The 143,086-nt window shown below is 46.8% G+C and overlaps 4 protein-coding genes across 15 annotated transcripts; 3 read left to right on the forward strand and 1 right to left on the reverse strand.

Annotated features, from left to right (window-relative positions):
• Positions 1 to 6,020: 6,020 nt before the first annotated feature.
• On the forward strand, positions 6,021 to 33,063 carry LOC111835043 (phospholipid-transporting ATPase 11C-like). Of its 3 annotated transcripts, none has more exons than XM_023794949.2 (31): positions 6,021 to 6,437; positions 13,390 to 13,509; positions 16,561 to 16,650; positions 18,623 to 18,703; positions 18,915 to 19,022; positions 19,497 to 19,625; positions 19,701 to 19,789; positions 19,960 to 20,010; positions 20,436 to 20,500; positions 20,889 to 20,970; positions 21,066 to 21,216; positions 21,397 to 21,594; positions 21,746 to 21,916; positions 22,126 to 22,298; positions 22,382 to 22,453; positions 22,552 to 22,625; positions 22,714 to 22,817; positions 22,914 to 23,095; positions 23,421 to 23,687; positions 23,813 to 23,978; positions 24,116 to 24,218; positions 24,604 to 24,749; positions 24,893 to 24,952; positions 25,093 to 25,220; positions 28,123 to 28,258; positions 28,357 to 28,422; positions 28,537 to 28,640; positions 28,728 to 28,884; positions 29,659 to 29,749; positions 30,902 to 30,935; positions 31,293 to 33,063. In XM_023794949.2, exons 1-29 carry the CDS (start codon positions 6,411 to 6,413, stop codon positions 29,746 to 29,748), a joined length of 3,390 nt encoding a protein of 1,129 aa, XP_023650717.2. In that variant the 5' UTR covers positions 6,021 to 6,410; the 3' UTR covers position 29,749; positions 30,902 to 30,935; positions 31,293 to 33,063. The 3 variants fall into 3 exon arrangements, with proteins under 3 accessions (XP_023650717.2, XP_023650718.2, XP_023650719.2); XM_023794950.2 differs by lacking the exon at positions 29,659 to 29,749 and adding an exon at positions 30,165 to 30,246 and having other exon boundaries at positions 6,022 to 6,437; XM_023794951.2 differs by lacking the exon at positions 29,659 to 29,749 and having other exon boundaries at positions 6,022 to 6,437.
• Positions 33,064 to 33,578: 515 nt separating this feature from the next.
• On the forward strand, positions 33,579 to 59,428 carry mcf2a (MCF.2 cell line derived transforming sequence a). 4 transcript variants are annotated; one of them, XM_072717340.1, is made up of 30 exons: positions 33,579 to 33,930; positions 36,156 to 36,224; positions 37,766 to 37,880; positions 38,391 to 38,481; positions 40,944 to 41,063; positions 41,292 to 41,408; positions 42,646 to 42,795; positions 43,230 to 43,351; positions 45,041 to 45,155; positions 45,588 to 45,707; positions 45,812 to 46,003; positions 47,162 to 47,347; positions 49,113 to 49,284; positions 50,830 to 50,906; positions 51,223 to 51,308; positions 51,414 to 51,480; positions 51,736 to 51,851; positions 52,035 to 52,104; positions 52,229 to 52,321; positions 52,474 to 52,566; positions 52,700 to 52,825; positions 53,090 to 53,311; positions 53,754 to 53,846; positions 54,654 to 54,732; positions 54,823 to 54,871; positions 55,809 to 55,918; positions 56,054 to 56,166; positions 57,342 to 57,454; positions 57,540 to 57,643; positions 57,756 to 59,428. In XM_072717340.1, exons 1-30 carry the CDS (start codon positions 33,873 to 33,875, stop codon positions 57,794 to 57,796), a joined length of 3,279 nt encoding a protein of 1,092 aa, XP_072573441.1. In that variant the 5' UTR covers positions 33,579 to 33,872; the 3' UTR covers positions 57,797 to 59,428. The 4 variants fall into 4 exon arrangements, 3 of the variants coding, with proteins under 3 accessions (XP_072573441.1, XP_072573442.1, XP_072573443.1); XR_011993564.1 differs by lacking the exon at positions 57,756 to 59,428 and having other exon boundaries at positions 57,266 to 57,454; XM_072717341.1 differs by lacking the exon at positions 36,156 to 36,224.
• Positions 59,429 to 59,699: 271 nt separating this feature from the next.
• On the reverse strand, positions 59,700 to 64,056 carry LOC111835018 (coagulation factor IX-like). Its single transcript, XM_023794903.2, has 8 exons — positions 63,969 to 64,056; positions 63,438 to 63,607; positions 62,742 to 62,766; positions 61,867 to 61,980; positions 61,652 to 61,783; positions 60,603 to 61,417; positions 60,393 to 60,516; positions 59,700 to 60,280 (listed from the first exon to the last, which is right to left on the reverse strand). The coding sequence occupies exons 1-8, from the start codon at positions 64,033 to 64,035 to the stop codon at positions 59,700 to 59,702; spliced, it is 2,028 nt and encodes a 675-aa protein (XP_023650671.1). The 5' UTR covers positions 64,036 to 64,056.
• A 7,957-nt stretch (positions 64,057 to 72,013) lies between these two features.
• fgf13a (fibroblast growth factor 13a) lies at positions 72,014 to 115,811 on the forward strand. 7 transcript variants are annotated; one of them, XM_072717344.1, is made up of 7 exons: positions 72,217 to 72,234; positions 73,143 to 73,256; positions 73,501 to 73,681; positions 104,033 to 104,143; positions 110,216 to 110,319; positions 113,792 to 113,990; positions 114,384 to 115,811. In XM_072717344.1, exons 3-7 carry the CDS (start codon positions 73,633 to 73,635, stop codon positions 114,515 to 114,517), a joined length of 597 nt encoding a protein of 198 aa, XP_072573445.1. In that variant the 5' UTR covers positions 72,217 to 72,234; positions 73,143 to 73,256; positions 73,501 to 73,632; the 3' UTR covers positions 114,518 to 115,811. The 7 variants fall into 7 exon arrangements, with proteins under 7 accessions (XP_072573446.1, XP_072573445.1, XP_072573444.1 ...); XM_072717345.1 differs by lacking the exon at positions 73,143 to 73,256 and having other exon boundaries at positions 72,014 to 72,234; XM_072717343.1 differs by lacking the exon at positions 72,217 to 72,234 and having other exon boundaries at positions 72,887 to 73,256.
• The last annotated feature ends 27,275 nt before the right edge of the window (positions 115,812 to 143,086 follow it).

Here is a 143,086-nt window from a genome sequence, read left to right on the forward strand (position 1 = left end):
CATGGTGTCACCTGAGAAATGACCGCTCCAGGGACCAATTGCAGACATTCACAAAAACATTCCAGATCCTGCCTCTCTTCAATGCTCCAGGTATCCATGCCAACACTGCTCTACACAGTGACTCATCCACACACTGACAAGCCGACACTGGAGCGATCTCTCCATAATATTCCAAAAACTAGTGAATTTCACACATGAGATCACTGCTATGAAAGTATCTTTATTTTATTAATACATCAAGATTCACGGGCATCTGAGTGCCCAAGGGAGCAATTTTCCGATCCAAAACGTTTAATTTGGAGTTCTGTAATACAGAGGTGAGGTATAGGTACGGGGAGAAAATACTTTAATGTCTTTCATTTATCATAAGTAGTTCAAATCTTAATGTGATAATGAAGAGAAGCCAAATTGCGGGCAGTTATCGAAACAGCTTGCATCATATTTTTGTCGCTGAGCTGCCACCGTGTGGAGTTAATGTGAATGACACGTTAATCGTTCAATTTCGTAAGACTACGTTCTTAACCAAAGGGACTCCCAATCTTCTACTAGCTAAACATAAGATGAGATGAGATAAGATAAGATAAGATAAGATAAGATAAGATAAGATAAGATAAGATAAGATAAGAGGAAACCAACATGACATCATGATGAACATTTCAGCTTTTTTCAGTAAGTTATTTAGCTCAACTCATGAAGATTTACATGAATACCTACATTCATTTAGCAGGCGCTTTTGTCCAAAGCGATGCACAAGCGAGGCAGATAGAACATTACAAATAGCAAGAACCTAGTAAGAGGGTTATTCCAATGAAAGTCGTGTGAAAAATAGGAGAATTTAAGATTCACAAGAGCAGACAGTGGTTAGAAAGCCTGTTGAGGGGCTCCCAGGATGGATGGATCTATGATCATACACATATATTTTGCCATTTAATTAGCATGATAATACATTAAAATATTTTTGCTGTTAATCATATTCTCTCCTACCACTTGAAAACCTGCCCTCTTCAATGTGGAGTCCTAGGTGAGCATCACTGCTGGTTCACCCCATCCGAGGCAAAGCAAAATTTACTGGCAAGCGGGTCCGGGTCTGGGTATTCTGATGCCCCATGCTGAGCCCATCCCCTGCCTGAGCAGCAAAAATCAAATTTTGTCAATTCACTTATGTAAAAGAAAACATTACAGTAAGACAGGGTACCTGGCTGCTAACTAGCTAGGTTGCATCTGCTTCACAAAAAACCAGTGTAATATTGAATCTGTTAGATAACTGTAATGTCACCAAATGCACCCATGGCAGTTATTTCTTCTAATTTTTTTCACTTGCTCTTTTGCGCCCACTAAAGAAATGGCCCCGTGGCAAACAAATAGCCCTACTGGCAAGTCGGCGCCCCTTTCTAAGTTGGTGCCCTAGGCGGTCGCCTATGTCGCATAAGGGCAGGTTAGCCCTGCTGGCAAGTCGGAGCCCCTTTCTAAGTTGGCGCCCTAGGCGGTCGCTTATGTCGCATAAGGGCAGGTTAGCCCTGCTGGCAAGTCGGAGCCCCTTTCTACTTACCTCTGGTCAGGAGATGATGCGTAGCTCTGCCTTGTTGGACTCCAGTGCTGCGGATAATTTAGTAGATGTGGATTTTGTTCAACGACATGCCATACCCTTAAAGCCAGTTTTGCCTCACCTCCTAGTCGGGGCTGTGGACAGAACTCCTCTAACTGGTGGTGTTGTGACCAAATTATGGCCAGAAGCTCCTGGTTGCCCACATCATCATCTTCGAGAAGACCCCCACCAGTCAATGACTGCTTCCATAGAAGCTGTAAAGCATACCATATTGCCCATCACTGGCTCTGTCTCTACTCCAAGCTCCAGAAGGACCAAGCCAACCGTCTGCACCAACCCATTCCAAAACTGCATCCTGGTCCATATGTGTGGTTAACCACCAGGAAACTCCGACGGCCCTCCTCTCGCAAGATTCCCCCATATACATTGGCCTGTTCCGGATCCTCAGCCAGGTTGGCCCAAGTTGCAGCTACCCAGAGTCGATCACATCACTCCCCCATGTCTCATGTGTCTCAACTAAAGCCGGTGAAGTGCAACTAGGCTTTCTCCTCCTCCACCCAATCCTCTAGCGGATGGAAAGGCCTTTGCCATCTGAGCCCTGCTCGCTTACCAGCACTGATGAGAACATCTGCAGTACCTCAGGGACTGGGACTGGTTCAGCCCAAAGGAATGTGCCTGGATTCCAGCCACCGATGTCCGTGATCCCAACCTGGTAGCAGACGCTGACCTGCCCTGTGTACTTACCTTCCTTGTTGTGTATCTTTGTAGGACTGATTCCCCTGACTCCCGACTTCTCTGCGCTCCCCATCAAGACGAGATCAGCCCGTCGATTCTTTCGTCAGTTTCATTGTTCCCTTAATAAAACCCCTGCTCTGCATTTGGGTCTCTGCGATTCTGTGTAACACAGGTAAGATCTCTGAGCATAAGGGCCAATTGGCACCTGAGGAGCTCCATCCCTCCAATCACTGCCATCCTAAATAAGAACCCACAAGAAACACACTGCTTCACATCCAATCACACACTGCTTCACATCCAATCACACTGCTTCACATCCAATCACACACTGCTTCACATCCAATCACACTGCTTCACATCCAATCACACACTGCTTCACATCCAATCACACTGCTTCACATCCAATTACACACTGCTTCACATCCAATCACCCACTATAGAAGCTTCATCAGCTAATTGACTTCATAAGCTCATTTGCACACCAACCAAGCTGTTTGTACACTATTGTTTGTCTCACTTTATGTTGTCTATTTATTATTTGAACACCATTATTTCTAGTGTCTACCTCTATTTCACTTTTATTCTGCTTATTTTTATGTGTTTATGTCACGCCACCACCTGCACCAAAACAAATTCTTTGTATTTTTGTACTTGCCGAGTAAAAAGACTGATTCTAATTCTAAAAACTCTTTTTGCATCATGTGATTGCCAGGTGAGAGCACGTAGCACTTCAGCGCTTTTTACTCTGTCTTTTCATGCGGACTATATCATGTGACAACGTTGTCGCCTGTCTGCACCTAGCAAATGTGTCGCGATTCCTAGGAAATTTGGCTCTAAATTGTTATTGGCAGTCAGACGCCATGGGAGCGTATCTAGTTTACCCAGCAGGCGTGTTTGGTCAAACAGACTGCTGTTCAGACGTGCGAGGGGCCGCCAGCCTTCATTCAAAGCGGAGCCTCATCCGGGAAACACCCATCACTAGTAAATGCCATTCTTACCGGCACAAAAGCAAGGCCTGCCTAGCATCAATGGCGTCTACCCCATGTCGTAATGTATGCATATTAAACTTTAATGTATACTTTGTGTGTGTATATATTATTTATTATTATCGGTATTGCGTTAACCACCCGCTGCCCATACACCTTCGCCCTTTGGCAGAAGAGCTGGCTAACACGTAGCCATGCATCGTAAATGAAAATTATGAAAACTTCTTTTACTTGTAATCTTTTAACATAATTCTTGTAAAAATGCTGAACACTGCATGTTGAGTCGCATTAGCAGAAAAGTATGTCTTGAAAAGTATTTAATCACGTAAATTTATATTAAACATATACATATGACTTTAATGTAGTAATCCATGATTATGTTTTTGATATGCGGCGCTTATGACTGTACAATAACGTAGCCTCCAACTACAGTTAATTTACTTTAATTAAAATAGCCTCGTAAATATAAAAACTTATTAGCATAAAACCCCAGTGTGCTCCAGGCTTATATTAAATTGGACATTGCTAAGGTACATTAGATAAACTGTACACAACAATTTTTAGATTTTTTCCCCTGAAATCCTCGCGATCGCAAAACAAATTACAAAGCCAAGGAAAACGCAAACATGCTCACTATATTAATTTGAAATTCAGTTTTAATTAAAAGGGGCAACAATTTAGCGCCAGATAAATAAGCAAAGACGGAACCAACTAAATCTGACCCTTTCAACATTTCGGCCTTACTGTGTACATACTGTAGACCTATATTCGAGACAGATCGCCTTTGCCAGATCACTCATCTTAGCAATCAATTTAATGTAGCACTTTAAAGCACAATTTACGACCAGCCACGCCTTCCTTGGCGTAATTGAAATTAGCGAAAAGACATTTAATCAATACAGAATTATCCGCATCGTATGCATAAATAGCCTACTTGCATATGAAGAGATAATGTTACGCAAATTAGCATATTAAAGAAATGCCGCAAAAGCAGGTTTAAAATTGCTATAGACGTTGTTAGTCGTATTAGAAGAAGCTTAAGCAGCTGCTTGCTGAGTGGACTGCTTGAGTCAATACGATTTAATTATTATACACTGTGAATCAATGTGCTGAAAATACCGATTGCAAAGATAAGGTCATGATTATACCAAAGTATATGCATTTATTAGCCACTCGGGGGCGCCACGAAGCAACTTTACAAATAATAAAAATCAAAAGTCCGGGTTAGAGCAACCTATGTATCTTATCCAATTAACTGTTCATGTTATTTTAAATAATATATTGTCTGGTTTTTCATTGTCCATTCACGTGTGACGGGAAATGCATGGAAGGCAGGGGAGAAGGTGGAAAAGCGGCGTGAGGCGGGCTGCCGACTGGGACGTGTCCGGCATCACCGCCTCCAGAGCGCAGAGCTGGCTAGAAGGACACGGAGCCTGTGGCAGACAGCCCCGGATCGGAGGGTGCTGCCACTGTCCTCGCTGCCTGCTCGCTGTAAATAAAACCGGGGAGCAAAGAGCTGCAGTCGAAGCCTAAGGTTTATACTCCCTTCAACATTAAAAATGGTTGAACGCTAAAGCAAATTAATTTCGTCTCCATTATGTCGGTAAATGCGCAGCCATGTGAATGTCATTAAACGAAAGGACGAGTTAAGATCAATAATATTGAACACTGCAATTTCATTTGGTAAATCTGCATATATCAGCGGCGTTATAAGCCGCAGATATCGCACTGCTCGTTTACTGACAGGGTGGATAGGGGGTAGGGTTGTGAGTTCCGGACAAATAACCCAGATAATTAGTCGCGACAGTTTAAGTCTGTACATTAGATCGCACACAGTATAAGACCTGCTAGTGTAGCGAGTAATAGGCTAAGTCAATAAATTACGCGACTCTGCATAGTGCATGCAGGTATAGAAAATGGCTGGAAGGATGGTTGGAAATGGTTAGATTTTTAACCGATGAATGCCTTTTAATGATAAATGGCGGGTGGGAAGGATAATCCAAATTAAGCACGCCAACTGATGCAGCATCTAAAATATATTTATTAGATTTTAAGTATTTTTGCGCCCTTAACCACAAAATAGCTACTGCTTCGGGTGTGTTAGATGACAGACCCCACGCTTTGGCCCCAATCCTCATTCTCACACAGGCCTGGACCAGGATTAAAATCGATACATGTTGCCGACCCACACACCCATCGTCCCACCAGGAACATGCCCGATATGCCAGATCCAGGGCTGCTCACATCTGTACATAAGCCAGCGTGTGTCACATAACAAATAAAAACGGAATATACGAAAACCAAATAATTTCTATGCACCTGTAGAAATGACCAACAAACTATATAAAGGTTATGAATGGTTCTTGAATAGTCTTATTAGGTTCGTGCTTGTTAGAAGTTGTGTGGCTCCTGCTCCATTCATTACTGCTTATACTCGTACCTGGGCTCCCTTTGGAAGCTCAGCCCAGCCGACTCCTTGACAGGAAGTAAGATTGCAATGTTCTGTTCGGCTCACTTGTACTTTGCTTTCGACAATCGGGTCTGCTAAATGTGTAAAATGCAATGTAAATGTAAATACTGCGCTGTTGCGTTTCTTCCGATTTTAGGCTAAATACACCAATGTACCGTGTCAACATGCCTATTATCCTTCATTTTGCATGAGATTTTTCAATTTTAATTTTATTAAGCCAGTAGAACTACAGCTCCCATGTAGCCGCTGGTTCCTCCGGAGCCCTGACAGGCGGAGCCGCTGCTGGGGGGCAGGCAGGCAGGCGGGGGCGGAGTGGGCGGCGGTAGCACCGCCTGGTTGCTCCTGGGAAACACCCTTTAGTTAATTATTTGCCTATCATGTGTGTTTTTTGAGCTGAGCTGGAGAAGTGCTCTGCCGGAGGGGTCCCTGCAGGGCATAAAGCGGAGCTTCGGACCCGAAATGCCCTTACGGAGGGGAGGGACTTTGGTACTGCACTGCACCGCACCGCACCAGGGGTAATGTGAAGGCTGGGCGACTCTGCGAAATGCAACCCGATGTAATTAAGGAAGGATCAACGTTTGTCTAATAATGTAAATGCACTGAAAGTTACGATTGCAACGTAATCAGCAGCGGCCGGGGTCTGCGCACCGGAGACGGCGTGGACATCGGCACCATGATTCGAAGGGGACTGGACCGCTTGGTACGTAGGACGAACGCGCGCAGCTCCGCATGCAGAGCGCTTAGGGTTGAATGAGAGCGAAGCAGTGGCTTTGCTGGGCTTTCCTGTTTCCTGTCACACTTGCGTGTATTCCATCCAGAATAGTGGCTTGTGTGTGTGTGCTGCGGTTTTCACACAGTGTGCTTGTCGACTTCACTCAATGCTGTTACTTCTACTATATGTATCTGAGCACTAGTTGCCAGTTTGGGTCGTGGCGCGAGACTTGTATTCTAACCTTAAATGAAAGTTTCTGTTCTTTTGCGTTAATGAAATTAGACCTCGAATTTCCTGAAACACAGTAAAATCTGCATTTAGGTAAAAATGCAATTAGGAAAGTGCCATGCAGCCTGGGATCTGCGTCTCCTGCTTTTCTTAAATATTTAATTTACTAATGCTTTCTTCTGATGCCACCGGCGTCATGCCGGACGCGTCTGCTTGACTGGCGCTCCATTTCCCTGGTCCACGCCAGCTGTTTTGGTAATGATGTTGTTATGTTATAGTCGTGTGTTTAACCGGAGGCTTCTTCTAAATTCATACGTTTGTGTTTGTGTGTGTGGCCAGTAGGATCAGTAATCGGGGAGGTGTCCTGTTCAGGTCACCAGAATTCTCCCTGTCTGCTCCTGAATTAAGGTCCCTCTGAGTTAATATTACGGTTTAAAATAAATGGTATCCGTAATATACTCTTTACAGTGTGTGACATTAATCTAGATCTTGTGTATCTAAAACATAAGGGAAGACCTCTCTGTTAACAAAATGCTGTTACTCTGACCCGCCCCCCCTAGACGCCGTTACTCGGCCTCGGACTCTGACCCGCCCCCCCTAGACGCCGTTACTCGGCCTCGGACTCTGACCCGCCCCCCCTAGACGCCGTTACTCGGCCGCGGACTCTGACCCGCCCCCCCCTCCGAGATGCCGTTACTCGGCCGCGGACTCTGACCCGCCCCCCCTAGACGCCGTTACTCGGCCGCGGACTCTGGGTCCTTGCTGGGGTAATAAGCAGGGTTTTACCAGTTCTTCACAGTGGGCATCTGTTTTCCCTGGAGGGGGGAAGAAACGCCAGACCACAGGGCAAATGTGTCAGAAGGTGATAGTGTAGTGGTCAGGGAAACCTTCTGGCTCTCATGTCTCAAACGGTGTGGTTGCTGACTCCTTCGGGAATTGGAGATGCTGCCTCCTGCCTCGGGGGTGCAGTGCAGTGGAGGGGCTTCTGTGGAGGCCTCTGGCTGCCCTTCCCGTCGCCACCCTGCCTGCTTTTCTTGCTTCTTCGGCTATGGCTTGTCCCTCCAGCACTCTTGCGGGCTGATGCCCTGAGGCCGTGCTCCTCTCAAAAGCTTCCAGAAGCCTTTTGTGTTTGGACATGTATGTTTATTCATTGAGCAGAGGCTTTCTAAGGTGGCGTTACAAACATACGGCTGTCAGGGAGCCCAGCTTCCAGCGAATTCACAGTGACGGCTGCGAGTTCGAAAGAGCTACGCGGCATGTACAAACATGGGAAGAACCAAACAAAAGAGCTATTTAAATGAGAAACATGTGCAAGAGACAAGAGTGTTTAGGATACCCAGGAGACTCGCCAACGGATCCCAGATGCAGCCAGAGCAGGTCAGTGGTCGGAGGCGAAGCTGAGGTCTTCCCAGGACGTCCTGGCTTAGCTTCAACAACATAACATAACCGTCAGCACCGATCCGTCCTGCCTCGGTCTGGGTGCTTTTGGGGCTGTGAGAGGTCTGTCTTCCCGGTGGAGCTGGACACCCTTTACATCTGTGCCGCGCTCTGCAGTAAATACAGGCTAATGCTGGGCCGCAAACATTTTGATGCGTGAATTTGATCTCGGCCGTCAGGTGGCCTGACCCCCCCCCCCCCCCCGGGGAGTCCCCCTGCCTTGTGCTTACTGGAATGGGCTTCAGGCTCTGGGACCCAGTGCTGGATGAGTACTTGTCCATCGGGGGTGTGCTTCATTTCTGGTGTAAATCGGAGCCCCCATATCTGCACCCTATCTAAGACCTACTGTGGGTAGCAGTGAACACCATGTATAATGTGTTTTTTTTGTGTAGATACATACCTATGATAGTATAATTTAGAAATAGCACACAATAAGATTATCAATAACTAATAATAAAATAAGACAATCATAACTACTGTAATGAAAGTTGTGTGAATGTTGCGTCTGTCTCTCAGATGAGTGGGATTCTGACTTTTTGCTTAACCGTCAATGGACAACAGCAATGAAGAGTATCGTGCGCAACACTTTTATGTTAATGTGCAATTTTATTTCTTAAATATCTTAGTCTATTGCCTGTACTTACCTTCCTCGTAATGTTTTGGGGCCACAGTAGACAGTGGGTAACTGAAACTGCGGATACCGAATCAGCGGATACCAGGGTTCCACTCTACTTGTAGTAACGATGTAGTATATCTGAGCGTAGTCAGAGCTGAAAGACCGCCATACACTGCCTCCCGGCTGCGCCCCAGCTGCGCCCCGGCTGCCTCCCGGCTGCGCCCCGGCTGCGCCACTCTCTCGTCAGGTCCATTCCCTCCCTCGAAGTGGCCGCAGGATCTCTGCACACCTCTTGGGTTCCATTAAGCCGCTGGCATGGGAGCGAGTCAGACCGGTTCCAGAGGTGTTCCTGTCACCTGGACAGCGCAGCCACTTTGGCGGGGGGGGGGTCGAGCCTTTAAATCCCATCTGGGTGCTCTCACGGGGAGCTCCTCGCATCGATTTCCGTCAGGCTGTGCGGTCGTCGCCGTTTGTCTTGCCCCTGAGCTGCCTTACCGCAGCCCCGCCCCCCTCCCAGGAGAAACCGGAGGCCATAAATACACCGGCAGCTGGGGGGAGGGTGTGTGTGTGAGGAGCCTGGGGTAATAGAAGCAGGAGGAGTGCCCTGGTTGTGGGCAGGCCAGTCCCACGCAGGAGCTGTGTTGGCCTTGGTGACTATAAAACATGCTGCAGATTTATTTTCTCCATCTGGTGCCTGAATTTTGAATAATTCACCCTTTTCTGGCTCTGCTGACACTGGCACAGGGGCAGCCCTTTTTGGGGGAGGGGGAGGTCCTGTCCTTGTGTGTGTCCTCAGGGGCAGCTGACCCCCCCTCTCCTAGGCATGGGAATGTCCCGTATGCAAGCCTGCTGGTCAAAAATGTGTCCCATACGTCTGTGTGAGAGCAGCAGCCTGACAATCCCGCCTGGCAGCTGAGCCTCCCTAACCTGCTCCTTTTCAATATGACACATTATCTGAATAGCGCCACCGGCTGCCAGTGAGAAGTAAACAATTGTTTCTCAAGCTTGTCGGGGTCTGCATGCACATTCCCCCGAAAATCTCCCCAGTCCAAACACTGTATCTGTTTCATTCGCTGCTGTTTTTGCCTGAGTGGGGCTCCTCCTAAGCCCCGCATGCTGACTTGCTGCTTTGCGTTTCAGTTTTTCAGTGCTGCGGGGTCATGGTAACTGTGGCTCTCTTGTCATGCCACGCGGCTGCTCATTTTTAGCTGCCTTTCATCGCACTTGCCTGGGATTTGAGCTCTGTGCCTTTGGTTGTAGTAATTAGTTCCCCCCAATCAGCACTAATCACCCACAGGTGTCAGTCTCGGGAGTAACCTGGAAGAGCAGTGAGCCTCGTTACTCGGTGCCACAGTATTTAGATCTGCTGAAAGGAACTCGTGTGTCTTTCTGAGGCCTGCAGTCGTTTTTTTGTCCACTTGATCTGAAACTGCTAGTGTTTTTTTTTTAAATTTTTTTCTGCCATTTTGTGTTTCCTTCTTAGTTAAAAGTGACACCTGATAAAACTTTGTCGATCTGATAGCAGCGTAAAACTCGCTGGGGGACTGGTTGCATATCTCTGGCTTCCAGTGAATATGTAACTGTCCCCCCCCCTCCCCGCAGGGTCACTGACTCTCTGTTTATCGTGCATGTTTGCTACAACCCCCCCCCTCCCCCCGACAGATTGACCCACCATGTTCGCCGGGCTGTTCCTCTCGCAAAAGGCTTTCGCTGTTTCGGGAATGTCGAGACCTGTCTGCAGATTCCTCGCTTCTCGGCGATGCATCTCACCATGTACTTTGTGCAGTACTCCAGGGTGCTGTTTTTGTGCAGGAATGGAGGGGGGGGGGTGTAGGCTTGGCATCACAAACGTGGCCACCACTCTTCCTCCCTGCATATTAGTCTGTAATTAAAGAAATTGATTAGTCTGTTGTTCTTAATCAGGTCGCTTTGCTGTAATGAGGAAATGTGGTTAGTAATCTGTCACTCCGTGTGCTGATGCGACGTTTAAAGCCCCATCAGGTATTGACCGAAGACGGGCGAGTGATTTTGGTGCCCGGGGCAGGGGTGGGTGGGTCAGCCGTTAGCGTGCTGCTAGGGACAGGAGCGTGTGCCCTGGCGAGGCTCCGTCTACTCATTGTGTTGTTTTGGTACTTACAAATGCCCCCCGGTCACCAGCGGTTCCTGTGAGTAACATTCCCTGCCCGGATCCCATGCATTTTACGCCCAGATTTTCGACACCGGCAGTGTTACACATGCCGTCATTTGCAGCTCTTGTTAGTTAATGAGCTAATCATTAACCATGATCCAGAATAACCAGCACTGCAGACTTTGGTCCCCAGTCACGCTGTGAGTAGCTCATGCAAAAACAGGGCTAAACAGGAAATGACCTCATGAGTGCGCCGAACGCCGCTTCGGGTGCTGGGCTGCCACCAGCCCGCGGATAGAAACTCACACTCGTGTGTCTCATGCAAATGGACGTGTACGGTGCTTTCGTGATGGTGAGGATGAGGCAGTTTGGGCTGCAGGTGGGGGGGACGTGTACCTTCATTGGCCTGCTGGACGGCATCGGGACAGTGGAGTGGCAGGGTTAGGGGTCAGGGTTACACTTTTAGGCAAACCTTAAACTCTGTGGTGAAGCGATACATCAGATATGAAGTTATGCATTCAAAAAATGTCCCTTGACTTTCAGTAGCAGGTAAAGTCTGCACCCTGAAGAACAGGCTCAGCTTTCTGCTTATGATGCATGTGGAAACACCCCCTTCATGCTGGACCAGCTCTTCCCATTTTCATATGGGTGTTGCATCATGGCCCGAGGCTGGTGCTTAACAGTGTGTCTCTGGGCCAACCAGCCAAACCAGCAGGTTGAGGACTGGGTAAGCAGTGACCTGTGTGCGTGATCCCTGTGTAAATGGGGCGGTACTGCAGATAGACCGTACTGTCAACAAGCTCCTCTCCCTGACTGTTTTGTGTTCCCTCAAAGTCCTGTTTGACAGGAACACTCCTCATCCATATTAACCAGTTTAGTCAATGATTGGTCAGTCGAAAGTTAACTTGCTGTCCCAGTGTGCGTCAAAGCCTTTTAGGCCTTGAATGATGCCTGTCGGGGTCAGGTATTGCGTGGTGTGGTAGGTATCGGCTGGTAATGAGTCAAGGCCCCATGTGATTGGTTTTGCGTCAGAGCCCAAACTGTGCTAGGGTCAGAGCCAATGTGAATTCTTCGCCTCAGAGTTTAGTCTGGTTAGCTGATGCTTTTGGTTCTTGTTTGGGAAGGTGAAGCAAAAGGTTTGAATTTGGTTCTAGGGGGTTGTGTGGCTCAGTTTGTTAGGGTGCTGTACCTGTGACTAGAAGGTCATAGGTTCAAAACCCAGGGTAGGCAGAGCGGTAAACCACTGGGCCCTTTACCCCCAATTGCTCCAGGAACTGGCTGGCCCTGCATTCTGAAAAACGTGCACTGCTGTGGATTAAGTAAATAAACATAAGGTCCATGATGTGAGAGTAATTGAGCTGAATGCGACCCTGTCCTGGTAACATCAAGCCGTGGGATCTGTGTTTAAAACACAGTCTCATTCCTGCAGCCCATAGCCCCCCTGTCGCTGGTGCTGTGTGTGAGTGCTTGCTTGGCTAATCGCTCGTAAATGTGCAGGATCGCTGGCCGTCCTGCCAACTTCTGTTGCTTCAGCAAACACACCCGCACACATCAAAACATACTTCTCAGAAGGGCTGATCTGCTTTTTGATCTCTCTCTGACCTGATGCCCAGACTGCTTGGTGTGTGTGTGTGTGTGTGTGTGTGTGTGTGTGTACACACGCATGCACGCGTTCACCCTGTATCATGTGGGCTAACTCCAGGTTTCCTTGTTAGTTAAGTTGATTAATTAATTAGAAACATGACGTATTGCTTTGTACGTAAACTGATCCTGGTGTGAACCCACTCTATGATCATCCATGCATCCATCCATCCATCCATTTTCTGTACCCACCTGTCCTTTTTTGGGGTTACTGGGATCTGGCGCCTATCCCAGAGGCAATGGGCACAAGCCAGGGAACAACCCAGGATGGGGCACCAAACCATCACAGGGCGCATTCACACACCATTCACACCTATGGGCAATTTGGTAACCTTGGCCTGTTTTTGAACTGGGGGGAGTAGGAACCCCACAATGACACAGGGAGAACATGCAAACTCCACACACGCAGCAGAGACTCGAACCCTGATCACACTACAGTGAGGTGACAGTGCTGCCCAATGTGCTGCCCGTTGTGCGTAATAATTTACAGTTTATTTAGCAGCCACTTAACTGAAATAACGTACGACTATGAAACCAGGGTCAGACGTCCTGTGAGCAAATGGGGCTTAAGGGCCTCTCAGGGCACCCAGCGGCCGAAACACTGCTGATACTGGGATTTGAACGAGTGTCCTTACCCATGGAGTCGCACCCCTCCCCACATGCACTATTCATTCCTCAGCCCTCTCTTTACCTTGGGATCTCCCCCCCCCCCCCCCAAATTCCCAGTTAATGACGACAGACCCCCATCCTCCTCTCCCCAAGCTGTCCGTTTGCCAGTGTGAGTACCCTGTACCCCTCCTCTGTGCTGATTTCGGGATTGCAGGATACCTGCCCCATTAAATGTCTCTTCCCCTTATCCTGAGTGCTGTGCCCTTTGTTGCCCCCTATAGCTTGGGAGAGGTGAGGGGAGAGCAGACAGCCGCACAGTCTATGTAGGACACGGAGCCTGGAGTCCTGCCCAGCCATTCACCCCGCCCAGATACTGTGACAACAGGATTGTGTCGTCCAAGGTATGGAGCGCCCTCTGCAGGTGGGGTGATGAGCTGCTTCTTCATGTGCAGTTAATGAACATGCTGTAATACACACTAGTGTTGTCATGATACCAAATTATGACCTCTATAGTTACCACTTTTTTGTTCTGTGAAATTTTTACTTGAGTTAAAGTACTGGAGTACTTGCTTTTAAATACTTAAATATTCAAAAGTACATTTTCTTTTTAATGTAAATGCATTGCTGTATTGTTGCCTTAATGCATTGACAGAACTCAATTACTCTGAACCAGCCTACTAAATGCACCGACTTGCTTGTAGAAGCTGTAGAATAAAAAGTTTGTGGAATATGATACAATGCATATAGAAACACAATTCAATCGGAAAGAGCAGAGCCATCGCCATTTTTATTTCATTTTTTAACACCCCCACCTCTACCAAACAGCATGGTAGTGACACAGTTTTGGCTGTGTGTGTGTGTGTGTGTGTATGTGTGTGTTCATGTATATGTACATGCATGCATCAGGCAGACAGTGTAATTGCTGTGGATGCAACTTCCTCAGAAAATAAAAAAATAAATAAAATAGCCGACCTACCTTCAAATCCACACCCTTAGCTTTATAACTGCCCAACAACAACTTGACTGACAGCATAGGAACAGTTTACTGCGATTGTGTTGCATTTTAGAAAAGAAAATTCCTCCACTGATTTGAGTAACGAGAACCTTCACAGAAATGCCGTGCGATCAGAAGTTCAATATTTTGAATGTAGTAAAAGTCATTAGTTTCCCAAAAAGCTGATACTCAAAGTACAGATACTCAAAAAATGTACACAAGTACAGTACTCAAGTAACTGTACTTTGTTCCTGTCCACCTCTGTGTAATAGTGTAATTAGTATTGATATTAAAGAAATCAGTATGTTTAGTACCGGCACATTAAAAAATGTGGCACCTTTTCAGTACCTGGATCCCATACTAACACACACACACACACACTATATACGTAACCAAACAAAGTTAGTTACCAAACAAAATATGAGACTTTTGGCATTTTTAATTTTTTGATTACATTCACAGATCTTTGTGGGGAAAATAGTCCCCACAATGTGATATAAACCTAATACACACACACACTTTCTCTCTCTCTCTCTCTCCCTCCCTCTCACATAGTTTAAACCTTGGATTTATTAAAGCACAATGATTTTCTTTGTGCTGTTTAATGTTAGTATGACGAGGCTGTTTTCAGTTCCCCTGCTCTGCTGTCTGGCTGTCTTCCTTTCCCTCTTCCCTTTTTCATGCTTCCTGCACCATTTTGTATGAATATATACAATACAATATAATAGATTGCCACACACTCTTGTCAAGCACCTTGGAGTGTGAAAGGCGCTATATGAAATTTGGTATTGAACTGAGATGGGGCTGCACTAAATTTTCTTAAATTTAGATGAATTTGAAAAGGGAAGGATTTAAAAAAAAAAAAAAAAAAACATTGAAATGGACTACAATGGTTGCTTCCGTAAATCAGGAAGGTATGATATGCTTTGTTTTCAGGCTGTGGTTATACCACAGAGTGGCAGTAAAGATATGGGGAGGAGGGACATCAGACCGACAAAGGTCTGTGGTTCTTCACAGTGGGGGGGGGGGTGTCAAAAAATAAACAGGCTGCACAAGAATGCATTGGAAACACCCTGATGAGGTGGAAAGGTCTGTTACTTATGGCTGCTCAGTTGTTTGGAAGAAATGTAGGTATTTCAAACAACATAGCACTTCTTATTAAACTTACAATAAGGTAAAGGCTTTCTTTTACAAGGTTACAAAGCTTTTATTTTGCAAGGTTATTTTAAAAAGTGTGCAGTTTTATTTTACAATACTGACTGGGTCATGTTTAGTCTCCTAGGTGTTTGGGAATGTTCTCCGTCAACATTGATACATTCCTGGACACTGTGACACAGTTAAACACACAAATCCCTGTTAGCATCAATGTCCACAAATGCCCCTTAAGTTCTTTCACTGCGTGGGGCTTCCTCTCAAAAACCTTCTCCTTTACTACGCCCCCCCCCCCCCGCCAAAAAAAAAAGTCCATGAGTATCAGGTCAAGTGAATGTGGTGGCCAGTCAATGCTGCCACGTCCGCCGATCCCACGCCGTGGAAAGGTGTTGTCAAAACTGTATACCTACTTTTAAAAATAACTTTGTAAAATAAAAACTTTAGAAGTTTTATTACTTTGTGAAATACAAGAAGTATACTTAGGTTTGGCCCACCCTGTACAATAACATCAGAATATTAGGGAGCTGCAGCGCCTCACCCAGGCGTCCCTGGCTCCTGCGGGCCACCCTGTGGGACACCTCTCCACCTTCAGTGTTACTCTGATGCACGCTCTCACGCCCTCTCTCTCCCCCTCTCTCCCTCTTTCTGTACCTCTCATACACACATCATTCTGAGATGTGCAGGTCTGTGCAACGCCGACCTGTCAGTGAGACTCGTTTGGGAAGTGCTGAGGCGTTGGGGTGGGGTCATGGTGACAGATGTATTGTGCTTGCTGTAGATCCTACTTCAGTCCTCAGGCATGACTGTCTGATTGCGGCCCAAATTACTGTCAGTCAAATTCTCAAAGGGGGTGTTGGGCAGAGTCACACCAACTGAAGTCTGTGTGTGTGTGTGTGTGTGTGTGTGAGATGTAAACAACCCTGACCCCACTAAGGAGCAGATGGCTCTGTGACACTTCAGTGAAATCCCTGAGATGTGACTGCGCCGTGTGGCTCAGCAGTATAGGACGCTGGGTCTCTCATCCGAAGGTCGTCAGTTCAAATCCCAGGGTCAGCAGAGCATGGCCCTCACTCCCCCCCCCCCTCAGTTGTGTGTTACATAAAGGCATCTGCTAATTTAATAAAATATAAATATTGTACACATATGCAGAGACCCCACAGAGCATGAATATGCGTCACGCATCACGCCTTCTGATAACATCTGCAGAGTCTCTTCCTGTTTTAACTTATTTTTGATTTTTTTTCCCTTCTTGTCACTTTTCTCAATCTAAACTGCCTTTTAATGCGTTTTTTTTATTTTCTTGCAGTACACGTTGTGGAATTTCCTGCCAAAGAACCTGTTTGAGCAATTCAGGAGAATCGCCAACTTCTACTTCCTCATCATATTCCTGGTGCAGGTGGGTGGCTGGGCAGTCTTGTGGGGGTGGGGGGGGGGGGTGAGCTTCAGGTAGGGGTCAGGCAGTGCGGTTGGTCCCTGAGATACGGCCCTGAGGTTACCTCGGCTTCTCTCGGCTCCTCTCACGGCTCCTCGGGTCGCTGAGAAGGTCACGATGTAGGGGGCGCCCTTCCGACCCATTTCCGACAGCCTTCCATGGTTGGGTGACGATGACAGTTGTCACCATCCGGTGCCATTTCCTCAGGAGCGCTCAACGTTTCCCTTTTGTATGGGTGGGTCCTTTCGAGGTGGAGTCCAATGTGTAGCCGTGAGAAATGCAGGCCGGAAAGTACTGGAAGCTCCTTGTCGGAGGCACCCCAGCGGGTCCCATTTATCACTGTGCAGAGCGGAGCCCTCTTCTGTGTGACTGAACTACAAGCAGAAGAGCAACTCTTGGACTGATCTGCCAGGTGCTGTCAGAAGACCAGCGGAACTAGCAAAGAACCGGTAGATACTAAGCAGGCTGCCCGCGGTTCCAGTTTGACGCAGCCACATAAACTCTTTGGTGGATCCTCCAGATGTTCTCCAGGTTCTTTCAGAGCCTTCTGTCCGTCGTGCCCAGTCTCTCCATTGTCAGAACTCGCCGGGGGGGCTGATTGGTTAATTGTGTGTGTGTGTCTGTGTGTGTGTGGGGCTCCTTGTAGACAGGGCGTCTGATCTCAGCACTTTCTGGCTGCGTCTCTTTGCGTCGTTGATCACAGGATAGCGCTGAGATGCACTTCATCCATTTATTACATGGAAAAATGATGCACTTTGTTTCTGCTGCACCCACCCCAGACCTGGCTCAGATGAGTGCTCTGTTCTGCTTAATGGACTTACTGCACATCAAGGAGTCAGGCCTGGGGAGGGGGGGGGCTATTGGATCCGGTGATGCCTTGTCTGTGAGCTGGGGTCCTTTCTGACCCCCCACTGACCCAGTCAGACACCTCTGCTAGTTCTGTCTGTGTGGCCAGTCTGTTAACACACAGTGGGAAGCAGGCCTACAGTGCTTAAATCCCAGGCCCTGGACAAATTAACTTCAATCGGGCCCCCATGATGCGTAACTCCTCCCCCCTTGGCCCCTGTGGAGATGGTAAGGCCCGCAGGTCTGTGACCAGGGAGACCTGCAGGTTCACCGCTGTCTTTAGGGTTGTCCTGTGTGTCCTGTGACGCATCCTGCTTCCTCCTAAGAGGTCGGAGTTTCCGTTATTTCCTGGGTGAATTCGGTGACAGAGAGCGAGACTGGTGGCCATGTAGCAGCACAGGAAGCTGGCTGTCAGTGAGCTGGCTACCTCCTATAGCCACTTTGAGTGGCCAGATAAGGATCAGCCATCAGAGACAGGAAGTGTGGGTAGATTGGGTGGTGTGTGTGTGTGTGTGTGTGTGTGTGTGTGTGTGTGTGTGTGTGTGTGGGTAGATTGGGTGGTGTGTGTGTGTGTGTGTGTGTGTGTGTGTGTGTGTGTGTGTGTGAGAGAGACTAAAAATGTCCTGTGCTTTGTTTGGTTAATTATGGTTATGGTTGGGCCTGGGTCAGGGTGAAAGATGCCATCGATGGGATTAGGGGTTTTTGCATAGAAAATGAATGAACGGTCCCCACAAAGATATGAATACAAATATGTGTTTGTGTGTGTGAGAGAGAGAGAGAGAGACATTCACAGCGGTTCGTGGCTATGTTCTCTAGGCATGTACAGCATGTTTGATGCGTGTTGCTGATGACAGTGAACACCATAATAATGAATCCCGTGATCCTGGCCTGACACCTGAAACAAATAAGAAAACCAAGTACCGGATAGGGAGCAAAGATGTGGGCTCTCTGGCTTCCTTGGGGATTGGGTTGAGAAGCACTGGATTAGGACGGGTGGATGGATGGAATAATAAGTGATTTATTGGTAAGTAGTTTTTTATTCGACTTTAAGAAGTCCTTCTATGATTCAGACCCCCCCGTCACCCTGCAGGTCATCGTGGACACGCCCACCAGCCCCGTTACCAGCGGCCTGCCCCTGTTCTTTGTCATCACAGTGACCGCCATCAAACAGGTAAGCCCACACAGCCCCCCGCCGGCCCTCTTCCTGCTGGGGGGCGGGTCAGAGTCTCTCCGCAGGGCGTCGCTGTTAAGCACCCCCCCCTCCTCAGAAGGCGGCCTTCCCAGTCGGGCCGGGTCTCCGTTTGCTGCGCCTGCTTAGCAGTTCAGTTCAGTTCCCTGCTAACATGTAACACACCTCTTCCCCCCCCCCCCCCCCCGCCCAGGGCTTTGAGGACTGGCTGCGTCACAAGGCTGACAACGAGGTGAACAAGTACCCAGTGACAGTGCTGGATGGTGGTCGAAGCACACGCAAGGAGAGCGAGAAGATCAGGGTACGCAGATCAGTGGTCCATCTCAGATGTTTTTCTCATGTGTGTGTGCGTGCGGACGTGTGGACGTGTGTGTGCGTGCAGGGGCAGCCCAACCCTTTTTGGGGCCCTAAGCATAATTTCATTAACCTAGTTTGTCGTTTGTCATCTTCCCTCCCATTCTGACAGGCTGAGCTGATGGGGGGGCCCCCTGGTGGCCGCTGGGCTCTAAGCAGCCTCTTAGTTTGCTTATGCCCTAGAAGGCCCTGCGTGTGCAGACAGGCGTGTATGGCTGTGCGTGTGCAGACAGGCGTGTATGGCTGTGCATGTGCATGTGCTGCCTCTTTCCACTATGACGTTAAAGTTTCTCCACACTGCTCTGACCCAAACTCCTCCGGGGTTTGAGGTAAAGGTGACTGCACTTATGGTGGGAGTCTTTAAAGTAGCTGGTATGAAGCAGCTGAGTGGGCTTTAAACTTATGACCACATGGTGCCTAGGTAGGGGACGTGGTGGAGGTGCTGGAGGATGAGACCTTCCCCTGTGACCTGGTCCTGCTGCAGTCCAGTCGTGATGACGGCACCTGCTATGTCACCACAGCCAGCCTGGACGGGGAATCTAACCACAAGGTGAGGGGCCCATCTAGGCTGCCCCCCCCCCCAGGCAGTCTGCAGTGATCTGATGTCCCCCCCACTCTCTTGCAGACACATTACACAGTGCCTGACATAGAGACAGACCTACAACTGCTCAATGCCACCTTAGAATGTGAACAACCTCAGCCAGACCTTTATAAGTAAGTATGTGTGTCTGCGCATGTGTGTTACTGTGTCTCACTCTGTCTGTGTGTGCGTGACTCTGTGTGTGTGTGTGCGTGTCTGTCTCTGTGTGTGCGTGTCTCTGTGTGCGTGACTCTGTGTCTCTGTTGCTGTGCACGCTTTCATTTGGGTTGGCCTCCCTCCTCAGGTTTGTCGGACGGATGTACATCAGGAGAGAAGGCCAGGAACCTGCAGTGCGGTGAGTTCTTGTGCTGCCTCTTTGGGCTCAGACAATCGGACCGAACCCCCCAGCACAACGATCTGCTTTTGTTGTCCTGATGGTTTCCCTTGGTTCACTTCCTGTTCCTGAGTCTACACTGTAGGCAGTGAGCTGCTCTTTGTTCATTCTTTGGCAAATTCCCATAAACCCCAGGTCTCCATTTTCACACCCCTTCACCCATGAATTACTTCTCCATCTGTACTTTATTGATCCATAACTCCAGAGGAGAGTTACAGTAAGGGAGGTGCAGCATCTGCTTTGGAGGGCAATCAGTAATGCTCCCCATAAATGTCAGGGCTGCCTGCTCTATGGTGGGGGGGGGGGGGGGAGAGGAGGAGCCAGATTTAACACCAGGACGTCCTCTGAGCCGATGCCCCCTCGCCGGTCTTGTTCTCCTTCCTTAGGTCCCTTGGGCCTGAGAATTTACTCCTGAAAGGAGCGACGCTGAAGAACACCAGTAAAATTTCTGGTGAGTGAGTTTCATTTCTGGTTTGAGGTGCTACTGCTAGTTATAATTCTCCTACAGGATGTGTTCCAGCCCTCCTCCCTGCCCCTGTTGTCCCCACCCCTATTTCAGTTACCCCCCTCTCCCATTTTGGTTGGCCCCTCCACCATAACGGTTGGCCCGTCCTCCATATCAGTTGGCCCCTCCCCTGACACTGACGGCCCCTCCCCTGACACTGACGGCCCCTCCCCTGACACTGACGGCCCCTCCCCTGACACTGACGGCCCCTCCCCTGACACTGACGGCCCCTCCCCTGACCCTGATGGCCCCTCCCCTGCTGGAGGTCTGTACTGCTGTGAACCCCCTCATGCCTGCTCTCACTCTCCCCCCCCCCCCCCCCCCCCCCATCCAGGTGTGGCTGTTTACACTGGCATGGAGACCAAGATGGCGCTGAACTATCAGGGGAAGTCCCAAAAGCGCTCTGTGGTGGAGAAGTAAGGGCGGCATGACTGCTGGGGGTGCGGCTGCTTGTCAAATGGGGGCCGTGCACCGCCATGCGCACCACCCACGTGTCTGTGTTCCCATCCAGGTCTATCAATTGCTTCCTCGTGGTGTATCTGTGCATCCTGCTGAGCAAAGCCCTGGTCTGCACCACCCTCAAGTATGTGTGGCAGAGACAGCCAGGGCAGGACGAGCCTTGGTACAACCAGAAGACTCAGAAGGAGAAGGACACTGATTTGGTGAGGCTTTAGCTTCTTGTGGTCAATGACAAGAATCACTGGAGTTAGCGATGGGAAACGAGCGCAGGTCTGTGGTCGGGTCCTGATTGGACTGGGTCACCGCTGCTCCTCCCTCGCTGCCCTGGCTGCGTGTCACACTCTGACACTAACCAACTCTTCTTCACCTTCTCCATGTTGCAGTACCTGAAGATGTTCACAGACTTCCTCTCCTTCATGGTGCTCTTCAACTTCATTATCCCGGTGTCCATGTACGTCACTGTGGAGATGCAGAAGTTCCTGGGCTCTTCATTCATCACCTGGGACAGGGATTTCTATGACCCACAGATCCAGGAGGGGGCGCTGGTCAACACGTCGGATCTCAACGAGGAACTAGGCCAGGTCAGGGAGCCCACTGATATGTTGTTTTTATGAGATTTGGGGTTTGGCAATGGGAGGTTAGTGTGTTGCTTTGTTAATTGCCTGTGTTATTAGCGTGTTGTGTACCAAGGTATGCTGCAGGGCCTATGCAAATTCCATTATCGGCCTGCAGGTGGAGCATGTGTTCACTGACAAGACGGGGACCCTCACCCAGAACAACATGGAATTCATAGAGTGCTGCATTGATGGCTTCCAGTACAAGTACGGCAACTGTGCCTCTGAGCTGGATGGCTTCTGCGTGGAGGATGGACCCGTGAACAAGCTGCAGCGCAAGGCGGGGAGGGTACGTCCTGCTGGACTGTGGGTGCTGCGTGTGCCGCTACTATGCGGGGGGGGGGGGGGCCTGGATTAATGGAAAAATGGGGCAAATAAGCAGAATGACGTGAATAGTGATGCTTGACATTGGATGTGGTGCAGCACAAGTGAACAGCTGTCTCTGTCTGTCTGTCTGTCTGTCTCCGTCTGCGTCTGCGTCTGCCTGCCCATCCCCAGGAGAGAGAGGAGCTCTTCCTGCGAGCCCTGTGCTTGTGCCACACGGTGCAGGTGAAGGAGCCGGGGCCGGGCTTGGGGCCTGTGGACCAGGTGGACGCAGCCGGAGCGGTGGAAGAGCGCGGCTTCATCGCCTCCTCGCCGGATGAGGTGGCCCTCGTCAAGGGCGCCATGAGGTACAGCTGCCTGACTGGGCCCCTGTGAGCTTCCTCCTGCGCTGTCATGGTGGGGCTCATGGCTATGGTTTGGTTTCTCCTAGGTTTGGATTCAGCTTCCTGGGTTTGGACTGTATGAAAATGAAAATACAGAACAGGAATAAGGAGATAGAGGAGTAGGTGTTGCTGGGGACTCCCTTTGACCTCTATATCAAAGGTCTGTTGGCTGTCTGGGGTCTTACTGGCAACATCCTGCTCTCCGCTTGTGTTACAGGTACGACTTACTGCACGTATTGAACTTTGACCCAGTTCGACGCCGCATGAGCGTCATTGTGAAAAGCGAAGCGGGTAAGTCGGGGGCCCCTTTGTGGCCAGGAGGGTTATCACACCGCTGCGGTATCACAGTTTCCCTCACTGACCTACCATTTCCTTCCAGGGGAGACGCTCTTGTTCTGTAAGGGGGCGGACGTGTCCATTTTCCCACGTGTCAGAGAGGAGGAGGTCATGCGGATCCGGACCCACGTGGAGCGTAACGCCACGGTCGGAACTGAACCCCCACCCCCCCTTCCCCCAATGAGCTTGGCTGTGTGCCTCCTGCCGTTTGCACAATCTCACCCCCATGCCCTCCCCATACAGGAGGGGTACCGGACTCTGTGTGTAGCCTACAAGCAGCTGAGTACAGAGGCGTTTGCACAGGCAGATGCCAGCCTCAGAGAGGCACGGCTGGCACTGCAAGACCGTGAGGAGAAGCTCCTGAACATCTACGACCAGTTGGAGACGGGCATGAATCTAATCGGAGCCACCGCTGTGGAGGACAGGTCTGCACCCTACTGACAGTCTTGCTGAGCGTGCCCGGACGTGACGGCTGATCTCTAACATGCCTACTGAGCGTGCCCGGACGTGACGGCTGATCGCTAACATGCCTACTGAGCGCGCCCGGACATGATTCTTCATGTCCAAGTGATTTTTATTTGTAGCTCATCTTTTATTATAAGCTCATCAAAGCAGTAGATACAGCCCCCTTTTGGATTGATTCTACGGTGATCCTCCAGTCCACCACCTTTAATGTGTGTAATCACGCGACTGGCTGATCCCCCACAGGCCAAGCTGCCGATTGGTTCACTCATTGTTGTTTGGCCTCAGGCTACAGGAGGAGGCGACTGTGACCATGGAGGCCCTGCAGAATGCGGGCATGAAGGTGTGGGTGCTGACGGGGGACAAGATGGAGACCGCCAAGTCCACCTGCTATGCCTGCCGGCTCTTCCAGAGGCGCACGGAGCTCTTGGAGTTGACAGTGCGCACCCTGGAGGCCGGAGGCCAGAAATGTGAAGGGCGGCTCCACGAGCTCCTGCTGGACTACCACAGGAGGGCAGTGCAGGATGCACCTCCTGCGAAGGGAGGAGTCAGCAGGTGGGCAGAGGCTGGGGAAGGGCGGCTTGAGTTACAGGACACGCCCACCGCCACTAAAGTCCTCCAAAGAGTGTAGCTTTAGCTGTGTCGGGACACGTGGTGATGTGCTGCGTACTGCCTGGTAGGAGCTGGTCCTCGGCCGTCCAGGACTACGGCTTCATCATCGACGGAGCCACGCTCTCCCTGCTGCTGAAGCCCCCGTCTAGCCGCTACACAAGCTTGTTCCTCGAGATCTGCCAGAACTGCGCGGCCGTGCTGTGCTGCCGCATGGCACCTCTGCAGAAGGCTCAGGTGTGCGGGCTGTGGGCGAGGCTCTGTGCAATGTGGGTGGGCTCTGTGTCCAGTGTGGGGGTGTGGCCACAGCATTGGGGGGCGGGGTCATATATGGACATGAGGTTTTGAAGGTCTCTTGCTGTGCTCTTCTGCAGATAGTGAGGCTGGTGAAGAACACGAAAGGGAGCCCTATCACCCTGTCAGTGGGTGATGGTGCCAATGATGTCAGCATGATCCTGGAGGCACACGTGGGCATTGGTAAGCTGGCCCCTGGAACACAGCACTGGTAGCACTGGTAGCACTGGTAGCTGTGTCCTTCAGCTTTCAAGTTTTTACTGTTGAACACAGTAAAAGCATGAACACAGTGAAATTCTTGTGCCACGGCTGTACCATTAGGTCATGTGGTCATATGACCTTTGTCATCTTCCTTGAGCACTGATAGAGATTATGGGCCCTATGAAAGGCATATCGTATTGCCCCCCCCCCTCCCCAACCCAAACCAATCCAATTCAAATTTTTTAGGGCCCCTTGGAATCATCCTAAACTCCCCCCCCCTACGGCGCCCCCCGCAGGCTGGTTTGGGTGGCCTCTGCCTCAGTCTCTCCCTGTCCTCTCCCCCGGTGACCACGGCTCTCTTCCCCAGGTATAAAGGGCAACGAGGGCCGGCAGGCCGTCCGGAACAGTGACTACGCCGTCCCCAAGCTGAAGCACCTGAGGAAGCTGCTGCTGGGCCACGGGCACCTGTACTACGTCCGCATCGCCCAGCTGGTGCAGTACTTCTTCTACAAGGTACAGCTGGGCCAGGGCCTGAGGCTGGGTCCGTCCCGGAGACCCTGTACATGTCAGTGCCGTGAAGAGACCCTGGGGGGTTTGTCTCACTGTGATCTCACTGTGATCTCACTGTGATCTCACTGATGATGTTCACATTGCAGAACCTCTGTTTCATCTTGCCCCAGTTCCTCTACCAGTTCTTCTGCGGATATTCACAGCAGGTGAGTCAGAGGTGTATGACCAAGGCAGCAAACCTCCTGTGGAGGAATTTCCACCTGCCATTGTCTTCTTTATTCCTGCATCTGATAAGGAGTTACACTTTTTCCCCCCTCTTATTCTGGCTCCCTTTCCACGCCCCCAGCCCCTCTACGATGCCGCTTACCTGATGATGTACAACATCTGCTTCACTTCCATGCCCATCCTGGCATACAGCCTCTTCGAGCAGCACATCTGTATTGAAATCCTGATGGACAATGCCATACTGTACAGGTAGGGGGCAGTGAATGCATGGCTCCGATTGGAGTCTACGTCTAACAGTTGTCACGCTATAAAAAGGACATCGCTCTATGTTCAGATGATAGTGGCACTCCGCTTTCCGCTCTCCGCAGCTGCCATGTGGCTGAACATGATCGTTACAGTAACAAACACTTACAGTGGTTTCAGATGTAAATATATGCGATGAGTCAGCATTGTCACATATTCGAATTAGGGGTGGAGCCGAACCCGAATACGGTATTCGGAAAGGCACAAATAATGTGTTTTTTACGAATACTTATTTCGAACAAATACTTAAAAAAATATTTGTATTCGGGAACAAGAAAAACTTTATATCAAAAAGCTGCGTTTCCTCTTGAGACCGCAGTGCATGCCCGGAAGAGTGAGTGAGTGAGTTCAGGAGTTGGGGGGGGAGTAAAAGAGGTGACTGACACAGGCTGCTCCACACAGCAACAGAGAAGGCTCGGCTGAGACTTAACTGTATCACTATTTTTGTTGAATAGATTTTTGTACCTTAACTGGGTTCCGGAGGCAGTTTATAACTTTCGGGAAGCGGAGTTTGATTGGGAGATTATTCCATTACGCTGCATTATTGACGTCTGCAATCAGGTGCTCTCATGTTCGCTCTGTTTACGTAGCTCTGTTAGCTCGGTAATTTAGACAATAGGCTGTTGACAGAGTAACGTTAACGTTTGGTTAAAAAGGTTAAAACAATGCTTGTGTAGTTGTGTCGAATTGTATGCACTTGTAGGAGTTATATGGTACGTTCAAGTTACTGTCTACTGCATATCCATAATTATTATAATGGATATAATTAAAGAATACTTACACTATAGCGTAAATTAGAAGTGCAACGCAAAAAAACTGGATTTTTACGCCTATTTTGAATTTTACTCGAATACGAATACAAATACAAATACTTTTCCCCCCTCAACAAATACAAATACAGATACAAATACCGGCTGCTTTGCACACCCCTAATTCGAATATAGGAGAATGTGTATAAAATCGAATAATAATGAGGTATCTTACATATTCAGCAGCAATATAATTGTGGTTTATCTGTGTTTTGTGGCTCATTTTGTTCTGAAGTTTACAGCCGCTGTTCTCACATGAGCTCTGCATGCGTCTCGACCGACTTTGTAATCGGATCTCACTTTCCCAGACTTTATTTAAATAAGCCTGTAAATCACTTCTGAATGCAGAAGCTGGCAAACATTAAAAGGAGAAGGAGAAATTAAAAGCTATTGGTGCATTTCAGGGTAATCAAACCACCAAAGATATAGGTAATGAATGCCATAATGCTTGGAATAAATTAATAATATCTATAATTAAATATTTCAATAAATGTGTCATTTTATTTCCAAATAATTCCATAAACGGTATTATATTGGGCAAAAGGTTCAGTCTGTAATCCATTATGTTGGTTGCCATATGATAATCAAATCAAAATCAAATAGGCTTTTATTGTCAATTCCCTATATGTTCATAACATACAAGGGAATCAAAATGCTGGTCCTCTCTCGCGTTTGTAATACAGTATAAAAAAAGAAGTATAAAGTATAAACATATGACAAGATAAATACGATAAAACTAAAATAAGTGAAACTCTATAAAGTATATAGTACAATATACAGTCAGTAATGCAAAAACAGCATAAATAATAATTTGGCTTTTAATCATAACCAGTGAAGCTCAACGTTTGTGAAAATTTCAACGAAGAGGTTTATTGTTTTGTCTGATATGCTGAATTGTATGTCTGACTTGGAGCAGGTGAAGTAAAAGAAGTAAAGTAGTCAGGACCAGAGTGGGAATGAATTTCTGACTGGGAGTTCAGGCCAGTATGAAACTACATAAACAATTACACCATTATTATAAATGTTTCTATTGACATCCATTTTCTAGGCTATTGTACACACATTAACTGCACGCTTTAATTTTACGTTCATTTTTACGTTTTATCGGCACAGTTCAAAAGCGTGAAGCAGCTTTGACAGAAATTAAGGAGCATCATCAAAGTGCATTAAATTTATGATCTCTGCAAATTTCAAAATATCTTTAATAAATTACTTTTCACAATTTATAATTTTATTTTCCCAAATTTGCATGGAACATTAGTGATGCACACTTTGGCAAGGTTCCCATGCGAATGGGTCGCGACGGTGCGATATTAAACTTCCCAGCAGATTAAAAGTTATTTTGTGGTGTTGTAGATACGATTTGTTATTCATAATGCAGTTTACTACACAGTAGCCCATGCTGCACTGACAGACGTCCTGGTATAAATCACGTGTTAAATACCGCTCGCGTGTTTAATGCATACGTACGTGCTTCTGCACACGTGAGGATATTAGCTGAGTAGGCGGTCCTTCAATGCAGCCCCTGACATGTTCACACTGCTATAAGAATGTGAAAATGTGGTGTGAGCGATTTGCGTTCAATGCGTTTTGGGTGCGTTCACGCCTGTAATTAGTGCTGCCCACTTGTGATCAGATCGCTCAGGACGCCATATTATTACCAGGTGTGAACAGGGTCTCATAGACAGTGTGGCGCGTTTGAGAGAAATGAAACAAAGATGAGTAAGGAGGACAAAAGCAAACAAGAACTGGTCACCAAAGTCGTTCCTTTTCCACTGCATGGATATATTTTGGATTCCAGAGACCACATTAACCAAACACAACTTAAGTCATGTTCTGTGAAATTTGTTTTTAATAAAATTTTCACATATAAGTGTATTTTCAGTATACCAGTAGGGACTTTATGGTGAGTTCCAGAATTTAGTTATTGGACTTAACCTGAATGTGACTGTTAGTAGTCCTGCTGCTCTTAGTAATGTGAGGAATGTTCTGGAGCCACAGGCCTGCCACCCATGGACTCTGGCTTTGCTTTTACACAGGGAGGTGGCCAGGAATGCATCCCTGCGCTGGGGGCCCTTCCTGCACTGGACGGCGCTGGGCATCTACCAAGGCCTACTGTTCTTCTTTGGTGTCCACTGTCTGTTCAGAAACCCTGCCCTGCAGGACAACGGTCAGGTGAGCTGCATGGAGCAGCCGCTCCTGGCCGCTTACCCGCTCCTGGCCGCTCAGTCCTGCATGTGGTCATTCTGTGTTTCCTCTCTTGCCTTTTTCAGGTGTATGGGAACTGGTCCTTTGGCACGATAGTCTTCACAGTCATGGTGTTTACAGTTACCCTCAAGGTAGGGTTGTTAGGCTTAAGGCTGCCACATATTGACTGTGTGGCAGAGAGGGCTCTGCATCTGAATATATAGGGCCCTCAACAGCACCTCCATGCTTTTGCTGTGTCCCTGCAGTTGGCCCTGGACACGCGTCACTGGACTTGGATCAACCACCTTGTCATCTGGGGCTCCCTGGCCTTCTACGTGTTCTTCAGCTTTTTCTGGGGTGGCATCATCTGGTGAGGAAGATCTCCGTTTCACCTTGAAGTTGCAGAGCCTTGATATGCTGCTCCCAAACATTCTGTACTGACTGAACCCCCCCACAGGCCCTTCCTCAAGCAGCAGCGGCTCTACTTCGTCTTTGCCAACCTGCTGAGCTCCGTGTCGGCCTGGCTGGTCATCATCCTGCTCATCCTGCTCAGCCTGCTGCCTGAAGTTCTCTTGGTGGTGCTGCGCAAGCCCAGAGCCTCCCACATACAACAGGTATTCTCACTCTACACTACTCTAACTCTCCACTCTACCCTACCTTACCATACCGTATTGTACTCTACTCTCCACCTTGTCCTACCCAACTCTACAGTACTTTACTCTGCTCTACTCTCCACCATATCCTACCCTACTCTCCACCCTACCCTTCTCTACCCTACTGTACTTCACTCTGTCCTACTCTCCACCCTATCCTCCTCCACCCTACCTTACCCCACTCTCTCCATCACGTTATGCACCTGTATCCCATACCTGTTCCACCATACATCTCCACACTTCTCCATAACCTCCTCTCTTCTCACGACCCCATCTCTACCTTCACCTTGCTCTTTCCTTCTTTGGCACCATAGCTCATGTTTATGTATCATCAAAAAGTTACCATGAAACTCAGTATTCGCAGCTACTATCAAGCCAGGGTACCTGTATGTATGTGTGAACAAGCCATTTCTCACTTGATTTGTGTGGACTTTTGGTGAATGTTGAGACTCCTTCCGTGCAGCTTACTGGCATATCATACGTATTCAGGTTGCAGGTTACCGCTCATACTTGAACTCTTTGCTGCTTGCTTTAGTGACATTACTCAGCTGTGGTCCTGCTTGGGGACGCTCTGGTCCTGCTTGGGGACACTCTGGTCCTGCTTGGGGACACTCTGCTCCTGCGGTGACCCCTGTGATTTTTCTGCCCTCTCTCTGCTCCCACGGTGACCTTGCCCTCCATCTGTCGGTGTGACCCCTGTGATTTTTCTGCCCCCTCTGTGCTACGCTGCTCCAGATGAAGAGGCGCCTTCCGTCCTCGGGGATGTCCACTGTCTTCATGCTGTCTCAGACCGCCAGCACTCACAGCTTCTCCTGGAGTGACTGAGGTCTCTCCTTCTGCTCTGCCTGCCCACTGCTTTGCTTGCATGCTTCCTGACCTGTCTCACTGATCTGGGACCAGCTGCTGTGTGCTGATGGGGCAGCTGTCAATGAGGTTGCGATTACACGACACTTGGAAGCCATTGTTTTGTTTTGGTCCCAGTATCAAACTCAAATGGGACGTGATGTGTGGAACCTCTGTTTACATCATTGCACGTGCAGGGACAGACTTGAGTCCCCCATCCCCCCCCCCCCACCCCTTGGATGCTTCAGTCATCTGAGCATGTCAGTCCCAGGGGGTGGGGGAGTGGCTGGCCCGCATGTCCAACCCGTGCATGTGGGGGGTGCCATGTGTCTGCCTGCTTAAGCTGTCTGCTCAGTCGCTCAGGGTCGCCCTCTCTGTCTCCTCCATGGCACGTCCAGAGGAAGCCGGGCGCTCCATCCTCATCCAGGCCACTGCTCATGAGAACATTTTCAGAGGAGTCCAATACTGTCACATGACCAGGTACCTGACCTCCCCGGCCCCCCCTCGGCGTACCTGACCTCCCTGGCCCCCCCATCCAGGTGCCTGACCTCCCCGGCCCCCCCTTCCAGGTGCCTGACCTCCCCAGCCCCCCCTTCCAGGTACCAGTCCAGTGGCCTACATGGCACCTGCTGGGTTACTAGCCTGCCTGTCCGCCCCTATCCCACCACCACCCCGTAAATCATATTTCCCCGAACACTCCCCCTGGTGGTCTCGTGATGGTAATAAGCCACACTGGAGTACAGGGCATTTTCACTACTGTGGTAAACGCCCCAGACGCCCCATCTCAATAAGGAGACCCCCCCATCTCAATAAGGAGACCCCCCTGTGCCCCTGCATGCCCTGGTGTGTGTGTGTGTGCAGGTGTATATGTAATGTATGAATGTGTCTGAGTGAGTGAGTGTACTGTACGTGTTCCGAGGGTTTAAAGCTTAAGTGCTTAGTGTGGGTTCGGCTTTGACAGCACCACTGGGCACGGCTGCATGTATGAATGCATAAGAGTGAGCCCCGCCCCCCTCCCCCCGCATGTGTGCACGGTTCTGCTGCTGCTGCACGGCCTGTTCTGGGCATGTCCTCTTGGGCTGGCACAGGATCTGGTGCCAAATGGCCGCTCAAACTGCCTGTTTTGTCCCCACAGCTGAAGATGCGTTCCTCGGCCCGGAAACATCGAGGTAAGAGCTAAGTGTGTCGTCGTCCCCCCCCCCCCGTTTCTTTGTGCTGTTGGGGGCCAAATTTCAGCTTAGGTCCTCATGTCAGACGTGGTGGGTGGGGGATGTAAAAGAGGACAAAACAGAAGTGGTTGTGTGCAACTCAGCGGGTTATGGACTCTGTGCCTGTGATTGGAAGGTTGACAGTTCAAATCCCAGGGACAGCATGATGATGTCACTTTTGGGCCCTTGAGCAAGGCCCATAACCCACAGTTGCTCCAAGCACTGTCTGACCCTGCTTTTTCAAATAATGTACATCACTGTGGACACGTCTGCTAAATAAATGCTCACTGTTAATGAATAATATTTCTCTTCCCCTAGACTTCCTTAGTAACACTGGTGTCATATAAGGACCAGAATGAGCATGAGCGTCCCACTGGGGCGGACCTATGGAGAGCCAGCAAAAGGACCCCACTTCACATGTGCCAGCTGTCCGTGACACTGCCTGAATTGAAATTCTTACAAATGTAATGACATAAATAAGCAAGATGTCATTGCTACTCAAACCCCCAGTGTCCCCCAAGGATCAGCCCTCTGCATGTGCTGCCCCGTTCACCACCACCATCCCATGATGCATTGCCTGCATGTATGCAAGGTTATATGGTCTTGTCTCCCTGCTATGAGGGTACTGCTATGTGAGTTTATATGAGCAAATGAAAGATGAAGCGCCACATGGAGAAAGAGCATTATGCTGCCTTTTGGCGCCCCCTGCTGGGCTGGAGAATAGATGTCCCTCCATTATACTGATTCTCTTTTGCTTTCCCTTGAAGTGTCTGTTTTCTGAGACTTAGGAAAGATGTATATCAAGAATGTCTTTATATGCTGATTTCCAAAGTGGCATGAAAATGTTGCTTTTTGAGTGAAAGTGCAGATTTGTGTCCAAGGGCATAAGTTTGGTTTCAACACTGGTTGGGACAAAATCAGCCCTGAATCCCTACCAGAGGTGGATATTTCAGGTCCAGAAAGTAAAAATCCTAACCAGGAGTTTAGATTGAGTATAAAGTCACAGTCACAGAAAACTCAACTGGTTGGTTGAAACAAAATCTTTGTCTGGATTTTTACTTTCTGGACCTGAAATGTCCGCCTCTGACCCCTACCCCCCTAAACACACATGGACTCCTGCAGGATTGGTAGGGACGTGTCCCTACTGTCCTTACCGTAATCTGCACCCTTGTTTGTCTGTCGTAACCTCCTCTTAATGGAAGGCTGAGAATGTTCAGATAAGTAGCGTGTAAAGGCACAGAATTGTTTTTGGTTCAGGCCATAGTATTTCTCAATATGTGTTTTTAATGACCAGTACTCAATACATTCCTGTTTTTGTACATGGAAGCATGAGAACATAGCCTGTGATTTTGGGGATTGTTAGCCAATCACGGGGTGTGAATTCAGCCTTCTCCCGTTTGACCTAAATTCCTGCTTAAAACCGTTGAGTCTTTCCAAGGAAATCTGCTATTGCAAAAGTTTGCGGGAAGTGATGCCAAGTGGATTGAATCCTGTGTGTGTGTGTGTGTGTGTGTTTGGGGGTGTTGTGTGTGGATGGTTTAGGTCTGGACAGCAGGGGGCGCCTCTGAATTAGCTGTACCTCCACACCCTGAAGATAATGGTGAGGGAGCCTTTAGCCAACAGCTTGTAATTGTTTAAATTTTAATTGGCTTTTTAAATGATTAATTAGTGGATGACATTAAGTGCAGGTTTTTGATGACCTCCTGGGTTGGTTCTTACATAGATACCTCGAAGGCAGTGCTGGACTCAGAATACAGACTACACTGGGATCAGGTGGGGCTCTGCATCTGGGGGCCCTCCAGCTAATTTGTATGATGAAAACACACATTTTTACAGGGTGCAATACTTTGTGTAATTACAGCATCTACAACTATGATGTATTTTTGAACAGCTTTTTTTCTGACTTTACATCCCTATTTAAATGTTTAATTCTTAAAGAGGCATGATGGACAATGCCGCCTCCAATCTGCACTGAGCCTGTGCCGCTGGCCCCGCCCTCTGCTCTGAGCCACTGATGTGAATGTACCCTTTAAGGACCACAAGATGCAAATTTCAAAGACTGTTTCTATAATAAAAATACCAAAAATAATGTATGTGTGTCACGTTCAGTCTCTGACATCTGTGTATCTTCTGTGTGTACAGTTCGGAGTTGGGAGATGATGGATGGATGGATGGATGGATGAATAGGTAGATAAACCTTACTAGTCCCAAATGGAATTATAGGTTTACAGTAGAGCAGTAAACACGTTTAGAGAATAAAAAATAAAAGAAATCCTTTTTATCAACCATATGTGACATATATGTATCTGTAGTAATATGAGCCCTGTGTATGACAGAGTGTGTCAGAAATCTTGGGGGGTTTCTCAGTGCTACATTTTCCGCCCGTGACCCTGACAGTATAAGCAGCTGGAAGATGGATGAATGGCTTATGTATTCCCCTGTGACCCCGTCCAGCGTAAGTGGTTCAAAGACAGAGGGTTGGTCTACAAGCCATTAGGGGGCGGGGCTTCACAGGACATGGCAAACCAGCAGAGGGGCCGTGCTGTGCGCTGCGCTGTAGGCAGTGCTGAGCAGACGCACCGAGACCGAGGGGAGGGGGGAGGGAGAGAGGGAGGGGCCGGCTTGGTCAGAAACAGGCGTCCGGTGGAGCTCACGGTTAGCCGGACCGCTAGCTGGACCCCCCCGGCCCATGCGGGAGCTGCTCATCACTACGGGGGCAGACTCGTTCGTGCTGTCTCGCGGAAGTGAGACCCGTGTTTGTGAGCCGTCGCCGGCCCAAGGTGACTCCCCGGCCGCTCTGAGTCGGGCACCAAACTCCAACCCAGCAGACTGACGGGGGGAGGGACATGGGCCCAGAATCCCCCCCCGAATCTGGCAGCACCCGCATCCCACGGAGACATGGACGGCTACTACAGCCTTCTGAAGGCAGGGTCCCAGCTGGAGAACACCCTGCAGCGTGAGTAACTCCCACCCCCCCACTCCGGCTGCCAGCTTTACACACATGCACATGACATTACCCATCATCCTCCTGTCTTCTGCATGCCAGAGAGACCAGCGGCTGAGACTTCCTGTCTGTGTCCTTCCGTGTCCGTGTTTGTATCCATGTTGCCGTTAATCTGGTGTTGTGGAGCTACACAGTAGCTGTTTACGTGTCTGGATACGAACCTCCCATACTCATTCGTGTTCGGAGTCTCCGTTCGTGTGGATGTCAGTCTGGCGTCTCCTTGTAATGCTCCCGCCCTTCACTCGACCTGTGACGCAGGAGTTTGACCCCCCCTCCAGGCACACTCCCTGTTAGTGGTTAATGAATGCCTGAGCGATGGCCCATCTGCTTGGCAAGGAGGTCATGGAGGAAACGGCTGCCACTGGCCAAGTTCTACCCAGCAGGTGTTAGCTGTGTGGGGTATTCCCTCACATCCACGGTCCAGGCTTCCAGGGAACATACTATATCTACACGGTTTTGTTTTCCCAGCACATGCAGTACAACATCATTTCCCATCTGGGATTTGGTCATGCAGACCTAAAAGACTGCAGTATTGGTTGGTAGTGGCTTTGTTTATGCCCCCCCCCCCCCCAAGGCCTTTAGTCTGGTTACATCCTAATAGCATCTCCTTTATCCACTGCTCCACACTGACTGTGCTGGTCTGGCTGCCAGGTTGCATGTGCAACTTCTCCACATGTTAACTTACACCAGTCCTGTCCTGTCTCTACCTGGAATCGTACCCAACCTAACCTGTCCCACCTTTAAGACTCGTTACCCTGCCTTGACTCTGTGGTACTGTCTGGTGCCCTATATCAGAACACACACAGGTGTTTCCTTGACAGTGTGATGGAAACCTGTGTCATCATTGGTCAGCAGCAGTGTGAGGTGGCAAACCCGCATTGGTCGAGGAAAATGTTTGCTTCCTTAGCTAGAACGTGAAATCCATTGTGATAATTTACAGTAACTTTATACATCTTTATATTTCACTGTGAGTGATCCAGGATCCACATGCTTCTCACAACATGTGAGCCATGTTTGTAGTTCCTAAGGTACAGTGCTCTTCTAGAACCCACTTGTGTTAATCTATATCCTAGAGATCATCCACACACTGTAATACAAGCAGTCATCGACGCATTGTTCCCCTGGAGGTCATCCACACACTGTTCCCCTAGAGACCATCCGCACACTGTTCCCCTGGAGGTCATCCGCACACTGTTCCCCTAGAGACCATCCGCACACTGTTCCCCTGGAGGTCATCCGCACACTGTTCCCCTAGAGACCATCCGCACACTGTTCCCCTGGAGGTCATCCGCACACTGTTCCCCTAGAGACCATCCGCACACTGTTCCCCTGGAGGTCATCCGCACACTGTTCCCCAAGAGGTCATTCACACACCATAATGCATTCTCATACACACTACAGCACCATTTCTGTTTCACTCACTGGCAGAAATCCAGACTTCCAAATAGGAATCCTCATTGTCCATCCTGCTGAAGAAGGGTTCTGCTCTTGCAGTAATTAATACTCCCTCTGCAGTCCCAGTCTGCAGATGGCAAGGGAGGGAATGTGGAAAGGATAACATCACAGTGAACTGTAGCAGAACAGGCTCCCTTACTGCACCATGGGCATCTGTAGTTATGCCTATTAACTGACGGACAGTCTGTTTAACTGCGAAAATTTCACCAGTTCAAAAAAGTTTATATTTGTTTGGTAAAGCTTTTTTTCTACACTTTCAATTAACGTTTCTGACACACAGGAGGCAATGGCAGCATGGCGATGTATCCAGGTAAACGACTTCCTGCCATGACGTGAAATTAGGCCTGTGTATGCCTCGAGAATTGCTGTGTCATGTTATGAATATTCTTTTAAATCAACGCATGTATGTGGCACATAACTGAATCATCAGCATACTTTGATCATAAATTCCAAAGCATTTTTGTTGCAATCTACTGTTTCAAATGAATGATTATTTTTCTGGAAGGAGTTAAAAATATAGACATGACGCTTTTTAATGAGTTGGTATGGTATGAACACTAGGTGGCAGTGTTGATTCAAAGCCCAAAACTGTCTCAGTCATCATCGTTTACAATGACAACAAGGTGACCCTGTGGACATGAAGTAGGGCTCCCTCCCATAGCTTAAGCTAAGGATAAATCTTCCTTCATTTCTTCATTTCCATTTTATTCATTTCCCGACAGAGGTGACTGTCCCCATGAGTGTGAACGAAGTGGGTGGATACATCGAGAAGCAGGTGGCCTACCTTTCAGGTGAGATAGGGTTAGTTTGCACAGCCAAAGGGCTCCAACAGGGACTGGACCTCCTGCCTCACCCACAATAGTTAAAAATAAGACTTTGATTTTAATCACTCAGCTTTCCTTTTGCTTCCTTTTAGTTGCACAGGCTGCCGTAATGACAGAAGCAGAAGACAGAAAGAAAATACAGGAAATGAGGAGGGGTGGGGAAATGAGTGGGGAAGTGAAAGGGGGAGGAAGTAAGGGGCACAGTGAGAGTAAATGAGTGAAATGAAGAAGCAATGCATTCACAAGGAGGCAGCAGGGAAACAAGGAGGAAATTAGTAGGAAACAGGGCACCCACAAGGAGGCAGCAGGGAAACAAGGAGGAAATTATGAGAAAAGGGGGCATCCACAGGGAAATGAGGAGGAAACAGGGTATTCACAGGAAGGAAACAATGAGAAAATGAGGAGGAAAAAGGGCACTCACAGGGAGAACACAGGGAAACAATGAGGAAATTAGGAGGAAACGGGGTATTCACAGGGGGAAAAAAAACAACAAAAAATGAGGAGGAAACAGGGTACTCAGGGAGAAAATAGGGAAACAATGAGAAAATGAGGAGGGAAAGGGCATTCACATGGAGAACACAGGGAAACAAGGAGTAAATTAGGAAGAAAAGAGTTATTCACATGGAATCAACAGGGAAACAAGGCGCAAATAAGAAGGAAACACGGCACTCAGAGGGACACAACAGTGAAACAAGGAGGAAGTGAGGAGGAAACAAATCACTTACAGGGAACTTCTGAGGGGCGCCTATTTAGCCAGCTGATTTCACTTGTGTACAACAGGGACAGCACAAGACAAAGTGAAATTGGCTGGCTCATGCCTTCTGCAGTGCAGCACAGAACAACTGTGGGATGTGGGACACCAACTTCTGGAGAGAGTGCCAACTTGCCTGCCAGTTTCACTTTGCCTTGGACAGGGGCACCATGATGTCGCAATGTGGGGGGAGGGGTAGGTTGTTAAGGTTAGGGTTAGCACAGTGTAACAAAAAAACGTAACCAAACGACCAAAAATTCAAAATGAGCAACGATTTTTAATAGACCCTTTAAATGTTTTTGTTTTTGTTAATCATGATTAATCGCATACACACGCACTTGGTGTACCACAAAAAAGCTCATGTACATCGATCAGTAGTGCATTACACTCACAATGCAACGGTCATGGCTTCAGGTCCCTGGAAGAACGCCTAAATTGTAACCCTCTAGTGTAAGATCTGAGACTAATTTTTACTAATTCCATTCTCCCATTGGGGAATCAAAATTAACGCAGTTCAAAGGAATAAAAAAAGTGCTATGACTTCAAAGCAACTATTTCATAAACTTTAGATGTCATTCACGCAGAGCAGCTGACAGTACATTCGCCACCTGCAACCCGTCTTGTTAGGCTGCACCTTTAATACTCTTGCAGCGAGTGACTTGGAGGGGGGCGTGGAAAAGGCTATCAGACGTCTGTTCAGTTAGTATCTTCTGTTATGAACATACGGATTGTGGCTGAATAGGTTTTTTTTTTCTAGGGGGACGTGGGGAAGACTCCAGCGTGATCATCACCCTCCCAGAATGCTCTGCGTTCAGCGACATTCCCGAAGAGGCTCTGGCTAAAGTGCTGACTTATCTCACGCTGATCCCTCGGTGTGTGAGATGCTCGCTCCACGGACACGTCTTTGCCCGTGATCCCCGCGCCCTCCCCCCCTCTCCCTGCATTGCGGTCTATTCTGTATGCTACACACGCAAACCGACTTGACTTTTGACTTAATAATAAGATCGCTTAATAATAATAATAATAATAATAATAATAATAATAATAATAATAATAAACGATCAGTCAGGGACGTTACTATAGCTTAAAAAAAATCAGGGGCTACGTGAAGTTTACCGGGGGGTAAAATACTTTGGGCTAGACTGAAAATACTCGAGGCTATAGTCCCGAATCATCCGCCTCAACGACGCCTATGCTGTCAGTTATGTCCAGAATCAGCAATGCAGTTTACGTAAAGTGTAGCTTAATTCGTTAACACTTCACACTTAATGTCATTTGAATTTTCTTTTAGACACCTTTGGTAACTCTGAGTCTTTCGATTTGCTGTTAACGCGCAGCTTATCATATGTAATTAACGTAATATCATTCATGGCCATGTGCAGAAGGCGGCAGCCCGGGGTGAAGTTCATCATCATCCTGGATCGCAGGCTGGACACCTGGAGCGCCATTAAAACGGCCTTGGCGCGGATCGCGGTGAGCTTCTCTCGGCCGGTGTTCTGACGAGTTGAGCTACCTATCGAGACGTACTATCGAGCCTTTTTGCGCATGTGCAGTTCCACCGTTTTGGGGGTTAGGGTTAGGTTTTAGGGGTTTGGGTTAGGGTAAGGGTTTTGGGGTTTCTTGGGGGTTTAGGGTTTGAGTTAGGGTTAGGTCTATCGATTAGTGCTAATCGATAGACCTATAGTCTATCTCGACAAAGTAGCTCAACTCGACAGAACACCGGCTGTCACAAACATGCGGCTCATTCTCCCGGGGTTTTCAGAAAAGCTGCGCTCCCTTTTCGATTATTTCTGAATGTTTCTGCAAACTATTGCAGGGAATCAATATAATATGAATCCGGGGTTTTACTTGATGTTTTGACGATTCATTCGTGTTGTGGTTTTCACTCGCGAGTGTTTAATTTAACTCTCCTTCATTGTCATGCATTTCTAGTAACATATTAAGCCTTTTTTTCTACGGACCCTGTTCATTTTAAAGGCAGCGCATCGCTGTACATACAGCGCTGTCTATATAGCTCTGCCTTTCTGTCGGCGCTGGGGGTCTGTTATCCGCAGTGACAGTGGGCATCCCGTAAAGGTGACGCTGTATGACGTAGCTTTGCCGGCTCGGGGGGGGGGGGCGGCCGGCCGGGGGCTCACACCCGCATAAGCGCTGCGGCGCCGAAACAGGAGCCGGCCGGGGGCACAAAGCGGGGAGCGAAGCCATGGCGGAGACCCGCAGCCGGAGGCGGAGGACCGCGGTAATGTGCCATTGCATCTCGGTTCGCTTTAAGCGGTTCGGTTTGTGTTGGTATTGAGACGCTGGACCGGGGCAATGCTGGTGCAGCGGGATCTCAATGTCACAGCTGTGCGATGTTTGCGGCTGCAAGCCTCCGCTCTTTTCCATTAACATGGGAGCAAATTTATAGGGCTTTAGATGCGGATTAGAGAATTAGAGAATAAGTAGAAGTACCCGCTTGTTTCACTCGGTAGAATATATGTGCACAAATACTTTTGATACAGAGCTTTACCATGTTAATAATAATAATGTCTCTAAATTGCAAACTTATGAATAGTTTGTATCATTTAATCTTTGTAACTGAGTCTGACTTTGCTGGTATTTTTGTTTTTATATCACAATAATAAATACAGCGATAAACGGACGAAATAAAACTGGAACATTAGCACTAACGAAGTAATTTGAATGTTTGTGTGCTTGATCTATGATACTCTTATTTTATGAATTAAAAATTGGCTGATGGTATTGCAGTGGGCGGATATTTAATAGCAGATGTCGGTGATAACTTAAGATGATTCGCAGATGTGTGTGTTTGCAGACATCGATGTTGTGCAGTAGGCTGTGCCCTGTCCCTCCTGAACAGGAAAGGACAGGACTTGACATGGTACTGTTAGGGGTGGTGGGTGGTCTTGCTACAGATGCAGATACACCCCTTAGAGGGTAATGATCTTCTGTGTAGGGCTCATCTTCAGGTGAGCCACTTCAGACTGGCTTGTGACTGCAGGAACCTGAGCTGATATACCAGGTACAGCAAATATAGAACCGCGTGTCATGTGTGGCGAGAATCTGCACATGTCTGTCTGTCCTCAGACAGGCGTGAACTTTATTACTAATGCAAAGCATGTCAGACCTTCAGGGACCCAGTGGAGACAACATTCAGTGGAGAAACAACATATTTGCCACAAAATCAATTTTTCTTTTATTTTTTTGCCTGAAATAAACAGTGAAAACTGGCCGGTATCTTCATAAATAATGGAAAGACTGAAAATATGAAGCAGGACTTTTCGGTGTTTTGCTGGTGAAATGTTAGAGCAGAAATCGCTGGCTGTCTTTGTTTTCGAGATGCCGATATTTGAAATCTACTCAAGCTGTTGGGTTTGGAAGGACAGCAATGTAGATTTTGAACAATGGGAAGTACTTGCAACCCATTTGCAGCTGCTGTTGATGTTGCTAGTGTAAATGCCCAAGGTTAATTTCTTCTGAACACCATAGGAAATTTTTATAATACACACTTTTCCCTTAAAATGTGTAATTTTGGAGCTGATCTTGTGGCTACAGTGTAAGAGCTACCCATTCACATCAGATTAGCGGAGTTCCTCTCGACAGTCAACAAATGCTTCAAGTCCTATTCATCCCGGGAACATCTCAACTAGCTCACTGGTCCACTGACCTGCTCTGCCTTCATTGGTTATATCTTAGCTATGGTCTCTTGGTAACATGGGATGCTCTCTGGTTTTGCTCTTTGTCTTGTAAGAATCAGGTTCCCTTGGTGTTTTGAATAGCTGTGAGGTTCTTGCAGGTTAGTTGCCTCTCATTAGAAGCTCTGTCTTCATTGGCTCCATGACAACTATATAGTTGTGATTTTTGCCATGCTTGTGTATTGCTTTGGACAAAAATAAAAAAAAAAGTAAAATGTAGAACCTTCTGCTCTTCTCCAGGCCTCCTTCCCAGGGAATCTTCACCTTGTTCTGGTGCTTCGACCAACCAGCTTCTTCCAGCGAACCGTCACGGACATTGGATTTCGCTTCAGTCAGGAGGACTTCATGTTGAAGATGCCGGTAATTTGGAAGGCGTCATGATCAAATTGGCCATTAGTTCGGCCAGAATTTTAGCACCAATATTAACTCTGAATCCTAGGCAAACAGCAGACCAAGAGGCTGATTAATAATCGGCCACTAGTGTGACTTCTTTTGAAAGTTTCACATTTGCTGAGTGTTTTGCAAAGTTCCTTAAGCATGGTCTGCTGTTTGGCTTGGGCAGCCCTAACCTTTCTCTCCTCCTCTCAGGTGGTGATGCTGAGTTCCGTTACAGACCTTCTGCATTACGTCGATGAGACCCAACTGACTCAAGAATTTGGTGGCTCGCTGGAGTATAGCCATGGGGACTGGCTCGTCTTGCGAAAGGTACTCTAGGAGTGCTAATCCTAGATGCCAGTTGACTGGCTATTTAGGAGAGTGCCCCCTACAGGCCAGAGTTTGAAAGTACCTTGTCATTCCACTAAGCTCCACATGACAGATACCAGCTTCTCCAGTAGCCCAATTCCCACTAAAGCTAAGTTAACCTCTAACACCAGTTCTGTCTCTAACAGGGAGTATTGCAGTTCTAGTAACTTTGGAAGCAGCCTTATTAGGCCTCGTTCACATGGACGTCTGTACCAGGCGTTTTTCTGGCGTTCGTGGCGCCAGGTGAGCACTGACTGAACGCCGACCGTTTTTCTGGTCATTGGAGCAAATCAAAGCGTCCACACGGGTGTTCAGCACCGGCGTTCAGCCGGCTACGCGTTCAGGTGGCGTCAAATAAACGCTACATACAACGTTTTCTTGGCGTCAAAATCCCGACGAACGCGAGGAAAACGACGCTATTGCGTTTACATGCCGTTCGGTTGGCGTTCTGGAGGACCGAATATGTCCCATGATTCTGTACGGCAACTATTATCTTAGATACGCGTAATACGTTTGCTTTTATTTCTGATTTAAAACACATGTTTCATGCATCTTTGTCGTGCAAACGGGGCTGCGTCGCGCCATGCCGGTGCTCACGGCATGACAGGCTGGACCGCGGCACCGTACCTGCATAGCCGAGAACCGGGAGCGGGGAGCTGGTAGCAGGGAGTCGACGCTGCCCGGGATGGTCCCAGATGCGGGGCGATGTCACCGGCTGGTTAACTTTAACCGGGTTGTAATAAAGAATAGGGATCCACGTTTTCAATGCAGAACTATAAACCAAGAAGACCCACGTGTAAACACTCTGGACAGAGTAATTACTGCCCCCACAGGTAAATACACGAAACTACAGATTGGGCGTCAGGCTGGTGTTAACCAGCGTCAAGCGAACACCAGTGAAACGCCAATCGAACGCAGCTACAAAACGCAGGAAAAACACGTATGGCGTTCATTTCGAACATCCGTGTGGACGAGGCCTTACAGATCCTGCTTTGCAGATGTTTATTAATTGAGTTACATGTTAGATTCCTATTTTTTAGCTACCCAATATAAAATCACTGTTCAGGCACTTCAGATGTTCTCGCAAATGTTCAGGTAATCATGATGGAAGCTGTTTCTGAGGTTTGTGGATGAGCTTCCACCACTCTCACCTTGGTGACGCTGTGTCTGCCCGCTTTTGCTTGGCTGCCCCCCACAGGCCATAGAAAATTTTGCGGTCACTGTGAAGGAGATAGCTCAGATGCTGCAGGCGTTTGGCACGGAGCTGGCTGAGACGGAGCTGCCAGATGAGGGCAAGTCCATTGAGCTCCTGCTCATGTGCCACACGGACAAGTACAGGAAGCTGAAGGTACAGTCGCTATGTTAGTTAGAGAGGGTGAATATTTGGTTCATCTGCACTGACTACAGTCAGAAAATACTTGTAGCCTCATCCTCCTTCTACCCACAAATTTCCTGTTATAAATGATTATACGACAGCGCTACTCAATTCTCAAATTTGATTGGTCAGCAGGGTGTTGATCGATTTTCTATAGCTGCACACAAAGTGCCAGCCAGGCAAATCTCAGTAGTAAATCAATACATTATTGTAATTTTTAATTCTGACTAACATTACTTAAAATTACAGTAGTTGAATGTAATTTAAAATTAAAGGAAGCTAAACGGAAATGTTAAATCATTGGTGCTATGCTATTACATGACATCACTGCCCATGTGACTGAACCTGGACCATCACATTGGTGAGCATTATGTTTGCCTGTGAGGCCTTCCTGACTGTGACTGCAGGGTGAGATACGTTCAGTGATAAGGGAGGCGCATCATCTGCTGTCCAACCTGGAGGCCTCAGGGTTGCAGGAGGATCTCCGTAATCGGTGGGGCTTGAGCCAGGACTGGGACACTGTGCAGAGGTATTAAAGATATAGACGCGCAGAAACACAGACAGGTTCAGCACATAAACATACAGAAACACAGAAAGATTCAGACACATAAACATACAGAAACACAGGCAGGTACAGACATAGGGACATACAGAAACACAGAGAGGTACAGACACATGGACATACAGAAACACAGAGAGGTACAGACACATGGACATACAGAAACACAGAGAGGTACAGACACATGGACATACAGAAACACAGGCAGGTACAGACACATGGACATACAGAAACACAGGCAGGTACAGACATAGGGACATACAGAAACACAGAGAGGTACAGACACATGGACATACAGAAACACAGACAGATACAGACATAGGGACATACAGAAACACAGGCAGGTACAGACACATGGACATACTGAAACACAGGCAGGTACAGACACATGGACATACTGAAACACAGGCAGGTACAGACACATAGACATACAGAAACACAGGCAGGTACAGACATGGGGACATACAGAAACACAGAGAGGTACAGACACATGGACATACAGAAACACAGACAGATACAGACATAGGGACATACAGAAACACAGACAGGTACAGACATAGGGACATACAGAAACACAGAGAGGTACAGACACATGGACATACAGAAACACAGACAGATACAGACATAGGGACATACAGAAACACAGACAGATACAGACATAGGGACATACAGAAACACAGACAGATACAGACACAGGGACATACAGAAACACAGACAGGGTCAGACATCGGGACATACAGAAACACAGAGAGGTACAGACACATGGACATACAGAAACACAGACAGATACAGACATAGGGACATACAGAAACACAGACAGGTACAGACATGGGGACATACAGAAACACAGACAGATACAGACACATGGACATACAGAAACACATAGACAGGTTCAGACATAGGGACATACAGAAACACAGACAGGTACAGACACATGGACATACAGAAACACAGGCAGGTACAGACATAGGGACATACAGAAACACAGACAGATACAGACATAGGGACATACAGAAACACAGACAGGTACAGACACATGGACATACAGAAACACAGGCAGGTACAGACATAGGGACATACAGAAACACAGAGAGGTACAGACACATGGACATACAGAAACACAGACAGATACAGACATAGGGACATACAGAAACACAGACAGGTACAGACATAGGGACATACAGAAACACAGACAGGTACAGACATAGGGACATACAGAAACACAGACAGATACAGACATGGGGACATACAGAAACACAGACAGATACAGACACATGGACATACAGAAACACAGACAGGTACAGACATAGGGACGTACAGAAACACAGACAGATACAGCCATAGGGACATACAGAAACACAGACAGGTACAGACATAGGGACATACAGAAACACAGACAGATACAGACATAGGGACATACAGAAGCACAGACAGGTACAGACATGGGGACATACAGAAACACAAACAGGTACAGACATAGGGACATACAGAAACACAGACAGGTACAGACATAGGGACATACAGAAACACAGACAGGTACAGACATGGGGACACGTTCACACATTCTGACATTCCATATTCCTTGTTGGGCAGGGCATCTTTAACCCCTGCTGCTGTTACTGTTTGCGTGTGTGTGTGTGCATGCGTGTGTGTTTCCAGGCTCCTGGCCCAGCTGCGTGACATGGAGATGGTGTTCGATGGCTTCTTTGACAAACACCACCTGAAGCTACACCAGTACCTGCAGCTGCTGAGATACGAACAGAGCTTCCAGGAGGTGCAGTGTGTCTGCAGTTACAGTAGCGTCAGCTCCATAGTAGGAGGAGCCTCAGTGACTACATCTGCAGCTAGGATGGGGGCAGAGGTGTAGAGTTCAGGTCCAGAGAGTACAAATCCAGGCCAAGATTTTGTTTCAACCAACCAGTTGAGTATAAAGAGTCACAGTCACAGAGTACTCAACTTGTTGGTTGAAACAAAATCTTGGTTTGGATTTGACCTGAAATCTCCACCTCTGGATGGGGGGTAGTGTTAGCGTTAGCTTGCTAATTATTAGCACGGGACATAGAGCTTGCTTATAATCTTACTGCCAGTGAACACATCCAGTTACTAAACCTGATTACACTAACTTCACACCTGTAGCTGAAGGTGATTCCCTGCCCACCTGCACACTGCTGCTGACTGCGCAGATTTATGTTTGATGTATGTGCAGAATAGGTATTCCCTGGACAAGCTGTCTGCGCAGGAGCAGGCTCTGTCCGGCACGGCGGATACACTGCCCAAGACGGAGGAGCTCATCAGAGCCCTGGACACTTTGGAGTCTCAAGCACAGGTCAGTTTCCACCCTGGCCGGGCGAACTGGCTGCTGTATTGTTGTAATACATCACGTAAGGGCCAGGGGGCAGTGTTTGGGCCTGATCCCAGCCATTCTTCCAGGATGAGATGAGTCGGATCCAGGTCACTATCCTTCATGGGCACCAGCTGGTTGCCAGTCATCATTATGCTCTGGAGCTCATTGTCCAGCACTGCAAAGAGCTACGGCACCGCTGTGACAGGCTGAGCGCCGCCCTGCTGACCAAACGGGCAAAGCTCAGCCACACCCGGGACTTACTGCTGGAGCTGGAAGAGGTGCGGAGTCACACACAAATAGGCATTAAATTCACATGCTAATTAACCACCTGTACACTAATGTGCGTTTTTTTGCGTATATTTTCATGTAATTTCTTTAGGTTCAGAGGTTTTTATTGTCAGGTGTCCTGACTGATACCTGCAGGCAAAGCTATGAAATTTTTCCCTTGAAAAATGTTGCTGACATCACAGATGGAATTAAAAGACAGCAAAAACAAACAAACAACAACAACAACAATAATAATAATTATTATAATAATAATAGATGGTGGCTAAATAGCAGTGATGAACAAAATGAAAAAAGTGTGAATGACAGATTTCCAGCAGTTCCATATGGTTTTAGTGCAAATGGGAGTGAGCTGCATGCAAATCAGTGTCAGTGCTAGAAGGAGTCCATCTGGAGCTCAGGGTGACAGCACAAGGCACTATCCAGCCTCATGGTGCCACATCACCTGACAGGCTGGAGGAGGGTAAAAGCTGCCACATCACCTGACAGGCTGGAGGAGGGTAAAAAGCTGCCACATCACGTGGCTGACTGGAGGAGGGTAAAGGCTGCCACATCACCTGACAGGCCGGAGGAGAGTAAAAAGCTGCCACATCACCTGGCAGGCTGGAGGAGGGTAAAAAGCTGCCACATCACCTGGCAGGCTGGAGGAGGGTAAAAAGCTGCCACATCACCTGGCAGGCTGGAGGAGGGTAAAAAGCTGCCACATCACCTGGCAGGCTGGAGGAGGGTAAAAAGCTGCCACATCACCTGGCAGGCTGGAGGAGGGTAAAAAGCTGCCACATCACCTGGCAGGCTGGAGGAGGGTAAAAAGCTGCCACATCACCTGGCAGGCTGGAGGAGGGTAAAAAGTCCATGTCAGTGGGCTTTCTGTGGATGCTGGTTGTGCCAGCCACACACCATACACACCCTGTGAACACCCTCACACCTTAGTATGAAACTCTGTCATTCACAGTTTACTACAGCTATTTATCCACTGTTCACTGTTTCCTCGGCATATTACCTTATTTAGGCACGTGACTGGACTGTGTACCACCCTGGCTGAATGTCACAATACCAGACCGTGTGCTCACTTGGCTGAATGTCACATGACCTGACATTGTGTCCACCTGGCTGAATGTTAAGTGACCGGACCATTTGCCCATCTGCCCCAGGTGCTGCACTGGTGTGATGAGGGTGCTTACCTTCTGGCTGGTCAGCTTTTAGAGGACTTCCAGGTCAGAGAAAGCGCCCTAGCTGCCCTGAAGCAGCTCGAGAAGTTTCTGGAGGGTGCTCCAGCTCCTCTCAGCCTCCAGGATCTGCCTGCAGAATGTCAGTCTTTCCTAACACCCCCACTGCAGGTACAGTCCTCATTTACCTACACGAGACGCTGATGTGTGGGGGCATGTGCGTGTATCTGTGTCCATGTGTGTCTGTGTTTGTCGGTAGGTGTGTATATGTATGTGTATCTGTGTCCATGTGTGTCTGTGTTTGTCGGTAGGTGTGTATATGTATGTGTATCTGTGTCCATGTGTGTCTGTGTTTGTCGGTAGGTGTGTATATGTGTGTGTATCTGTGTCCATGTGTGTCTGTGTTTGTCGGTAGGTGTGCATATGTGTGTGTATCTGTGTCCATGTGTGTCTGTGTTTGTCGGTAGGTGTGTATATGTGTGTGTATCTGTGTCCATGTGTGTCTGTGTTTGTCGGTAGGTGTGCATATGTGTGTGTATCTGTGTCCATGTGTGTCTGTGTTTGTAGGTAGGTGTGTGCATATGTGTGTGTATCTGTGTCCATGTGTGTCTGTGTTTGTCGGTAGGTGTGTATATGTGTGCGTATCTGTGTTCATGTGTGTCTGTGTTTGTCGGTAGGTGTGTATATGTGTGGGTATCTGTGTTCATGTGTGTCTGTGTTTGTCGGTAGGTGTGTATATGTGTGCGTATCTGTGTTCATGTGTGTCTGTGTTTGTCGGTAGGTGTGTATATGTGTGTGTATCTGTGTTCATGTGTGTCTGTGTTTGTCGGTAGGTGTGTATATGTGTGCGTATCTGTGTTCATGTGTGTCTGTGTTTGTCGGTAGGTGTGTATAAGTGTGCGTATCTGTGTTCATGTGTGTCTGTGTTTGTCGGTAGGTGTGTATATGTGTGCGTATCTGTGTTCATGTGTGTCTGTGTTTGTCGGTAGGTGTGTATATGTGTGCGTATCTGTGTTCATGTGTGTCTGTGTTTGTAGGTAGGTGTGTGCATATGTGTGTGTATCTGTGTCCATGTGTGTCTGTGTTTGTCGGTAGGTGTGTATATGTGTGCGTATCTGTGTTCATGTGTGTCTGTGTTTGTCGGTAGGTGTGTATATGTGTGCGTATCTGTGTTCATGTGTGTCTGTGTTTGTCGGTAGGTGTGTATAAGTGTGCGTATCTGTGTTCATGTGTGTCTGTGTTTGTCGGTAGGTGTGTATATGTGTGCGTATCTGTGTTCATGTGTGTCTGTGTTTGTCGGTAGGTGTGTATATGTGTGTGTATCTGTGTCTATGTGTTTTTTGTCCATATCTGTAAGTATGTGTGCATGTGTCCTCTATGTATATCATTGTCTCGCTTGATGAGTATAGTCAGTGTCACTATCTGGAGCAGGATCTTGACTCTGAACCCAACTCTGAGCTCCACTCTAATCCTGACTCTGAGCCTCACTCTGAACCCAACTCAGAACCCCATTCTGATCCCAACTCGGAACCCCACTCTGAACCTGACATTGAGCCCCACTCTGAACCTGACTCTGAGCCCCAATCTGAAACTGACTCTGAGCCCCATTCCGATCCTGACTCAAAACCCCACTCTGAACTTGACTCAGAACCCCACTCTGAACTTGACATTGAGCCCCACTCTGATCCAGACTCAGAACCCCACTCTGAACCTGACTCGGAACCCCACTCTGAACCTCACTCTGAGCCCCACTCTGAACCTGACATCGAGCCCCACCCTTAACCCGACTTGGAACCCCACTCTGAACCTGACATCGAGCCCCACCCTTAACCCGACTTGGAACCCCACTCTGAACCTGACTCTGAGCCCCAATCTGAACCTGACTCTAAGCCCCACTCTGAACCTGACTTTGAGGGCTGCTGACTCCCTTCCCCAGGCCCAGATTGAGAAGGCCCACAAGAAACTGACATCAGTCCAAGGGCTGATTGGGACCCGACAGGCCAGCCTGAAGAAGCTGGCCAACAGGCAGACCCGGCCCGTCCAATTGGTGACACCTCGGCCTGAAAACCCGGGCCGGCCCAAAAGCGCTCTTTTCTCTCCAAAGCATGGTAAGAGCTGGGAGCCCCCCCTCGCACCTGAGCATGCCTTGATGATGATAATGGTAATAATAATAGTAGCAATAACATAATAACACATTATAATAATATATTTTTGTAGATCTGTGTTTCTGTGTGTGTGTGTCTGTGTGGACTAGGTTTATATTACATTGTGGGGACCAAATGTCTGCCACAATGTGATAAAAACCTGTTATTTTGAAGTTGTGGGGGGCCATTGTTCAGGTTCCCAATTACATCTGTCAATGCAATCAAAAAAGTAAAAATGTCAAAAGTTTGTTGGTTACTCATGGTTAAAAGTTAGGGCTGGGTAGGAGGGTGTCGTGATTGGGATTGGGGTTTTCCCTTAGAAATGAATATAAGGTCCCCACTTACACAGGTCTGTCTCATGTATAGATTACATTGTGGGGACCAAATGTGATAAAAACATATTATTTTCATGCTTTGTGGACTATTTTTCCGGTCCCCACTATAGGAAACTTTATTTTATAATATGCAATCAAAAAACAAAAAATGTCGAAAGTCTTGTACTTATGGTTAAGGTTAGAACTACGTAGGGCTTAAGGTCGTCATTGTTGAGATTAGGGTATTTCCCACAGAAATGAACATGTGTGTGTGCGTGTGGTGTGGGTGTGTGTGTCTGTGTGTGTGTGTGGTGTGTGTGTGTGTGTCTGTGTGTGGTGTGTGTGTGTGAGCGGGTTTACCTATCCTTATGGGGACACAATGTCCCCATAACGTGATAAATATCCGTTTTTTTTCCCTTATGGGGACCGGTTTCCTGGTCCCCATAAGGGAAAACTCTATTTTATAAAAAACGGTGACTGCTATGAAAAAACTAAAAATGCAAAAACTCTTGTATTTTGTTTGGTTACTTATGGTTATGGTGAGGGCATCGTAGGGCAGGGTGGGGGTTAAGGTTGTCATAGTTGGCGTTAGCATTTTTCCCATTGAAATGAATGAGCGGTCCCCATAAGGATATGTTTACCCTACATGTGCGAGCGGGTTTGTGTGTGTGTGTGTCTCTCTGTCTGTGCGTGTGTATGTGTGTGTGTGCGTGTGTGTCTGGCTTAATATGGACTCATTCCCAAACTGGAATGTCTCTCTACTCTATGCCCTATATCCTTTCCTTGGGCTTCAGGCTTCCACTGAGCCTCTGTTGGCATTCGGAAGGTAATAATGTGTTTTTTGACATGCTGTTCCTCTAGTCCGTAGACCAGGGGTGGCCAATCATATCCACAAAGGGCCGCTGTGTTTCCGGGTTTTTGCTGCGACTCCCTATTTATATTACTAATTAGAGCATTGATTGGCTGAAGACTCCTCACACCTGGGTTTGAACAGCTGACCTACAGGTTGTCCCAAAAACCTGCACACACACCGGCCCTTTGCGGGTAAGATTGGCCACCCCTGCTTTAGACCCTTCAAAGCGTTAATCTGAGTAGATTAGCAGTCAGCCTCCTGTCGGCTTCACCCTGACCCTGCCACACCTCTGCAGCTCCCCAATCCTGTTGCCTGCCCATAACTAGGCTCCGTTTCTATTAGGAGTCGACATAAAGTTCACCTTCGATCTGTCTCTGCCGGGCAAGCGGACAACGAGAAAAAGCCCCACCTCCAGGAAGGTAGGACCCAGCACTGACCATTTGGGGGTGTGGCTTCTTTGTAAAGCCCCTCCCAGCTCCCAGAATTCCCTGTTCTTTATTCTCTAGCACAGCAAATACAAATGACAAATCTTGGCCTAGAGTAGCCCATTCTAGGGAAGGCTCTCCTTATCCTGAATATGTGACTAGATATGATTCCAAATCACAAATGTCCATCACGTCTGCTGCATGTTATAGATGGTTGGGGCACTCTGGGATACAATGTTCTCTCCAGAAAGAGCACTATAGAGCCTCCAAGGTGATGGTCATCATTCTGCATCGCTCCCTGTCCGTCCAGATAGAGGTGATCCATGACTACCAGGAGAATCCCAGCTCCGGATGCAGCAGTCCGGAGGGAGAGGACGCATCCGACCTCCTCAGACGGTGCATCGCTGTTCCCGCCTCCCATATGGATATGGCTGTGCTTGCCAGGCTCTGCCAGTCGTGACGTCCCTCCCCCTCTCTGCCTTTGTCCCCTTTCCTCCTCAGTCAGGTGATGAAGGAGCTGGTGGAGACAGAGAGGATCTACGTGGATGAGCTGCTGTCCGTACTGCTGGTAACGGCTGTAGTGTTTAACCTCACTGTGCTGATTCGCTCGCGTGTCCATCACAGTAACGTCTGGTTTTCCTTCATCGTTTTGGACTCTTACGTTTTGCTGCTGAAATCCATATGCTGGATTATTGGGTGATTTTCCCATTGCTGGCTCTGAACGATGCAGATTGCTGGAATGGGAATCTCTGTGGTGTGTGTGTGTGTGTGTGTGTGTGTGTGTGTGCGTGTGTGTGTGCATGCGCTCATGGTCACTCTGCAGGGCTACAGAGCGGAGATGGATAACCCTGCTCTAGCTGACCTCCTGCCCCCTACCCTGCGCAGTAAGAGGGACGTGCTTTTCGGCAACATGCCTGAGATCTACAGTTTTCACAGCAGGTTTGGCTTTGCACTCTCTCTCTCCTGTCATTATGTGTCGGACGCTGTAGGGGTCAAATGAAACCCAGACACAGCTAGACTCCACCCCTTGGGTGTGGTAAGACCAGGATAGGCTCGACAGAAGTGACACCGTCTCTGATTGGCTGCCGCCATCTAACTCTGCCCCCTTCTGGCGTTTTTCAGGCTCTTTCTCCATGACCTCGAGAGGTGTTTGGACTCCCCAGAGGGTGTGGGGGCATGCTTCCTGGAAAGGGTGAGGCAGTGGGGGGGGTGAGGACAGGCTTCACCAGAGAGTGGAACATGCTACATGTGCGTGTCTGCATGTGGTTGTGTATTTGGGTGTGTTTGGGTCAGACTGTGTGTCTCTGTGCTTCCAGAAGCAGCACTTTCAGCTCTATGAGCGCTACTGTCAGAACAAGCCCTGTTCCGAGTCCCTATGGAGGCAGTACTCTGACTGTGCCTTCTTCCAGGTACTCACCGCCTTGCTTTTAATTCAGTCATTTTGTAACAACACTGCCACACAGTGGAAACTTTTGGCACTACACCCATCATTTTTAAAAACATAACGTTGCTTAAATATTTTTTATTTGTGGTTGATGTTTGGGTGGATTGTTCTGTACAGGACTGTCAGAGGAAGCTGGAGCACAAGCTGGCCCTGGATTCGTACCTATTGAAGCCAGTGCAGCGACTCACCAAATACCAGCTGCTACTGAAGGTGAGGCCTGGACATGGGGGGGGGGGAGGGGGATCCGTGCGTCATTGCTGGAGGTGTGATAAAGGGAGTCTGACAATAGCTCTGTCATTGTGGGAATGACGCAGAGGCTGTTGTTGATGCCACTCCCCAACAGGAGCTGCTGAAATGCAGTATGGGCTGTGAGTGTGCCCCTGAACTGCAGGGGGCGCTAGCGGCCATGCTGGAGCTCCTCAAATCAGTGAACGATTCCATGCACCAGGCAGCCATCACAGGCTATGAGGTAAGGCTGATTCACCTGCATGTAGAGGGGGGAAAGCCCTGCTCCCACAGCAGCCCAGACGAAGCTGCATCAGTGTCAGAGGCTACATCTGTCAGTCTGTTTCAGCCTGGCTAAGAGCGCCTGCTGAAGCGGGGGAGCGGTGTCCTGCAGGCTCAGAGTGCTATAAGCATGGAGGCAGAGTCACACTGTAGTGAGGGCGCAGTAGAGATGAGCAGGTCCTGGCAACCTTTGTGATGTTGAGGCATTTCCTGTGTGCTCCTCCAGGGGGAGCTGAGCCAGCTGGGCCGGCTGCTGATGCAGGGCCCCTTCAGTGTGTGGCCCGGCCGGCGGCGCGGCCCCACCCCCATGAAAGACCTGACTCGCTTCAAGCCCATGCAGCGCCACCTCTTCCTCTACGAGCAGGCTCTGCTCTTCTGCAAGCGGCGCGAAGAGCACGGCGAGAGTAGCCAAAGGACCCCCTCTTACAGCTTCAAACACTGCCTCAAGGTAAGGGGGGAGTGCACCAGGGGTTTGCCAGGTCTTGAACCAAGACCCCTGACTGCGCTCAGCCCAACTTCATTGAATTCATGCATCATCATTATTACATAAATGTGATATTATGTAATGAGCTGGTACCCTGCTGGAACACCAGGGGTGGCATAGGAGGGTTACACCTTGGGGACATTCCCCCCAGAGAATTTTACGGCCCCCTTTTTCTCTCTAATTTAATAGAGTCATTACAGGTCATCATAGCTAATGACAGGTGGATGGAGGACTTTGAATAAAAATAACAATGTCTGTAAATTCTTATTAACCACCGTGACAGATCTGATTGGTGGGTCAATGTTATTATTACAGGGAATCGCTTGGGGGGAGAGGGGGGGCGTTCGCAGCTCCAGACAGAGGATGTGCTGAATGTTATGTGTATGTTTCCCATGTTTCTCTGCAGATGAGTGCAGTCGGCATCACGGAGAACATCAAGGGAGACGTGAAGAAATTTGAGATCTGGTATAGCGGCCGGGAGGAGGTTTACGTGCTGCAGGTGAGGGCAGGATCTCATATTTTAATGATGTCCCCTGTGTTTACACTGTCTCACTGTGCTGTCCCTTGTGTTTACACTGTCTCACTGTGCTGTCCCCTGTGTTTACACTGTCTCACTGTGCTGTCCCCTGTGTTTACACTGTCTCACTGTGCTGTCCCCTGTGTTTACACTGTCTCACTGTGCTGTCCCCTGTGTTTACACTGTCTCACTGTGCTGTCCCCTGTGTTTACACTGTCTCTTTGTGCTGTCCCCTGTGTTTACACTGTCTCTCTGTTCTGTCCCCTGTATTTACACTGTCTCTCTGTGCTGCCCCCTGTATTTACACTGTCTCTCTGTGCTGTCCCCTGTATTTACACTGTCTCTCTGTGCTGCCCCCTGTATTTACACTGTCTCTCTGTGCTGTCCCCTGTTTTTACACTGTCTCTCTGTGCTGTCCCCTGTTTTTACACTGTCTCTCTGTGCTGCCCCCTGTATTTACACTGTCTCTCTGTGCTGCCCCCTGTTTTTACACTGTCTCACTATGCTGTCCCCTGATTTTACACTGTCTCACTGTACTGTCCCCTATTTTAATGCTTTCTCACTGTGCCCTCCACTGTTTTTAAACTGTCTCACAGTTCAGTCCACTGTTTTTACACTGTATCATGGAGCTGTCTTGTGTTTTTACACTGTCTCACTGTGCTGTCCCCTGGTTTTACATTGTATCATGGTGCTGTCTCATGTTTTTACACTGTCTCACTGTTCTGTACCCTACTTTCACCCTGTTTCACTGTGTTGTCCTCTATACCTGCACTGTTTCTTTCTTCCTAGGCCCCATCAGTGGAGATAAAGATGACCTGGCTCACAGAGATCCGCAGAGTCCTCACCAACCAGCAGAAGCTCCTCACAGGTTCTCCTTGTCTGTTATGATGTCACACATACTGTATATTCTCACTTCCTCCCCCTGTTTTCAACCCTTCCTTCCGCCTCTTCCTTTCAGGCAGTCCCGTTTCAGAGCGGGGCCAGCTCTCCCCTCCCCTGTCCAGCAGGTGAGCATTAACATCAGCTGTGATCCTCAGTGCTCTGCTCTGAGGCTCTTCTGCCTCGTCACCCTTTGCTTTGCCCGATCTTGCTGTCCTGAGGTGCCACCAGATTCAAATGAACATGTTAAGAACAGGCTGCAGCACTGGTGGGAGGTTTATGTCATCAATTAAGCAGCATGTGGTTGTGAATGAGCCACCCAGGTGATGGAAGACTGAGCAAAACATGGTGAACCAGTGAATTATCCCGGGAGGTGGGGGGTGGAAGATATCATGGTGTGCAGCAGGTGTGCAGAGCAGCAGGTCTCTGGAGGAGCAGGTGTTTGGAGGAGCAGGTGTGTGGAGGAGAAGATGCGTGGTGTACTAGATGTTCTTTGCATTGGTTTGTAGGTAGAAGCTCCTTATGTAAGGGCAGTCTATAAGTGCTGTGTGAGACACTCAGTATGACAGCCCTGATGGGCTACAGTGTCTGTCCCTCTAGCCCCAGTGAAGCTCTCTGACACAACCAGCAGACTTCCAGTATGGGACGAGACTCTGGTCTGATGGTGAACCCTTACCATACTTTGCTTTGAGAGCGCCCTACACTGCCTGCTGTCACTGTGACCCCCCTCCCCTTCCATGCCACCATAATTCCACCCACTCTCACCCCTGTCCCAACCGGACCCAATCCAGAAAACTCCAGAAATGCAGTATCCCCTGCCCTGGGCATGATACAGGTCTGCTGTGAACATGGCTGGTAAGATACAGCTCCCCTTTGACCAGTGTGAGCCGATCCTAGACAGTAACCAATTAGCAGTGAGCTGACAGGTCACCTTCTCAATGTGACAGACACGTGAGAAACCCGGCCAGACGAGACCTCAAACTGTGACGCTCCTGGTAAACGTAGCCCTGTGTCATGCTACTTCGGGGCACCGACTCCACGCTCAGCGCATGTTCTTCCCTGCAGCCCCCTGCAGAGGACGTCACCGAGCTCCGAGGAGGCGGAGTCTTGCCAAGCAAGCCCAGTGCCGGTGGAGCTGGCCGGGTCCCCACCTCGGCGGCACCGGCATCGTCGCAGTGAGTCCAGTGCCAGCCACAGTATCCTGTCATTTTACTATCAGCAAGAATGTATCAGCTTAGATAATAATGTGCTAGAAAGGTGTAAAAACTGAATGGAGCAGACAGGTGGCGCTCTCTGTCCCTGTCCTTCAGGCTGGCCTGGTGCTTCGAACAGCGCAGACGTCTGCGAAGACCTGGATGAATGGAGCGCAGCCAGCAACCTCTCGGTGCTGTCAGACACAGAGGAGGAGGACCAGGGCTTGCTGGTGAGGGGCTACTAGGGGTTGCTGGGAAGTGAAGTCCTTTTTTTGAGTGCGGCTGTCGTCATGTGCCTACTGCACTCGAGTTTTGACATGGGGGTAGTTTTGATAGTTTAGAGCCATCAGCCAATAGCATTCGTCGACAGAAACGGCCATGAGCCCGCCCCCAAACTATCAAAACCATCCCCATGTCAACACTCCAGCGCAAATATTTCACTTGAACGTGGATAACAGCCAAAGGTGATCCATTCAGTGGGGGATAGCTATCAAAATCAAGAAGGGAAAAAAAACATTTGGAAAAAAGACAGTTTGAGCATGATATTGAATTGAATTGATTTGAATTCCCTTATTATTGTACACAGTACAATGAAATTCAATGTGCAACTCCTCCATATAAAATTATTAAAAAGTATGATAAAACATACAATATGAAGACATAAATATAATGTACATAGTGCAAATGGTTCATAAAATGGCTCAGGTTTTGCAATGTTATGGTTGTAGTGCAAAGTTTACAGTGAGGTAATTGTCAGTACAAACAGATCTACCAGGGGCACTCACGAGTGGCGTACTTCAGAACGTGAAATGTTTAAACCAGGGGTCTCCAACTCCGGTCCTGGAGAGCTACTATCCAGTAAATTTTCTGTCCTACCTGGCTTCTGATGAGCCACACTAGTTCTCAGGTAAATACCAGCAACAGGTGTGGCTCATCAGAAGCCAGGTAGGATAGAAAAGCAGGTTCATATTTTTCATGTTGTGTTTTATCGCCCTCTAGTGATGACATTGATGTGATGCCACACTTGCCAGGTGGGAGAGTTGTTAGGCTCTGATTCTTTGGCCATGTTTGCAGCACTTTAGCCTGAATGCTAATGTGCTGTTGAACATTTCTCTCCTTCCCCATATTGCAGTTATTTTAAATGATGTTTTTTTCTGGCAAACTTATTTTAAATGACATATCTGCACTGTGATTGGACAAAAAGCTGTTGGAGACTCGCTACCTAGGACTTCAATGTGTCCATGTGGCTCCATGTTGGATTAATGTGCTGAGCCTCCCATGAGCATCTGGCTGGCATCTGGCTGGCATCTGGCTGTCCTGTCATTCCAGTGCCGGTCCAGGGGGTCAGAGTCCCCACAGAGCTCCCCTCCTGGCCCCACTCACGCTGCTGCTGTTGTCCTGCCAGCTCCCAGGCAGGTACAGGGCCCAGATGGACTCTCAGAGGAGTGAAAACCAGAGTCTGCTGGTCAAAAGTGGTGACATCATTCAGCTGCTGCAGGAAGACAGTGAGGGCTGGTGGTGAGTACTATGGCATTATGGGTACACGGGGCAGTCTTCAGGAGGACTCTCCCATGACTTTTTTCTTGTTGATTTTTTCTTTCAGGCTTGTGAAGAATTTAAGTCGCAAACTAGCAGGCCACCTTCCAGTGAGTCACGTTCATGTCATTCTGGGCCTGGCCAGCAGGGGGCAGTGCAGCAGGCTGACTGGTAATACTGTATAGGAATTCTATTTTTTTTTTCCTTTCCTGTGCTTTTTTCTTAATTTATAAATTCCTGTTTTGATTTGTGTCCTTGTGCTTTTGCTTTGCCACACCCTTAGACCGAGGAAATGTCAAGGTCAGAAAGCTGAGCTCCCCCTGAAGGCCCAGCCACGCCCCCCCCGTCACCCATCTGCTCCACCCACGCTGCCCCGACACGTGCTGCCTATGAACCCCTGCCAATACCCTGATACTTGATCATTGGTTGGAAGACCGTGTGGGCGGGACTGTATTGCTAAGATAGCCTGGCTGACAGGTTCAGGAAGAACGTTCTGATGGTCTGAACAGGCGTTTCTGGAAGTAAAAGTGGGATCTGCTTACAGCAGTGGACCTGAACTGAGGACGGAGGATTCCCATCTATCATGACAGCTCCTGCTGACGTCTGTAGATGTGTGGCGCCCATGCCAGGCCACGCCCTTAAGCAGAAGCTCCCTGCCATGAATGTGGGCACCTGCTGCAGTCCCACATGCGACTCTTACTCTCAAACAGCTCCTAACCACCATCTAGCTAAAATTAGGATTTTGAGGGCTTTTCGTATCCCGGATCCTCTGCCTGTCCTATAACAAGCAACGTGAGCAGGTCACTCAGAAGAGACATGAATGCCAATTTAGTAGATTTACAATTAATTAAAAATATTCCATCTATTTTTTTATGTGGAAGAATGTCATCATATATACTGATATGAACAGAGGTTTTATAATGAGAAAGAATATCTGTCTGTCTGTCGCTCGCTCTGCCTCACACATTATATTTGTTTACATCTGTTTACATTTATGTTTATAGCTGTCTGTCACTCTGCTTACATGTGTGTCAGTGTCTGTGATTGTCAGTGTCTGTCTCTGTCTGTCTGTCAAGGTTGGTCTCTGTCTCTGCCAGTGTCTCTCTGTCTGTCAGTGTCTATCTGTCTGTCTGCCCATCCGTCTCACTGTCTCTCTGCATACTGTGTCTGCTCATTTTCTGTCTGTCTCATCTGACTGCTATCTTATAAATATGAGGGTACTGAGGTTCCAGCATACTCTGCAGACCATAATATTCCGGGGGTGATATTTCAGTTCTAATTATTTTCCCATGTGACACTGGCCCTGTGCTGTCATGCTTTAGGGAACCTAGATTCACCACAAGGGCACTATTTACTATACAATGGCCTTTCCTCTCCAAAATGCTCACAAATGCTTTGCACTGATATTAACATGTGAAGCGATGGCTTCTTTGAATGTAAATTTTGTAGGAAACACCTCAGCCATGTGCAGCTTTGGGGCCGTCGGTATTCCGGCGGGTGACACCACATGGGAAGCTTGTAAGGAGCATGCAGATGGTAGCTTCAGTCAGACTTTTATTTTAAACAGTCAGATTTTATTTATTAAAATTAATTTCTACAAGCAAGTTTGTCCAAAAGATCTTTATGGCAATTTATGATTTCCTCACAGAAATCAAAAAATCTGAAGAGGAGAAAAATGGGTCCATAAAATGTACAAAATGACATGTCTTTCACGGACCCTCAGTCCAGTGTGTTCCACGCAATCACTGGGGTCAGCGCACGGCCCTGCAATGTCCCTCTGCTAACAGGCAGATCCAGGCCTGAAACTGGGAGCCTCATGTTTTCACTCCCACATGGTGATGAGCCTTGTGGGATAAACCCAGAGATGCGTGGTCACGCTCCATCAGTCACTGTCTTATTTCAGTCATGTTAAAGCATTACCCCTGTTACAAATCAAATGTAATTTAAAAAAAATAATAAAAGTATAAAATACTTTTCATGCTGTGTTAAAACCATAGCGCTTACAGATCCCGGCAGGGGCAGTCCAAGGCATAAGCGATCTTAGCAGCTGCTAAGGGCCCAGCAGCCACCAGGGGGCACCCAAACTGATCAGCAAGTCTGGGTGCAAGGGAAGATGTCTAGGTTAATCAAGAGTTGCTTAGGACGTTGAATAGGGTTGGGCTGTCCCTTTGTACACAGGTGAGTAAGTTCAGATGTGTCCCCCCCTCCCCCCCCTTAAAGGGTGGGGTCAGAGCCTTAGTGGGGTAGCAGGGGAGTCCTGAAGCCCCATGACCTGAGCGATCCAGGGGTAGTAGTAGGAGACGCGCGTGTAGACACCATACTTTCCCTCGGCGGCACATTCCTCGCCCCAGCTGACGATGCCGGTGAGGAACCAGGTGCTGCCCCTCCTACTAGCATACGGCCCCCCGCTGTCGCCCTGGCACGCATCTTTGGGCTCGTCAGCGTAGCCGGCGCAGAACATCTGCCGCGTGATGCGCTCACTGCTGCTGGCCTTGCACTGCGTGCGTTCCACGAACGGCAGGTCCACCTTACGCAGGACCGGAGATGTGGCCCCGCCATACTTCAGCCGGCCCCAGCCGCTCACCCGGCCTCTGGGGGCGCCTTCCTGCAGGAGCCACTCCGTGAATGCCTGGGGCCCCAGGCAGATGGGCCTGACTGCCTCCGTGAGCTGGATCGGCGTGTGCGTACGCAACAGTGCGATGTCATGCTTGTAGCGGCTCACGGCGGCGTCGTACTGCGGGTACAGGTGCCGCTCTGAGACCTCCACGTCCTGCTCAGTTCCGTCCCGCTTCTTCACGTTGTGCTCCCCTGCAAGGGGTGATAAATAACAAGGGTAAACTGCCCAGCTCCACCTGGAGATCTTCAGTAGGCAGTGATGGACTGGAGCTACAGAGGTGGGGTATGTTGGCAGGGATCCCACCTGCTCTGATGAAGAAGGGCCCCATTTCCTCTGACAGACAGTGGGCCGCTGTCACCACCCATCTTATGCTCAGGATAGAGCCCCCGCAGAAGACTGTCAGGGTTTCCTGGTCAACCAGCGCCACCTAGTGGGGGAAGCAGATAGATTCGTCTGCGTTGGGAAATACACTTTTGCTTAAACGCTCAGTCTGTGCCCCGCTCTCTCCCCTACCTGCCAGGGAATTTCCCCGGGGGTCACCTCATAGCCCCCCACGATACGTGTCCTAACAGAATCTGTGTCCTGTTCTGTCGACGTGGGCAGCTCTCCCTGGATCTCAGGTGTGGGTTTGTTGCCCACAACAGTTGGTCTGTTGAAAGTGAGAATGGTTTTGTTGCCTATAGGTGTGGGCTTGTTGACCACAGGTGCAGCTTTGCCAGCCACAGAGGTGGGGTTACCAACCACATTGGGGGGACTGCCGGCTACAAGGGCTGGGTTACCGACCATAGGGGCGTGGTTAACTGCCCCAGGGGCGGGGTTACCGGCCACAGGGGTGTGATTGCCGGCCACAGGGGCGGGGTTACCGACAACGGGGGCGTGGTTAACGGCTCCAGGGGCGGGGTTATCGACCAAAAGGGCGGGACTGCTGGCCACAAGGGCAGGTTTGCCGGCCACAGGGGCGGGGTTACCGACAACAGGGGCGTGGTTAACGGCCCCAGGGGCGGGGTTATCGACCACAAGGGTGGGACTGCTGGCCACAAGGGCAGGTTTGCCAGCCACAGGGTCGAGTTTTCTGAACCCAGGGGGTGGGCTGCTGGCTACTGGGGCCAGTTTGCCAACCACAGGGACGGGTTTGACAACCAAAGGGGCAGGTTTGCCACCCACAGGGGCAGGTTTTATGACCACAGGGCCGGGTTTGTTTCCTGCGTTGATGGCACCACGGGTTGTGTTAGGCTGCTGCGCTGGCTGAACACCATCTTGGGTTTTCACAGTCTGGCTGTTCATGGTGGCCGTCACTGCCATTCCAAGTGTGCCACATGGCACTTCACCTGACAGATAACAAGAAATTTAGTTTTGTAGGGGACCATGCTCCTGGATGTGGCATTAGCATGCTCTGAAGTCCTCAATTCAATTCAAGACAGGTGTGCAGAGGAGGTCACTGTGTTTGCATCAGAAGGCTGCAAGTCCAGAAATAGGCCATGGGCACAGGTTTCGGTCAGGCTCCTTGACCTCATCACCACCTGCTGACAAAAAGCATGATGGGAAAGGAGGCAAAAGGGCACCTTTGGGCTCACAGGTAGCTCCATCCTGGCCAAGCTGGTACCCGACTGCACAGGTGCAGGTCGTGCCTCCGGTCACGTCTATGCAGAAGTGTGTGCAACCACCATTGTTCACATTGCACTTCCTCACCATACCTGCAGGACCAACGACAGTCATATTCTCCTGATGACAGCTTGATGCCAGTGTGATGCCCCTCAGCCCCAGCGCTGGCACTCACTGATCTCACAGTTTGTGCCCATGAACCCCGCCTGACATGAGCAGGTGTAGGAGCTCACGCCGTCTACACACTGGCCTGCATTCCGGCAGGGCGAGGACTGACACTGGTCACCATCTGAAAGACAAGTCAACCAGCTCAAAGATACCCTGCAGTCAGGTCACAGACTGATACAAACACACTGCATTCAGTTCTCAGACCAATACAAACACTGCAGTCAGCTCCCAGACTGATACAGACACACTGCGCTGAGTTCAAAGACTGACACACTGCAGTAAGCTCACAGACTGATACAAACACACTGCATTCAGTTCACAGACTGATACAGTCACACTGGATTAAATTCTCAGACTAATACAAACACTGCAGTCAGCTCAAAGACTGATACAGACACACTGTGTTCAGCTCACAGACTGATACAGACACTGTGTTCAGTTCACAGACTGATACAGACACTGCATTCAGCTCACAGACTAGTACAGACAAACTATGGTCAGCTCATAGACTGGTACAGACACATTGCGGTCAGTTCACAGACTGATACAGACACACTGTGTTCAGCTCACAGACTGATACAGACACACTGTGGTCAGTTCACAGACTGATACAGACAAACTGCGGTCAGCTCACAGACTGATACAAACACATTACGTTCAGCTCACAGACTGAAATCAAACACATTGCAGTCAGCTCACAGACTGAAATCAGTCACTCTGAGGTCAGTTCACAGTTTGAAATCAGACACTGCGGTCAGTTCACAGACTGAAATCAGACACACTGCGGTCAGCTCACAGACTGAAATCAGACACACAGTGTGACACATGGAAACACTGCAGTCAATATGCTAGTGGTGAAATTGTCGCTGCATAAACGCTCACCTTTGTACTTTGCCCAGAATTCCATCTGAAAAAGCAAATGCAAACACACTGGTTACTAACACGCAGCAGACAGATGAGCACAGGATCCCCAAGCCCCCCCCCCCCCCACTAGTGCGGGTCGATCTCTGCTTAGTGCTTAGAGTCCAGCTGAGCTGTTAACTGAGTTATATTTGGTTATTAGGATTTAAGTCACATAAATCAAACTGTAGGAGTCAGAATACTTTAATTTTCTGATTGACTTAATCTGTTTTTGTAAAGGCATATGGTGGAAAACATTCAGATGTTCACGCTCAGAAAAAAGGGTAAAAATGTGCACCTTTGCATGTCACTAAGGGTTCCTTTAAATCAGAGCTAGAAGTGGACTCTGAGGAACATTTCTGTACCACTGAGGGTACATTAACACTGTTTGTACCTTTGGGATGTTCCTCAGAGTCCATTTCTGTACCCTAAAAGGTACAATTACAAGGGTACACCCTCAGTGACATGCAAAGGTACACATTTTTACCCTTTTTTCTGAGAGTGTTCCTGTTTCTGCTCCATCAGTTTCCCGCTACTGTGTGCTGGGTGGATTGGGTCTTAGGAAAGACTCCTGAGGAACAGAAATCCTCAGGAGGTTAGTGTAGTATGCTACAGTCCTGCCAGCGCACCCCCCACCTCCCACAGATGAGTATGGCTAGTGTTTTCCGGTGTGCCCACCGTTTTCTCCTCGTTCTCGAAGACCTCCCGCGCCTCCTCCCAGCTGCAGCGCTCCTCCATACACTCCCGCTCCAGGTTGCCCTTCCGAAGCTCCTCCAGAGCTCCCGTGTTGAAACGTCGCTGCCTCCTCAGCACAGAGTTTGCTTCATCCTGAGGCAGGAGCCCCACAGCTGGACCAGTGAGAGAGGGGGAATGACAGAACCCACACTTTCAGCATGATGGGATATGGACCTCTGACACAGTTTGGTTCTTGCATGGATCATAATATAGAATTCTTCTGCAGGTTCTAAAATGGGTCCTGTTTGATTTCAGGGTCCCAACTGTAACACAAGGGCTTTTGAGATAAGTGCAGGACAATAAGAGTGAGTGTAGACAGCAGTGTTATGACCCATATCCCTGTTCCGCTGGTCTTTTGAGCAAAGGACTTAACCTGGATTGCTTCACTAAAATATCCAGCTGTGAAATGCAGTAAAAATAGTTAGTTGCTTAGGATAACCGGCTGGGAGGATGGCGGGTGGGGGAGGGACGTACCTGCACAGCTCAGCCAGAAGATTTGCAGGGAGAAGCAGGCTATGAGGAGAAGATCCACTCGCAACATCCTGCAAGCCGGGGGAGCTGAAATGTGTCCTGCTGTTGTGGCTCCAAAGTGCACCCCATACGTTTTTGTGTTTATACTGGACAGAGGTCATTGTGGAGAAGTGAAGGGGGGGGGGGGGGCATCCTCAATCAGCTGTCCATCTCTCAGCTGGACTTTATGCATAGGTGTGAAGTAGCTTCTAAAAATCTTCAGCTCTGTGCAGGGGTCCTGTTGACAGTTTTAGTGTCTCTCGTACATCTGCCTTCACTTTGCAGGTTTTAGAAGAAATGTTTTTTCCCAGTTGCTGCAGTTGGGCAACGAGTAAATATTGACATTAGGTGTCCTTTTGTCAGAATAAACGGAGATGATGTCAATATGCCCAGCAAAATCCAGGAAACTGAATGATTCAGAGGTTCTGTTGACCAGTCGTTTCCCCTTCATGGCTATTATTATCTGCAACGGTGATATTAATACCTTCAATCCAGGGACAGGGGGGCAGACTGGCTGCGGCAAGAGCACCCCCTGCTGGTGTGTGCTGGGTGAACTGGGTGAACCTGTTTTAAGTACTTTTGAATCCTGTGTGTCCTCTATTGGCAGGTGGTGTAGCAGATACTGAAGTAGCAGTGTAAGCGCCATTTATGTAGAATGGTGTATTTTCTGTTTAAGTAAATGGTTAGAATATTTTTTGTTGAACCTGCCATTACAATTTGAGTTTTATGTAACGTATCGTACAAGAAAGTGCCTCTCTGGCTAATTTTTTAGTTTGCGGCTGCTGTAAATTTAACATAGATAAATATAAGGTAAACCATGCAGGGAGCAGAAATATAAAGTACACATATTTTATGGGTTACACTGAAATAAAGGAAGCTGATTATGAGAAAGATCTTGGTGTGTATGTTGATGCTTCCATATCCCACTCTCACCAGTGTGGAGAAGCAATAAAAAAGGCCAATAGGATATTGGGTTACATCTCTAGGTGTGTGGAGTTTAAGTCAAGGGAGGTGATGTTACATTTATATAATTCCTTGGTAAGACCCCACCTAGAATATTGTGTGCAGGTTTGGTCACCTTACCTTAAAAAGGACATTGCTACCTTGGAAAGGGTTCACCGTAGGGCTACAAGAATGATACCTGGTCTTAGAGGAATATTTTATGAGGAGAGGTTAGCAGAGCTGAATCTGTTCAGCCTCAAGCAAAGGAGATTAAGGGGGGACATGATCCAGGTCTATAAGATTCTAACGGGTCTGGATGCTGTTCAGCCAAATGACTACTTCAATATTAGTTGAAATACTAGAACTCATGGCCATAAGTGGAAATTAATGGGAGAACATTTTAAAACGAATTTGAGAAAGCACTTCTTTACACAGCGTGTAGTTAGAGTATGGAATAGTCTTCCTGTTAGTGTAGCGCAAGCTAAAACCCTGGGTTCCTTTAAATCAGAGCTAGATAAGATTTTAACAACTCTGAGCTATTAGTTAAGTTCTCCCCAAACGAGCTTGATGGGCCGAATGGCCTCCTCTCGTTTGTAGATTTCTTATGTTCTTATGTTCTTATATACAGTATATGCCTTGGATCTCTGTGAGTCCTGTGCGTTCAATGTACACATTGGATCTCTGTGTGAGTCCTGTTTGTTCTTTGTACCTGCTGACTCTCTGCATGAGTCTTGTGTAAGTCATGTGTTCTCTGTATGCACTGGATCTCTGTGTGAGTCCTGTGTGTTCTTTGCATGCACTGGATCTCTGTGTGAGTCCTGTGTGTTCTCTGCATGCACTGGATCTCTGTGTGAGTCCTGTGTGTTCTTTGCATGCACTGGATCCCTGTGTGAGTCCTGTGACTTCTCTGTATGCACTGCATCTCTCGGAGAGTCCTGTGTGTTCCCGGTACACAATGGATCTCTGTGTGAGTCCTACACCCACTACATCTGTTCCGTTTCACCTTGCATTTGTCGATGGATGTTGGTATTATACTAAATGTTTCCACACACAGGAGGTAGCTGCTTCTCCAAGGCTATTCTCCCCCTCTGCTGTGACCTCTGTGTTTTCCCCAACGGCCTCCTGCCCCCACCCCACTCTTTTGTTGTCTTATCACACCTTGACCCCTTTATCCCGTGTGTTTGAGTAGATAGACCCCATGTAGCAGAGGTGACATGGTAAAGACACTGTACAATGAGGCCAATCTCTCCAAAAATCCTGCATATGTTCCTGTGTGTATACAGTGTGTTTGCCACTGGACTGTGGGCTGGTGTAATGCCACGCAGGAAATGATTAGTCATGATAAGGAGCCGGATCTGCATGATGTCAGCTGGGGGCTCTCCTCCCAGTGGTAGGTCCTATTTCCAGTCTAATTTCATTTACAGCCTCCCTAATGGCATTTCCCTCAGACCTGCATTTCATCTCACTTGCTGCCGTTCAGCTAACATGACCACAGAGACACGGGCTGCAGCCCCACCTGTCCCCTTATCGGTGAGCTTCGAACCGCCAGCAGTGTGTAACACTGGCCCAGAGCCCCTCAGCATCATGCCGTACGGAGCAGGAAGGCAGAGCTCCTGCGGTCACCCGTCATGCTAGCGCTCCTTTACTGACGAAGGGCTGGCGCTTCCGCCGTCAGCCAGCGTGATGTCTTTAAGACCCCATTTCACTCAGATAGAATTACCACCTAAATTAGGACATTTTTCCAGGCAACGTGAAGTCATCTGTCTAAGACGCTTTTCACAAAGTGATAATTACAAATGCACAGAGATACACATTACACCTGGCAATATATTAATATCAAGGGTCTAAGACTGAGTAGGGCCCCCCTGATACGGGGTAGGCCCCCCGCTAACCGTAGCCCTAAAATGGGGAGGTCAGCTTCAGTCCTACTTGCAACCACGTGTAGTGGAACATAAAGAAAAATCTGTTCCTTGATGGATGGAAATCTATTTCATGCTTTGAGTCACAGAACGTCCCATAAAAGCTGAGGGATGTTTAGATGATTGGCCTTTGATTGGTGAGGCCATGGCAGGCATCTGACTTCACCTTAGTGCTCATGAAACCTCGTGACTTTGTTCACTCTGGTGGCTGTTTCCCTACCATAAGGGAACAGTATCAGGCTGCTGCTGCTGCTGCAAAATGGCCTCTCCTGGGCTTTATACCACCTTGCAGAGCAATCATAAGATCTAATGCTTCCCACAAGAGGGCTGGGCTGCCCACACCAACAGACACTGTGGGTTGAAGGTATCCTTTGTCTTTCTTCAAAATTAAGCCCATCGAGACACAGGAAAAAGGGAGAAATATGAATCAGCAGCCATCATAGTGTTTTTCCATTGCTGAGGGAATCTTGTTGAAATGAGTCATAGAGTCATAGAGCTGCTGATTCAGTTCGGAGTTAATTTTGAGGTTGTAACTTTCTTGTGTTTAGCTACTACCTCGCTAGGTGTCTGTCGATCCCTGTCTGTCATCAAGGCCATTAGAAATGGGGGGGCGGGGGGTCAAGGGGGACATATTCCCCCCAGAATTGGCAGATGCCCCCCCCCCCCTTTCTTCCCAAAAATTGATCACGAACATATATCTATTCAAGGCTGAATGATATCGGGGGGAAAGAAATCAAATTGCGATATTTTTGGGTTTTGCAATAACCATTCATAACGGCGCCTTTTGCTGCTGGATACACTTTCATCATGATATACACGAAACAGAAAACTAAGAGGACATTCCTTACCTTTCATTGTGAGTCCGTGTGTCACCGAGGACAATGGGACGTGTGTCCCTGTGCATGCAGAACGTGAGGATGAAACATAGACCAAACGCAGAGTGTAGTCCTTTGTCTGACAAACTCATTTTATCATATGCATCAGTTTGTTTTTAGTTATGTTTGGCTGTGAAACTGCAGCCAAAACTGTCTTATTTTAAATTATCTTTATTATTTTAAAATCCTTCTTACATCACATTCTTTCACAATGTGACTATTGCGTAAGTACCCACTGTGATGTTGCCATGCCCTCCCCCCATCCCAAAAACTTTTTCGGACGTCACTGTCTCTGATATTATGTCCACTGTCCTTTTAGTTGACGTAGTTCGTCCATGTTCGGCAGATTCCGTTATGATTTTTGAGGCTCTTCCCCTTGATACATTAAATAATGAAGCGTTTTGACTGGTGTGTGATTCTGTATCATATCAAATATTGGTATTTATTCAATCATGTTTCATCCATTTCCCTTCCTACAGTAGCAGCTCCACGTGGTTCAGCTTCTCCCTTGTATTTTTTGGTATCTTCTTATTCTTATTGTAATGCAGTTATCACAGATATAACAGTCACAGATACCACAGTCATAGATATCACATTGTTTGCTCTTTTTGCACTGTCCTTTGATCTTTTCACAAACACACCTTTTGCTATACACATGCTTTGGATAAGACAAGGCAAGACAAGATAAGATACAATGGACTTTGTTGATCCCAGGGGGAAATTTTGCTGCATACAGAATAATGACAATAGTGCAATAGTATAGTATATTGTAACGACAATAAAGTTGAATTGAATTTGACCATCAAGTACTCCAGGTCAGGAAGGCAGTGTAGAGATATTATATCCACAACATTGGTTATGAGGAAGTTTACACCATTTGCTGTCTAATTGTGATCCATACAAACAGAGACACCTGGCTGGATTGCAGAGCTCCAGATGTTTCCATGAAGCAGCGATTCCATATGTGTCTTTGGGATTTCACACTTCCTTTCCCTAAACAAGATGGCCAACATTCTCCCCTGATATATGTGGCACAGTAGGTTAGGCCTCTGGGCTTTTAATCTAAAGGTTACTGGCTTGAATCCCATCCTCACTAGGAAAGTTGTGTCTCTCTTGGGTCTTTGAGCAAGATCCCCAACCCTCTGAAATACTCCAGGAGTGCTGGGTAAATGACCTGACCCTTTACCACAGAGGTGGAAGTTTCAGGTCCAAAAAGTAAAAATCCAGACCATGATTTTGTTTCTGCCAACCAGTTGAACATTCTGTGAATGTCAATGTTTATCCTCTACTTATGAATGAGTTATGTTCCAAACGGCCGTTCATAACTTGAAATGTTTGTAAGTCGTAATTCAACATCACTTTAAGGATATACGCAAGTACAAAGAACTAGGGTGCTGGGAGTACGCACGCTACACTGCTGCGCGGCGGGAGTAGCGGCCAGAAGTCGTACTAGGCGGAATTGGCGCGCAGAAAGAAAAAATGATGTTGCGGACAGGAAACGGGAGCCTAAGGAACACAATTTGGACTTGCAGTCCTCTTCGTGCGTCTGTCTGAAAGTTGAAAGTTCGTAAGTAGAGGAGCGTCTTTACTCAACTGGCTGGCGGAAACAAAATCACGGTCTGCATTTTTACTTTCTTCACCTGAACTTTCTACTTTTGGTGTCACAAACTTTGCTCTCATCTGTCTATCTCAAAGGAGAGCAAGATGGGATATGTGAAAAGAAGCATTCCAATGCGTTTGTGAGAATTCCACATAAAAGCAGCATGTCAATTTCTTTCACAGTGTTTCCTGGCTTTGGCAGCTATGTTATCTGTTAGCAGTTCCTGGTTTATCACGTTAAAAGCTGAACATTATATTTGTGTGACACTTGAGTTGACAGATGAGAAAACCATCATTAAACATATAATATCCATAAGACTTTCAGGACAGAGACACAACATGTGGCCGCTGGCATATGGATCACAATCCACATCCACCTAAACCTACTGGGGTCATAGGTCAAAGGTCATGGGTCATTTGCTATGGCATGAAAGAAACATGCTATCTGGCCAAGTCGTCTGACCTCAACCTCTGGGTTCATTTTAGTGGCCCTCTGCTGTGCCTGCTGAAAACTCTCATACTGTTTTTGATCTATCCTTTCATGCAGGGCCAGGCACTGTGGGTGACCCATTTCTCACTGACCTGGCAGAGTAGATAGGTAAGTGGGTTAGGACTCTGGATTCCCTTGCTTTTGGTATATGCAATCTGCCCCCAGGGGGAGGTAAAGCAGAGGCATGAAGGTCCATGAAGCGATACCTGGAAATCAGCCCCCCCCCCCGCCAGCACCACTGCTTCATAGAAATATATGTTATTGCATCAGGTGAGGCCAGCGTGATGCCCTTAGACTGTCATTGCTATACTGCTCTGACGGATGGAGGGATCAGCTGCTATGGAGAGCAGATCCCAGAATGCTGTGGGGTGACACACCTCTGTAGTGCTCCCTGTTCCTATGTATTTTGACCTACTTGACCTCTGGCTAATACATTTAGCCAGTCCCTATCGATCCAGGTCTCTCAGGTCTGCACTTCCTCCATGAATATGGCAAAATAATCATGCACAAACTTCTCATTTCATATGAAATGCATGAAAAATCATACTAATGCCGGCAGAAACATGGACATCTTCACCACAGCACATACATAGTGTCTCTATTGAGAATTACCTTGGTGATAATTCACTCTTGACAGAAACTCTTCATTGAGTGTATGGTGACCAGCACTGCTGCCTCAGACCTCCAGGGTTTGGCTCCTCCTCTCCCTTCTCCATCTCCCCTACCTGCTATACCTCCTCTACCTTCTCCATTTCCCCTACCTGTTATACCTCCTCTACCTTCTCCTTCTCCCCTGCCTGCTATACCTCCTCTACCTCCCCCTCTCCCCTACCTGCTACTCCTCCACTCCTTCCTCCATCTCCCCTACCTACTATACCTCCTCTCCCTTCTCCATCCCCCCTACCTACTATACCTCCTCTCCCTTCTCCATTTCCCCTACCTGCTATACCTCCTCTACCTTCTCCTTCTCCCCTGCCTGCTATACCTCCTCTACCTCCCCCTTTCCCCTACCTGCTACTCCTCCACTCCTTCCTCCCTCTCCCCTACCTGCTATACCTCCTCTCCCTTCTCCCTCTCCCCTACCTGCTATACCTCCTCTCCCTTCTCCCTCTCCCCTACCTGCTATACCTCCTCTACCTCTTCTCTCTCCCCTACCTGCTACTCCTCCCCTACCTGCTCTTCCTCCTCTCCATTCTCCATCTCCCCTACCTGCTACTCCTCCTCTACCTCCTCCCTCTCCCCTACCTGCTACTCCTCTCTCTCTCCTACTGGGTACTCCTCCTCTCAGTCCTCCGCTACTGGCATGATAGAATTTGCTATTTGTTTAGACAACTGTGTTAAATGTTTTTGAGGACATTAAACTCAGTTCTGATAACTATGCTAAATCACCTGAGGAATAACTGTGGGTAAACCTGCCTGATAATGTCTGCCCCACCAAACAGTGACTCATGCCGCTTTAACAGAATCCATACAGAACAGAGCCACAGTCAAGAAGTTCACTTACAGTTTAGTCAAACATTTGAATGGCTACAGCCTGAAAATCTATGCCATTGGGAGCCTTGTAGTAGCGTACCCTATGCTGTAGCCTGTCTTGTAGGCTTACACCCATAGTTACGTTTCTGGGGAGGTGTGTTTCAGGCTACAGCATAGGATTCGTAGATTCTCTGCAGAAGTGTAAATCAGCCTCATGATGCGCGATTTGTGCGATTTTGAATGTAGTGTGATTGTTGCTGTCAGACATGGTGGTTCCACCATCTCAGTAACAGCTACTTTCCTGGGAGGAACAAAAGAAAAATCCAGTCAGTGGCAGCTCTGTGAGTCACAGGAGAGTGGCCAGATTTGGTAAAGCTAATAGGAAGGCCACAAGTGCAAAAATAACGGCTCATTTTAGAGTGAGGTGCAGAATGGATTCTCTACACGCTTACCTCTCCTACCCATAAAGCTGTTCTGAAGGCAAAGGGGAGATCTATAGTGTATACCATGACAAAACATACATAATGGAGTTAGAGGTATACCAGTTTAATATAACTTTAAGAACTATTTTTAGTTACTGACGCTCACAATCGAAAAATAATCGGGTGTTTTTCAATGACACATGTCGCAAAGGAGGACTGAACAAAGCGAGTCCCCGTCGCATCCGTCCATCAGGCATCCGGTAAATTAAAGCCGCTCCGGACGATGAAATAAACGTCATTACGGAAAATCACTCACATTTGCACAAACCGGCTGATTAAATTTATGTTTTAATCCAATCCGGGGCATCCCTGAGGGAGTTATCTGCGTCGCCTGTGTAAAGTGCTTCAGCTCGACAGAACTTTGCAATGGGGAAACGGAGCTGTGGTGTGCACCGGGCCGGATGAACCCGTACTTTATACGGGCTCCGCGGACTTTAGGAGCGCTTTCAGGTGAGCTGCCGTCTGCCGACCCACTCTTCTCTTACAGATCTGCGTTTTGTCCATGTCATCAGGTATTATGTGAAATCAAGAATCACAGTACTCATTCCACAGATTACATTTTGTACGGAATGGGGGAGGAGCTCTCGAATGTTAAAAGTAGATGAGAATGGCATCTTACCTATCGAAGACACTATTTATGCGGGTTTTCAATATAGGCTATTGGCCTTAAAATTAAATTGTTCGGTAAAATGATGGAGGTGTTTGATTTATCTATACCGTTTATTGCTCGGTATAACTGCAACCCAAACGCAATGGGGAATTTAACAGTTCATATCCTACATAACAGAGGCATAAAATAAATAATAGGCTACTATGCACTTTATTAATTAAACACCTATGGTTAATATATTGCTGTTGGCGATTCGTATAAATTAAACACATGAAGTAAACTCCGAAATGAAAAAGGAACAAAAATAACCACACAGAGGTCACTTTTCCTTTTAGTAGATATAGTATCATATACAGTGTTATTGCCGTGAAGACGCCTCGTGGCAGTGGGGGTCCACCGTAACGCCTTGGTTACACCCACCCATCGTACAACCCCCGCGTCTGTTTTAATGCATTATATTTATAGTCAATCTGTAAATAAATCATTGTGAATCCTTTGCTTTCAGTAAGCGTTGCAGGCAGTTAACCCCTGTATCCTGTTGCTTTGCACGCTTTTTTTCAATTTACAAACGATGTCTGGCGATCAAGTCTACTTTACAAGCCTAGATGTCATTTAAATGTCAAACGCCCATCTGTACTTGTACACGCTTGTTCCTTTAGGTTAATTTAATTCAGTTCCCATGCCGTCTGTCTCATCTGACGTCGGTTGGCTGCCCGGTTCCTTTTTTTGTTTCATTTCCCCTTTGCAGTCATTTCTCTGCATTCCCAAAAAAATCGACTTTGTATGGAACCAAAAGATGCTGAAGATGGACGTGTGTTTTCAGGGTGCGTTTATGTAACAGGGAGGGTGCAGAACGGAGAAGGTAAGCTGAGTAGTACTAGGCTATAGGCTACCAGCGGGAAATTGGTGTACGCCAGACCACTTAAAGATGTGTACAGAATGACGTTGGGCAGATAGACGCACTTATCTCGGAGATGCTAACGCTGTAAATACTTGGTACATACATCGATCGTCGTGTGTTATATTGTTTTGTGTGCTGTTTCGCGTTCACGGATTAGCGGATTGTGCATCACTAATTGGTTTGTTTTCTCAATTGTGTTTCACAGAAGCCTTTCTTCAAAAGTCGGTACGTGTGGTGGATATTTTACAAGGATTTCACTACAGAAACATTTATCAGACTACGCTGGGATTTCAATTCCAGTCTTATTTGGAAAATTAAACACCCAAAGTAAGGACTTATGAGTGGAAAAGTGGTGAAACCCAAAGAAGAAAAGGATGCGTCCAAAGGTAAGATTTAAACCTCTCAACACGATGACTACCGTGTTTAAAGCGACCTTCAACTCATTCGTTTCCCACATTTCGTAAAAGAAAAGCTACAGTTAGAGAAGAGGATAGATTACATTGGCTGCCTTACAAAAGGAGGGTGTATATCCAGACTCCTGTGCACTATGAGGTGCGGACAAAGACCGCCTTTGAGAGTCCTTCTCTTTGTATTCTACTCAGTACACCAACTGAGATCAGTTTATTGTTGCCATTCGAAGTTTCTCGATGGAAAATATGATTCTCGTGAAACAATAATCAAAAGACAGAATGTCTTAGATCTTAAGTGAATGGCGAAAGATGCGAAGAAGGGGCGTGTACGTGCAAAGTGTACTGTATTTAATTAGAAATATTTAGATGAAAGGGGTTGGTATTGCTTTAACGCAGCTGTATTAATGTCCCTTGCATCCTGTTGAAATTTCCTTTGCTTGTGATTCTCGCGTATGAAGGGTCAGGGCTGAATGGCGCACACATACATTCGTGTCACACCACTCTTCATTTATGGGGTGACGTGGACGCACATGGGTCGCAGTATTTTCGGATTGGTGCTGCGCAAATTGCTCGTTACGCAAAAACGTTTCTGCATGTCTATGGACTAGGCACGTTTTGTTTCGGGGCGTAAACTTGGTAACTATTGCCATGGCGACAGCACGGAGTCGGGGTTGCCAAAGAAACGCCGACGAGATGTGACGCTGTAGTCGTTGGTTTAAAGGACTAATCGCCACACGGCGGCTTTAATTTTATCGTTGTTATACTTATTTACTATAGTATAATCACGACTTCTGCAAATATAGGCCTACTTAAAAATTTCCCACCGACTTACAGAGGACATTTATTCTGTACTTAAGTGTGCTTACATATTTACAGATTGCCTATTCAGGTCTATTATTCATTTATAGTTCCATACAAAGCCTACAATTTGGCACCGAATATAAAATTAAGATACATTCAAGAATTCACTAATACGGCCGCAGTGCATTTAAGTTCGGCAGAATGTAAGTTAATGCCCTGTATATGCATAATATCTAGCCCACTAAGAACATAGATGTACAAATAAAGAGTAATATATTTGGTTGTTAAATAAACGGATCAGAGTTGTCATGCAGTTAGCTTGAAAACACCGTAAATGCTGTAAATACGCCGCACACGATATGACTAATTAAAGGTCCAGTATGAGGAGCTTGGGCCGCCGTGGGGGAATCCAAGGAGACGAGCTTCGGCAGATAGGAGCAGCGAGGTGGCCGGTCAGCTGCATGCACGATCATCTCTGCTTACAGCGCACGGGCAGCAGAAGCCTGCGCTTGCTTTCTGTTGTTTAATTGCCGCCTGAGTTGAAATGAACGCTTTCAGATGCCCATGCTGTGTCATCGAACAAAGTGTTTCATATTTTCAGCATTCAAATGGGCCATTCTTCCATTTTACATTTGTCATTGTTGTTCTGGCTTGTTTGATAGATGTACTGTACAACTGAATAGTACATCCGCGGAGATTTAGAGTTTTGCTCTGTACTGTTGTCTGCTGGCCTAGCCCTATGTGATTACCCGCGATTTCTTGTCCGAAATGTCACACTTCTTCATAATGTGTTGCGAGGTTATGCGCATCTTCAAGGCAATAGTACAGAGAATAACAGAGCACTGCATTTCCATGGATTCCCACTGATGAGCAGAAGAATTAACTGGTAACTGCATTTTCATGGGGTTCTCACTGGTCAAAGGGCGACTGAACTGGTCACTGTATGTCCATGTGTTCCCACTGGTGAATGGCAGAATGAACTGGGATGTACATAAGAACATAGGAAATTTACAAACGAGAGGAGGCCATTAAGTTTGTTTGGGGAGAACTTAACTAATAGCTCAGAGTTGTTAAAATGTTATCTAGCTCTGATTTAAAGGAACCCAGGGTTTTAGCTTGCGCTACACTAACAGGAAGACTATTCCATACTCTAACTACACGCTGTGTAAAGAAGTGCTAATATTGAAAGAGCCATTTGGCTGAACAGCATCCAGACCCATTAGAATCTTATATACCTGGATCATGTCCCCCCCTTAGTCTCCTTTGCTCGAGGCTAAACAGATTCAGCTCAGCTAACCTCTCCTCATAAGACATTCCTCTAAGACCAGGAATCATTCTTGTAGCCCTACGTTGCACCTTTTTCAAGGCAGCAATGTCATTTTTAAGGTAAGGTGACCAAACCTGCACACAATATTCCAGGTGGGGTCTTACCAAGGAATTATATAATCTTAGCATCACCTCCCTTGACTTAAACTCCACACACCTAGAGATGTAACCCAATATCCTATTGGCCTTTTTTATTGCTTCCCCACACTGGTGAGAGTGGGACACGGAAGCATCAACATACACACCGATGTATTTGGACTGAATTTTTTTTTGTTGTATCGTTCAGTTTACTACCTTTTAATGAGATTCATTGCCATTCAAATAAAAGTAAAGACGTGACTCTAGCACAGTATTAGTGACTGAAATTATTTTTAACGTGACCTGCATCAGATTCTATCTATGTGTATTTGTGTGTAACTGCCCCGTGGCTGACCTGGAAACCATAGAGAATGTAATGCCCGAACTTAGCAATAAGGTTTCAGCCATTGGGAGACAGCACGGATTTAAGCTTGGCTTGAAAGGCACTTGTGATCTTGCAAGCAGGAGGCCTGCTACTGTCTCTGTATAGCTGCTCAGATTAGCCAATTTATTACTATTTTATACCCACCAGCACTTAAACACTGTCACCAATGTATTTTTATACTCATCCATTTTCAATCTAGGATGATGACTGTATTTGCATGCTATATCATGAAGTCGGATTTCTTACTAAGCCGGATAACTTGTTGGATTTAAAGTACCCTCATTTAAACAGGCTTTATCTTAGTTCACTTGAGTACCTTAAATCTGTGAAGTTATCCAGCTAAGCAAGAAGTCCTGCTTTGTGATACAGTCCCTAGAATTTGAGCAGCTGGAACAACATCTGTATACATTTCTCTGTGTACAATCAAGAAGATTTCTTCTGCTGGCATAATCATGACAGGTGGAAGAAGTCGGAATGTTTTTCAGTGGTGCTACATCCTTAAGCACCATCCTCATGCTGATCCTCTTCCTTATGCACCAGCCACATGCTCTGCTCTGCTGTACTGAGCCTCTTCCTTTTGTACCACCCTCATGCTCTGCTGTGCTGTACTGAGCCTCTTCCTTAAACAACGCCCTCATGCTCTGTCCTGCTGTGCTGATCCTTATCCTTAAGCACCATCTTCACTCTCTGTCCTGCTGTGCTGATCCTCTTCCTTAAGCATCATCTTCACTCTCTGTCCTGCTGTACTGAGCCTCTTCCTTAAGCATCATCTTCACTCTCTGTCCTGCTGTACTGAGCCTCTTCCTTAAGCACCACACTCATGCTCTGTCCTGCTGTACTGAGTCTCTTCTTTAAGCACCACCTTCACTCTCTGCCCTGCTGTGCCGATCCTCTTCCTTAAGTATCATCTTCACTCTCTGTCCTGCTATGCTGTTCCTCTTCCTTATGCACCACCCACATGCTCTTTTTTGCTGTACTGAGCCTCTTCCTTAAGCACCACCCTCATGTTCTGATTCGATAAAGATTCTCTTTACAAATACAAACTGCTTCTTTAATAGCAAACAAAGTAGGCCAAAATCCTATGACCCATGGGACCTGTCTAACCTGTGTTCACTGATATAGAGATTTCTCATGTAAAGTGATATATTTGTAGAGCAGATTATTGTAGAGGTATTTGATATAGAGTCATGAAGTGTGATTTGTTGAAGAGTGAATTGATGTAGAGTGATTAACTGTAGAGTGACATGTAGTGTGATTGGATGCATGAAAATGTTGATCATAGAGGGTCAGCCAGCACAGACTAATGGCATTTCTCTCATTAAATGAATGGGTGCCGTCAGAAGTTACCACTGTAGAAATCAGGAGTTAAGAGGGGGGAAAATTCTGGGAGAGTACTGTTAGAAAAATGGACTTAGTACTATTTGGAACTTGATTGACTTGAAGAGGAGATGGACAATGAAGACAAGTTTGTGATTTGACACTAACCAAATTATGGGGTTTTATTAGTTTTAGTAGTTAGCAACTGAACTGAACTGGGTACGGCTTAAAATAGGTATATCTATTAATGAAGGGATGCTGGCAGTCTGACCACAGTCTTGGTACAGCTTACAGTGTAAACTGGCAGTGTTAAACTTAACAGTGTAAAGTAACCGTGTAGAAACTGAACATTGCATGTGAACTGGCAGTGTTAAAGTCTACAGTGTAAATTGGCACTGAGGGCCATCAGTGTAAATTAGCAGTGTAAATTGGCAGTGTAAATTGGCAGTGTGCATGCCATCAGTGTAAATTGGCAGTGTAAATTATCAGTGCAAATTGGCCGTGTGCATGCCATCAGTGTAAATTAGCAGTGTAAATTGGCAGTGTGCATGCCATCAGTGTAAATTAGCAGTGTAAACTGGCAGTGTTGCTTCCACGCCAAAGCAGCATTTACATGCCTCAGTTTTAGAGGTATCTGTGCAGAATTTATACTAGCATGATGTACATTTCCCTGAACATCAGAAATACTTTGAAAATAAGCATTTATATGTAACACACAAATATAGAGACATGTAATACTGTAATGAAACCCTGAGCTTACATTTATCAGAATTTGAGAGAATGGCACAGTAACATAGACATAGTGACTGGTTGGGGGAGGAGCCTGGCTGTCCTGCCAGCAGAACCAGGCCAGATGGCCACCTCCTGTGGTGTCCTGATCCTGTCTTGGCTCTGACTCTCACATGGAGGAAGGATCAGAAAATGACTTGTTCCATGTTCCCATTCTTTTCTGTCTTCTTCTTCATCTTCTCCTCCTTTCCCTATGGCTGAATTTGCAGTATGCTCATCAATGGCCATGCTGAGGACAGCATGACCCAGATAGCTGTAATTGCAGTAACAGACCGTGGTCCCAGCAGTTTGCTTGCAGGCCTTGCCCCCCCCCCCCCCCGTCCCCTTCTCCTGCTGGCTATCCGAGGGCTGGCTTGGGTACCAGGCGAGACAGCTTGTTTGTGTGGGTCGGCATGTGAGTTAAAAATGAGAGATCGTATGTCCTCTATTGCCTGAGGATGGTGGTGAGATAATGTTGGAAAATTAAACACAAACCCTTGCTGTGAGGCTGGGGAATGAGCTTCCTGTGTTTTCTGACTTCATCCGCAAACTCAGAGGCAGATTAAATGCCAGAGATTTCTCTTCCATTACTTTTGGGCAGGGCTGTACAAAGGCATGACCGGACCCCTGAAAAATTCTTCTGAACCAAACCAAAGCTACCATTATCCATGCTCACTCACTCATGGGCTCCCCCGAGTGTCTGGGCCCCAGAAAGTCTTCCCCTTTCTCCCTCTTTGTGGTCAGGGCTGCCCTCGGGCCAAGGGGTCTCCTATCTTCCACAGTGCCCCCTGAACCCACTGCCATGTTCCCTGTTTCTGTGTCTGTAGATTGATAGCTCTATTGGGCGAGCTTTTCTGCAATGCTTTTGGGGAGGGTGGGGTTATCACTCTCATAAGATGCAGCCACAATCACAGTCAGTGGCCAGATACTCTGAATATGCGTCATCCACATCTGTGGAAGCTGCTGTATCATAATACATGGTAACACAGCCCAGTGACTGTATGCCGGATTGTACACCTGCCAGCATGCATAGCATCTCTCAGCTTGGAAGCATCTCTTTAATTCAGTGTTTACTAAAATGAAACAAGAAAATCCTGCCAAGCAATAATTATAGGATTTACGTTTATTTTTTGGACAGTGTTTCTAAACTGCTTCCATCTCATGGAAGCCCACTGAAGCTAATTTTGCCATCTGTTTTTAGAAGAATGTCCTTTACTTGGCTCTACTATGTCAGCACTGAGAGCCTCAACTTGGGAGGGGACCAAAAGCTAAGGAATGTTCACCCATTCATCTATTTTCCTTAACCACTTATTCAAAGGACTAGGCAGGGGACACCCTGGACGGGATGCCAGTCCATCACAGGGCACTAGGCAGGGGACACCCTGGACGGGATGCCAGTCCATCACAGGGCACTAGGTAGGGGCACCCTGGACGGGATGCCAGTCCATCACAGGGCACTAGGCAGGGGACACCCTGGAAGGGATGCCAGTCCATCACAGGGCACTAGGCAGGGGCACCCTGGACGGGATGCCTGTCCATCACAGGGCACTAGGTAGGGGCACCCTGGACGGGATGCCAGTCCATCACAGGGCACTAGGCAGGGGACACCCTGGATGGGATGCCAGTCCATCACAGGGCATTAGGCAGAAGACACCATGAACAGGATGCCAGTCCGTCATAGGGCATTACGCGGGGACACCCTGGACGGGATGCCAGTCCATCACAGGGCACTAGGTAGAGGCACCCTGGACGGGATGCCTGTCCATTACAGGGCATTAGGCAGAAGACACCATGAACAGGATGCCAGTCCGTCATAGGGCACTAGGCTGGGGACACCGACCACAGGTTGCCATTATTGTATATAGCTTAAGTTATACTGAATTATGGGGAGATTATTCTCCAAAGGACTCCTCCTTAGCCATCTGTTTTTTCCTGGCGCATGGCCGTACAAGGGTTAGAGTCAGGCTAAATGTGAACAGCTACATCGTGATGTCATGGTTATAAATTAGCCACTGGTGGCTGTAATGGTATAATTCAATATCTCACTGACTGTTTGCCTGATTTCTGAGGAAAAATAAATTGCTTTCAGTAGATGTGGACTTTGTAGCTGACGTCTGAAGTTCAGATGTAGAGTATTTAAAATTCTTTTGTGAGATGAGATCATTTAGAGCAACAGTATTTCTCTGGCAGAATAAAATGGTTTTATTTCCAGGTTGTTTACCAGGTCCTAGAAAAATGATTGCATCAGTCTTATGGTCTTAACGTGTAACTGCTACAGGGACCAGCTGACCCTGCATACTCAAAAAACGTATGTGGCTTTGAAAAAAATATGCCTGCTGAATATGTTAAATGCAAATCCAAACATGTTGAGGCAGCATTTAGCCAGAATGCTACCTGAGACTGCAGCAACTCCCCTGAAGATCCCAGGTGAGACCCAAATGCAGCCTCTTTTGGGCTGTTTAATCAGCATCAGCACTGCACTTTTATGTTGAACCTGTTTTGTTTTATTTAGTACATTATTTATAATGTACGTTTCAGAATACATGATAGTGTTTCTCTGTGCCAACTGTCGTATGTGACAGTTTAAAGTGGACAGTTGCTGGTATGGGAGTGACAGTCCCCCTTACCTCATGAGAGGGTGGGGCTCAATATGCCGCAGCTGCTGCCATGGCAATGTCACCCTCCTGGGGATACAGGATGAGGTTCCCTGCCTCCCAGAGCTAAGAAGACAGCTCTTTAGTTTAATAGTCTGCTAAGTTGTCCCAGTTAATGTGAAAGTGGGGTCTGGCTAGAGCCACACCTGTTACATAGACTGAGTGATTGGTTGACTGATAGAAAGAGGGATTGATTGATTGGTTGTGGTATATATATATTGATAGATGTGTTTGATTGGTGGGTTGAGTGTTATTAGTTTTCTCTATAATGATCAATGGCTGCTACGTTTGTGGCTACTGTGGCTGCTGGTGATGCTGTTGTTCTCCTTTTCACTGCAGCAACGGTGTGACAGAAGGCTGTCTTATCTGACGAGCCCCCAAGAAAAAGCCCCCACCCACACCACTAAACTGTTCCTCACTCAAGCCTATCTGTGCATATGTGCACGACCCTCCTTTGATTTTTCTTCTGAATGCCCCTTGAAGGTCATACAGGCCTGGATCTGGAGATCTATGCCGATTTGCCCTCCCTGTTTGTCAGCTACGTGGGTGACATGCCACTGCTCTTGCAGACTTATGACGCCTTGTTCAGGCAATGAGCTGTCATTATCACCATGGCAACTGTGAGGGGTGGAGCCTAGAAGCAGAGCTATGTGAGAGCCGCGGGCCATCATAGGTGTTCATGACTGTGGCTGGCGAGCCGGCGCAATACTGCCATCTCGTTTATTTTTGTGGTTTCCTGCTTGGTTGATGCAGAAAATGTCAGCATTTGGTGGCATACCAGGTATGGGGGTTTACAACCAGTAGATAAAACATCATGCTGACTGAAGATACCCAGTGTTTTAGCCCAGCATTGTGGTTCAGCTGAAAATCATGATGTAACAGAGTTTTAGGTGGACAGGCAGACATACAGACAAACAGACATGCAGACATATAGGCAGGTAGGAAGGCATGCAGGCAGACAAACAGACAGACAGATAGGCAGACAGACAGACAGGCAGGTAGGCTGATAGACAGATAGACAGACAGACAGACAGATAGACAGACAAATAATCAGACAGATAAACAGACAGATAGGCGGGCAGATAGGCAGACAAATAGACAGACAGATAGGCAGACAGATAGACAGACAGACAGATAGACAGGCAGACATATAGACAGGCAGACAGATAGGCAGACAAATAGACAGACAGATAGGCAGACAAATAGACAGACAGATAGACAGACAGACAGATAGGCAGGCAAACTGGAAATTGAGAAGCTCAGCAGTGTTACTGGACAATCAGCTTAAGCACCTATACGATGTACGATGATGTAGAATTAGCCCCTGCTGTTTTTGGTCACCTTTTCCTTGGGCTCTCTGTCTCTTTCTTCTCACACACATTGTCTCAGGCCTGTCCTCCTGTGTTACCATGGCAGCGGTCACTCGTGCCATTGGCTGAGTGACATCATATCCACAATGGGGTTCACTCTGAGGTGTGAGCCTGCCGCCTTTTCTTGGTCTTGTTTATTCTCTCAGCTTCTGTGCTACTTTACACATGAGACAATTTCTGAAAGGTGCGGTGAAAGATGAACAAATCCTGCCAGTCGCCTCCTCGTCCGTGAAGGCAAAAACAAACTGTTCTCATTTCAGTGAAGGAGCTTAATATAAGATGTATTTGGATTCATTCATCATGTGCTGGAGCTGGAACTCTGTGGACGCTTCTGGTGCTTTCTTTCAAACATGTTTTTGCCAGGACTAATGGAAAATGGTTACAATGAAAATGAATCTGTTTTGTCAGAGAAATAGCAACCCCAGCGGGCCCACTGTGAGGAGTGATCGCTGTAATGAAATGCACAGTGTCGACCCGATGAACGCGAGCAAGAAACAGCACCGACAAACGCTTTAATGCTGCAGCATGTGACTAGACCCCTCTTTCAGTTTCTGCATCACTGTAAATCAGTGTAGGACATACAAAGCAGTCACTTAATACCACGTGAAATGGTTACAGTCTTAATAATCTTCCTCAGAATATTTCATTTCAGATCACACTTTTTGAGGCCCTGCCCTTTAGGGTCCTGCCCTTTGAGGCCCTGCCCATTGGGGTCCTGCCCTTTGAGGCCCTGCCCATTGGGGTCCTGCCCTTTGAGGCCCTGCCCATTGGGGTTCTGTCCTTTGAGGCCCTGCTTTTTGGGGTCCTGCCCTTTGAGGCCCTGCCCATTGGGGTCCTGCCCTTTGAGACCCTGCTTTTTGGGGTCCTGCCCTTTGAGGCCCTGCCCATTGGGGTCCTGCCCTTTGAGGCCCTGCCCATTGGGGTTCTGCCCTTTGAGGCCCTGCCCATTGGGGTCCTGCCCTTTGAGGCCCTGCCCATTGGGGTTCTGTCCTTTGAGGCCCTGCCCATTGGGGTTCTGTCCTTTGAGGCCCTGCTTTTTGGGGTCCTGCCCTTTGAGGCCCTGCCCATTGGGGTCCTGCCCTTTGAGGCCCTGCCCATTGGGGTCCTGCCCTTTGAGGCCCTGCCCATTGGGGTTCTGTCCTTTGAGGCCCTGCTTTTTGGGGTCCTGCCCTTTGAGGCCCTGCCCATTGGGGTCCTGCCCTTTGAGACCCTGCTTTTTGGGGTCCTGCCCTTTGAGGCCCTGCCCATTGGGGTCCTGCCCTTTGAGGCCCTGCCCATTGGGGTTCTGCCCTTTGAGGCCCTGCTTTTTGGGGTCCTGCCCTTTGAGGCCCTGCCCATTGGGGTCCTGCCTGTTAGATTCCGGCTTATTGAGGCCCTGCCCATTTGGAGCTCAGTCCTGCCCAGTGGGTCTCTGCCCTTTGCTCAGATCCCTTTGGAAGTAGAACAGTTCAGTCCACTTAGGTCACATTACTGTCATACAGTCATTAGGCTTTAATCTGTGTGCATTTTCCCAAGCCAGTAGTATTGATTGTCTCTTTAAGATGCCATCACTTTTAGCCCCTTTATTTCCATGGAAATCTGTCTCTGTTTGAGAGATGTGACTGGGTGACGTGCGCTGGGGGGTCAGCATACAGTCGGCACTAAAACTCACACACTCTCATGGCTGTTTTTTGTCATTGTGAACTCCATTCTGGGACGTGTCAGACCTCCTACACTGTACCTCCTGAAAAGGCAGTACAATAATCCAGCAAAACAATACAAAGATCAATCAGACAATACAACAGAGTACAACAGCGACAGACTTGACCACCCTTTACACTTTGCTGAGCTTTGCATTTGACTCCTGCAAATTCCTGCCCCCTCCGTTTATAAGCTGAGTGTTTGTGACCACACCCTTAGCGAGCCTTCACAGTGTGTCCCTCACAGAAATGACACAGATTCGTGTTTGGCGTGTGACCAGGCGGGTGGATTGGAGTAGATCTGCGGGGGACTGTTCTGAGGGTTAAGCTTAGGCTTAGGGTTTGTGTTTCATTCGGTGAACAGGAAGGATGATGGACCATTTTAATAATGGTTTTATGTACTCCTACTTCCATGAATGGCCGATATTTTCTTTGGCATGCCTTCAAAAGTAGCAGTCTTACACATAATAATGAACAATATATTAATCATAATATCGTATTTTGAGTGATATTTAAGAACTTCTTTTTCTTTTATTCATGAAACTTGGTGTTACTGGAGAAAGCACTGGAGTGACATAATTCATAGACACATTTCTGTTCTTCATGATTGTTACTTCTGGTCAACACCTCCTCAAACCTCGCTACCATCCCACCGCACCCACCTGCTCGGTTACCAATTATCGAACCATATGACATCTTGGCACCATGATCACTGATGACATCATCTCTTAGGCGAGGAGAAGCTTGTCTGTCTGCCACCTCCTACTCTTCAGAAGGGCTTTTCAGACAAGCACTGTCAGTACCAGTGTGTTTTTCATGGTCCTTTTAACGAGCATGACATCTCTGGTGCCAAAGACAGGGTTACATAGAGCTGCACTGTATGACATGCAATTATATTAACAACACTGAGAATCATTTTGCAGCTGGATTGGCCCGTAATTCACGACAGATGGTTCCAGAGTGGTTGGATATTGGTAAAGTGGTGTCTAAAATAGCAGCCACTCTCCATATGGGCTATTAATGCATGTGAATTACTATCGAATGTGTAATTGTACCTTCATCCATCCTAAGTGTGATTTCAAGCTCAGCTCCCATGGCAAAATGGGGCAAGAGAAACCGTCACTGCCTTTAGCACTGTGATGTCCGCCCGGCTCGAACCACGTATGCATCACAACAGGCATCATATTCTCACTTCCAGTTTGCCTTTTCATATGGTTAAATCTTACAGATTCATCTGCTTACCTTTGCTTTAAGGGGAAGTAGCTTCATGTTTGATGACTCGGTCAGAAATACTGCACTAGTCCCGTTTCAGTGCTGTCCCAGTGCTATTTCATTGCAGTTTCAGTGCTGTTCCAGTGCTATTTCAGTGCCAGCTGCGGACTGGCCATCAGGAAGTTCAGGAATATTCCCGGTGCACTGGTCTTGTGAGGGCTGGTGTTTCTTCCCCAATGCCAGCATGCGACAAAATATACCAAGGACTCCCCCACCCTGGTTACAACAAAATATGTACACTGAGGGGGACTTCTTAATATGACTGCAGCCACTTGACAACAAATTCCCCTCCTGTTTATTGTTGCCAGTCCTCCCCTGTTCAATGCCATTTCAGTGCTAATTTAGTGCTGTTTCAATGCTATTTCAGTGCCATTTCTATGCTATTTCACTGCTGTTTCAGTGCTGTTTCAGTCATACCCGTGATCTTTTCAGTGTGATGCACATTTTATCAAGCAGGACTAATGAACCACTAATACAAGCTGACTTATTTGCTAGAAGCTTCCCAGGACCTCAGTGATAATGGAAATGACATGGGACCAAAGGGCCATGAGCGATGTAGGAAATGAAGAAGTGACGATTGCTGATTAGCACTTGCCGGTCCAGGTACCTCCAGTCAATACTTGGTTCATTACATGAGCTGCGGAAATAGCATGCTGTGGGCTGGTAAATGGAGAGACTGTTAGGTTGTGGCTTGAAACATGGGTGAAGGGCTCAGTGCTTACAGCTGACCTCTACCTCACCCTTAGTGTCCTGATGGTCACCAGCGTCTTAATCATTTTGACTTTATTACAGGAGATTCAAAATTGAGCAGTATTTCAACTGTGATTTTATTCTAGTGCGTTTCTTGGGCTGTGTTCTCTAAAACTGCTAAAGGGCCTAATATAAAAGTTCTGGATTTGAGGGAATTCATGATGGTAAAATGAAACAGATCACTGAGTAAGAGTTGGCCGGATTGAATGGGGGAAGCGGATATGGAGAGTGGCAGGTGTCCGGCCTGCTGGGAGCCTGGCAGCCTTGTGTTTGGGGTCACGGACTGTGCCTTGGACTCTCATGGAAGCGTCTGTGCATCCCAGAGATAACGCACTTCTCTTCCTGTGCTTTTACGTCTTCACCTGTGCTCACTCATCCATCTGTAGCAGATGCCTATGAGCCTTTCCCATGACGCCCTTCGCATAATGCCCTTCCCATGGCGCCCTTCCCATGATGCCCTTCCCATGATGCCCGTCCCATGATTCCCTTCCCATGGCGCCCTTCCCATGATGCCCTTCCCATGATGCCCGTCCCATGATTCCCTTCCCATGACGCCCTTCCCATGATGCCCTTCCCATGATGCCCGTCCCATGATTCCCTTCCCATGATGCCCTTCCCATGATGCCCTTCCCATGATTCCCGTCCCATGATTCCCTTCCCATGGTGCCCTTCCCATGATGCCCTTTCCATGGCGCCCTTCCCATGATGCCCTTCCCATGATGCCTGTCCCATGATTCCATTCCTATGGCGCCCTTCCCATGGCGCCCTTTTGCATGATGATGCCCTTCCCATGATGCCTTTCCCATGACGCCCTTCCCATGGCACCCTTCCCACGGTCCTTTGTGGGCACAGTTGGATGCCTCAGTTCCAAGAACAGGCCCTCAGCTGCCAGCTCCTGTCCTCCCAGACCGGACAGGAAGTTGGCTCAGGAACACACGCCGGATGGGACTGTACAGATCCAAGTGACGTGGCCGTTTCTTCGTCACCATTACATGAACTTTAGCTGAAGCTGTCCCGTCAAAGTCCTACAGCATCCTGGGGAGCTCATTCCACGGAGTGGCTCTGTATCTGGTGGGGGAGGCGTGTCCTTTCACTGCCTTTCACCATGGGATGTTCCAGTGAGGAGGTCCGTTTGCCTCTGAAGTTCATCTTTGCTTTTTAAACCCACCAGTGCTCCTGAATTTCTGTTTGATTTGGGTCTGGCTAAAACTGCAGGGCTGTATTAGGTCTTGATCCCATACTGAGCTCCACACCGGGGACCCTGCACTGCCACACCCTGCTCAGATACAGCTTCTGTGTAGGACACCTCATCCTTCTCTTTGCCAGTTTGCAGCCCCATTGTATTACATGTGTTTATTTAGCAGATTCTTTTATCCAAAGCAAAGTACTAATAATAAAGCAGAGCATTTTGGGGTTAAGGGGACCAACTGTGAAATCACTCTGCCAACCATTGGATTTGAACAAGTAGCATTTCGGTTGTAGCCACAGTGTTCTAACCCACACAGCCATACACCACCCCATTCAGCCTGGAGAGACTGATGTCTGCGCAGACTGCAGCCCAGCCACAATACATTCAACCTGGAGAGATTGCATGTCTGCGCAGACTACAGGCCAGCTCCATCATACCATGCCCAGAGAGTTTGCAAGTCCATGCAGGTTACAGATCCTCCTTGTTACTTTTGGATAGGCGCTGGGGTCTGTGCGTTGTGCAGGATGTGCAGGTAGTGGGCTTCTGCCTGGTCATGAGGAGCCAGATAAGGCCAAACACCCCCAGAGAAGGAGGGAGAGAGGGAGGGACAGGCAGATTTAATCAGCACACTGACCTGGCTGACCCAGCTCTTCGAGCTGACACCCCCCCCCCCTCAAGTCTTTCATTTCATAGAATAAAATGGGCCTCCTTAGAGGTGACACGCTCGCTGGGTGATCGTCAAGTAGCTTTCACAGTTTTTACCTTTAAATGATCCAGAAGAATGTTGGGGGATGGAGAACTTTCGCAGGGTGGGGCCCGTTCATGCGCTGGAGATCGTTCATAGGGAATGTATGAGCTACAAGCTAATTAGCTTACGCTGAACAGCGAGCAGCAGCAGAACCCTCAGTTTATCGTTTTAATAAACACACACGGCAGCCAGAGAGACTGCTGAGGGCATCACTGACGATCAGCACAGAAGTTCTGCCAGCTACGGAAAGTGCCGGATCCTGCTGCTGTGGCCCTGAAGTGGGCAGCTCTGCCGCTGGGTCCCGTTTGCTTGCTTGTGCTACTTGCTCTTCAGGTTCTTCTGTATCAGAACAGCTTCTGTTGTCAGGTATCTTACATTTTTGTAAAAGTCAGGTCTCTTTCTGTAGGGCATATTGCCAGTAGCCCACCTGCTGCCCCCTTTTCACACACATCCACAACCCCACTCTGAGTTACCTGGGTGGCAATGGTTTTTGTAGAATGTTAGAACTTGGGGACTTCCACACACATTAAACACTGCATTATTACAGTCTGTGAGTGATCTGTACATTTCAGATGCTTAGCAGAACAGGCCGGAGGTTTCTGAGTTTAATGCTGAGGTTCCTCACAATTGGACATCCTAAGGATGGTCGTTTGGTCTGCATTCTTCATGACAGCTGATGGGTTTGCTGGCTGGTGCATGACTGCATTGCTTGCATTGCTAACAAGTGGAATGATCTGCTGGCTGCTCTGCTGACTGATTTGTACATTGATCTGTAGACTGATCTGCTGGATGCTCTGCTGACTGATCTGTACATTGATCTGTAGACTGATCTGCAGACTGATCTAGTGGATGCTCTGCTGACTGATCTATACATTGATCCTTAGACTGATCTGCAGACTGGTCTACTGGATGCCCTGCTGACTGATCTGTACATTGATCCTTAGACTGATCTGCTGGATGCTCTGCTGACTGATGTGTAGAGTGATCTGCTGATTGAGCTGCAAATTGATCCATTGAAAGATCTTCTGACTGATCTGCAAACTGAACTGCGGAGGGTTCTGTTGATTGATCTGCTGACTGATCTTCAAACTTATCTGTTGATTGATCTGCTGACCGATCTGCAAACTGATCTGTTGATTGATCTGCTGACTGATCTGCTGATTGATCTGCTGACTGATCTGCAAACTGATCTGTTGATTGATCTGCTGACCGATCTGCAAACTGATCTGTTGATTGATCTGCTGACTGATCTGCAAACTGATCTGTTGATTGATCTGCTGGCTGATCTTCAAACTTATCGGCAGACTGAGCTGTATCTTCAACCTCAGGAACAGTGCAGTCTTGCTGCTTGTTCTTCTCCTGCCCCATCACCTGCCCCCCTCACAGAGCTCATACATCACATGTAGCTCAGACAGAAAAACCTGGCAGTGGCTGACTGCCCCCCCCCATTCCCCCCACATCTTGTGGATCTCATTTTCTGTTGAGACTCCTTCTCCCTTCAGTAAGTATTTGTGTTCTCTTGCTCCTGTTGTTGTTGATGTTTTTCCTTTCCTTTGTTTCCTCATGTTTTCTTGTTTATTTTGATTTTAATTCCTTATTTTTTCCTTTTTTTCGGTTGTTTAGCCACATCTAACCTCAGTTCGGTTTGCTCTGATGTGGCCACAGTCCAGGATGATGCTGGTCCAGGTACACAGGAGTACTTAATGTTGCGGCGGCAGGATTCCGTCCATTCTGCGGATTTAAGGAGTAAAAAGTCCCCTTTTCGCACTAAATGTCATGAAATCTTCTGCTGCCCTTTGAAGCAAGTCATCCAGAAAGACATCACAGAACCTGAAGGTTTGTTCAAACAGATCTGTGTCCATCCTATATTTCCACAAGTCACATTTCATGATTCTTTATTATTTGCCTCCCTAAACTGCCTTAGTTCATATAGTGAAGGCTTCCTTTTATAAAGCTTTGGAAAGTGCCTGGTTACTGTGCTTTTCCTGGGTCACAGAACCATAGGAACATATACTAGTGTAGTGTCAGTATAAGGTTCCTTTACCTGTATAAGGTGCACGTGTCAGTCTGAGGTTCCTGAACCTGTATATGGTGCATGTGTCATTATAAGGTTCCTCTACCTGTATATTGTGCATGTGTCAGTATGACGTCACTGTAGTTGTATTAGATGCATGTGTTACTATAAGGTTCCTGTACCTATATATGGTGCATGTGTCGGTAGAAGGTTCTTTTATCTATATAAGATGCATGTCTCAGTATAAAGTTCCTGTACCTGTATGAGGTGTATGTGTCAGTATAAGGTTATTGTAGCTGTATATAAGGTGTATGTGTCAGTATTTGTTATGTAAGGTTCATTAGACTGGCATCAACATTCAGGAACCCCACGTCTTGCCAATGCCTTCTTTACAATGCAGATCAGCCTCCTGTTTTCATGTTTTTCGGAGATAAACACAAGCAAACACCCACAAGTGACCTTGTTGCTAGTTGAAGGCAGGTCCTTTTTTTGTATGACTTTCCAATGACAACTGCTTTGGATCATTCTTACATTATTATATTATTTCGTTCCATCCAAGATCCTAAGTGGGAGCTGCTGAGAAAATTTGCTCTTAGCAAGGGCACCTGAAACAGATGTCAGCCGAGATAGCAGGGCATCGCAGTCTTTCTCGCCTTCTGAGCACCGCGATGCTCATGCATGGGCACACTGCTCCGCTTTGTGGTTTACGGGTGAGGAAAGAAGGCCTCCCAGTTATGGCCCAATGATTGTTCCACTGCTGCTCTGTCTCTGGCTACTTACCACATTGCTGCTGCTGGCTCAGGTGTTCAGATGCTGTCAGATGTTATCAGTAACTTTCCCACTCCTGTGGACAGTAGGCGGTTCTGCTGACCTTTCTCATGTAAGGAGTACTTACCCCTGGCTGCGCTGGGTTCTCCATTGTTTCCCACAGCCTGATGCACATGGTTCTTTTAGCCTGTAGTACAGCCCTGTAACTTGGACGTTTTTTTATCCACGTGCCAGTGAATTCAGATAAGGCAACACTGTGCTTGCGTTCACTTGATGTATACAACATGTGCCAGGTGTGCAGGTCCTGTGTGTCACCTTGCGGGATTTCAGGGCTGACACAGGTAGGTTCTGGTGTAGCATCAGCAGCTCGAGAAGCAGGTTGGAACATCACTGATAAAATAAGTTGCTGCTGTAAGTACAGAACAGTGGTGAGCAGGACCAAGCCCTGCAGCATTTCCCTGCTCTGATTAGACACACCGAGCAGGATTTATTAAGGCTGACCTTGCTCAGGTGCACATTATAAAATAAAGTGGCTATTTGTAGAGTGCAAAGATGTCCTGATCCCCAGCTTCATACATATTCTTGCTTTGAGTGTGGTTTGTGTGGACAGTATAAGGAGTCACAGGGTCTGGGATGAAAGTCACAAAATCTGGCCCGACTGTGGAGTCACAGTATCTATCATGAGAATCGAGTCACAACAACTGGTCTGACATTGGAGTCACAGTGTCTGGGATGAGAATGGAATCATGACATCTGGGCTGACAGTGCAGTCATGGTGTTCAGGATGGGAATGGAGAAAGGAAAAACTTCCTAGTAGGAAGATAACTTGGTTTGAACCAGACTCAAAAGGGGAGTGCATCCTCCGCCGGCTGGCACTGGAAGTCAAATTAACAAAGTTCTGATTTATACAAGCCAGATTGTTAAAATTGATAAAATCTGGGTGTAAATGTGTCCAGAGCAGAAATGGGTGCTAATGTCTGAGCAGGGAGGTGACGGTGCCTCTTCCAATGGCGATATGATCAGTGGTGTGGCACAGGCAAGAGAGACATCACAGGCAAGGGCAACATCTCTGGTAGCTGGGTAAGCAGTGGGATGACATGTCACAGGCGGGAGGGCAGACAGGAAGGATGCTACAGGTAAGTAGGGGCATGGCAGGCAGCAGGGTAGGTAGGATCATAAGCATTGAATTGTCATGATACCTTCTCTGGGATGAGAGCGAAGGCTCAGTCTCTGGGATGATAACAAAGGCTCAGTCTCTGGGATGAGAGCGAAGGCTCAGTCTCTGGGATGAGAGCAAAGGCTCGGTCTCTGGGATGAGAGCGAAGGCTCAGCCTCTGGGATGATAACAAAGGCTCAGTCTCTGGGATGATAGCAAAGGCTCAGTCTCTGGGATGAGAGCAAAGGCTCAGCCTCTGGGATGATAGCGAAGGCTCAGCCTCTGGGATGATAGCAAAGGCTCAGTCTCTGGGATGAGAGTAAAAGCTCGGTCTCTGGGATGAGAGTGAAAATCTCTTTCTGAACTTTTAGCTTAATCGTTTGCTTTGTAATCAACCCTGCAGTCACGTCCTCAGTTCCTCAGTGGTGCTGAACTGAAAAGCTCAATGGTAATGAGGAGGAAAAGTGAAGATGCAGCTGTGGCAGCCTTTCACATCTGCTATTAGTCAGGCAAGTGGCTTCTCTGAGCAGCTGCCCTCCATCAAGGTCCTTGTCACCTAATGATAAAGGGGTAAAGAATGGTCGCATTTTCAACATGTGGCTTACATGCAGTTTGCAGACCTTCACCAAAATCCTAATGTTCTGCTGAAATAGCTATCCGTCATATAGAGCAAGTAGTGCTTTCTTACCTCTTAGTAAACCTCATTTAGAGGTTGCAATGAACTAATGGCTAAATGACAATAGTTAAAGAGACTTCCTGCTAAATATTGGCATCCCCCAGGTTACAAACGAGACGCCTTTCCTAAGTCTATCTTTAAGTTGAGTTAAGTTGGAAAAATAATAATACAGGACATAAAAATAATAAAAGTAACCACATATGATACTGTACTGCACCTCGAGCCGATGCACATTTGTGGCTGAGCAGTGTTTTAACAAGCATCACAAAATAGTACGTGCGTTCGTCATCATGAACCATTGTAATTAACCCAAAGTTTTAATAGGCTTTATGGCAGTCTGTTCGTCGAAGTTGCCCTTGAATCAGACGTTCTTAACCCGGGGAATGCCTGTAGTAAAGACTGTTTTTGGCTATGCTGCTACTCCAGAAAGGAACAATGATGTGCCGATGTACATTATGCAATTGATGCTGGTGGTGGCGATGTTGAGAATGGTGATTTAGAAACATAAATAAGACTGGCTTTGGTCATGGAGGCGATGTAACATATGTTCTGGACGTTAAGGTCTTGTTCAGAAACCCTCGCGATCTTGGTTCCTCTGGCTCCACAGCTGGCTCTTTGTTATGCTGCCATTTCTCCGGCATGTTCGGTGTTGTTTTTTTATTATTATTACGTTTCTTTTTTTTGCTGGTGGATTGGTCTCTAAATCCTGCCTGGCTTTCTCTGGGCATATTTGTGGACCTGTTACAATGGCCTCTTTAATATTCAAGTGCCTGAACCTTCCAGGGATTCTTGGCCAACCTTCAGATTGAAAACCGTATTTTTTTGTTATCTCGGCCTGCCATGCTGTTAACTTCAACAATTACTAACACAGACGTCTCCAGCTTCTGCATGTCGTATTAATGTTATTTATACATCACCGTTTTATGGGGAGCAACATGGGACTCCTTACACCTTAAAGGGATAGTTGCCTGATAAGGCTCTGTCTCCTTCTCCTACTGCCCCATCATCAGGATGTATACATACAGCACCACACCAGCAAAGCAAGACCTTCTCCATGTAGGACCCCATGGTTTGTAGCTAAGCGTAGTTATAAGTGTCAGCCAGGAACCGAGAGTTTGGAGGGAAGTGCCAAAGTGATAATGTCAACATGACATTGTGTGAGAATACCAGGACAGCGCCCCCCCCCCCCCCCCCCCCCACACACACACACACACACACACACACACACACACATACACGCACACGCAGACTACTCAACAAATTCTATTGTTTGTCCAGCATCAAACGCATGCTCATTACATCCTATCTCTTTATCCTTATGATATTGGGCTGAGTGAAGATAACTGTAGCTAGCCTGAGTGTATAGAGGAGTGCATGTAGCCTAGCTCCCTGATGGGCAGAAGAGAGTAGGTAGCCTAACTACTCTGAGGTCAGAGGAGTATAGCTAGCCTAGCTAGCCTGAGTGCAGTGGAGTGTAGTTAGCCTAGCTAGCCTGAGTGCAGTGGAGTGTAGCTAGCCTAGCTAGCCTGAGTACCCTGAGTAAATTAAATTAAATTAAATTTAAAATATCTGTGATGGGTTGGTTGCGCATGTAGCTCCAGACCCCCTCGACCCTGCATAGGACTAGCAGGTATGGAATATGGATGAATCAATGAATACGAATAATGTAAAATTGAAAGGAAAATAAATGTTTAATGTGCGAGAGGTGTATCAGTGTAGGCATGTACAAAGCTAATGCCGAAGCAGTGTGGTCCACACCTTCCACAACGTGGCACATTTCCCTGCAAGGTCCTCCACTGGGGTGCCTGTTATGTCACAGCACCATCTCAGGTCAGGGGTCAGGTCAGGGGAGCATTTGAAAGTTCAAAAACACATTACAGGACGTGAAACTGGGCTCTCTGGTCACAAACAGTGTCACCAACTTTGGTCAGCTGGTTGGCGTGAGATGGAAGACAAGTCTGCACATGTATTTACATGTATCTAAGAATTTTATTAACTTGTAAGTAGTCTCTAAATAGCCTTTACGTGCAAACAACCCCAACGCTTTTGGTGCAGCTAATTTTAGTTTTATAACTGAACAATATAAATTTGCTGTTAGATTTCCTGCATGAGTTGGAGAGTCTGAAAGCGTGAGTGTCATGCCAGATGCGTGGGAGTTGGCAACCCTGCAGAAATAGTTCTAAAGCAGTTATAGACAGTATGCAGACTGGCAGATAATACCTTGCTGACTCCATTCTAGCATTTTCCTTGTCGTCAGCAGCATTTCAGTCCAGTAATGACATTCCTGCTCCCATAATGACAACCGCGTCGCTCTCATATCCCTCATTCTATTATCCAGAGTCAGGACTAGTGCCACTTTACAGTTTGAAGCAGAGCCTGAACTCCAGCTATAAGGAGAAAGACTAAAAAAAGGAATTTCAAAATAGAGCAGGATTTGTGTGCCTAGTGATCTAATGGGTGTTTGGCTCTTTATCCCTAGTGTGATGGACCACATGATCAGTCAGTGTCATTACACAGTGATTCAGCCCATAAACACTGACTACAGCAAACAGGACGGTACTGTTATATGGAGAGGGAGTGGTACTTGGATAGGACAATGAGGATTACAGGGCAAAAGTGTGGATGGGACAGTGAGGATTATAGGATAGCTGGACTCTGTTCTGCAGTGTGGGTGGGACAGTGAGTATTGTTGTATAGCTGAACTCTGTTCTGCGGTGTGAGTGGAACAGTGAGTATTGTAGTATAGCTGGACTCTGTTCTGCAGTGTGGGTGGGACAGTGAGTATTGTAGTATATCTGGACTCTGTTCTGCAGTGTGGGTGGGACAGCTGGACTTAAGTTAAATAAATCTAATCTTTGAAGTGTGTCCCTTGAACATCAAATAAAGACAATAACATCAAATGTACTGTTGATCAACAAAATGTAATCAACAGCACCTTCCCCTAATGGCTAGTGCATTCAATTCAATTCAGTTTTATTTGTATAGTGCATTTTCACAACATTACATTGTCTTGAACCGTGTAGAATGATGCCGTGGTCTTCAGGATGATATTATTCTCTCCCTGCAGGAAGCTGAAATAAGATTGCGTGTTGCTAATACATGCATGTACCGTGTCCAGAAACTGCAGGATATTGGAGAGCAGTGTGGCCATCTGTTCATATCTGTTGTTAGACTGGCACTGAAAACGGAAGGTTCTGGAATCCTGCCGTTCAGTGATGCATGGCATGGTGACAGATAAATCAAATAGTATCACTGGCTGTAATATCATGTGGCTTTCAGATGAAATATCGCATGGTTCTGGCTGTTTCCAGACTGAAGAGATGGGTGTTTCCTTGTCACATGACCGTTCATCTCCTCATGATGTTCAGCCTGCCCCTTATTTCTCTGGAGACTTACCAGCACTCCGGATTGCAACACAGTTGTCACAAGCACAAATACACACCCAAACTGCTCTGTGTGGAGACTCGGATGTGCTTGACGAGCACCAGATCCGGCCAGCAGAAATATGAGTCGATGGACACCTCAAAAAATTGCTTGGCAACTGAGGTATGCGGCCATTTTTTATTTTATTTTTTTGTTTAACAATCTTTATTTCATGAACTGTTTATCTTCTGAAATGGTAAGAAAAATGTGCTAATTGTGTTAAATCACAGCTAGACTGTGAGCACCTATCAGATTAGGATGACAAAGAGTGTGGGTGGGGTGTGCGGTGTGGGTGTGGTGAGAGTGAGGGTGTGCGGTGAGGGTGAGGGTGTGCGGTGAGGGTGGGGTGTGCGGTGAGGGTGTGTGGTGAGGGTGTGGTGAGAGTGAGGGTGTGCGGTGAGGGTGAGGGTGTGCGGTGAGGGTGGGGTGTGCGGTGAGGGTGTGGTGAGAGTGAGGGTGTGCGGTGAGGGTGCGGTGTGGGTGTGGTGAGAGTGAGGGTGTGCGGTGAGGGTGTGGTGTGCGGTGAGGGTGGGGTGTGCGGTGAGGGTGTGCGGTGAGGGTGGGGTGTGCGGTGAGGGTGTGCGGTGAGGGTGAGGGTGTGCGATGAGGGTGGGGTGTGCGGTGAGAGTGTGGTGAGAGTGAGGGTGTGCGATGAGGGTGAGGGTGTGCGGTGAGGGTGGGGTGTGCGGTGAGAGTGAGGGTGTGCGGTGAGAGTGAGGGTGTGCGGTGAGGGTGTGGTGTGCGGTGAGAGTGAGGGTGTGCGGTGAGGGTGTGGTGAGAGTGAGGGTGTGCGGTGAGGGTGTGGTGTGCGGTGAGAGTGAGGGTGTGCGGTGAGGGTGTGGTGAGAGTGAGGGTGTGCGGTGAGGGTGGGGTGTGCGGTGAGGGTGTGCGGTGAGGGTGAGGGTGTGCGCTGAGAGTGAGGGTGTGCGGTGAGGGTGTGGTTTGCGGTGAGAGTGAGGGTGTGCGGTGAGGGTGTGCGGTGAGGGTAGGGTGTGCAGTGAGGGTGTGGTGTGCGGTGAGGGTGGGGTGTGCGGTGAGGGTGTGGTGTGCGGTGAGAGTGAGGGTGTGCGGTGAGGGTGTGGTGTGCGGTGAAGGTGTGGTGTGCGGTGAGAGTGAGGGTGTGCGGTGAGGGTGAGGGTGTGGTGTGCGGTGAGGGTGGGGTGTGCGGTGAGGGTGGGGTGTGCGGTGAGGGTGGGGTGTGCGGTGAGGGTGTGGTGTGCGGTGAGGGTGGGGTGTGCGGTGAGGGTGGGGTGTGCGGTGAGGGTGCGATGCCTCTTTTATCAGATTATGGTAAAGCTCTGATTGCATGTATCGAGCAGCCCTACATTTAGAGGCACAAAGAATATATTTATATGGTGGTTGGGGTGCACTACACAGATACATTTATTTATAAATATGACGTCCTTCTGCAGACCCATTCCAGTCCCAGGAAGCTTTGCATGGCTTCCCATTGTACCTCTGTCTTCAGGAGTTGACTTTCCTTTGAGCCACACCATTGATACATTTCGGAAAACGAATTCCCTGTAGAGGAGTATCATCAACAGTCATACACTGCCGTGTAGCCCCATCTAGTGGTAGAAGATGGAGACGTCGTCATCGGTCATTTTGATTTCTTTTTTGTATGGGTTACTTATAACAGAAGTAACAGTATGAAGTGCTTTCTCTTTGCTTTCTTGATTAAACATACAGATGTCTTTTCACAAGTGATCCAGGCTTGTTTTAAGATGTGAACAAACGAGTGAAAAGGCTAAACGCGTCAACTTTATTAAGCATTAAATCTTTGATTCAAATAAATGTTTCATGAAAAAAATCACATTAGTAGGCAATTAGGGAATAAATTCAGTATAAAATATTGGTTTATGATTATTATTGTATGTATGTCTCCTGTCCTTTGGTCAATCATAATTCATCTTCAACAAATTAATATTCAACAAAGGCTTTTAACAATACAGGGCGTCCTTCTCATAAATATGTGACAGTCTGTGAAACGGGAATTAGTTAGCGTGAAGTCTAAGGTGAAGGCTTGCAGATGCTATATGCGATTGTCTAGTTTCCAATGTGATGTGTATCGATGGGTGTTGAGGCGTTTTCCTCCAAAGTGGAAAGGCCTGTATAACCGGCGTAATAGACGCATTAGGGAGCTCATGTTACAGCCGTTTTTGTAACCCGAGTATTCTCGTCTTGACACTGCAATGGGCATTTTAGTGCCTAGCCTCGATTACTTTTTTTTGAGTAAGAACAAAGCAGTTTCAAAAACGCCCTATTGCTGTTTTCCGGATCAACTCTGCTTCCTAATGCATCATTAATGCGCATTTAAAAGTCATGAAGGCCTGTCACTAAAGTCCATTAATGAGCTTGGGACGGCACTGTGGTGGGATTGATGGTTTCTCGACAATGCCTTTGAGGATTGTTTGAATATGGCTTGACGGTGGTGGCACCCTCTTCCTTTCACTGCGCGCTCCGCGGACGGAGGAAGCTTTACGGCGGATTGTTTTCACTCCCCTCCAGAAAAGCATGACTTTCCCCTTAAGGAAATCCGTTTCAGGTACGCTTGAATCTGATCTGTTTTCTTCTTTCTAAACATTGGACTCTAGTCATACTGTAAAAATGTTTGTGGCAAATTGTGTCAACGTTACGAATTATAATTATGAATAATCAAAATTAAATTAATTTTAAATATTAGTAAATATGAAAAAGCTTCTTTATGGACAGGTCGTATCAGCATAGTGGACCGAATTCAATACTGAGCCGTTTGGCCGCTGTCCGAGGTGCTGAACTTATTAACGTGCGCTAACTATCCTTTTTATGTAACATATACAGAAGCCCTGATCTCCTGATTGTTCATAATCATATAGCATACCTCAGTATCCAAATATATTTATATTTGGAGTAATAAAGACTAAGTATTTGCTATTTATACACTTGTTCTCCACATCTAATTGCTTTACTAACACTACTGGTAGAGATAAATACTAGTGATATAGGCTACTCAAAATAATTTACTGAATCGAACGTCTGTTTTCAATATAAATTCGATATAATTTTTTAAATATTTTCCTATTGTTTTATTTTTCAGAGAAAGTCAAAAATGATAAAATTACGTAGACGTCCGTCTCAACATAACCTGCACTGTCTATATTAATGGTAACTGCCATAAGGGTAATCGATCTGGGCGGTGACTTCTGATTTAATGATTGCATTACATAGGCTAATCAGGGTAAAATATAATAACAAAATGAGGAGGGATTAGACCAAATTCCATTAAGTGCAGTAAAGATAGTACGTTAAATCGGTGCTGAATAAGTAGTCCTTACTTTGCTTCATATGCACCTGGCGCAAATTATTTCTGATTACCCATTGATTTTACATAATTTATAACTGTAGGTGGCACCATTTGCTTCCACTTGGCACCGATGAACAGTACGGCTTTGGCGCCGTCTACCCACCGAACTTGGATGCGCTTAATGGCTGTATAATAGAAAATAAGCTGTCACTCATGCCGCATGTAGTCCCTCTTCCTTCTCTGAAAAACACTTCAGGATGCCAGTTACAGGGTGGACTGCGGTCGTTGGACGTCTTGACTGTGATTAGTGTAGTATTAGCTGGCAAGGCATCCTTAAAGCATTGGGTAAAACGTTATAGGCGAACTGGACTAAGTTTTTGAAATATTTGCAAGCAATTACTTCCCACAATAATACTGCGCCCCGTACCACGGCATTAAACCCGTCAGTTTTATCGAACCGCCATTTTCCCTTGTGCTCTCTGTTCATATGTCAATGCTTAACTTCTTAACTGAACGAGGTAAAGTCTTACACCAATATGTTCAACATGAGACATCTAACCTCTCTTTTATGTCTCTTGTGCGTGTGTTGCTTCTCTCTCACAGTGTGGGGCCATCCCTAAATTTGGTGTATCATCTACTCTAGTATATCAAGGTAATCAAGTAGCCTATAGGATTCATAGCTGTCAAGTTTCCCGTTTTGGCCGGGAAACTACCGTATTTTACCCCTCTTTCCCGCCGTGCTCCCGTATTAGTATTTTCCCGTAAATCTCCCGTATTATAATATCATTTTTTTTTTAAATCCTCTGCCTCTCCAAACTGAACTGCCAGTAGCCTCGCGAGAACTGCCACCTGCAGTAGTCTGCAGGTCATTTACAACATTAACCAGGTAATAAATGCGGAGGTTAAAATGGCAATGCTGTGTGCCAAAAACAACGTTACTTTCACCTTCTGTGACGACTTCAACAAGGATACAAAGTCTGCAACAAATCTGTATAATAAGTCATTAGTGAATGCCAGAGAGCCACATGAGTGAACATGAGAAATTAAAAGAAAATGTGTAATGAAAATAAAATGTAAATGACAAGTGGTTATTTTAGATTTCTTGTACACCTGTCTTAAAATGTAAGGGATACTGGAGCTTGGTTGGGGTGGTGGGGTGGCTCGCGGCGGGTGCCGGAAAATTTCCCTTATTTTCAAATCCAAAACTTGACAGGTATGATAGGATTGTGAGCATTTTCCGTGGATATTGTCTTCCGTCAGTTTACATTGTATTGAAACACTAAATACACTAAAGAGCAATCGATTGCACTTGGAAAAGATATGGCTTATGTTCTTGTTATATTCGAGTCAAGTTCGGGGCTTCTTGAGTCGAATCCCATAGGTAAGGCTGCCCTGCGCGCAGCACTAGGTCATGCTGATGCCTGTCCTGCTCTGGGAACAGAGACCTGTGATGACAACGCTGCGGTCTGACGCTATTTTCCTTATAGATCCTTCAGGGCTCGTTTCTACAGCCTTACAGGAGCTTTTGCAGTTTAGATCTGCATGTGAGAAGACTAACTGTGAAGCATGTGCCAGCACTGAGACTGTGAGTAATTGCATCCACCTTTGGGTGCCAGTCACTTACTAGCCCGGAGCCACGGAAATATCTCCGATTGTATGCGAAGGCTGTCTGCGGGGACACCGCAGGTACGCGGCCGGGAAAGCCTCCGGATCTCCAGCGGGGAAGCCGGAGCAGGTTTTTAATTCAGTAACAGCGGCGGCGGGGCGGCTGTTTCTGCACATTTAGATACTTTACTAACTGATTATTATTCATGTTCCATGAACCCCGAAAGCCATACGTCTCGTTTTGTATGCTTGGTATATGTTATTAAGTTTTGTAACTGTGCTTAGACTGAGAGTCCCTCACACTGAGGGCAAATGCTGAATTATAAGGTTATTACTTCGATAAGTAACAGAGGAAGAATCTTGCCCGGCGTTAGTATTTTGAATGAAGCGGTTGGGGGTCGCCGCTCCTTTTCCAGTCTTTTCTTTGCTGTGAAACGACCCCTCCGCTGGGCGCTGACAGACACGCAGCAGACGAGGCTCAGACAGCCACATGTCGCCTTTCCTGCAGACTGGAGGCATTTCGCTGGAGACTTTCTTTTATACTGGGGGAGAAATGCTCCGTGAAGCTGAAACTGGATAAGACACTTAAAGCTTACAAGGAAATACCTGTAACGCCTGATCCACTCCCCGTATTTACTTGTGAGGCAATAGAAACGATGACTGCCCTGTGCATGTGGATTACGGAGGATTTTCACTTTTGTATGAATAATTGATTTGTTGGTACGGGAATTAAGTTTTTCATTCATCTAAAAGTCCATCCGTGAAGCGCCAAGCTGGCGATGGCCGCAGCGATCGCCAGCTCTCTGATCCGGCAGAAGCGCCTGGCACGGCAGCGGGAGAAGTCGGCCGTCCGGCGCTGCGGGAGCAGCCCGAGTAATGGCAAGGCGGCGTGCGACAAGCCCGGCGTGCTCGGCATCTTCTCTCGGGTCAAACTCTTCGGATCTAAGAAGCGAAGACGGAGACGACCAGGTCTGATGCTGCCTGCCGTGTTTTCCTCTTGATGGTCGCTGTTGTTACCGACTGAGCAGCTCATTACTTGCGTGCGGTGTTTATTTCTAAGCAAGATCAGTTTACCCTCTCTACAGGTCCGACAATGGGGAATCGCTAATAAGCGAGAGGAGCTTGCGGCACTTTAAGTACATATACATATTAAATGTCATCCAAAATGAAATGAGTTTAGGAATTCTGTTCTTTTACTCTAGTGTTTCATTTGCATTTTATGGCTGTACAGCGTTCTTGGTATTCATTCATTGTTTTACGACTTATTAGGCTATAAAGACTCAGGATAAATATTTGTTGTTAATCATCTCTTCAGTATTGCCTGGCTATGAATAGGAATACTGGTCCACTTGGTAATAAAGCAAGGTAATAAGGAGTCAAACAAAACATTTAGAGCATTGTATTACATATATCAATTGGCAGCTCTCTTACATGACTTATTTCTCATAACTTGTTTTTGTGCTAAAGGCTCTGCTTGGATGTTTACACTGCGCAGTTCCATGGGATATTCTAATAATAAAGAAGTCTGGAAGTCTGCTTAATGTGCTGATACTTAAGTCAACATAAATTATTGTAAATTACAATTAAATTAACTTTAGCGTGATTGTGTCTTGTAATACAATAGTCCTGCTTTTTTTGGGTGCAGTTATTTATTCCTTTGTGAGTGTTGCTACAATAACCCTGATTGGTGGATGAAGTCGTTTATGCCTTTGTGGGCGTTGCTGGTATGACCCTGATTGACAGGTGTAGTTGCTTATGCTTCTGCCTTCATGGCATGAGCGCTGGGTTACTTTCTAGATGGTTATAGGTATAAATCCCTGGAATAGAATAACCTTGGAGGAGGCTGTTGACCTGAATCCATTCAGCAGTGGAATTCGCAACTCTGTGGCAAATAAAGAATGAGGGTACAGCTGTCGCCTCAGGGCTCGTTAGCGAGGCCACCTCATGGCTGCCCGCGAACTCAACACAGCCCATTTACCCAAGGGTGTAGGAACCCGCAGGGGGGGCGTGTATCCCCCAATATTTATTTTGGATTAATTTATCCCTCCCAATAAATAGATCTTTGTATTTAAATGATTATGTTTTGTTCCACCAAAATACAAACTCTCTCCTACTCCATTGCCCTAACCCACTGAAGATGGACTCTTGGTAAGAGACTGATGGACTGCTGATTAATGAATGCTGATGTGTTCTTTTGCTGGTGGGGAGTGAAGGAGATATCGGGGGGCCTTCCAGTAATCGCGTATATATCCGCTCTGTGCTCCTCAGCCACTCTGACAGGGAGGGAAAGGTCCTGTAATGCGTGTGGTTTGTTCAGAGTGATTATGGAAAGCATTTGGGATGAGGAGTGTCTGTGTGTCACTGCCTTGCGATTCGCTCCCTGTTTCCACCTTTGTGATGGAAATAAAAAGCTGCCATTTGAAAGGGGCGTCGGCCTCCATCCAGCCCTCAAAACACCAGCGATCCCCCTACTACTCCAGCTTGAAAGGTTTAAAACTGGAATCTAGGGGATAGAAAAGACTAAAAAGATAAAAGGTTATCTAGACAGGTCAAGTGAGGCTTGAGGGAATGGGAAGATGAAAGAGAAGATGAAAGCATGGAGGAGGACACAGTTTCAGCACCAGGAACATGTGCATGGACGCAGCACTCTCACTGGGTCTTCATTACTATGACTTGGTAACAGTCGGATCTTTTTTCGTGCTTTTAGCTTTTTTCCTTTTTTATTAATTAGGCCGCTGGTCTTCTTAGCTGCATGGGCAGATACCTTGAGTGTGGATAGTGTAATTTAGAGCTTGTTAAGGGGAATTCTCTGCCTGTATTTGGAAGAGACATTATTCAGTGTTAATAGAAGAGCGGGTCCATCTAAAGGAGCAGATTATGATTCGGGTCGATTGATACAGCATTTTAAGTTCTGATCTGTCTTTGATGTTTCTGTGTAGGTGAAGCCCGCTTTGGAATGCTGCTGCCACCTGCTGGCGTTTGGAGAAAGACGCGCTCTTCCTGGCTTCCCTTGCTTTGATGTCCCTTGTCTCTTCTTACCCCGATGCCTTCTCCTGTCTCCACAGAGCCCCAACTTAAGGGCATTGTGACAAAGTTGTACAGCCGGCAGGGTTTCCACCTGCAGCTCCAAGCAGATGGAACCATTGATGGGACGAAGGAAGAGGACAATGGCTACAGTAAGTCTCAGGAGCGTGATTCTCCCTCAGGGAGGCCCAGGGCTGCCTTGTCTCACCTCCCACTCCTCACTGTAGCTGCAGCCTTTTCCAGGTCCTTTCCACATCCCCAGATCTATGCATTCACCCCATTGCTCTGGTTATATATAGCTTTTTTGTCTTAACCTTTCTTGAGTACCAAGAACGCTGTGATGATATTGTTTGGTCCCAGACTAACCCATTCACCTTCTGTAATGGCCTAATCCCATCACAGAATTAAGCCATATTTGTCCTCTCCCTGCTCTGTGAATGATACCAGGGCCCGAACTGAATCCTAAGCACAATCTCCCCATTAGATCTGGTGCCGAACCATCAGGTTAAGCTGACTGCAGACCCTTTCCCATCTATCCTTCCAGGGGCAATTTCAAGATATTTTAAGGTATGGGGCACAAGAGGGGCCTTATATCATACTGAGGGACCAAACTTATCATTAACTAATGATGTTTTGAATCAGTGAGTCACAAGGAGGGGGCCAATCATCTTCCTGCTGGGGCCAGTGCCACTATGCCCCCCCCCCATATGTTCCTGTATTCATCCATCCAGCCATTTTCCAACCATTTACCTAGTATAGTGTCACGATGGGGGTGCTGCATCCTATCTTAATGGGAATACCCTTAATGTGATGCTAGTCCATTGCAGGCCATACACACACAATCACATATTTCAGGGAATTTAGAAAAAAAAATTGACCGTAATTGCACGTCTTTGGATTGTTGCAGTGTTCAGAGGACGCCCACAGCAGGTGATTGTGAGACAGCAGTGTTACCCACAGAGCTACATGCTCCACCTACACTTAAACTAAAAAATAATCAGATACAGTCTCCAAATCCACCGAAAGAACCTTTGACTGTTTTTCTAATAAGATGCCGTCCACACTGCCTTCTCTCTACTCACAAACTGAGCCCTTCATTCTCAGTTCCTGATTATATCTCAGATCTTAAGCTTTCACATCTTCATTGTCAAGGAAATTGTCCTTTTATCATTTGACAAGATTCCATCTGATAAAGTAAAGCTTGTATTTACTCCTCTGAATGAAATCCTACATGAAAAATTGCAGCTGGTTTTCTGTGCCCATAATTCAACGCAAAGTTGAGGACCATCCAGCTGAATGAAACCTGGCAGCATGATGTTATGTGTATGTCCTGTCTACTGTCATGCTGATTTATATATACCTCTTGTTAGGGCTGGGAGATCTAACAATTCTAAATCGTGATTAATCTTGAAGCCGTCCACAATTTACTGTCATGAGAATCGTGACCTTTTATATCCTCCTACTAATATTTCCAAACATCACATAAAACTTAGATTAATAATGTGGATCTCTGCTACGTTCACAAACCAACAGAATAACTTCCTACTAGATGGATGAGCTGATTGGCCAAATTACATCGCATGCCTCTATCACACGGTATCTTTCATGCGTAAGGTTTGAAAAACAGGTCAGTGTGAGCTGTTGGTTATAGGGAACGAGGAGCTACTGTGGTCCCAAAGAAATGCTCAACTTCAGCCTGAGTATTTGAAAAATCTGTGTTATTTAACGGTTGTAATCTATCGACTGCTTATTACAACTTTGTTTAATATTCAAAATAAAAATAAAATTTAACACAGGTCTTAATAACCATTTTGAAAACAGTGTCTTAAATGCAATATTATGTTTTAAATGGTGCTAATAGATAATTCCTTAGGCATGTTGGGGACTGGATACTCTTGACATAGTTGCCCCAGAAACTAAACCTTGGTAAGCAGTGGTACACAACGGATAACCTAAAGGCCATTTCCCAGCATGCATCAGGGGACTTAGAGACCATAGACTGGAATAATATCTGTCTAGAAGGCTTGGCAAAGGAAGAGGCTCTGCTTATACCTTGTCACATGGAGGGGATGGGACATCTGCAGGTTTCTCCTGTTAACGGGTGTTTCTCTGCAACATTCTGAGCCTGACACTCTTTGCACAATTTCAGCATTGTCTGCGGGGCTGTCTATATTTACCTTGATGACACCCAGATGACCAAGAAACAATGCTGCTGTCATGGATTGGGTACTTCTGCAGGTAGCAGACCTAATCCACAGATCCACAGCACAGAATGTCAGAAAATGCTTGGTGGTAGCTTGCTAAGTGGAAAGTGTAAGAGGCACTCTGGGAACAGGGGATGAACTCCAGAGGATTTAATTATCCCCTAAACCACAAGGATGCTTTTCCGCTCGTTAACTGAACTTCTGCTGCACTCAGGGTCACATGACACTACTTACCTAGCTTGATGAGTTCTTACCCATGGGGTCCTTATCCTATAGATAACAACCATGAAAGCCAGGAAACACTCATGCATGGTACCGCAAGGTTTAGCTCCCTACACAACACAGCAGCTTTGGGTTAGATCTGTAGACCATACACTATTAGATCTGTAGACCATACACTGTTAGATCTGTAGACCATACACTGTTAGATCCGTAAACCATATATGGTTAGATCTGTAGACCATACACTATTACATCCGTAAACCATATACAGTTAGATCTGTGGACCATACACTGTTAGATCCGTAGACCATACACTGTTAGATCCGTAAACCATATACAGTTAGATCTGTAGACCATACACTGTTAGATCCGTAAACCATATACGGTTGGATCTGTAGACCATACACTATTAGATCTGTAGACCATACACTGTTAGATCCTTAACCATATACGGTTGGATCTGTAGACCATACACTGTTAGATCCGTAAACCATATACGGTTGGATCTGTAGACCATACACTATTAGATCTGTAGACCATACACTGTTAGATCCTTAACCATATACGGTTGGATCTGTAGACCATACACTGTTAGATCCATAAACCATATACGGTTGGATCTGTAGACCATACACTGTTAGATGCGTAAACCATATACGGATAGATCTGTAGACCATACACTGTTAGATCCATAAACCATATACGGTTAGATCTGTAGACCATACACTGTTAGATGCGTAAACCATATACGGTTAGATCTGTAGACCATACACTTTTATATCCGTAAACCATATACGGTTGGATCTGTAGACCATACACTGTTGGATCTGTAGACCATACACTGTTAGATCCATAAATCATATACGGTTGAATCTGTAGACGATACACTGTTACATCCATAAACCATATATGGTTAGATCTGTAGACTATACACTGTTAGATCCATAAACCATATACGGTTATATCTGTAGACCATACACTGTTAGATCCGTAAACCATATACTGTACAGACCATACATTGTTAGATCCATAAACCATATACTGTTAGATCTGTAGACCATACACTGTCACCACATCACGGATTGGATAACAGGATCTCACAATAAAACAACGATTGTAATAACCATAATGTTTGTTAATAATGTCCGATTTATTTGCCTTGCATATAGGTCTCTGACTGAATCCTCAGGGACCTGGGCCTTATGTAACAGCAGGCTTTTCCAGAAAAACAACATTGTGGAGGAAATTTAAAAGCTTCTGGAAAATAAGATGAAGAAAAAAGATTTTCATCCTGCTACCAAAATAGAGTTGTTAGGAGCAAGAGCTGCTGTCTCCATAGCGACAGGTCCTATATGAGCTCTTCATGTTCTGCAAAGGTGGGAGAGGATGGAATGCGGCACCAACAAGCACATTCTGGCTGCATGTTGTTCGTGCAGATTGGCTTGTGATGGACCTTAACTAGGGGTAAGAGTCAGAGTTACGTTTGGGGCTGAGGGTAAGAGTCAGGGTTAGGATAAATATTTTAGGCTTAGGGTTAGTGTTACGGGTATAACTCCAAAGTTTTAGCAGCAAAAATTCTTCCCCAAAGCAGGAAGGCTCTTGTTTTCAAAATAACGTAATTAATAGTTAACTGGCAGCTTGCTTAAGAGCAACATTAGTATTAGACTATCTATGTACATGACCATAGCTAAGGAATTTGCTGTCCTTTATTAACTGTTGGTTTTTGGGTGGGGGAGGGGGGGTTCTTTCTCTGTTATTACCCTAGTGAAGCGTTAAATTTAGCTCAGTAGTCCTCCACAAACAGAGGCTAAATGTCACTTTCTTAAGCAAGTCCATAGCATTCCTACCCTCTAAGTGTCAAAACTGTGGTTTTTAAGAGAATTTGACATATGAGCTAGACAATTATGGGCCTTAATAATTATGGGTTTTTCTGTCTTGGTTGCAGTTGTTCAGCAGATCCGTGTGTGGTAGAAGTGACAGATCTAATCTTGAAATCCTACTTGTGGTGGTGACCTGTCAAATGTAGCCTGTAATGACACACCTGTAAGTGGGAAACACCTTCCAGAGATAAGAAATGGAAAGTCTCCAGGTCTCCACGTCTCCACACACATTGTGCCGCGATCTTCTGTTAGCAGTGATAGATTGAGGGAATACCACAGCCTGGGGAATACCACAGTGCCAAGGGGACATGAAGGTGCTGAGGTTAAAAAAAAAACACAGGAAGTAAAACTGATATCTGTATCAAAAAACAAATGAATAAATAAATAAGCAGTGATACAGGAGGTGGGGCCGTCATCAGTGGTGGCTTGATGGTTAAGGAAGCGCACTTGTAATTGAAAGATTGCAGGTTCGAATCCCTGACCAGCAAAGCACCACTGAGGTACCCTGAGCAAGGTACCACCCCCAAGCACTGCTCCCCGGGCGCTGAATTAGCTGCCCCCTGCTATGTCACAAAAAAGTCACATATGGGTTAAATGCAGAGGACACATTTCATTGTTGCGCGCTGTGGTGTGTTGACAATGACCACTTATCACCAAATTCTAAATTCTAAATCTCTTTGGCGATACTATCTACCGAGGCATGCTGGGTAGTGCAATGTTTGGAGACAGCAGACTGAATATGTCTATTTACTGCTTTCATATACAATATAAATTATATTGTGTAACTTATTAGTAATGCTGTTGGTCGCGTTGCTTGTAGCCAGGGGAGTAGCTAGACATTCTGTGCCCCCTGAGAAAATGTCACCTGGCCCCCCCTGGTTGCGGTGGCACTTTCAATCACTCAGTTGATGTTGCCAAGTGGTGGGGGGGAGGGGGGGTCAGGATTTTGAAGCCCCCCGTCATGATATTCACAGAGATTTCCCAGCATTTCCCAGGTCCTTGGGGATTGTAGAGAAGCAGGTTTTCAAGAAATGTGGGTGTACAGCAAGGGCTGCTGAAGGATTCCCAGTCCCCACATGAACTGGGGAGAGTCCTGTGGTGGGTCCGCTGTACTGGGCTTGGTGCAGCGTTGGCTTAGGGTTAGGGTTGACCTCATTATTACTGCCATTATTATTCTATACTCACTGGGTAACAGACTTCACATACAGGTAAGTAACGTCTAAGCAAGGATACAACAGCGTATTACTTATATACTTAATGAGTTTATTAACTTTATTGATACATTTAGACAATACATAGAGACATACAGACGGTACATATTAATACGTATTTGCTATTATATCCCCTCTAGTGGGCTGCAGTTTCTTAGGTGAATGTGGTTTGGTCCGTAATTGGACACCACACCGTCCGATTGCCAGCTGTAAAAAAATTACTGATGGGTGTGGCTGTGAGCTGTGGATGGTTGTGGCTATGAGCTATTTACGGGTGTGGCTGTGAGCTGTCAATGGGTGTGGCTATGAGCTATTGGTGTGGCTGCGAGTTGTTGATGGGTGTGGCTATGAGCTATTTATGGGTGTGGCTGTGAGCTGTTGATGGGTGTGGCTGTGAGCTATTTATGGGTGTGGCTGCGAGTTGTTGATGGGTGTGGCTATTAGCTATTTATGGGTGTGGCTGTGAGCTGTCGATGGGTGTGGCTATTAGCTATTTATGGGTGTGGCTGTGAGCTGTTGATGGGTGTGGCTATGAGCTATTTATGGGTGTGGCCATGAGCTGCCAATGAGCTGTGGCCGTGAGGTCTTCCATAGTTACGGGTCTATATGCATTCAAATATTTAAGTGCTCAAATATATAAGTGCTATGCAGCCGTGTCGTGTTATCCAGCCCAAGGATTGACAATGGACCCTCCAACTCTCTCACAGCCATGTTCAACCTCATCCCTGTGGGGCTTCGCGTGGTGGCCATCCAGGGTGTGCAGACCAAGCTGTACCTGGCCATGAACAGTGAAGGTTACCTGTACACGTCGGTAAGTCTCATCGGCTTGTGGGATGGGAAAGGGGTGGCATCCTGGTATGTGAATGCTGCTTCCAGGGTAATTCATAAAGAAAGAAGGAAAAATGGGCTGTCACTCTGAAAACTGCGGCCTATTAGCAGATGGCACTTACACAGATATGCATCTTCATCCATTCATGCATTTGGTCTGCAGGCCAAAGAGCAGATCTGCACTCATTTTCTTGGCATCACCTTGAGCTTTATTCAGCGGTAGTGCTTCTGGTCTATCAGTAAGTGTAGATCTCAACTGTCAGTAGGTGTGGCTTTGTTTTTATTTGCTGGGGGTCTTCTTGACATCTGGATGCAGTTCTGAGCTGTGAAATGGATCATGTTAATGTATCTAATTTGATAGGTCTTGTCAGTGTGTGTGACTATGGTCAGTCAGTGGGTGTGGCTGTGGTCCATCAGTGGGTGTGGCTCTGGTCCATCAGTGGGTGTGGTTCTGGCCTGTGAGTGGGTGTGGCACTTGTCTAACAGAGGGTGTAGCTATGGTCTGTCTGTGGGTGTGGCTCTGGTCCATCAATGGGTGTGGTTCTGGCCGGTGAGTGGGTGTGGCACTTGTCTAACAGAGGGTGTAGCTATGGTCTGTCTGTGGGTGTGGCTCTGGTCCATCAGTGGGTGTGGTTCTGGCCGGTGAGTGGGTGTGGTTCTGGCCAGTGAGTGGGTGTGGTTCTGGCCGGTGAGTGGGTGTGGCACTTGTCTAACAGAGGGTGTAGCTATGGTCTGTCTGTGGGTGTGATGCAGCTACACAGTGAATTGCTATTGCTGTTTGGGCATCGCCTCCTTCCTTCACCCAGCTTTCAGTGCCCCACAGTAGGACTGACCTGGGGTCATCTGGTGGAGACTCACAGTCTGGCAGGTGCTCAGGTTACCATGGTGATATGGTTAGCTCTGAATAGTATGCAAGGGGGTGCTATGGTGGGCAGTGCTTACATGGTGTCTCATAGCACAGGGATGCACACAACACACATATTGGTTAGTTGTTGATAGGAATCACTCCTCTCAGTTCATTACTGAGCTTTGCCAACATGCCAGACAGCTCAATGTTAGAATTTGTAATTGGAGAAAGTGGGTGCCAACTGCACCACTAAGGTATACAGATTACAGTATCAATGATCAGCAGGTGTGGCACTGCTGATGGGCTTGGCTGTGAGATGCTTGAGGGTGTGACAATGAGCTATTTATGGGTGTGGTCATGAGGTATTAATGGGTGTGGCTATGAGCTATTTGTGGGTGTGGTCATGAGGTATTAACGGGTGTGGCTATGAGCTATTTGTGGGTGTGGTCATGAGGTATTAACGGGTGTGGCTATGAGCTATTTGTGGGTGTGGTCATGAGGTATTAACGGGTGTGGCTATGAGCTATTTGTGGGTGTGGTCATGAGCTATTAACGGGTGTGGCTAAGAGCTATTTGTGGGTGTGGTCATGAGCTATTAACGGGTGTAGCTATGAGCTATTTGTGGGTGTGGTCATGAGGTATTAATGGGTGTAGCTATGAGCTATTTGTGGGTGTGGTCATGAGGTATTAATGGGTGTGGCTATGAGCTATTTGTGGGTGTGGTCATGAGGTATTAATGGGTGTGGCTATGAGCTATTTGTGGGTGTGGTCATGAGGTATTAATGGGTGTGGCTATGAGCTATTTGTGGGTGTGGTCATGAGGTATTAAAATGTACAAAGTGATTAAGTCAAGTCAATTCAAGTCATTTGTTTGTGTAGCACGTTTAAAAACAATGGAAGTTGACCCAAATTGCTTTCAAGTCTAGAGAGAATTGATTAAGAAGTACTACATACGCAGTAAGATATATAAAGATGAATAACATAGTAAAATATATAAATAAAATAACATGAAAGTATGCATACTGTACAAGAAATAAGAAAATAAAAACATTTAAAAATAATTAAAATAAATAATTTCAAAATGAAAGTAAATGTAATAGAATAAGGAACATATTTAAAAAGAAGTAAGAGGGTAACTATAATAAAATAAGTGATTAAATGAATTAAAAGTAACTTAATAGCGGAATTGAAAAAATCTCATGAGACCCTCAAACTGAGTTGAAAGCAAAGGAAAAAAGGTGAGTCTTTAATTTAGATTTAAACTCAACTATAGTACGGCAGGACTTAATGTTGGACGGGAGGCTAGAAGACTCTTCACAGTTTGCATAATGTTTACTGTAAGTAAATGTACTGCTTTGAAGTACATGGTAATATTTCAGTAATGGGTCGCTGGCATTGCTGGCCTCTCTGTCGGTGCAGCTGCATGGAGGGCCGTGAGCGAAGGGGACAGGTGCCTGTGGGGGGAGTGAGTGCTTGTTTTGGCAGCCAGAGCCCAGAACTTGGGTCTAACAGGTTCTAGACAGCTCAGTAACAGTGTGCTTCACAGGGCAGAAATATAGTATTAGGCTATTACTTATGCCTCAATTAACCATAAAGAAAGCCTTAGCTACATACTGATCTCATGTTAATTCATCATTAATGAATCATGACACATGCATTATCTCAGGCATATATATTGTTACTACAGTCCAATGTCAGGGTGTAGCCCAGGACACCCCCCTTCTGGTGTAATGGTGTGTAGCCTGCTCCCCACTAAGGCCTTTGTTCCATCTTGCACTCGCAGAAGTCCGCTGCCCCTGTTTGGGGACCCCTTTGGTCGCTGGAAAGTGTGTCCTAACGGGGTCATTTTCAGCCCTTTCCCTAAAAGCAGCAGACATATTTTGAGCGGCAGCCACTTTGGACTGCGCAACTCACTCCACAAGCGGCGACAGAAACACGGGCCGGCCGCAGCCAGCCAGCTGAAGGTCCAGCATCCAGCTCCATTCTTCAGTAACCGAACGCGTCAATGTCTGTCCCAAGGAAACCACAGCCATGTCAGATCATTCCCCTATTCACAGCGTATTGCCAGTTGCTGACAGGCCCATTAATGTTGTCCAATTCTTGAAACAAAATCACTTAGAATGAAAATGTATTATTTAACATCATCATGTCGTCGTAACGTCACCCTATCACTGATGGGCGGGCTTTGGCTGCTGAGGCTGGTGCTGACTGGCCAATATGAGGCCAATAGATATGCACAGAACAAGGAATATAAAATCTCATATTAGATTTTATAGATACCGGATGACTCAACTCATTCAAAATTGTAGTAATGAATAACCGTAGTACCCAGCTTAATGTGAATCTGGCCCCATCAGTAAGTCAAGGGCACTGCCAGGGTTTGGTAAAACATCACATCGGTAATGTTAGAGCTGAGCAATGCTGCCCATAATCACTATGAACTTGAATAAAGCTTCACCACAGGCAAGCAGCCGCTTCGGAACTGGGCAGAGTCACAGTCTCATGTGCTCTTGTGGGTTTCCTGGTCCCAGCATCACCTTCACGCCGTCCCAGTGACTATTTTCATAGGCTTGTGCTAATATTAGCTTACCTACTCTCTACCCTCCAGGAACACTTCACCCCCGAGTGCAAGTTCAAGGAGTCTGTTTTTGAGAACTACTACGTGACGTACTCCTCCATGATCTACCGGCAGCAGCAGTCCGGCCGGGGCTGGTATCTGGGGCTGACCAAGGAGGGCGAGATTATGAAGGGTAACCATGTGAAGAAGAACAAGCCTGCTGCCCACTTCCTGCCCAAACCTCTGAAAGGTGACAATCGGCTTCTGTCAGCTGCAGTTGGCTGATGGTGTTTCATACTAAACCCTTTGTATGTATTCAGAAGTATATAAGACCAATGTGCTTTGGGGGAAACTCTAAGCCGTAAATGAGACTAATAATGTACTTGTGTTTCTAAATGAGTTTTGTTGTGTATATGCAGCATCTTATACTCTGGTTAATTGATGAGTAAAGCTGAGGGCATTACTCATAGTTACAGACAAATAATACTGATAACGTGCTTTTGTTTCTGAATCTGTGTTGTTGGATGTCACGTCTATGTGTTTCATCCTTTCTTACTCTGGTTTCTTGATAAAGATGTTCAGGTTGAGTGCTTCACTCATGGGTATATAGTGGTTGGTGTCTGATGGTATGTCTCCCCAACAGTGGCCATGTACCGAGAGCCGTCCCTCCACGACCTGACCGAGTTCTCGCGCTCCGGCAGCGGCACACCCACCAAGAGCCGCAGCGCGTCCGGCGTGCTCAGCGGCAAGACGGCGAGCCAGACCGAATCCACGTAGGGCGCGTGCGGCTCCGCCGGATCCTGCAGACACCTCCGGATTCCTGTTACTTCCAAGAAGATCCTCCTGCCCTCTCCAGTCAACAGCAGTTCAGGACAGCAGACCAGAACGCCGATACGTGTGATAATGGCCAGTGGCAGGTCTCTCAGATAATCAATGGCAACAGCAAGAAAATAAGCACAAGAAGAATTGCTGACTTGTCCAGTTGCTCGCTCCTGTAAAACAGAAACTCCCTGTCCTTCCAAGGTTTCTCCATCTCTCTGACTAACTGCTCTTTTAACTTTTCCTCAACCGCCTTGGTGGCACTAATCTGGATGTTTGGGAGCCTGATCTCTGACTCCTCCATTCTGAGTGAGCATTCAGCACATTTACCCAACACTGCCAATACAGAGAGCCACCCCTGGCATGTTTAGACATTGAGGGTAACATCAGGGACACAACGACATTCAGCTGATTGAGAATGGCATAGAGCACACCAAGGACAGAACCAGAGAATCCTTCCTTAAAGTGGCTGAAACAATGGATGCAGAGGAAAGGAAACTGAGAGATCAAACAAAATATATTGAAAATAAAGTATGCAAGAAAATCTGGTTTAGCATTAGAGGGCAAACTGGTGGATGTGCTGTTATGTTAAATGTTCTCCTTATGTGTTGAACTTGTCATCTTGTCTGTCCCCCTCTCTTAGTCTATTCCCAATCCAGTGTATGTGTCAAGCTCAGCTCGCTCCCTTTCCAGAGGATTTATTGGTCGACTTTTCACCATGGCAACATGGGGACATCCCCACCCAAGGCGATATTTTGGGTATTAATAACTCATTGTGGTCACAAAGTGTAATTTTAGGTGGCTTAACCTTCTATAGGATCTGCCATATTTGTAAATGTGATAACATGAACATCAAGCTTCCCACAGGATGTCCACAAACACAGACAGACATGTCTCTGTGGCCAGAGTTTCACTTTCTCTCTTTCCCTCTTTCCTTCCCTCTCTCTCTCTCAAAATCTCTTTTGCTCCCTGTCTCGCTCTCTCTCACTCTCTCTCTCTCTCTCTCTCTCTCTCTCAGGAGGCTGCCTCTGGTTGGCTCCTGATATGTTTGTTTGTTTTGTTTCTGTGATCTGTTGCATGGGAGACAGTGGGGAATATGAATATAGCATGACGTTGGCTACATGTAACACTCATGTTGAATCAGGATGATGAACTTGCCGGTTTTAAGCCCGGGACTCTCTGTTTGTTATGTCATATACACAAGAAATGCACTGAATAAAATGTTTATTACGGGACACTTTTAAAAAGTAAATTTGCCTTGTCATTGTGTGGATGACGGGGGCGGGTACATGGCAGGTCGTGGGTGAAGGCATCCCCAATATACATATAGCCTGACTTTCCCAAACCATCACTGAGTAACATGCTGTATTGTAGTGACCACACAATTCCTTCATGCTTTCCCAGAATGCAGTGCAGGTGGCCACACCCAGTGGCTGGGCTGTGTGACCAATGCCACATAGTTCATTTGTTCCTTAGCTCCTGATTGAGCCTCATTCCTATCTCCTGGGGAGAGGATAAATGGAGCAGAAGCCCCCAGGTTGTCCTTGAAGAAGCTTCTCCTTGTAGGTGAACAACTCCCTGCAGAGGCTTATTCTGGCTCTGCATACAGACAGTCAACGATCACATGCAATGCAACCCTCTCTGTTGTGGTCAGGTGAGGTCAGGGGCTCGTTTGCTGAAGCTGAGGTCATTTTCCACACAGATCCGAGTCGCGTAAAACCGCCTCAGAGCTGTGCTATTGCTATAGTAACTAGTAAAGAAGTGCCTCCATAATTAGCACCGCGGTGCTTGCAGATGAATGAATCTTCTACCGGGTCCCCAAGTGTCTTGTGCACCCTCTCCATTCATTAGAGGTTATATTCTACATTACTACAGGTTGGCCTTGCCCACCGTGCTTTTCAGGGGAACCTAAACGGATGTATTCTCATTTCGATCGATCGTTCTCCACGTGTCCATGTTACCACGGTAACAGACAAAGGGTTCCTGTAAAAGACTCAGACCCTCCCCCTTCCTCACACTCCCTCCTCATGGGCGGCAGCTCAGTCAATGCTCACCTTCCGAAAGTCCACACGTCCACCTTGCTGTCAGCTATGAGCTTCCTCCGTATCCCCAGGCCATGTGGGCTGCCGCTTGTGTCATTTATACAGCATGATTTATATACTATGGCACAATTAATATGCAGGTAGTTTGTTACTGTTAAGACGAGATCACAACTAATGACATCACAAATACACAGGTTAATTTGGCTTTTCATTACTCGTGGTCTATTTGACAGCATACAGCTCTGGAGAAAATTAAGAGACCACTATATTTAAAAAACAATCTGCATTTTTAAATCCTGGCTTAATCCTGGTTCTGCTGGCAGAAGGTTACACTGCGAGGCAGAGGCTGCTTCCAGGCTCAGTTTGTAAGACAGCAGTACACAAGAACAAGGGAAGCAGGAGACACTGGGAGTGACCAAAGACCAGCCAGGTAGAGAGCAGAAGCAACTTTCTAATGGCATAGATGACTGTCAACTTATCCAGCAGTGCCTCATGAATTAGAGGATGACCTCAAGTGACCTTCAAATAGAATAGGAAACATTAAGTGGTGCACTGCTAGTACAGTTCATAGCAGGTATTTTACACGGGTTCATACCCATAAATTGAGAAATGAGTGAAACTGAAAATGTTGTTGTCTCAGTTTTTTCCGCAGCTGTTTATGACAGTATATATGACAACATCAAATGCAAAAGTTTATTTACACAGTATGCAGATATATGTGCATATTTAGTAATGATCAAAATGCAACTGTGTGCCGGAGAGCTGCTGGTATTTTGTAGGTCACTGGTTTCCATGATGCCTCCAGCACCTCCATCCTCACCTGAACCTCTGTGGGTTTCAGCTGTCAGCTGCTGTCACTTGGCGGCGATTCGCTCGCGGCTGCCGTGACGGAGATTTCATCAGCCGCCGCTCTGTTACAGCTGTTTGCGTAGATTAGGTCAAAGTGGAAGACGGCCTTGTCGTCGAGCAGCATGGGACAAATCTGCCACCACACATTTATCTACCCGGCTAAAGCAGGTTCCTGTAAATCTGTGACAAAGACTTACGCCGTCATCCAGAAGAGTGTTGTGATTAATGTGTTACTGCTGCATTTTGGGAGCTCAATCTATCACAAAGAATATGCAAATGCTGCGACTTTGTGTGTGTGTGTGTGTGTGTGTGTGTGTGTGTGGTGGGAGGGGGGGTGCAGGTGGGGGCTGGTGGGGGCTGGGGGGGGGGGGGGGGTCATTTCACCACAGGCAGAATGGGAAAATTTTGCTCATAGGCTCCCCGGAGTGAAAAAAGTGTACATGCACAGCATTGAGGGAGTAAGAGGCAGAGGTAAGAGAGACAGACTGCCCATGAGACAAAGCCGCACAAACAGCAGCTAAGAGCTTCACGGCAGGACTGGCATAGGCCAGGAGATGCCACCCACAGAGATGCATGCAGGAGAGGAGAAGCCTGTCAACAGGCACCAAAAGAGCACTTAAGGCAGTTGTGGATGTTGTTATCGTTACATAAATGCACACTAGGTTCTGTTTTGTTTCAGAAATGACATTTTTCCACTGGCATTTCTCCATGGGTAGCATAGTGGTCTCACACCTCCTGTGGCTCATGCATGGGAGTTTGTAGAAGCAACGGAGAAAGCCTGTGGACGCAGTGATGTTTTAACAAAATATTCTGTTCCTCAGGAGGGGGAGGTGAGTCCTTTCTCCAGTTATGCTCCAGTGGCGGAGGAACCTGCTGGATAGGATCTTTCTGGTGAAACATCTGGTGGATCAGGCTTGATGTTGAGCTTTTGAACTCATCGTGACCATCGTGTACTTGGATCAGTGCTGGGTGTGAAGCATTGAATAAATTGGAGACTGTGATGCTCTCTCAGAAAAAGGTTGATCACCCCTTTCAGGGGGTGGTGGTTGTGGGGTGGTAGTGGGGGGGATTTGGCCCAAAGGGAATTCAGATACCTTGGGAACCTGTTCCTTAGCGACGGTAAGAGGGAACTTGATATTGGCAGGTGGATCAGTTCGTTAGATGTGTGTGTCGCTGAAGTCAATGTATTTATCTCTGTCCCCATCTATGGTCATGAGCTGTGGGTGTTGACAGAAGGAACAATGTCACTAGCACGAGTGACCAAAATGAGGTTTCTCTGTAGGGTTGCTGGACTGTGACGGGTTGAGGAGTTTGGAGATGAGGAGGGAACTGGAAATAGAACTGCTGCTTCTTTGGAGGATTCCTCTGCGGCAGTCTGGGCGTCTCACTGGGATGCCTGCAGATCGGCTTTGAAGGGAGCAGTTTCAGGAACGTCACCAGCTGGGAAGCGACCCCGAGGCAGAGTCAGGACAAGCTGGAGGAGGAATTATACCTCTCATCTGGCTTTTTAACATCTGAGGAAGCCCCAGAAGGAGCCAGAAGCTGTGGCTTTGGACAGAGAGGTCTGGAGTGACCTGCATGACATGCTGCCACAGAGGCCCTCACCAGGAGATGTTGAGATGAAACGTCATCCCTCCAGCTGAGACCATGACCTCTCCTAAGTGTCATCTCTCCTCCCTTTTGCCTCCTGAACTGCCTCACACCATCACGTCAGCCTTTCTCCTTACCACCCTAGTGCCACCTTGGCCTCGTCTCCCGGTGACTGTCCCATAAGCTATGCTATTGTTAGCATTCCAGTCCCAGCAGAAGCCTGGTCGTCGTGACCCAGGTTACACAAAGCGGGCAACCTCACAAAGAACACAACATTCTGCATTCATTATGGAACAGTACATCACAATACAAAATAGAGGAAAAATTCATTTCAGAATCATAAATCATATATTCCAGAGTGTTACCCGAAAAGGCTTACATTTGCATTTTATTTTTTGAGCAAATTTATTGAGCGAGAGACATTTCTGAGAAAGCAGGGTCAGATAATCTCACGAGCAGCTGGGGTGCTAAGGGCCTAAAGGTGAAATCACTCCGTCGAGTGTGGGATTTGAATCGGCAACCTTCTGATGACAGGCATAGCACCCTAAGCTGCTGAGTCAGCTCCCTTCATCAGTGAACCTTGTCATTGTGTGACTGACAAAGGCCAGAAGCTCAATGTCATTCTGTTCCATTCTAGAAAGCACATGCACACTTTTATAGGTAATGTTTGGATCCATCATTCTTAATGGGACAGAACAGTAGAGCACATAGCACAGTATGGATATGATACAATGGAAGGATGTTTCCACCAAGTGGAGACTATCTGGCCACAAAGAACCAACTAAGAGTTTAGCACAGTGCAGTTAAGGCGTTCATCAACTTAAAGTTTATGTGAAACTCATATTCTTCATAAAGTCAGTCGCACTGTCAGGTGTGATGTAAGCAAGATCTCAGCAGCTGGAGGAAGCAGAGATTGAGACCTCACTAGCTCAAAACAGACATGACACTGTCACCTGGAATGTCTTAATGCCTTTCATCATTATTTCAGGGCACAACAGATTTATCCAGTAAATCGCCTTAGTGATCCAGTCTTCAGCTCACAGCCATGTCATCGCTGTCAACACATCATCCACATGTCAGCCCAGTGTGTCACCTTTCAAAAAGGGACAATAAGATGATTTGCATGACAGCTGTCAATGGAGGTGGAATTACTGCACTGTTACATCATCAACCAACCAATACAACTCATCTAACAAACCCTAACAAAAATAAAGCAACACAATCCATTGAACCCCTTCCTTAATCATTTGTATTATTCCAATTCAATGCTTGAAATAGGGAAAAACAGGTGCCAGTACTCCCCTTGATATTCAGTACTAGGTGCCAGTACTCCCCTTGATATTCAGTACTAGGTGCCAGTACTCCCCTTGATATTCAGTACTAGGTGCCAGTACTCCCCTTGATATTCAGTACTAGGTGCCAGTACTCCCCTTGATATTCAGTACTAGGTGCCAGTACTCCCCTTGATATTCAGTACTAGGTGCCAGTACTCCCCTTGATATTCAGTACTAGGTGCCAGTACTCCCCTTGATATTCAGTACTAGGTGCCAGTACTCCCCTTGATATTCAGTACTAGGTGCCAGTACTCCCCTTGATATTCAGTACTAGGTGCCAGTACTCCCCTTGATATTCAGTACTAGGTGCCAGTACTCCCCTTGATATTCAGTACTAGGTGCCAGTACTCCCCTTGATATTCAGTACTAGGTGCCAGTACTCCCCTTGATATTCAGTACTAGGTGCCAGTACTCCCCTTGATATTCAGTACTAGGTGCCAGTACTCCCCTTGATATTCAGTACTAGGTGCCAGTACTCCCCTTGATATTCAGTACTAGGTGCCGGTACTCCCCTTGATATTCAGTACTAGGTGCCGGTACTCCCCTTGATATTTGGCACCAGGTGTCAGTACTCCCCTTGATATTCAACATCAGGTGCCAGTACTCCCCTTGATATTCAGTACCAGGTGTCGGTAATCCCCTTGATATTCAGTACTAGGTGCCGGTACTCCCCTTGATATTTGGCACGAGGTGTCAGTACTCCCCTTGATATTCAACATCAGGTGCCGGTACTCCCCTTGATATTCAGTACCAGGTGTCGGTAATCCCCTTGATATTCAGTACCAGCAGATATTGAGAGGTGCCAGTACTCTGAAGAGAGACACAAAGAGATGCTGGTACTGTGTACCGGTCAGTACCAGCACACTTCAAGCGCTGTTCCAATTGTGACATAGTAACTTAGGGCAAATTTGTATGCAATAAGGTCACCATCTGCTCTTGTATCTTTCCTCCTGTCCAGTCATGGGAATGTCTCAATAAGAGCTGCTATTTCAGCAGAAAGCCATCGGCTCTGGGCTGTGAATGGCAGCCTGTAAGAATGGGGTAAGGCGCAGCTCATGGTCCCTAAACAGGATAATAAACAGCATGGTAAAGTATCCTGTTATTCTGTGGAATCACTGTCCTCCATATCACAGCTCTGCGTCTAGATAGTCAATAATCTGAGTCTTAGAGCCCATAGCGCACTCAGGGAAGGCTACCATTCCAGCCACTAGAGGGCTCTGCACATGACGGCTCCTAATTCTCTCCCCACACCGCACTGCCTCCCCTGTGTTGTGCGCCTGCTGTTAGTCTCTGTGTGTGCATATAATATTCATGAAGGCTCCCATCTCAAGAACAGCCACTTCCCGTCCTGTTTGCCCAGCTCGGCTCTGACAGCTACAGCCCTGCTTTTCTGCAAGGTGACAGTATAGATGCTGCGGAATGAGGCCACGACAGAAAATGCTTCTAAATCACACTCAAGGACTCCACCAACAATATATCACTTATTCGTCTATATTCTGATGAGTTTCACTAAAAGACACACTGTACGACGCTTTTTCTAAGAAACGCTGAGCGTGAGGAAGCGCAGACTCCCACGCAGCCCCTGTGTCATGCCCTTCACATTTTTAATGTACAATGACTCTTTTTTGGCTGTTCCTTCCCCTGAGCCCCAGGTAGGCAGACCTAGGAGAGAATCTCCAGCCATGTCTCTAACAGCAAGACAAACAGAAAGCTCTGTATCTGCGCTAATGGTCGACCTGACCTGGGAAGTTTGGCAGCTCAGAACGAGGCAGGAGGCACCGCGGCGGCACTTCCGGGCGACGGCTTATAGCCGGATGGCAGAGGATCTGGAGACGGAGGAGGGAGGATCGCGCTGGCAGGACAGACCTCAGCTCTGCATCGATTTCCCCGCATTAGCAGTGAGAACAAATGCAAGCAGAAATGTGGGATTAAAACAGGAACAACACATGAGCTTCACCGCACAATGGACAACGTCATTAAATGTTCATTTTACATGATTTACTTTTATAGAAAATATTCTACACACTTGGTGATGTAAATTTGGTAAATTGTGTCTGAACAGTCCTCGGCATGAAAAAATGTGACACATGAATCAATCACCCAGGCCCTTTAAGGGGGGGGCGGTGTGGGGCGCAGGGGGAAGGACGCTGTTCCCGTGTTCAGAAAAAATAAACAGTTCAGATCCTACGGTCAGCAGAGTGAGCTCACCTTAAGCAAGGCCCTTAATCCCATGCTGACCCTGCTTTCTCAAAAACGTACATCACTTTGGATAAAAGCTTCTGCGAAATAAATGCTATGTAAATGTAAGAGCAGCATTGTTCAAACACTAAATGATTCTTTACAGCAAATTAAGAGGCCACAGCAAATGTTTCAGTTTCACTCATTTCTCCATCTATGGATATGCGCTTGTGTAAAATACACATTTATTTTTTGCAAACTGCAGCCAGGTTCCTCCGTTTCTCATTAATGAAGGGCTTCTTCCTTGCTTGAAGAGTCTTCATTCCTGCTTCTTGGAGCCTGTTATGAATTGTCCTAGCAGTGCACTTCACGCCACTTAATGTTTCCCATTCTATTTGAAGGTCACTTGAGGTCATTCTCTGATTTATGAGGCACTGCTGGATAAGTTGACAGTCATCTATGCCATTAGAAAGTTGCTTCTGCCCTCTACCTGACTGGTTTTTGGTCACTCCCAGTGTCTCCTGCTTCCCTTGTTCTTGTGTACTGATGTCATACAAACTGAGCCTGGAAGCAGCCTCTGCCTCACAATGTAACCTTCTGCCAGCAGAACCAGGATTAAGGCAGGATTTAAAAATGCAGATTTAAGAAAAATTACAGTTTGATCTCTTAATTTTTCCCAGGGCTGTAGATATATTACCACACCCTTTTCAGAAAAAGTGCAATTGCAGAACTCCCAAAATGCAGTGCAGGCAACACAGAACAAAGCAACATTTCCCTTCAACAAAAACTCACCTGCAAGAAAATGAAATAATTCTTAGAGGAAGACAACATGCTGGTTGGAGCTTCCCTAATTAATCAATACATGAAAGAGCAAGCATGTCTACTTCTTTAATGGTGTTTGAGTCAGAAGGACCCTGCAGCTGCGACTGTAACCTTAAAGCAAAGAGACCTGTAAATTATGCAGTTTCACAGTAATTTAAGGGAGTGATTTTGTTCTCAGATACATGATCACGCTGCATCCATGGATTTACTCAGGTGATACAAGAGCCACCAGCATTGTTTTCATACTTATCTTGTTCTAGTTTGTATGTGTGTTCTGCAATGGAGTGCCATCTCTCTATAGCTGGATGACAAATGGATGGATGAACAAACCAATCACTGCAATATGGGACTCAGTGGGCTAGGAATGTCACACCTATATCAGGAGGTCACAAGTTCAAATCCTATGGTTGGCGGAGTGATTTCACCATTGGACCCTGTCTGATCCGGTTTTATTAATTGTATATTTCATTGGATAACAGCATCTACTAAATGCTACATGTAAGATGTAGACATGATGGGTGATGGCCAGATAGCACATCAGAAAGCTCCAATTACAGAATTTCTAGAATAGCTCTTATTTGAGAGAAGCAGACAAAGACACAGAGAGTGCAGGGGTACTTTGACCAGATCTGCCCCAGAATGTGGAACTAGAGGGCTGGAGGGTGGGGGGAGGAAGGGAAGGGGGCTTTGGGGGCTACAGAGGAGGCCACATAGTGCTGATGAGTGTCACAGCCGAGAGATGGCACATGTGCTTATAAGGGGTCTTGGGGTATGTAACAACACATTACGCAATAATACTGCATTACGTAATAATACTACATTATGTAATAACTCAACAAAATGTAACAAATTTTCACTTCATTATGTAATAGCGCCCACTTTTGTAATGATCTGTCATGTTTTGCAATAGACAGTTTGAACACAATATGTAATAAATTTCCCGGCATTTAGTAATAAATTATTGAATATTTCGGTGGTTATTACAAAATGCGGGAGTCACACTTTTTTAATGGTGACAATGTAATACTGTGCATTATGTAATAAACAACCAAAATGAATGTCTTCATTGACACTTTGTCTAGCTATTACATCATGCGGTGTTACTGCACAATGTGTCGTTACAGGATTCTGGATTATACCCTGTTGCTATGGCAGGTTATAAGGACATCACAGCAGCGCCAAGACTATGAGATAGGCCTACCACTGTCACATGACATAGTCAGAAAAAAGGGGATAGCAGGTGGGTCTGCACCTTAATGTTTAGCCAAAACAGACTATAGTTATTCTCCTCAATGGGGAAGGGACCAAAAACGAGGTAGAGATCAGAGCATGTGAGCGGAGTGGAGCGTTGATTATTTCCGCTCCTCGCTCACGAGACTGTTGGCTCCGCCCGCTCCTCCGCTCTAATTCGCACTAAGCCGCTCCGCTCAACACCGCTACTCGCTCCACTAAAATTTCCTCCCGCTCCAGTCAAATCGCTCCACGCTGGCTCCAATTTAAAAGAGGGACAAATAATCCGCATGCCTAACAAATGTCACCTTAAACTGAAGCCTTATATCATAAAGAAATATGAGCAACTGCAACATTGCCACTCAGAAAATATTTATTTTTAAGCAACATATAGGCAACAACGGACAGGTTTGGCAATGGCATTCCACACAAAAATAGGCTTAAAAATAAAGGAATCAGTGGGCTTAATAGCCTAAAGAATATAGAGGCTAAGCATCAACATTTTAAATTCCTCATTTTTTTCTGTTGATGCTGCTGCTGCGTCCCTCTATAAAATAAAATTTCACTGACAGCGTTACGTGAATTAAAAAAAATCCTATTAGACCTACTTTGAATGACAAAACGAATTTATTTGATTACCAATATTTACTTTATAGGCTTTTATACTTTATTACTTTATAGACTTGATATGCTACAACCATATAAAACTTGCTCACGTTTTGCTCTGGCTTCCGCCTGTTCGCGTAGCACACTCACATGTTTCTGAGAAAAGCGATTCCAAAGTGAATCTTTACTCACTGAAACAGTTTCACCACATTGCTACATTATTATTATAAGAATAGTACACTTGTATGATTTATCAGTTTCCTTTGTGAAACATTGTGCGAATTCCATCTCGGCCAATTTGTGTGACAGTCTTGATGATTGTACAGATGAATTCTGGGTAAATTTGGGCACGCCCCAGAATCGTAGTGTGAGCGGTACCGGAGCGAAATTGGAGCGAGACAGAGCAACCGCTCCAGCCTTAATTAAAAAAACCTCTCCGCGCTCTGACCAAATTCCGCCCGCTCCGCTCCTCGCTCACATGCTCTGGTAGAGATGCACAAAGACAAATGAATAAAAACCATGATCTGGATCCATAGTCCAAACACAGAAAGAAACTCACAAAATCAATACGGGAATTAGCAAGCAAATAAATGAATCGAAATTACAAGACAATGAACAAGAAAACCTGGAGAGTAAACAGGAGTCATACCCAGAGGCCATATCATAAAACAAATGCTCAATATGGTAGGACACTCAATCCTCAGCTAGGAGGTAATTGAAAACCGGGTCCCATGCCAATTAATCAAGTTGATGAGCTGCAGGTGTGCTGGGGGGGGGGACCTGACTGGGTGTGGCTGGATGGATACTTGGCTTGATGTGAGCATAACAGAAGGAGCATTTTAGATTTCTAGCAGATAATTCTAATCAAAGCAGTTCCTTGTAACTTGCCTGAAATGGACTGGCATCCCGCCCACAGTGTTCCACTGCTTCCTGCCCTATGTTTTCTGGGATGGTCTCCATGGATGGATGGATGGAGTACAGTGTGGTTACCCAAGGGGACTGCACATGGCAGAATGCAGAACGAGGATAAAGGTGTGCCAGAAAGAGTGAGGTGACAGCCCGCAGCGTGTCGACACCACTGATCCCTGTCCAACAGGGCGACCCCAAAGTGCTCCCTAGGAAGCGACAGCTTTCAGCTCACGAAAACACCGTAAACTTACGCAAAAAATATCCAGGATACATAGAATTTATGAAAGCACTAATGCATTCACACTTTATCTTTTCATTTATTTAGTATGTGTTCTTTAGTCTGTATTCCTAGTTTATTCTTGGCGTATGTGAATTGCATTGGAAGGTAAATGCGACTTATGTAAAATTTGACTTGCTAAAGGTTTCTTACGTCTGTCGAGACCTGCCTGTACATATATAGTGCAAATTTCCACTCTGTGGGTCTTATTCCAAGGCAGGGACAGAGACAGATCAGTGGGCTGCCAGTGTGCAGAATGGTGACCAGTATGGGCCTAATGGCTGATGGTGTTTACAGCTAAGCCCATACAATGGAACCATAGTTATCCGCTACTGTGAAACAAAGGCTCAAGCTGGTGATCATTATTAAACATTTACAACAGCAACCAATGGTTTTAAGTGTCAAATGGTGCTTTTATATGCACTATTGACTGGAAGTTAAAGCCTAAAGCTACGTTAAATAACATCCTGTAAAACAATGAGAAATAATGGAAAATGTGTTTCAGCTTGCAGCATTTCCATTAAGGTCACCCATCCGAGGCTTTAAAAAAGACAGATTGCAGTCCATCAGAAAGACAGACACGGATAACGATGGCTTTTGGGGTTTTTGTTAGTTTGACAAAGAAGGCTCAAACGTGCAAAGCCGCCCTCTCCTGGGAATAGAAAGAAGTGCTTGTGTGCCACAGAAAAGGATATAGTTATGCCCCAGAGTAGAGACCTACGCGGGACGGATTTTACAAGTCACACTCCTGCCCGCTACCGCAAGATTCTGTCCCGCTCCCGCAAAAAATATATATTATTTTCTCCCGCTCCCGCCCGCAGTATTCAAGTTTTGTCCCGCTCCCGCCCGCAAAATCCCGCAGGTAAACATATAAGTAGTTTTATTTTTACCGCTTCTTCCCGCTACTCTGTTATTTGTTTCACTTGCTTCGCTTTTGAGTATATATAAAAAGAAACGGAAAATAAACAAATATGTTTCGTTTTATTTGAGTTTAATTAAATGGAATGATGAACATGGACACGAACGAGGAGCTTTTCAGAACATGACATCCCGTCCAAGCACCAGGCTGATTCCTTCTTGGGGTGTCCGGTTACGTCCCCCGGCACTCAGAGCGCGGCAATTGTAGTTTTTGTAGACGATTCGCCTGTAAATTGTTATTTTAATTTAGTCGTTCTTGTTGCTTTTGTGCAGTAGATAAATGAGTATTTGTGTTTAAAAAATTAGTTTTAAGAATTCCATTTTGCGGGAGTAACGCGATTAATTCTATTCTCCCGCATCCCGCACATACACGAGGACCTTACCGCCCGCACCCGCATTCACCCATCAAATCTTGTCCCGCGCCACACTCGGTGCGTTGGGTCCCGCGGGTCCCGCGGTACTCCCGCGGGAGTGCAGGTCTCTACCCCAGAGAGGGGAAACAGCTGAGAGACTGAGTGCTCGGTGAGTTGTCAGTCATGGATACCCGGCTGAAATACCGGTTTAAAAACCACGTAGAGCCAGTGCTCGACTTATATAAATAATCCGCTCCACAAACGTAAGTCGGATTTACCTTACCTTTCAAGACACCCTATAGCAGGGATCTCAAACTCCAGTCCTGTCTCCAACTCCACAGTTTTTGGTTTCCCCTCATTTAACACACCCGATTCAACTCCTTGTGTTAATTACCACACAGCTCATTAGCTGAATCATTTGTGGTGAAGCAGGGTAAGAACTAAGCTACACAGGGCTCCGGCCCTCCAGGAGTGGAGTTTGACACCTCTGCCCTATAGCAAAAAACACATAGCCTAAACCAGAAATATACTAATAATAAAGAACACGTATCAAATAAATGAAAAGATGAAGTGTAAATTTACTTACATGTGTATGTCTTTTTGCGGTAGCGCTTCTATAAAATATGTATCTCATGTTTTTTGATATAATTCCAGATTTACGTAAGTCCAGACCTGCCAGTATGCATTACTGTCTGTGGAAGAGGTGCAAGGACGGCTGGGATATATACGCATTAAGGGGATGATCTCCTTTAGAACGTGCTTAGAAATAATTTGCAGTGTCCGCGCATGGTATTAGCCTCGTTTTGGGCTTCTGATTTATTAAACATTCCATCGTCACATTATTTTATACCATTTATCATCCACCTTAATGTGACACTGGCTTTTTGAATGAAAGTGAGTCCGGGAATCCATGGGGAAGCCTGAATAAAAGACCCAAACTTCCAAACAGGCAGCGTCAAGTTCTCCAGGCTTACACATGCATGCGCGCGCACATAATGTCACACAAATCTGAGCAGATGCACGATAATACATTCTGATACATTCCCATTAAATATTCAATTGTTGTTAATGTCGTACGTTCGTAATATAATTTACATAATAGTGTAAAAATATTACAGCCATTAGAGTGAGATTTAGCAAATTTAACCCGGTTTATTACATGACACTAATTATTTTTAACTGACAAGATCACTCTTCAAACTGTACCCTGCAGCTATATTTTAGTTCATTTCTCTTCGTGGCATATTATTTTCACATGAATTCAAGTATGACTTTATGGAAACAGAGAAAGGATCAGCTCCCATTACGGAGTCCTTTTATAAAATATTGACATTTTTCCAGATAAATGTTTGTATTTTGGCTTCCAAACTCGGTCCTCGGAGCCTACTCTTAATTGATTAAGATTTTTGTTTTTAATGATTTAATTGATTGTCAAATTAATTTGAATTATGCTTGTCTCCACGCACAAAAGCAGGGTCACTCCAAAAGTCATCCCACCCTGGATCGTGGTGTTAAACTTGTTAGTAAAAGTCGCGATCTTTGCTATGCATTGCTGAACTTCCAGTAACTGTTCAATGATCTGATTATTTTGGAGGCCATGGAAAACATTCAGGAAACTATTTTTTATTATGAGTGAACATTGTAAACACCATAGGGGGCAATAGGTCCTGCAAAATTGCTTCATATTCCTTGGCTGTTATACTACTATGCAAAGCAATCATCAGACATAATGCCTCCCACAAGACGGCTGCCCATACAACAGGCGCTGTGGGTTGAAGGTATCATTCCTTTTCTCCTAAAATAAGCCTGTCTGAATTCAGGAAAAAAGGGGGGAACAATGGCTCATCAGTCCAAATTACTTTTTTCATTGCTCAAGGGTCCAGGTTAAACCAGGATATACATGTCTTGTTGTCCACTGGCTATGGAGATGAATGCTTTCCGAAGAGCATTCCTGACATAAATCTTTAGCTTTGTGCAGCTGATGATATATAGTTTAGTTGCAACTGGACCGCAGAGGTGCTTACTTAGGTTCGTGGTCATTTTTGAGGCCATACTTTTTGTGGTGCTAAGCGTCTATCCTCTTAAGTGTCTGTGTTTCCGCGTTGGTGATCTTCCACTTGTTGCAGTGTGTCCTAAATTCTCAGTCGTAAATTCGCGGTTGATCTAAATATAGTTGAAAATAGAAAAATACAGTTCATGCACATTCTCCATACTGCATTTCACAGTGTACATGTCAAGATCGCTTAGGTACCACAGAGGTGATCAGTCATAGCCTACCATTTGGGGATCATCGGCTGTAGTTTTTGGGAATGGGCAGCTGGCTTAATGATCAGTTGTAATTCACACAGCCATAACGTTCAGGTATGAACCGCCATTTTATCCATGACTGAATAACTGAAAACGTACCTGAAATCAGTACTCGTATTATGGCATGCCTTTAAAGACATTCAACAGCACTTTGAACGTTAAAAGCAACATCCTATCCCTGCCTTAATTCTTAGAGACCAGTAGAGGGCGCACTGGGTCTCTTTGAGGAATTATAGGGAGCGCGCCTCTCTCTCACCGCGCGTGACTGGCATGTCCACTGTCAGCAGGGTCCCAGAGAGCGTCGCTGAATAATCATCACCCAAGAAAATTTAATATAACGGATTAATCACAATATAATTATACATCTTTAACAAGGTCACATCACTTTAGTAAAGCCTAGTGTTTATGAATGTGCTGTGAATGAATTGTTAAGTCACTATTTAATAAAATAGTCTATATTTAAAAAGTTCAGACTGAAATTTGTTTTAGCCAATAGTTATATAATGTTTTTCTGATTCTGGGACATTCCCCCCCCATATTATTTTCTGGATTTCCTCGAACATTCCACGCGGTGTTCTTTCGTCACATTCTGGAATACTGCTCACGCTGCCCATCCCTATGCTAGTATTATGGGATATATGCCAGCTGACTTGGGACTGGGCCGCGTCTGTGTTTCCATTCATGAGGAGAGGAGGTAAATCTGACCTACACAGACTACACATGTCTGCTGCCGAGTTTATACGCGTCCTTCCTCTTTTTGTGCCCCCTATTCCTCACGTGTGTCACCTGTTTCTGAAAATTTTAAATTAAGATTCGTTTTATTTCAAAAACATTTTAAATGTGCCTTTTCCTCCTGAAGGCAGGAGATCAAAGTTGCTGCCGACAGACTCTGCAGCCCGGTAATGTGCCATGCTCCGAACAGGAATATTTTTTATTGCTCTTGGTTTATCCACTGCAATTTTTGTGAGTGACACATCATTGTGTTATTTTCCGGAATATATAATTTGCAGAGGTAAATATATATGGTAGCGAGGCGGATAGTACCGACTGGCTCCAGTGAGAAACTATTCATTTTGGATTTAGTTGCCGACCTTGTCAGTAGTTTGGGGGTGTGCAGGAACACCCTGTCCAGGTGTTTTAAAAGATGCCCAGTGTCTTTCAGGAGGAGTGGAGTTAGTAATTTGTATAACATTCTCGGGCGAGTTCGGCTGTGGGTCAGTTTTGGGACAGGAGGGTGTCGCTCGCATCCAATTACGGCGACGGCGATAAGCAGCGAGGGGGCGGGCGGCCTTAGGGCAGAAGGCAGGGAGGTACTCAGGGTGCGTTGCCAACGCTTTATTTATTTACTCTTACAGTAGCTTATTTGCAGAAGTGCAGAAAAGCAGCTCTTGTTTGAGTGTAGTATTTCTGTAGCTGAAAAGGATCGACACAAGGCTGCAGGACACCCTGGATGAGATACTGTACCAGTACATGACAGGGCACGTCAGGCACGCGCGGGTGGTGAGGGGAGTGCCCCCTTTGCCCGAGTGATTGAAAGTGACCCACTTTTGAGTTTCTAAGTGCCCCTTTTCGACAACCGAGGATGACGCAAAATCTCAGTCATACGCTCTAGACAATTTAGCGATACCAGTCAGCTTAAATGCGTGTCTTTGGACTGCGGGAGGAAGTCCGCATCGCATGGGGAGAACATGCAAACGCAAAGTAGAGGTGCGGGTCGGACTCTGAATGTGTGAGGCATCAGCAGTACCCGCTGAGCCATCGTACCGCCAGTGAGTGGACGATTCATGATTAAATTCGTATTAGTGTCACCCATTAATATACAGATAGTATCACCCAAGACATGTGACCTGCTCAGATAATAACTTAGAGGGAATTTGGGCCAATGGTGCATTCCTCTTCAATTTGGGGGGCTTCAAACATCACCAGGCAGTTAATTAAGATATTATATGATCAAGAAAAATGCACCAAGTTTTGAGGCAAAAATCAGTTGTGTAACTAAGATAAGACAACATTCCCCATTTTATTTGTGTTCTATTTCAAAAAGCAAGTTTGACAAGTCTTCTTGATAAGCCGTGTGCCTCATAAAGCAGGCTGAGATTCTGTAGGGCCAAGCTCACTAAAGCCAGACAGCCCTATCTAATTGTGCTCAAATGTGTTTATTTGCAGTTTCCTAATTTCACATCTTTCGCCGTTCAAAAGTTTCAGCCCGGCCCTTCTTGCCATTTACGGTATAATTGACCATTTTCGCCGATGCACTAGGCTGGGATCACAGGCTTTCGCTTTTTTGTGTCTATCCTTCCCTTTTAAAAGAGATCAAATGAAATCTGGAATGGCATGAATTTGGAATTCAGGCGCCAGACAACATTTATCTCTCTTTTCCCTCCATTGTCTGACGTTTGTGCATGAGAGTAACATCTTATTTCTGCGGAAAAGGATAATTTATCTTCTGATTTATATTGTAATGTTGCAGCTTCATTAAAGCAGCTAATGATGCTGACAGGAAGCCTACAGCCAATCAGCTCGCCGATCTGCATTTCCAGCGCCACGTCAGCTTGGTTTAGTCACTCAAAACCGTTCCAGGATTTGACAGATTCCTTGAAATATGTGATGTTTTTATGTCGAAGGTGCGATGGCCCGGCTCCTCAATGCGCCATTGTGAGGAACCAAATCTGCTGTCACTTCCAGCAGCTGCCCTTGCTGCTGCCTGTGTCCAAAGCTGACTTTTCCCATAGACTCTGCAGAGGAACAAAGAGTCGACGGGGTGTCTTCAAACACAAGCAGAAAAGCGCGTAAAATGCGCCCAGCAAGCGCCTTCAATTAAAGAAGCAGGATTTGAGCTGCAGGCAGCATCATACATTTCAGATGAGCCCCTTTTGTGTTTAGATTCACGTTACATTGTCACCGAGTAGCTGACTCCATCCATACACATCTGTCAAAGGGGCTATTTATCTTATTTACTTGGTCTCTGTCACTCACCCCTTTTCCTTCCTCCTTTCTTTTCCTATATTAAGTATTTGGGCAACCTGTCAGTTTTCTCGCATTAGCTGAATGGGACTGATGGGTTGGGTTCTCAATAGGGCAACATGTGGCCCATGTGCTAGAAAGTTCTTTATGGTGCCGTTCTCTGCCCCCTGTTTGTTTTCATTTGAGTGAAAGAGGGGGGACGAGCACATTAGGAGACTAAACATGGCAGTTGCGTCTGCTTTTAACCGCCGCTGTACCTCAGCCAAGAGTAAACACAATGAAAGTGAATAAGTTTCAAAGCTGCTTCTTTAGAAAACCGAATGAGGTTACAGGGGATTCTGCCCGGGAATCTCCGACAGGAGCATCTGGATGAAACACCTCTGGCACGATCCAGTAAACAGGTGCCTTCGCCCTCGATGACCATCTGCACCCCTCAGATCTGGCCAGAGTGCTGTTTCAGCTGCTGTGTTCCGGAGTCTTTGGCCGTGTTTACAAATCGCCTTCAGGCTGACACTAAACGCTCTTTAATATTTTAGTGTTTTGTCACAGGGAGGCATAAAGATGTGGAAACATTTGTCTGGACACAACAATCGTTCTGTCATTTGGAGAGCTGCTTTGGAAGCGTCAGTTTGAATTTCCTTCCCCCGCCTTCAGTTTTGTAGTATTGGTTTTGGGTCTTGATTAAAGATTAGACTGGGCTGAGCCCCCTCAACCCCCCACTGTTCCTTGTCCACCATCCATCACTGGCAGTGAGATGTACCTCCCCTTTGGTCCACTCTGCTCAGGACACAAAGGTGACAGGCTGGATGTCCTCTCATGAGAGCCGGCCCAGCACAGCCAGTTATTTCCTCCTGCTGTTTTCCCCAGAGGGCAGAAACCAAGGGGGAGGGGGAGGGGGTCCAAGAAGAGAGGCATGGCTGATGAAATCATGGGAAGATGAAACGAAATGACGTAGATACACTCAGATGTGACATCACATGGGCTTCTAACCAAGATTTTAAAGTGACAGTAATGATGTATTTTAGCACTCCAATCTAAAGATGAGTAACACATTGTAGTAATGATATTTAATGCTCCATCCTGTATATGAGTAACACATTGTAGTGATGTAATGAAATGCTCTACCCTAAACACGAGTAACAGAAAGATGAGTTGTAGGAGCTGGGTGTGATATACATTGGGTGGCAGTCGAAGGCAGGAGCTACTTAATCTGGCTCTAAGAACATGGAATGTAACCTCTCTGGTGGGAAAGGAGCCTGAGTTAGTGTGGGAGGTAGAGAGATACCGACTAGATATAGTCGAGCTCACCTCAATGCATGGCTCAAGCTCTGGAACCAAACTCATGGACTCTATTTCATTCTGGAGTTCCCCTTAGTGAGAAGCACCAGGCATGTGTGGGTCTACTAATAGCCCCCGGGTTCGGCACAAGCACGTTGGAGTTCACCTGGGTGAACGAGAGGATCGAATCCTGCACCTTCAAATCTGGGGACAGGCTCTGACTGTTTGTGCTTATGCCTTCTGGGAGATCGTGGATGGGGTGCTGCAAGCGGCCCTCGCTGATGACTCCAGTGTTCTGGTGGGGGACTCTAACACTCACGTGGGTAACAGCAGTGAAACCTGGAATGGTGTGATTGGGAGGATCGGCCTGTCTGATCTGGGCCCGAGTGGTGCTCTGTTATTGGATTTCTGCGCAGTCTGTCCATAACGAACACCATGTTTGAGCACTTGTGGCAGGATGTTTTGCACACTACAGTGAAATGAGGAGCTGAGCTGTCAACTAATCACCATCTGGGGGTGAGTTGGATCCGATGGCAGAGAAGAATGCCAGGTAGTGAGGGTGTGCTGAAAGCATCTGGTAGAGGTCCCTGTCCGGAAGGTCTTCAAGTCACACCTCAGGCAGAACTTCTCTTGAATCGAATCCTAAAGCATGCTGGGGACTCTGAGCCTGAATGGAGAATGTTCCAGCACTCCATTGCAGAAGTGGCTGCGGAGACCGGTGGCTATAACGTTGTTGGTGCCTGTCGTGGTGGCAACCCTGAAGCCGGTGGTGAACGCCAGTGGTAAAAGGAGCTGTCAGGCTGAAGCAGGAGGCCTTCCAAGCTTGGCTGCCAAGTGGGACTCCTGAAGCAGCTTACAGGTACCAGCAGGCCAAGCTAAATGCGGCTTTAGCAGTCGGCAAAGCTAAAACTCGGCTGTGGGAGTTGGGTGAGGCCATGGAAAGTGACATTTGGTTGGCCTCGAAGAGATTCTGCCAAACCGTCAAGCGACTCAGGAGGGGAAGCAGGGCTTAATTCATGCTGTTTACAGAAAGGATGGGCCCAGTTGACCTCAAATGGGGATATAGTCAGGCCATGGAAGGAGTACTTCAGGACCTCATGAATCCCACTGATATCCGTTCCTTGGACGAAATTGAGCTATAAGGCTCTGAGGAGTCACTGAAGTATGAAAAAACTCTTTGTAGGTAAGACTCCAGGGGGGGATGAGATTCACCTTAAGTTCTTGAAAGCTCTTGGTGGTGTTGGGTTGTCTTGGTTGACACACCTCTTCTGCATTGCTTGGAGGTTGGCAGACTGGGGTGGTGATCCCAATCTCTAAGAAAAGGCACCATAGGATGTGTTCCAAACATTAGGGGGATCACCCTCCTCAGCCTCCCTGTGAAGGTCTATGATGAGGCACTGGAGAGGAAGGTCCACCCATTGGTTGAAGTTTGGATTCAGGAGGAACAATACAGATTCCACCTTGGTTGCAGAATACTGGACCGGCTCTTCACCTACTCAAGGATACTGGTGGGTTCGTGGGAGTTTGCCCAACTGGTCTACGTCTGTTTGGTGGAAAATGCATATGACTCTCAGGGGGTCCTGTGGGGGGTGCTTTGGGAATATGGGGTATGGGGTTAGCTGTTAATGGGCATTAGGTCCCTTGGTTCGATTTGCCAGCAGACGGTCAAACTCATTCCCAGTGGGTGTTAAACTCCACCATGGCTGCTCTTTGTCACAGATTCTGTTCATAACTTTTATGGACAGAATTTTCTCAACAAGAAAAGGGTGGATTGCCCCCGACCTTGTGGGGGATAATTTACTGCCTTAAGTGAAGGAGTTTAAGGATCTCTGGATCTTATTCACGAGTGAGGGAATAAGGGAGCAAGAGTTTGACAGATGGATTGGTGCAGCATCACCAGTGATGTGGATTTATCAGTCGATCTGCATTCCAGCCCTCAACTATGGTCCCAAGCTTTAGGTTGTGACGGAAAGAATGAGATCATAGATACAAGTTGCAGAAATGAGTTTCCTCCGCGGAGTGTCTGAGCTCTGCCTTAGAGATGGGGTGAGAAGCTCCGACATTGAAAGGAACCAGTTGAGGTGGTTTGGGTGTCTATCTAGGATGCCTTCTGGCCTGGGGGAAATGACTTGGTATTTCCTCAGAGGAGCTGGAGGAAGTCTGGGCATCCCTGCTTAGATTGCTGTCCCCATGACCTGGCCCCAGATAAACGGAAGATGATTGATGGATGGATGGATGGATGGATGGATGGACAATCCACCTTAAAGAGAAGTAACACATCATAGTGATGTTGGGTAGTAGTCCACCTGAAACATGAACAAAACATTGTAGTGATGTAATGTAGTGCTCCACCTTAAATGTCAGTAAACCATTGTAGTTATGTAGTTTAGAGCTTCACCTTAAAAATACTCACATTGTAGCTATGTCATTGTGGTCCACCTTAAAGAATATGTTATAGTGATGTCATGCCATGCTTCAATTCCATCAGCAGGAGTCAATACCAGCTCTTATTCTGCTGTAAATCCTTTCCAAATTCAGATGTAGACTTACAACCAGCAATTCAAACATGAATAGATTACTGTTTTAAATGCTGATTTGTCCTGAATAAGACACTAAAGAAGTTTGCATCTCATAATTTATTTTCTTTGAATAAATGAAGAAATTCTAGAGGCATACCAAGGGTGAAATGATTTGCTTCTGTTAATCTTTCTTTATATATTTTTTATATGACTTGACCTGTTTTTCTCTCTTACTTCAAAGGAAAGAAAAAAGTTTGTCAGTCCCCGTGTCTTTCTTCTCCTCTCTCGCTTTTTACTTTTCTTCTAATCCAAGTCATGCATCAGTGGGTCGTTGTGTCCTGTTGTTTGGCTGTTCTGCTAGTTTTAAATCACTGGGATTCTGCCTTTGTTCCTGCTCTTTGGCAAACCCAGAAAAGGTAAGGAAAGGAACAGCCAATAAAAATCTTTTGCCAAAGGAGGTCTTTGTGCTTCTTGTCAGTTTTTTCCCCCCGCAGCCATAACAGTGACTGTAATTAAGGAGGATTGTGGCTGAGATGTTGCTCTCAGCTGTGTTCCCTCAGCCTCAGCCGGAGGGGGGAGGAACGGACACAGCCTGAAAGCCCTCGCTCCCAGAGCCCCATGCGCCTTGACCGTGCGCGTTCCCGGTCAGGCACGGGGAACGATGACGATCCACGAGGTTGGCACTGCAACTCGCCGATAAATGCATGTTTATATGAGTGCCAGCTGTATTTATTCAGGCATTCCTTGCGCTGACATAGATTCTTGCACTTTTTGTACATTCAGCAACCACACGTGCATTTTACATAACAACCGGGCTGTCTGTGACCAGTGCCAGTCATAGCTGTGTGTGTATCTACTGTATGTATGAGAATCATTGACAACCGGAGACAAATTCCCTGTGTTTGAACAACAAGCCTGAGTCTGATAATTGGGATTCTTGTCACCCAACTGTTACTGAAAAAGATATATTGTCCATTTTCTAAGAGAGACCAAATTCTGAGGAAAAAATAATGGAACCAATTGGTAGGACAAATGTGTGCTGTATTAATAAATACAGTCAACAATGGCTGAGTGCAACAAGAATGACTGGGGGAGCAGTGAGCAGCCAGGTTGAAAGGAAGTAGTGGAGTAGTGGATTATGGGAAAGCTGTTCAGGTCTGTGACAACTGGGAAAGAGGGGTAAGGTCCAGTACAACATGGATGAATACTTATGGAAACCATACACATGGTATTTGTATATATGTCATATGTATAGTTTTATAAGTATTTTATACTATATTGTTACATGTATGTAAATATGTATTTATGAATGTATTATTTATGTAAGCCTCTAAATTTTATTGTACTTCTGTCATCCATTTGCACAATGACCAATAAAAATACTTGATCGTCAGTCTGCAAAAATTCTGATTCTGGATCATGTCTTCAAGAAAACATGGTTAAGTAGCCAGTTTAACCTCATTGTCAGTTATTGCACTTGTTCATTTACTGTTCCTCTAAAAAAATTATGCTTTGTGAATGTTCACGTAAAAACACACAGAAACACTTTTGCCGTTATCATACAAGTTGCTGAAAACGCAGATGAATAATACAAACACTGCTGTGTTTCTGTCTATTTATCATTTCAAGAAATACAAAAGAATGATCTCAATGGCATCGTTTCCTCTGTGATTGTTTTATAATGCAGAACCACAGAAAACCCGAATGAAGTGCATGCATATGTGCAGCGTGTGGTCAAAGTGCTGAAAGAGGGGTTTCGACTTTCCAGAAGAGGACGTCAGAGCTGAGCCACGCAAAGGGCTGTGTTCTGGGGGGAGGGTGGTTATTGCTGAACTGCCCCCATCTGTGCAGTTTGTGCTAATTGAAAGCATTCTGGGTTCACAGGCTGACTGGTCATGGATTCGCAGGAGACGCTGATGCCTGCGGACGCCTGCAGCACATTCAGACACGCGAGACACACAGGAGCAAACAGCACTGTACGTGACACTCCCTCCATCCCTCGCTGGGCATTTGGCACTACAAAGTGAGCTTAGGGGCAGATACCGGAATGGGGCAGAATCAGAGCAGACAGCCGCATCATCCGAGCCCTCAGTCCAGCAGGGCGGCGCACAAGCGGTCATTGTTCCAGCAAAGACAGGATTATGAAGGGTCTTCAGGCTGATTGATTTTCATATGGAACCAAAGAGGGCCGGTAAATTAGGGGGTTTTTATGTCCACGGAGCCTGTGAATGAAGTGAAGAGTGCTGAGCAAAGGACTCCGAGACTGAGGCGGACTGATCCGTAGCCTGAGCTTCCGTATGCATCCTGAAAACACAGGTGGCTGGTTAAGTCTGTGCAATGACTGGTTAAGCCTGGTGCAACAAACATGGTGGACATAAAGATCCAGAATAAGAAATGGCGTGAATGGAGGGCTTCTTTCTCCTTCGGACCATCTGCCCTTTCTTAAAGCGAGCATCCCATCCAGGAGGGGGGCGTGGCCCCACCCTCACAGAAGGTGTCAGATCCACTCAGACATTTGGAAGGGGATCAGGGGTGAATGATGAAAGGGTTGGGTCACTTGGCTAATCCCCGTCCCCCACCGCCCCCACCACCCCCTCCAGGCAGGTCTGGCAGACAACAGACTCCATCCAGACACATTCACAGCATCACAGACCGCAGAAACATGCACGGCAGACTATACACAGATGCTTACAAAGACACATGCGCAGACAGCAATCAAGTCCACCGACATATTGAAATACCATACGACAGGCAGCAGACGCATACGGAGATACATAAGCCGTCATCAAACACATACGTGGACATACATGCAGACAGCAGACACATACACAGACGTGCACACGCAGTCAGCAGGCACATGCGCACTCATCAGACCCATTCACAGACATGCACACAGAGAGCATTCAGACAGCAGATATATATGCATGTCATCTGGCACATATGCAGACATGCATGCAGACAGCAGACAAATACGCAGTCATCAGACACATGTGCAGGCATGCATGCAGACAGAAGACATATATCGACACGTGCAGTATTCAGATGCATACGCAGTCATCAAACGCACAAGTGGTCAATAGACACAAATGCTGCAAATGTACCCAAATTTATTTTTGAATTGAGTTGTCTTCCACATCTTGTCTCCTTCCACAGCCCTTTGATGTTTTCCAGCAGATGCCATCACCTGCAAAGCTCCAGTTCCCCCATAGGGGTCAGAGGTTAGGATACAGAGCCTGCATGTTGGATACCCTAACTCCACTCATCGAGATGACCTCTGAACCCGATGGAAGGATGTTGACAGAGTCTTCAACTGCAAAGATCTTTTTGAAGTGAGCCTTTCTCCCTAGAGTGGGTCATTAGCAGCAGGGGCCAAACGTTTGGTCTGATGGGGGTGGTCAGACTGTGGAGAATCTGAGCCAGGACCTGCCCTCTCTCTGCCATGGGGATCTTTGAAGGTGACGTTGATCTGGACACAGTGAACGTGAGAAGCTCCTGTTCTTCCTGCAAGACGGGGCTCACAGGTCATGTGGGGTACAGCTGGGATCAGCACAAGAACTCTGTCTGCTGTAAGGCTTTATATGTTGAGCTCTACTTAGTCAGCTCAACTGAACTATTCCATAGTTCAACACATTTTATTTTCAATTCCTAACTAATAGTTTGTGGGTTATTGCATTCTTAAAAAAAAATGAGAATTAAAAATAAGAATATTTAAATTTTATGTGCTATTAATCATGTGCATAATAATGACACCCACAGACACATAAGAACACGCCCACATACAGATACATGAAGATCCATCACACATAGTAATACTGTACAAAACACAACTGAACTGAAGCCTAAAACCAGGGAGTATGTTGTGCTGTTGTTTTATTCAATAAGGCTGTCATTGCTGATGTGACATTAATCCACTGCATGCTGCTTTTCCTCTTGGCTTCCTGTTAGAACTCCCTTAAGCAATTGCTGTTTGGTTAGGGTTATGGAGTTATGAGGTTAATGGTAGAGGAGGGTGCTGCCATCATGCCCCCGTCCTTCCCCACTCTCCCTGATAGCTTACAGGCCCCGGTGCGAGCCCCCACCCACCCCCACCCCCGCTGTCATGGCTGCCAGTAGCACAGTGGGAGATATACACACAAATCACGTCCATAAAAGTTATGATGCCGGGAAAATATTTTAATGGCTTCCGCACTCTGGTAGCAGTGCCTGGCGGCGTGTGCAGGCCTGGCCGGCCCCGGATGCGAAACACATGGCGGAACATGGGTGGCGGGGAACGAGGAAGCTTGTAAACAGACATGATGACTTGTCAGCTTGTAATTCATAGGGGCTACTTACTGCAGGCAAGGAAAGTGCTGTCTGAACACAGCAAGACAGACAGGAAATCACATCCAGGCCAGGAGCCTGAGTCACGGGGTGTGCAGACCAGTTCACTGTGATGGGGTATATGCACAGAATAGGCTGATACCATGGGGTGTATGCGCATACCAGGTGCCTGTGGTGGAGTGTATGCGCAGACCAGGCTGCTGTAATTGGCTGACTGTGCAGATCATGGACCAGATCATTGCATGAAGGTATCCGTACAGACAAGGCCACATGGCAGGAACAGAGGGCCACAAATCTATATACTGTTACAGTGAGGATAATGTTTCTTTTAAGTGTCTTTTGTTCCGTGAAATGTAGCTGCACCAATCAGCCAACGCCAGCAATCAACAACTCTGCTTGTTTGGTTCATCAGCATGCCGTCTGGGTCAGGAGGCGTCAGGAGGTCCCCTTGATCAATGGTATCCTGGAAAATATCTAAAGCAACATTAAGTATTTTCAAAGAAGTCACTCACAGTTTAGGTGACTGCGGCAAAAGCACTCTAGCAGATCTGGGTCTCGCTGCTGACTCTCCTTCCAATACCACTGCATTTCTGCACTGGTTCCTCACACACTGCGACCAGCAGCTGCTCAGTGCAGCAGTTCGGGGCCCCACCCCCAGGAAGTGCAGCAGCATTTCACTGCGTATAGCTGCAACACACATGTAAACGTCAAGTTCACTGCCAATACTAGTACTGGGGAGGGAAAAAAGGCAGAAAGATGCAGAATGGATTCCCGGCCCGAGATGCAGGGATCTGGGTGAACCAGCCTCACCATCTTCCCTCTGCTTGGCAAAGCCGCGTTACTGTCACACAGAGAAGCTGCCCTCAGGCTAATTAACTGAATAAGCCCTTTTTTAACCAAATCATGGAAAATAATAACTTCTGCAAGGCAGAGCCGGGCAGGGATTAGCGCATGCTAATAGGCCGGCATGTCGGGACACCAGGAATGCATTTATGTCCTGCACTGAGGTTAAAACACTAAAACTCAGCAAGCGCAGAGGTTCTGGGAGCTTAAATGTCTCCTTATCCTCAGGACTTTGTGTTTTTGTCTTGTCAAAAATACCAAAAAAGAAACCCAAAGTTCTTTGAGGTGGTTTGATGCTGCATGCATTTATGCTGCACTTGCGCTTTCCAGACATTCTTCTGTACAGTTTTTTTTAATTATATGACTTTTTATTATTTGAAATGTTGGAGTTGGAGTAACTGATTTATTAATAGGTCCAGAGTTTATTTGTGCCGTTAAGGGGGTGGAGGCTGGGAAGTTGGAACAGGCACATTTAAGGTAGAAAATAAACACTCACATCCAGCCCAAGCGTCTTCATCTCGCCTGCAGTGCTGGGCTGCGCCGTCTCCATGGCGATGCGGTGCGGGCAGCAGCGGCTGTCCCAGCTGTTGGGGGGGGGGGGGGGGGTTGTGCCTTCATTCAGACTGCCTCCTTGCTGTGTGTGCCTTTCAATCTCCAGAATAGGGCCTGGGCTAATCCATGAATGTTGCCGCGCTTGCCCCATTCCCACTGAATCAGGTCCTGTGGAGCTGGGGGGGGGGGGGGGAATGTGGGGGGATTCCGTACTCAGCTTCACACTTGATTGGTCCCTTCTGGAGTACCCCCCCCCCAGCCACCCCTCCCTGCTGGGCATGAGCCCATTGCCCCCAGCACATATAGACAGTCCCTCCTCAGCACTGAGAGAGGTGGGGGGCTTCCTGGGCTTCTGCCTCCATGTAATTACCGCTCGTGGGCGGAGAGATACCCTGCTGGGGACAGTCTCCGTCTCCTGGTGTCCGCAGCCAGAGGCTTCGCCCCGTCCTCTGACCCGATCTCTCCCACACCCTGGAGCCCAGACCAGACAGGCTTGTGGGACATTTAGCTGTGTTTGTGGGTCCGAGGGAAGCCGGCAGGTTCCTCAAGCAGCAAAGCCTCTGAGGTCAAAGGTCACGCTGCTGCTGCTCATGGTCACCTGGGCTATGGTGAGCATCTGGCTATTCCTACTATCTG

Source organism: Paramormyrops kingsleyae, chromosome 10, assembly GCF_048594095.1.
Source record: "Paramormyrops kingsleyae isolate MSU_618 chromosome 10, PKINGS_0.4, whole genome shotgun sequence".
NCBI classification, from domain to species: domain Eukaryota; kingdom Metazoa; phylum Chordata; class Actinopteri; order Osteoglossiformes; family Mormyridae; genus Paramormyrops; species Paramormyrops kingsleyae.

Bases quoted from the DNA above. Each gene is read 5' to 3' on its own strand.
- LOC111835043 (XM_023794949.2), top strand. From the start codon at position 6,411: ATGATTCGAAGGGGACTGGACCGCTTG. The intron at 19,626-19,700 runs GTGAGGGGCCCA...ACTCTCTTGCAG, and splicing joins ACGGGGAATCTAACCACAAG to ACACATTACACAGTGCCTGA. The intron at 24,750-24,892 runs GTACAGCTGGGC...TTCACATTGCAG, and splicing joins TGCAGTACTTCTTCTACAAG to AACCTCTGTTTCATCTTGCC.
- mcf2a (XM_072717340.1), top strand. From the start codon at position 33,873: ATGGACGGCTACTACAGCCTTCTGAAGGCAGGGTCCCAGCTGGAGAAC. The intron at 45,708-45,811 runs GTCAGTTTCCAC...CCATTCTTCCAG, and splicing joins CTTTGGAGTCTCAAGCACAG to GATGAGATGAGTCGGATCCA. The intron at 56,167-57,341 runs GTGAGGGGCTAC...TTGTCCTGCCAG, and splicing joins AGGAGGACCAGGGCTTGCTG to CTCCCAGGCAGGTACAGGGC.
- LOC111835018 (XM_023794903.2), bottom strand. From the start codon at position 64,035: ATGTTGCGAGTGGATCTTCTCCTCATAGCCTGCTTCTCCCTGCAAATC. The intron at 62,767-63,437 runs GTGGGCACACCG...TTGCTTTTTCAG, and splicing joins TCGAGAACGAGGAGAAAACG to ATGGAATTCTGGGCAAAGTA. The intron at 61,418-61,651 runs GTGCCCTTTTGC...GTTATCTGTCAG, and splicing joins AGCTACCTGTGAGCCCAAAG to GTGAAGTGCCATGTGGCACA.
- fgf13a (XM_023795030.2), top strand. From the start codon at position 101,747: ATGGCCGCAGCGATCGCCAGCTCTCTGATCCGGCAGAAGCGCCTGGCA. The intron at 101,937-104,032 runs GTCTGATGCTGC...CTGTCTCCACAG, and splicing joins GCGAAGACGGAGACGACCAG to AGCCCCAACTTAAGGGCATT. The intron at 104,144-110,215 runs GTAAGTCTCAGG...ACTCTCTCACAG, and splicing joins GGAAGAGGACAATGGCTACA to CCATGTTCAACCTCATCCCT.